The 124,262-nt window shown below is 29.8% G+C and overlaps 2 protein-coding genes across 3 annotated transcripts; one reads left to right on the forward strand and one right to left on the reverse strand.

Moving 5' to 3' along the window:
• Window positions 1–14,926: 14,926 nt before the first annotated feature.
• LOC119689256 lies at window positions 14,927–21,946 on the reverse strand. 2 transcript variants are annotated; one of them, XM_038104048.1, is made up of 6 exons: window positions 21,713–21,946; window positions 20,736–20,807; window positions 20,613–20,681; window positions 17,150–17,256; window positions 15,328–17,046; window positions 14,927–15,217 (listed from the first exon to the last, which is right to left on the reverse strand). In XM_038104048.1, exons 4-5 carry the CDS (start codon window positions 17,246–17,248, stop codon window positions 15,454–15,456), a joined length of 1,692 nt encoding a protein of 563 aa, XP_037959976.1. In that variant the 5' UTR covers window positions 17,249–17,256; window positions 20,613–20,681; window positions 20,736–20,807; window positions 21,713–21,946; the 3' UTR covers window positions 14,927–15,217; window positions 15,328–15,453. The 2 variants fall into 2 exon arrangements, with proteins under 2 accessions (XP_037959976.1, XP_037959977.1); XM_038104049.1 differs by lacking the exon at window positions 20,613–20,681.
• Window positions 21,947–74,742: 52,796 nt separating this feature from the next.
• Window positions 74,743–121,521, forward strand: LOC119688328 (serine/threonine-protein kinase pakD). Its single transcript, XM_038103006.1, has 8 exons — window positions 74,743–75,898; window positions 76,211–76,551; window positions 88,480–89,863; window positions 93,991–94,089; window positions 94,467–94,593; window positions 96,119–96,215; window positions 110,976–111,108; window positions 121,247–121,521. Exons 1-8 carry the CDS (start codon window positions 75,535–75,537, stop codon window positions 121,519–121,521), a joined length of 2,820 nt encoding a protein of 939 aa, XP_037958934.1. The 5' UTR covers window positions 74,743–75,534.
• The last annotated feature ends 2,741 nt before the right edge of the window (window positions 121,522–124,262 follow it).

Consider the following 124,262-nt stretch of genomic DNA (forward strand, 5'->3'; position numbering starts at 1 on the left):
AGTGAAACAAACGGTAACAGCATGGCAGTGGCAACGACAGCAGTAACCAACAAAAAACAAGTATTATTGCATGTTTGCAAACAACAACAACACAATAAGAACTTTCTACTTTATTACAATAATAATTTCCACTGCCGCATGCGATGTATTGTGTTGTTGTTGTTGTTGTTAATTTGCTTGTTGCATTTTTAATAGTCACAGAGTCTGTCAGTCAGTATGTCATGCCGTCACTTAGTGTGTTGCATTTATCTCATATATCACTTTGGCTCTGCAGCGCATTAACGTAAGCATACATTACAAAATAATTTGTTTGTATGTTTTTATTAAGCTTCTCATACATACATGCCTGCATTCATATGTATATCGCACACACGCAAACACACAAATGAAAATATTAAAAGCAAAATGTATGCCAAGGCGAAGGATTCACATTTGTTTGCTTATTTGCTCTTGTCTGCTTAGTTGGTTTACTCGTTCGTTTGTGCGGATCTGGGTGTTTGTTAGTGCACGGGCGGGTGGAAGTGTACGAGGGTGTGTGTGCAGGCACACGCTTATGCGTTGATACGTTCATACGTTCATTCATGCCTTTAACTCAACAATAAATGACAGTACAAAATGAGCAAAATAATGTTAACAATGCTACAAGCGTCGAAAATAAGTACAAATATTTTTGAGTTCTTATGTATGTTGTGGGCTTTTGGCCTCAAGGACGCGTTTGTAATGTGTAAAATTGTAGAAATTTTTTTCTCGACTAAATATTCCATTTCACATTTCTTTTTTTTTTGTGTTATTGTATTTGTTGCATTTTATTTTTACTGCTCTTGTTATTATTATTACTTCTGTGGGTGTTGTTGTGAGATTATTACTTTGTTCTTATTCTATTTTCTTTTTGTTTTTGCTTTTTTTACGGAAAATGTTAAAACGAAAGTGAATGAATTTGTTGCAATTCATATATTCAACATTAATAGAAATCATCATTATTATTCACAAATACAAAATATTTTCTCACATCCAAAATAATTAGCAGCTAAATTAACATCATAAGATGTACATACAAACTTACTTAGTTCGCTATTACAGACCTTGACCAAGTCGTCCTTGGCCGCGTCCAATACCTTCCGACGGATCTACCTGAGTGGTAGGTATGCTGTCGCCAGTTGTTAGTACTGAGTGCCAGTACACTGATCAGCTATCACTAGTTAGCAGTACCGAGTGTCTTCATGTTCCTGCTTATCTAGTCCTTTCACCGAAGTAGCGGTCAGCTCGACCGTTGGCTGGCTGTCGCCGGGAGCCTTCAAATTCTTTACACCTGATCATACTACCGAAGATGCGGACCCCCTCTGCTTCGTTTTCTATCAGCTTATAACAAACCAAAGGTTTTTTTAGACCGAGCACTTTATTCCATTCGCCCAACATGACTTTGTCAGTGAAACCGCTGAATTTTTATGCACTTAATTTGTTCCATCTAAATCAATACTTATTACCAACGTTTACGAAACCATTGGTCTTTCGAAGAGTTTTCTCCTGTTCATCACGGCTGGTTATTGCCTCAGTTTCTCCACCATACAACAAGACAGACATGATAAGAAACTTGTTGATCGTGGCTTTTATTTGTCGAGATGGAATTTTATTTCTCAATTGCCTAATTAGCCCGAAGTAATATTGATTGGCAAGAGTGATACCCGAATAAACAAAGTCTCAAAAACTTGCAACAACAATAATGACGTCTTGTCTTACAAAGAAGTCTTTATATACTATATGTACAATAGTATGATTGTGCGAAATAGTAGTATAAACAATTTAAGTTATTTTTTTAAGTAAAAATTGTATGGACCAATAAAAACTAAAACATTTTTTTTTCTCTTATAGAAGGTATTTCTTTAAAATATATTGCAATATTAATAAAGTTTGAGCTTTTTCAACTTATATCTAATATATAAAAACAGCTTCAATAAACCAATTTCCAGCTATTGTTTTTAATTTTTAAATTATTTTGACATTATTCTGGCATGCGCTCAAAAAAGAAAAAAAAATAAATAAAAAAATTCTTCGGTGAAGTTCATTGAACTCGAAATAATTAACCACTAACAGTTAAAAGTCAATAAACCCTTCAATTCGGTCCAATACATTCCACAAACACAATCAATTTCAAAATAAAAATATATATAAGCGGCTAGGAAGTGAACAGTGGATTGGCAAACAGAGAGCATATCTAATTTATCTGCTAGCCTATCGAATGCAAGTACATAGAGAATAATTCAATAGCTTTCTGGTCTAAGCATTCTAATCAACAATTTTTCATTTCCTTTGCCTTATCAAAGAGCTGATGAAACCTAACTGGGAATGCAAGAGCGAAGTTACACAACAAAAGGCATCAGAAACTTTTCTAATTTGCATATTCGCGTAGGTTTCACAAAAATCCATCAAAAAAAAAGTACATAGGTGTGGATAAGGAGATGTATCGTATACATGTACAAACTCCTCAGAGTCATGTACTATAAATTAAACATTCTAACAACCTAATTTTCCGTCAAATTAATTGAAAAGTAAGCAACAATACATAAAAAAACGAAAATTTTTTAGTTATATTTATTTTGTTGATAGACAGTGACAGACAAGATACACCCTTTAGCATTAAAGATAGTAAGGATAAAATAAACTTGTAAATAAATTTTGACGATTTTAATTAACAAATACTACTTATCCAAATTTTTTTTAATTTAACTTAAAATAGTAAGGACTGTCATAATGAAGTTTTCATGGTTCTTTTCACATCATTGATTAAGAACAAAACCTTAAGAAAGTCGTAAGTTCTTTAAAGTTCTAGGAAAAAAGATTAATAGTTTTTAACTGGTATCAAGCAATGTGAATCTTTAACTATAACTTTATATACCAGTTACATCCTACCTGTGAAATCAATCCTAACATTGATTGTTCTAAGCTACCTTGAACAACTTAAGGCAAGACAATGGTAAATGTCTTATAATAGTCGAGTTAATTTCTGTAGCTGTGGTTTATGCGTTAGTTTTAAAAATAGCACTGCAAAAAATAAAAAAAGTTAATTACTATTTATGAAGAAACAACAATAATTGACAAAACTTTCATTTTAAATAGCACAAATCCAGCGTATGTTAGTTGGATATATCAACACGCCAGTCTACGGTTTAAATATGACTGGGTCCACCTATTTGTATATAGTTCAACAATAAATCACTTGTTAGCAATGTCACTTTTTATGTATATTTGGTGGTATCCTTAAACACTGAATGTTTAGGTCAAGAATTCACTTGATTTGAAATGAATTTCAGAACTCAATGGAGATATCCAAAACAGTTACGTAAACAAGCTGATTATGAATTTAATATTTGGATTAAAAGCTGCCCTGACTATTTCTTCTTTTTCAAATCAAAATAGGAAGATTGCCGTCACATGACATAAAATTTGTAATGATAATGTTGTTTTTTTTCTTCTAATATAAATGAATAATATAAATGAAAAAGAGAAAGAAAGAAAAAGAGAGCAATAAAGAGTCTCACTCACTTTATAGAGAGAGAGAGAGAGAAAGCGCTGGCGAGAAAGAGAAATATAAGACAAGAAATTATATGTGGTAAATTAAACCAATTGCTTTTACCAATGACCACTGATTATAAACATTTGATGGTATACGGAACGTGTACGGAACATATGTTTTGTTAGGCTAAGACATCACTTCTTGAACACTTCTTGAAACTATTGGATTAAATATTTTTTATTAATTTTCTTTTTCTATTTAAAATATAATACAGTTTTATGAGAAATGTTATCTTAAGAAATAGTGTGAGAGAAATATGATAATATGTATTTAACATAGATCACTAGAGATCAATATATAGTATATATACACAAATTACACAATTCGATATTACCGAAGACCACTAATTATGGACAGCTATTTTAGAAATTATGTTCTTGGATTGAAATAAATTCGTCACTATTTCCTCCTCTTCAATTCGAAATAAGTTTCTTGTCGTAGGATTTAAAAATTTTAATAGTAATATTACCTTGATGTGCAAAGAAAGAGATAGAGATTTTTTTGCAACCACTTGTAATTGAAAAATAATACATGGTCAGTTCAAAAAATTAATGTTACCTAAAGCTAATGATAATTTAGTTAGTAGTATGGCTTACTACAATTAAAAATAAATATTTAGATTAGAAAATTTCTTTAAATTTCCACCTTTTCAATCTGAAATAAAATTCTTGTCATAGGACTTGAAAAGTTTTATTGAAAATCTTATTTTGAGATAGAAAGCCACTTGCAGTTAAAAAAGTATATATACTCAATCCAAAAAATTGATGTTACTTAAGACTAAACATTATACTTATTTGTAAGTACTCGGAAGAGTTATAAAGTTATACCAAAAATTAGATTGGGTTATAATAAAATATTTGGGTATCTAAATGTCCTTACTGTTATTATTCTTTACTACATATAATAAAATTCTGGTCATAAGACATAACCATTCTTTAGTGGAAATGTTATCTTAACAGAAAGTGAAAGAGAGAGACAGCGGAGGGATGGAGTGATGGACACAAAGAGACAATGACGGATAGAACGAGTGATATAGAGAGAAAAACTAACAGTAGTTAGTTTTAATTAACTATTTGTAATATAACAGTATTTATCTTGACTGCGTGTAAGAGAGAGAGAGAGGGAGGGTGATAGAGAGAAAGACAGAATGGCGGATAGGAAGAGTGTGATAGAGAGGAAAACTTACAGCATTTTAACATTCAAAAATTAAAATAAGTAATATAGAATTGTTAAGTTCACATAAACAAATTCACACATACACAGTAAGAACCTTAAATGCCCTTTTTAAGTGGTATGTAGTGCCTTAACGAAGTAACAAAGTAACAAATTCACATTAGCTGTGTTAGGTGACATCTGAAATTTTTCATTCTAACTTAAATCAAGCTTATGAAATATAAAAAAAGTTCCAAATAAAGCCGTACAAATGTAAGCAACTTTATTAAAGCTTACATACCGCATACATAAACGTTTTCGGTTTTTCTCAGTGTACATTTTCCAAAATTGTGCCTCGCCTTGTGTCTCGACTTGTGCCTCGAGTTCTTCCACTAAATAACCTAAAAAATTGATGAGAAAACTTTGTTAACATTCACAGCGTATGTTTTTTTATGTCAGATGCCGATTTTTCATTTACATACTTACAGAACCACACACACTCCTGCTGGTTCAAACGGAAGATGAAAAGGGAATAAAGGACTATGAACGGAAGGGCCCAAGTAAAAGTATAATTTGAAAAAAAAACAAAATGATTCTGTGAATGGAAAGTAAAAAAAAAATTTTTGTAATGTTTTGGTAACAATAAATTTAAATTAAGCATTTCAAAAATTTCTACACAAAACAAAAAGTGGCAAATTTGCAGCTTCCAAAAAGGTTAAGTATATTAAGCAAAATGAAAAAAAAAAATATAAATAAAGGAAAATACAATTACAGGCAATAAAAATGTTTTAAAATTATTAAATAAAATGCCGTAAAAATCTTGCTTAATTAAAAACAAAAATATTTTAAGTACATCATTCCTGGAGCCGACATAGCTCAGCCCAGCTCAACTCAGCTCAACTCAGTTCAGCTCAGTTCATATCATCTCATCTCAGCTCAACTTAGCTCTGCTCTGCTCTGCTCCCAACGTTGCCATTAAATAAATCAATTAAAATGTTTTAGTATTTTTTGCTCAATTACACTTGAAAGGAATTTTGGAACAAACTGGCTAATGAATGCGCTTTAGGCGGTTTCGGTATAAAAAAGCTATAGTAGGGGTTTAATATTAACGAGGCCAAGGCGTAAACTTGATTTAACACCTACTAAAATAAAATTTTACATTTAATAGTCTGGCAATAAAAATGCTATTAAATGCGTTTTGTTAACAGAATTTGTTGCTATTGCTCGTGTGTTATGAAAGGAATCCGGAGGCAGCAACAATTGTATGCATTACGACCATGTAACTCCTCAGTTCCGAAGCACTAATGAGTTTACTAACCCAACTGAAATATGATAGCCTCTTAATGTTTGGGTGTAAGTATACATAAACTGTGTCTATGAGATTGTGGGTGATTAGAATCTTAATGGGCTGATCTTAATATTTTTTAAAGTCATCTACATATACATATACACATAATTAATTATACTGTTTTGAGTTTGAAAATACGATCTAATGTAGTAATAAAAACTTAAATAAAATATATATAAAATATTACAAAACTGTACTATTAGTCTTTCAATTTAATTAAATTAAAAAAACAAAAACATTATAAAACTGTACATAGAACTCACAAGCAATGGAAGAACTTAATACATTAATATTAAAAATTTTCAATTAACCTATATAGTCTTATATAAAATCTTATCTTATATAAATAATGGGCTGATCTTAATGTTTTTTAAAGTCACTAAAGTTACTATATCGTTTTAGTCTGATCTGTTATTAGAAACAATACCTTAAACAATCTTACTAAAAATTTACTGTATTGTTTCCATATTTAATCTAGCTATACCATAAATATAAAGCAAAAAGCATTAATAGGACAATGTTTTATATTTATATCTTGTTTGGATCACACATTTCACTATCACTATAAGGGTATTTTATGGTTCTTTAAATATTTAATATTATTTCTTATTTCTATTTGAATATAGTATATAGGCTGATAAGTTCGTAAGAAAACGATATTCATAAAAATAATAATTGAATGAATCTTTGTCTATAATGTCTATAGTATCCTTCAAGAGTAATGCCATTATTCCAAGATTACTCTAACATTTCGATATCTCTTTTGTAGAAATATTCATCTTTGTTCTGAATCTAATATATGTTTCAGTTTTGGCGATGACTTTTTTACAAAAGCCAAAACTGTTTTCCTGGAGTGATTTTTCAAGATCTGCGAACAAGTTGTAATCGCTAGTAGCCAAATCTGGCGAATTTGGCTGAGGAACCATTTCGAAATGTGATTTGACTATCGTAGTCAATAATTTTTAACACAGAACATTGTCTCGGTAAAAGGAAACTGATTATGTTTCGCTGCTTTAGAATTTTCTCGTTTAAACGCACCAATGGGACCATATAAAGATAGCTATTGATGGTCTGGTGGTTGCTTTTTCAGGGTATCTATTAACAAAATTTCATACACATACTAAAATACGGACAGCATAACTATGTCAGCTATCTGTTGCATTTATAGCCGCTTTATGTTAGACGAATCTGTAGTAAAGTGGTGTATCTAAATTGTATTCATAATTACATACTAACACAAGAGATACTATTTATGTATCTCGTTTAAAACAGCTTTCAGAATAATCAATACATTGTTGTTTTTAATCAACTGTCAGTAAACACGGCACACATTTCGAAAAGAGCTTTCTGATAGACAAATATTCAGTAAGAAACCTCACAGAAAATTCGAGATATATAAAGCCAACACGTTTCTTGGAAATCATTAAGGTGTCATAAGTTAACTTCTACAACTTTACTTTAACATACGGTTTTTCAAAATGATTCTGTGGACTTTTTTGATGATTTCCAGTGGCACCATCTGTTTCAGGCTGGTAGCTGACATTATAGGTTTTTGTACTTTATAGTAAGTATTTTCCATGAAAAAGCAATGAAAATGTAATAAATATAGTCACTAAATCCATTATAACGAAATAGGTTATCATTTAAGTTTTATGAAATTTGGAAAAGTATTATAACAATTGACTTAATGTCACTTTTTTGAATTTATATGGATTTTTTATTAGTAGCGCTGCCATTGTGTCATGATATAGACTTACGTGTTAGTATACCGAACTAATCAAACAAAAAGTTCTAACAACGAGTTGATCATTTACACATCTTTAAAGTTTTATAAAAAAAATCATTCAATTATCAAAAAATGTAAAATTAATTATTAAAGAAAAATTTTTAAAAGCCATTTTTTTTTTCAAATTTTTATATATTCTTTAATTCCGTTTCACTGCCAGAAATGGCTGTCAGACTTCATTCCATCACGATGTATTGTATTAAGTGGCCACGCCAAGTTTGTTGTAATTTTGAAAAAGGCTTTATTAGCTTAAATAGCCTCATTTCATTCTAATTATATCGTGCACAGATGCTACAGCCCGTAGATGTGGTATAAGATAACTCCTTCACAAGAATTTCGAACACAAAGTTATTGTAGAAATTTATGGATTTCACTCGAATTCATAAATTTCCAAAATCCTCAACAAATTACCTAAGGGAATTTCCACAATAGGCATACTCGCACAGCGAAAATTTATGAAAATGAATGGTCCATTTGGTTTCAGAACACTTCGGAACTTTGTGTTGAAGTACACAGTAGGCAATTTGATATTAAAAAAATATGTGGTCCAAAACAAATGTTTAGTGAGATTTGGAAAAAAAAAAAAAATTTATAAGTTAATTTTTATTTTAACAAGGAGATATTTTTTTATATTAGCACTAATTTATGTTATAAATAATTAATTTAAAATAATCATTTATTTTCTTTATTAGTATATTTATACTTAAGAAGTTCACAATCATCAAACTTTTCGGTTTGAAAGAGTTTTTAAATGCTTAATTTCAGGCACACAATTTATTTATTTGGAAGTGTTACTATATTCATTCCCTAAACATTTATCTTATATACAGTTTAAAAACCCGGTCTATCAGCGAAAATGTTTTCACTCCTTTCATATCGTGTGGTTTCTCTTGACTCACTGAACAATTCTTTTGTTGCTTCATTAATTATTCTTCTCCATATCCTCTCATAGTTTAATTTTTTTTATGGATTTCGTGCCAATGCGAATTGTGTTATATCGTTAATGAATTTAAGGATTATGTGCCCGATCTAACCTTTTCCCATGTCTTTCTGAATAATATATATAACACTGTTACTCTTCATAAACATTATTTAGTTATAGTTTCAAGGCACCAGCTTAGATTTTGTTGAAGACATCTATTAAGAAATATTAACAGCTTATGTAAAATATAATACAATTTGCTAGAAACCAGGTCTCAGATACATACAATAATATTATATTGTATTATATTGCTTTGATTTATAAAACTGTTTATATTCTGGTAGTTCTGCTTGCACTCTTAATTCCAAAGTCAAAATTTCTACCTTCCGTAACTTATTCTTCACTACAAATATCGTTTCACCATCAGTCAAAATTACCTAAGCTCTCAAATAGTTATATATTTTCAATATATATTCATGTATTATCGAACGGTGCATCATTCTTCACATTTATTCCCAGAGACTCGCTTTTAATGTAATTGAAACATAATCCCGCTGCATATGTTCGGAATGAAAACCAGATTATCAAAATCTTTGAATTTATTTCGAAAACCGTAGATAATTCCAATCCGTTGAGTATTAATACAAAGAATAAATATGAGTACCTATTATTAAGTGACACATACTATATACCCCAACATTGGTGATTTATCATACTAATATCGTTACCAAATACCACTAATACCTGGTAATGCCAACCTAAATATGTTAATGTTCGAAACCAGCAAATAGCTTTATCTAGCTCCATTTTGTTAAACAAAAAATTTTTTGGAACTGCCTCCAGACTCAATACATTTATATATGATCACAATTAGTCCAAACACAAACTTGCACGAACTAGATTATTGTTGAATAAGTTGATACACAATAGAGTCTCTAATAGACTCTAATCTTTGTAATCAGTTTTTGATTGAAAATTGTAGCTACTGATACTATAATCCAGATAAGTGCCAGAGTAAAGAACTGGTTTATTCGCACGATTACGACACCACGTTTAGTCTCAGTAGAACGAACTAAAGATTATTGATAACTTACCTTAATAATATAAGTCTGCCTGTGGAAATAGAATTTCTACTCCACTCAGAAACTTTAACGTGCTATCTTACTACCTGACTTTGATCTGAACCAAGATTATTGGGTCGTAAAATCTAATACGCATCAGTTTCTAAGATGTCCTCAACTGCTTACATTTTGATTTTTACTCAGATGCTGGAATGTCTTCAGTTTACTAAGGGGCAAATGGAAGCACTAAAGATCAACCATGGTATTGTATTATTTTATCAGTAGCCGTATTATTAATACCGTATAATACCGTATTATTTCTATTCTATATAATTGCGATTAAATATACTGAAGACTTTCTACTGTTCGTGAAGCTAAGATGCAGATTTATATTAAACTCAGTTGTGCAATATATACACTTATGCTACTTATATGAGACCTAATTTTTGGTGTTTTTCTTTCTTAGGTTAGTTGAAGTGGTGACCCATTACCTTCACTACTATTTAGTTGTTTGCTTATTTGTTCAAATGAATTTCTTAAGTCCCTGCGATTTAAAAATCTCTGAAAAAGTTTGATATTCAGAGTTAGTTCTTCGTGAATTTCAGGTCTGTTTCGATAATTTTACTTTGGGGGCTTTTAGATATTTTTACACATTTGAAAAACTTGTCTCTTATTAATAATCATATGATATGATATTAAAAAATCTAATTACTTAATTGAACTTAATCAGCTTAAACCAAACTAATGTGCGCTTAATACCACATAAACTCAGTGAAATAAGTTACTTTATCAGTACATTGAACTATGGGAAAGAAGTTACTTGAAGAAGTTACTTGACTTTGTAATAGTTTTTTACCTTGGAATGGAGCACACAGTATTTCCCAATGTCGGATTACATAAATTTCATAAATTCAACATTTTCAATTCACTAAGAACGTAAAACAGATCTTAAAACTTCAAACTCCTTTTGCAAAAAAACAAAAAAAAAAAAGTAGGAAGAGTTCCTTTGGCTTTTTTTTATATTTAATTTCCGTTTTTTGAACGGTCTCTGCGTTTTGGTTTACCATTCCACAACCCGCATTTGTGTAATTCCCTTGTAATTTATTACATTTTTATGATTTTATGAAAACAGTTTTATAACTAAACAGTCCCCATACACATGCGTCTGAACAAGTACACATACACAGAGACATGCACAGATACACCAAGAAAACAAGGACGAATGCGGTGATACACATGAGTGAAGTATAAGTGCGCCATTGTCGAGAACTTAAATTTCAAGTTTTCGTTGCTTCTAGCGACGCCAGAAACTATGCTATGAAATATTTCTTTTGCACTGAATGTTCCCCGTAACAAAAAAAAAATGAAAAACGACAAGATGAACGTAGAACCATAATTTATTTTAAGAAATCTAATTGATATAAAATGAAAAGCAAACAAAAGTGAAAAACTATGAAGGGAAAAATTTTCAAAAATATCAGAAACTCCATAACAAATGAAAAATATATTAACCAGCATAAAAAATGTGTATGTAAAATTTGTATATCCTTTATCGTCTTTGGGTATATTTGAGCTTTACTCTGCAAAACTTTCAGCGCTCCTAAGCTATTGTGGTGAAATATATATAAAGAAAAATATAAAGAGGCGACCGATGCTCTAGGGAAGTATTAATATTAAAATCTACACAAAAAATGATATATTACGTGTACTCGGTTTGCTATTATTTAATTTTTTTTATTTGGAAAAATGTGCCTCAATAGTGCAACTAATTTTGTTTATGAAATATTATAACCTCTGACTGCTTTTCGCCTAGTAATTATTGACACTTAACAGTAATTCTTTTTAACAATTTTTTTTGTATAACACGATGAAGTGTTATTCATCAATTATCTTCGTATTGATATTGCTACTAGAGGTGTCTTCAGCATTTTTTTAATTGAATTAATTAATATTAAGAACTTTTGTAGCTCGAAACATTTGACATTTTGCTATATAAGAATAAGAATATCTTTTAAAAAATAGGTAAGTGATATATTTATTTATTTAAATAAATATGTTATATATTAAAATACCAATAGTGTCCGTTCGAGAGGAAGTATATGCATTCAAAACCCACACCTTCACGTTAGTAATGAATTCAAAAGTATACTTGTAGCTAAGCGACCCTATAAGCTTCAATCCAGTTTACAAAATATTATTTGAAATTATTAGCAGTTATTCTAATAACTATGTTATATATCATATTAAAGAATAAACGTATCAGTTATTCTATATGCTATAGTAGTAATTAAAATATTGCGTTTTTAATTATTAAGTGAATAATGAAAAATATATTTATTTAAAAAAAAGCAGTTTAAATAAAACTGAATTTTCTCTACAAGCTCTGCTAACTTCCTGACCAGTGACATTAATTATTAATTAATTATTCTAAATAATTTATAATATATATAAATAAAATAAAAAACTTTATAATAAGAAGGTATTTATAAATGAAATGCTCTGTGAGCAATACTTTCTATATACATTCCATTAAAATATTTCTCTGAATTTACACTTACTGTCAGAGTTTCAAAACTTTCAAAAGTCTCACTTTACTTTCGTCCTTAAGTAAAATATAAATATAAATGTACTCAATTTGCAATTTCTTAACAACATTAAAACAATTTTCAATTTTCTCACATTTTCATTTATATTTTAAATAAATTTTCAAAAAAAAAAAATATGTCTTATGTTACATTTACAAATTAATGAAGGAACTCGATATGCAACTGCTTGGTTAGTTAAAGCATAAAGAAATTTATTTTCATGCAGGCTCTAAGCGCAGTAAAAAAAAAAATTCAACAAATTAAATTAATTAACCAAAAAGTTAAAGAAAAAATGTGTAAAGAAACTTAATAGCAAATTAGACGTTTTTATTTAATATTAAATAGAATACAAAACAGCTAAGAACAAGAGATATAATTTCTTATTATTTTATTAAGTAACCAGGAAGTCACGTCTTCATAACTTACACTCCTTTTATATCCTTTAAATATATTAAAAAAATTTTATTTTATCCTTTGAATATTATTTCATTAAATTACAAATTTTAAATATACAGAATAATTTAGACTTATTATTTAAAAAATTATTATTTAATCCAACAATTGTTAATGTTGAACCTTTTCCGAGTTAGTGCATTTGGACAGTTTTACTCTCTGAGAGTGGGGAGGTTTCTGTAGAGTCTCACCCATCTCATTGATGGTGTAGTGATAAATTCGGTGACCGGGCTTACGTAACTGTGGCTTATAGATGATAATAATAAGAGCATCGGAATCTCGCTCAATGTATAGCGTAAGGTGTTGGTGGGGGGTTTTGAATCGCATGGTTCTTAAAGTTAACCATATATAGCTTCGTCTAATAAGTAGCAAAAGTTAACTTAGTGCATCTTTGTTAATTGTAAATGAATACAGTTTAATTATATCACACTCTCAGAATACCACCACTTGATTATAGTGGCTTCATGAAGTACCAGTGGTTTACCTATCCGTCTAAAACCTGCTCAGTGGGTTAATATGACACACCATTAACACACAGTCAATACCGATTTTCCCGTAAAAGACGATTTAATAACATATTTTAGTAAAATAAATAATTTTGAGCAATTGTATTTCGCTACTTCTGCAAATATAGTTTACTTCTCGAAAATAAAAAAGAACTATAAAGGCGCTCGATATGTATATAACACTTTTTTCTTTTCAAATTAACATTTTCGGTGCACGGTCTCTGTGATGTGTACCGAAAATGTTAATTTGAAAAGAAAAAAGAATTATATACATAGCCTACATAACCTATTTTAAAGCGCATTTCCAGAGTTCCACATATAGGAAAAACGGAACATGTATATTTTTGTCAGGCAGGACACAAAAAGCGTTACAAGGAAACCGATTGGCAAGCAAAGCAATGCGCTTTAGTAATGCATTTCCAAATTAACATCGTAAAATAAAATTAACATCGTAAAAAATTTTAATTTTAATTCAATAATTCAAAGATTTCAAAAAATTTCAAAAATTTGCCTCATAGATAGCCCGGCTTATTTAATCCTACCACAAGTGGTCTGATTTAGCCATCTAAATTGTGTTTCTTGTCAAAAGAAAAAAGCATTTTTCTTTTAATTAAAAGTATTAGAAAAAAAATTCTTTCATTAATTATATATTGAAGTCAAATATTCAGATAGAAATAATGAATATTTATTCCACAAAGCTATTCTTCCATATATATCTTTTGTATATATGACAAGTATATGACCGTGTATATTGTATTATATATTATATATATGATCTTTTAGGAATTCTGCTTCATAAAGTTTCTTATTTCTGGCTAAAAGTAATGTTACAGTTATTATTTTATTAAAAACCTGAATTTTGAATTAAAAGTTATACCAGCTATACCAGATATACTAACAAAATTGGATGACTAATAATCAGAATATATAACGACTAAGATTAAACGAAAATACTCTAATGAATTCCGGTTCAATACTATAGTGATTGCAATTGTCCAGCTTTAACAACACACAGAAAAAACTTATTCAATATAGAATTTCTATCACCAGAACTGTTTAAGAGCTCTTCTCCAGATTTAGTTCTGGACTTTATTGACAAAGCTTTAAAAGGCTATGCGTAATCAATAGTGAAAGTGGCACAATAGGGTTCTCTGGCCACAATATCGGCTATTGTGGATGATTTCACGACAATAGTTTTATAATAATAATAATAATAGTAGTTGAGGCGTGGCAAATGGCAATTCTAATATCGATAAGAAAGGAAGTACATACTCTCATAAACACAGTGAGCAACTTGAGTGTTTTGATGCAGGAAAACTTTCTGAAAAGCTAAAGAAGAAATTTAGAGAAAGCAGATTATATACGAAACGCGATTATATTTCGCAATACTAATTTTTTTTTAATTATTTAAAGTATTAAATTACTTAGCGAAAACTCCGCTGTGTTTTTTCCAGTATTTAGATCCGATATGTTTGCAAAAAAAAAATTTTTGGTTATATTAAAACTAGTAGTTTTGGGATTTTTTGTTATTTTTGATTTGTTTATTTATTTTTACAACAATTTATTAATTTTTATGCATTTTTAATTTTGTAGATAAACAATTTTGTAAGGACATATGGGTTAATTTATTGGGTATCCCAAAGTATTCCGTTTTATTCTAACTTTAAGCTGAATTGTTTTGACGAAATTTTTGAAAACCTACCGACCTATAAGAACCGCTTCTTGAGTTGTGGATTTTTTTTCTTTTCTTTCATTTGATTAGCACCCAGATTTTTGTGGGAATTACTATTGCTTGAAGAAAAGTTGGTTGAATTGAATCCCACTGATATCTCACTAAAAATGAACAAAAATTATATATAAAGTATTTTTTAATTTTTTTTAAAATTGTTCTGTACATTTTTTGTTGTACATAATATAGATTTTAAAAATATATTATCATTTACCTGTCCTTTTTATAAACTTTTATGACCTAAATCGTTTTATGTGGGTTCCTAAAGAGACTTTTTTCGCTTTCGTGGTTTAAGTATGCAGTGTTAAAGTAAGTAATTTAATTATTCTTAATAATTTTTTCAACACAACTTCTTCTTCTTAGGTACTGGAACAGATTGTAAGTATATACCATCCTCTGGTGTGTTACAGTGGACACGTAGTTCTTTGACTATTTTCATCACATCGTTTTCATTACACATGACATGAGGTCTTTTACGTAAATTGACTTTATTCTTAATTTTTTTACCTAATTTACGTTTATTTATTGGCTTGGGATCAAGCTTTGTGTCACCAAATAATCTGTTATATATCTCATTAGTTTTCATATCTTCAGCATTTATTTCATCACCTAATCTGACCCTATATGTCTGAATCTTACCAGTGCCATAAACCTTCTTAATGTAAACTTTAACTTTTTTACAGTGGTTACACATTTTCATAACGCACTTGTTTTGCTGACATTTTGCATTCGGCTTTTTTTTCGGTAGCCGCTTTTTAGCATTAACAATTTGTTTACCTTTCTTCATAACAGCACGGAAATTTTCAATAATACGCTCTTGTTGAGTATTCCTTTCCATTGCCATCTTCTTTGGTAAAGGATGAACACGATTATTTTTACCCCGGACAGCTCCTTTGATTTTTCTCTCAAGCTTCTTACAACATAAATCCTTATTAATACCTTTTACACCTTTTACACCTTTAACATCTTTAATGTCACCATTAATGCAACGTTTTTGTAGAGGCGTTTTTGCAACCAATAACTTTTTCTTTTTAGAATGATATTTGATTTTTTTACCAATAACTTGCTTAATCTTCTTTTTCTTCTTCTTCTCAGGTTTTTTATCCAACGGTACCTTGGTCTGTTTGCTTTGAACCACAGCATATGCTTTAGTATTGTCCTCACTATCAAGTACATATTTCTTAAAGTCATCGTTGCACATATCAGTAGCAATATTATCACTTTTAACGGATATGTTATTTTCTTCTACCTCAGAAATGTGCTGACGTTTCTCTTTAACGGATTGGTTAATAACTTTTTCTGATATCTTCTCAGATGATTCTCGTTTGAAAAGAGTTGTCATCATTAAAGCATGATCTTTAATCATATTTATAATCGTAGAGCCAGCAGTGTTGCTCTCATCAAGTGAAACAGGGTCTTCCTGTTGACTTTCATCAAGTGAAATAGGCTCTTCCTGTTTACTTCCATCAAGTGAAATAGTCTTTGCCTGCTTACTTGCGTCAAGTGAAACTGTGTGATCCTGCTTACTTTCATTGAACAAAGCAGCCTCTTCCTGTTTACTTTCATCTGGTGAAATATTTCTCAGTTTACTATCGTCAACCAAAGCGTGCGTATTAGTCATTAGATAGTTTTCTACATGCTGTTGACAATCAACATAAACCATATCCTTTTCTTTCTTTATTGATAGTAAGCTATTTAAGTCCTTTTGTTTGAGTTTACTTAAAGTAGTCTCAGTTTCTTCCTCACTAGTAGCATCAGATTCCAACCATTTATATTTACTTGTTCCTGTTAGTTCGTATTCTGCATCGTCATCTTCTTTACACTCTTCGAAGGGTTCCTTTTTATTCTTATTAGCTGTAATTCTTTTTACCAAACCCATGCTCACCAGGCAAGATATTCCCTCCAAAATTTGCGCTTTTGTTGTATTTCCATTCTATTAAAAATAATAAAAAATTAGAATTAGTAAATATTTAAAACCTATAAATATTAATATATATATATTACTAAGTAGTAAGTAGCATATATACTGTACTTACGTTACAGTAAGCCAACCCATATTTTATTATTTCTGCAGTATTCAAACGCTTTCTAAAGCGAAGCAGGCACAAAACTGTTTTACCAGTGGGCAGTTCCATTACCAACTCTAAAATAAAGAATCGTAATTCGATCACTCAATAAATAATATACATATTATAATAAGTCTGTTTAATATGAACAGCCAAATCCGATGCAACTGTTTCTATATAAAATCCTACCACTGCCACATCTATAAGTGAATACAGGTTGGAACACTCTAAACACTGACACATGCCTAAAAACGTTGGAAAGTTCAGCACTGCAAAGACTTATTAAAAATGCATCGCTTTCTTTACTGACCGCTTTGACAGAAGTAGTTAAGATTGAGTTATTAGATCTATATCACATTGTTTGGAAGACGAGATGATTTGAGAAGCATAGCATGTGGAATTATAATGAAAGCAACGTTTAGTGGAGCTTCATTCAACTGGCAAGTTGGGACCAACTCAATATGCAATTGAAATCAACTATATTGTGTATAAGATCGTTCCCTCATTTTAAAAGTGATAGAAGGGGTATACTTATCGTATCTTCTTCACTTTATCTATATGGCCGATTATATCTACAAATGTAACTTGAATAAAAACTACGGCAAGTAGAGCTTGTCTTCCGTTGACAACTTGAGACCGATTCAATAAACAATAGATATCAACACCACAATAAAAGATCGTTTCCTCATTGCCTCGGAAAAAGTAGATAAAGTTAGTTTCAATATAGTCTTCAGTTAATCTGGACAATGTTAGTGTACGAAGTTTAATTAAAACTACGGTTAGGGGAATTTGGCTCTTGAGGATAACTCAATGAGCGATAGATATTAACAACATAATATAAAAGATCGTTTGTTAGTCGTTTTGACGACGTTAGTAAGGTGAATCTGCTTTGTGAGACCAAATGATTTAGCAAGTATAGCACATTGATCTCTAATAAACACAATAGTATTTTATCTTTTCCTAGCAACTAGAGAGCATTTTTCTGAACAGAAGTATGGTTACTTGTGTTAAGACGCGCTCTCTAATACCCAACTTGACCTATAATGTGTTCATCCAAACATGGCAGTTTGAGTTAGACAAATTAGGAACAAATTACTGGAAGTGAAGTTTCTTGACTAGCACATTCCTCATTAAGAGCATGTTATACTTCAAGCGAACTAAATCAAAATTGAACTAATTTCAAAGTTGCTTTACTATAAATGCAGTTAAATGGAAATTAAATTAACATTTGCCTTTTTACTTTCTCAAAGTGACTTCTAACCCTTAGACAACTACGAGCCGTAATAACTTTCTAATAAAACGAAACGCTAAGCAAGAACTGCTTAAATTTTGGAATAAGTTTATAACTTAAAATGAAAATTAGGACAAAATATTTTTTGTGTGTCCCCAACATAGACATCAAAAACAGAATTTGTATATAGAATGAATTGGAATGTGTGAGAGAAAAAAATTCAAATCAAAATAAAAATAATATATCTTCCAAGAAGCGAGGACGGCAGAGCACAAACTTGCTTGAGAAAGTAACCATAAGTTTACAAATGGTCCTAAAACTCAAACAAAACAATAAAGTAGAATGGGTTTGTATGTTGGAATTGCTTAGAAATTCATCAATTTGGTCATCATTCACAATGGTGAGAGGAACGCAGTGCCAGTGTGCCAATGGCGGAGTTAGTGCTGTATTCGGTATTCGACACTACCAACACAGTTGCCAACAGCTACAACAGAGCAAAAGTGTCTTCATTGCATAGTTGAATAGTTGACAGTCGTCATTATGTCCATTAAAAGTTTTTCCTCCATCTAAATTTTTCCTTTAAATGATGCCAATAAGAGCACGTCTGAAGGATTCACCAGCTTTAGTTTTTTTGCTTGAGATTTTTTTTTTTTTTGTACTGCCAGTTTTCTTATGACAATTTTTCTACGCTTTTTTATTATCATTTTTTTTTTAACTTTTGTGTGGACTTTTTTTACCACAAACTTAAAGTAAAGAACTGAAAGTTAATCCTCAAGCATTAATTTCAAGAAATAATTTTCAACATGAAAACTTTTAATATTGCCAATGATGACTATGTCAGACTTTTATAAGTAATATACGTGCATTGTGTCCTTAAATTGGCGCTGTAATGCACAGTATGGCAAATTCCTGACAGATATGGCAAACTAGTATTAACAGATATTACACAAGTTATGAACAGTGCCGTTTAATAATCCAACTTAATGTTGCAGACTTTTAGTGCCTTCATATTCCCAAGCAACTAATCAAATAACTCGCTAATTTGCTTTCTTTTTTCAAAGGAATAAAAAAATATTTTTGTTTTAATTAAATATCGTATTCAATATTACCGGAGAGCTATAATTGAAAAAGACAAAACTCTAATTTGCTAACTATTACCACTACGACGTTCGATAAGACAATGAATAGATAATCATGTGCATTCACACTACTAGACCTGAATAAGTCCGACCATAAATGTACTAATACAATAAATAACGATGTGGTAGTACTGCAAATTTAAACTACTAGATCTAGATTGGTATACTATAAGCCCACTGTATCAACATATCATATTGCGAAGATTAGGTTAGAGTAGAATGGCAGCCTTGTATCCAAGAAAACCCACTTAAACTCAAGTAATAGCCCGTTTTAGCACCACACGAATAGCGTTAATTCGTACATAGACTAAAAGGGAAGTACGTTGAAAAAGGCAATGACTCCCCCATTAGTTAAAGCTAAACCAAACTGACGATTTCATAAATTCTGCTATGTCCCTATTATTGCAGGAAGACAGCTTGGTCAGTTCGGTAAAAAAAGGCGACCCGAAGATTTTTGATCTTCTACTAGCTAAGTATAGGCACTGAAATATGAATTGGAGTACAAGCCGCGAAAAACTAAACAGGTTATGCCTTAATTGAAGTAGCTGATAGATACGTTTTATAGATACATAGAATTGATACGTGAATAGATACGTAGAGATCTGACACCAAGATTCAAAGGGGTTCTACGAAGTGGTTCCACGAATTTTAATCATTACAACAATGTTTGGTTAAAATATGTATAAGCAATCGTCTTGAAGATTTACCTCGACTTATTAGTGCACTATAAGTTGATATTATTAAGACTTATTTCAATACAAATATTATATCATTAATCGTTTTCGATATAACGAAGGGTCTTTTTCATTCTATAAATGTAGCAGTGTCAGTGTCAGATAGAAAGGAAATACATAGATGATTACAAAGATTCTCAAGTGACTTTCGCAGTTTCAATATGAAGACAACAGTACTGTATAAAATTAATAACAACTTCCAATATAGCAGACATATATTGACCGATAGGGCATGGAAGGGTTTTACTCAGTTTGCTATAAAATTTGAATTTTTGGGAATTTTGAAAAATATTTTTAAAGACATTTTGCATTTAAGTTAATAAACTTACCAGAAAGCAGTCAGATCAATTTAATTTATTTTGAATTTCGAATTTACACGAATTTAGTGTTATATCTTCCTATATTAATTATTAAATTAATAATTAATTAAAACTGATAAAAAGTGTACTTACAATATTGAATTTAGCATAAACGGCCTTTAAAATTTCGAATAAAATCGTAACGCTCTCAAGAATCTATTTCAACTGAAAAAAAAAAATTTAATTTCACATATCAAATCGAAATGGTCAAACACAATAAAAAAGATGTTACTAAGTTAATATTAATCAAACTATGTATATTAAAATATTTATAAATTAATATATAATATATTATGTTACTAAAATTATTTAAAGGATCGCAACTATATATGTATCTTTCTATCTATCTATCTATCTATATATCTGTTTATCTATCGATCAATTTATCTCTACCGCGACCGACAATTTTGATGGTACGACAAAGTATATTTCTTCAGTTTTTAATTTTGGAGACCATCAGAACTCATCAAAGTGGACAAGAATGCTTTGTCAATCAAAAAACTGACTGACCTATCCTTACCCTTGGCTTCCTTCACGAAGCTGAAGCTGAAGGGTAATTTCGAACAGTTAGGCAGTAATTCAAGAACCTCATAACATTAACAATAAAACCAAAAAAGTAATACCAGCTACGATTGAAGGCTAATGGCGTTTTATAACACTAAGGGCATTGCACTTTAAGGTACAATAGAAAATATGAAGCAGTCGATAGCAGCTATTCTTAATATATCACAAATTATTGCGTCTTATAAACTTAATTCCGAAAGACAAAATATTTAGTAAATAATTAACATTTTGATGATTTTGAGAGTGATTTTAAACTATATTAGGTTTAAGTGCTGTGTCAGTCAGTCTAATTGAGCAACGCACTGAGAGTCTATGATTAGTTACAAATAGAGCATTGGAAAGCAATTAGAGCGTTTATACCTTAAACAATACTAAGTTAATATGATATTTGTACTATACGTTTAGAAAAAGTTGTACCTAATAAGCAATATATAAAATAATACTCAATACTACTAAAATATATTTTAAATATTATTATATAAATTACAGTTGAATATTTAACTTACCAGGGAATAAATCTCATAAAGACCTTCTTTAGTCTAAGGGCGTTCGATTTAAAATGCATACAAATTTTTGTACTTAAGCCAATGTGAACGTTGACGGTATTAAATATTGTTTTAATTTTCGAAAAAATTCCCAGTTAAAGAAAAAAACTGAATAAATTTCGAATTACAAGCAAAAGTAATAAATAAATTAAAATTTATTCGCTCAGAACGTTTTTTACGAAACACACAATCAGAATTTAAAAATAATTTATAAATGCATTTTATAAGTCAATGTTAATATAAAAAACAAAGACTACTATATGAAAAAAGAAATTAAAAAATCAAAAAATAAGTTATAGCAATGTTATAAGGACATTCATAAGACATATATTCAGAGCAGTTTTATGTGGTTTTTGGCTATGACCGTAAGGATAGGTATGTTATGCAAGCAGTCAAATCCAAATTATCAACATTATTGTGTTAATATTATTTTGGTACTTCTTTATGGATATGTGAATTTATCTACATTATAATATCAATGCTTGATTCTAAAAGACATTCATTTTCACATTTATTACTAATTCGTGGGGGTTTATTCATTAATTCCAATAATCGAATAGGACCAACTTTGACTAATGTGATAAAACTCGCGAAATTTCTATAATTTTTATATTTTTAATTTGCATTATATATATATAAAGCAAAAGACTATATAAAAAAGTCGAAATATTGATTTAAATAAATACAATAAGGTTTGAGCTTAATATTTTTAATGCATGCGTCAAAACGACTGTCTTATATAGCTGCGAGACATAGTCTATTACCGAAACAAAAATATTAAGAAAGTACAAACGTTTATGAACAGAAGTTTCGGAGTTATACAGAAAGGCAGAACAACTCCAGTGGAAGAATAAAACAAAAAGCGTAACTATCGATGGCTAGGTCACACGCTTAGAAGACCAATCAATGATTTACCTCATGCTGTAATAGAATACAACCCAAAGGTTCTATGTAGGGAAGGTCGTTCTAAAGTAACTTTGAAGAGAACGGTTGCGAGCTCAGCTACATAGCGATAAACTGGAAAGAATATGTGGTAACAATTTTGCGAATAGACTAAGTTTATGATGCACTCTGTGTAAATTACAAATATATCTAAACTTTTTGTAAGTAAATTTTTTTAAAAAAATTATTAAAAATATTATTTAAGTATTGACCAATTAGTCCGTTTAAAAAAATAAAATTATTTTTTAAATAATTTTAATCATTAAAACAATAATTTATTATTACAAAAAAATATTTAAATTTGACGTTGCATTGACTGTATGCATAACATTTTTGTACCAAAAAATTGAATAAACATTGACTGCCGAATCTTATATATTCTCCGGTAAAGTTTTTTTAAAGTTTGTCATTTATAATATATAGATTGATTTGTTCACGAAAGCTAATATTTTATATTGCACATAAATGACTAAATTCTTTATCATGCCGTTTTGTTATAGTTCATTTATTATATACCAAGCATAAGAGTACCGTACTCAATTGTGGTATATATGCCAATCTATTCCCCATCAGTAACGACGATTATTGTTATCTCATCTTATCCGTTATTCTATGTTATTGTGTCTGTTGTTATATATTGCTGTATCTGTTATTATATCTCTCTCTGTTGTATCTCTCTCTGTTATTATATGTATTATTATCTTTGCTTCTGTTCTGAAGATTTTTAATCGTTAACTTCAGTTTGCAATATTCATAGCAAATACCACTTCAATCCATTATTTTCTATTTCTACACTTTTTCTAAGATTGGTGTTGACTTGTACGCATATCTTCGATTCGATTTCGAAGCGAATTCATGTCTAGGAATTTGGCAAGAAATGGTTTTTAGGAAGAGAACGAATTTCGTTGGAAAATCACATCCAAACTTGACATATAATCATAACAAAAATTTTATATAATGTATATATAATAATTAATGGAAATGATACCATTTTAGCAACCAATAAAGATACTTTAAAAAATATTAAACAACAATTAAGCTATATGGTAAAGGTTTGCAAGGGGAGATATGTTACCTGATGTGAGTACCTGTACAAAATAATGGAATTACTCTATTTTTGTTAGTATTTGCCTGACTTTACGCTTTACTAAAAAATAGAGACAATACTCGTATGTTTGTACTGCTAAAACAGCACAAACGTATTTCCAGACCGTTCGGAACAGCAAAATTCGTGACAAATTTGGATTTGCTTCGAAACAATTTTGAATTTATGGTCAAAATTTGTAGCTGGAATATTTTTTTTTTCTACATGTGAAAAGTGTACGTGATTTCGCACTAATTTTTTGGATTCTTTTTTTTTCATATAACAAAAATCTGTTTTTTTTTTCGTCTATCCCATATAACAACACACATTGAACGACAAAGTTAAAAGAAGAAAATGGCACGCCCACGAATTTTCTAAATATTTCTAAATTTACAGTAAATACAAAAAATATAGAAAAAATTAGCTGGAACAGCAATTTTTGCCAAATTGACTTTATTAGTGCAAATGATTTCGAAAAGTTTTTCCAAAGATCTTCCACGTCACCGTTGCCGCCACATCGAAGTTTATTAGGTAAACTCCTAAACTAAAGTAAATTGAAAAAAAAGTTTCTTAAATTACATGAATGTTTCAAAATGAACTTCTAACTTAAGTTAATAAGTATCAAATGTTTTATGAAATAAAATGGCAGAAATAAATTTAAAAACTACTCTCATAGAGTTAGGTTAGGTTAGGTTGGAGTGGCGGCCTTGTATCCCTAAAAGCCCACTTAAGCACAAATAATGGTCCATTGTGGTGCCACAGGAGTTATGTTGATTTGTATATAGATTGTAATCAGTATACATTCAACGCCAAAGAAGGGTAACGACTCCACTATTAGGTAAAGGAAAGCCAACCAGACAGTTCTATGAACTTGGCTAGGTCCCTAACATTACAGGATGACAACTCAGTCAGGTCAGTTAGAAAAGGAAATCCAAGAGTTTTTAATCTTTTTCTGGCTAGGGAAGGGCACTGACACATGAGATGGAGTACGGTCTCCTCCTCATCCTCAGATCCACAACCTCGACAAAAGTCATTAAAGGGGAGACCCAGTCTCATAGCGTGCCTTCCTATTACGCAGTGTCCCGTCAGCATAGATACCGTAGTGCTGAGCAGGTTCCGTCTTAGTTGAAGTAGCTGACTAGTTCTTTTTTTGTCTAAGTTCGGCCAAGTCAACCTAGAAATCTGACATTGAGGTTCGTCAGCCCAGTATTGCTTGGCTATGCTCAGGTATTTTTGTATGATTGCCAGTTTAACTGTAGCAAGTGGAACGCCTATATCAGAGAGGTTAATGTTAGGGAGAAGAGCGCCTGCCTAGGCTAGGTCGTCTGCCCTACAATTTCCTGTGATATCCCTGTGACCAGGAACCCAAATGAGTTTGACTCTAACAAACTCTCATAGAGTACTGAATAGCAAAATGATATCGAAATATATTCTTGATTATATTTAAGAAAATTTTTTTTTGTAAAATGACGCCTTCTCTATATGAATTTTGCTGTAAAGATAAATTAATTTCGTCTCATATGGGTTTACGGAAACTGTAGCGTTGTAGTTACTGTATTGGGCGATAATAATTTGGGCACTTAATATTCTACTAAATTAACTATAGGCTAAGCACCAAATATTGGTGTTAGCTCTTCAGAATGACTTCGTTGAATCAAGAATCCAGAATTGTGTGGACTCTGCCCATAAAAATGGGTGATCACTGTTAATCAATATTTGACAGTATATAGCTTAGTAGTAAATCCAAAAACTATTCTTACGTGATTGCATAAAGTTTTCAATGAAAGTTTTTTCTGGTCATTGTCAAAGATAATAAAAATTTTAATTACAAATAAATAATAAAACAAACTAAAATAAACATGTTTCGAGTTAAGCCAATTTTGCTAGTTGGAAATAGGTTCTGGGCTACTACCAAACAAATAATGTATGAAATGACGTACGCTCAAAAGCTTCAACTCAATATTACTTTTATATTTTGACCAAAAAAAAAAGTAAATACAAACTGTGAATAATCAAAAATATTGGGATATAGATATTTGCTCCTAGCACTTGTGGCAAATGTGCTATTTGATATATTTTTTTTATGCATTTTTATATTTTATTAAATTTTTTGTGAAAAGTTCCATCATCCAGCTGACATGTTGAACCTTTGCCCAGGGAATATTTCAGCGCCAACAAGCGAAGAACAAGCGAATGACAGTGTTAAATTATGTTTTCTCAAAGGCAATTTTAGCCAACAGTGTATGTACTTTCACTGAACTTTCTACAAATCGATTAAAAGTTTTTTTACTCTACATTTTTTTGTAATGTAGTTTCTGAGTTTTTTTTTGTTCTTCTCGTCTTTGACTTGGTGTATTTGTTATGTTTGTGGGTGATTTAGTAGATTGTTGACTCTGGGCGAAATGTTGTTTCATATTAAAAGTACTGTTGTGTCTCTGCAGCAATGTCAGTGCAGGTTGATGAATTTTTTCCAGAACGATATAAACAAAGTTTTTGGAAACTTATCAATTCGGCGAAAGATGCAGCAATGAAAAAGTTTCCTCGAAACACTTGTTTTCATAAACTTAAGGAACTCAAGGGACTCAAGCTGAAAACTAATATGAAAATATAAACATTTACGAGTTATTCGGCTGCAGCAATAATTGGTAAAAGCTTTATGGGAAATTAATAAGAATCCAACAATAATAATCCCAAATAAATGGGATTACATGGACTTATAATCAATAAAAATAATTACTTTTATATTATATTTTTATCAATATATACATATTGAAAATGAACTTTCATTATATGAATCTTTTTTCATGTGACTACGAAATAAATTGCAATTATACTACTAAGCTACAGAAACATTTATTTATATTAAAATATATGAATTATATGAAAACCTAATGTGCACTATTAGCCCCCTATGCACTTTACTCTCGCTATTGTGTTTCCTATCAGGAAACTTAACGAATATGGTTGGTGTCTTGAACTCGCGAAAGCAGTCGAGCAGTCGACGCAGTCTCCCATAGCACCTTGTTAAACTATCAAGCCAAAATATCTGTCCCTATCCCAAACCGATGGCTCTGCAAGCATCTCAGAGGCAGATCATCCTTTGTTGATTTTAGAGATAAGATATCTAAGTCCAGAAAATTCTCTAAGTCCTTTAAATATCTAACCTCCCAGACCCCACTAAAGGAATCAGAGTTATAACGTATCTTAACGACGGCCAGGACCTTTCTATATTGTTCAATAAATTGAATACATGTCTCCCCTTTGTGGCATGGTTTTTGGTTGGTAGAAACCTTCTGCCATCACCATAAAAATCCACCGCTACCCTCTTTACTTCATTGGGTAAAGACAAAGAAACCCCACTGAGCACTTACAAAACAACAGTCATCCCATTGCGGCCTATAAATCTCCAATATGGACCCCGCAACTCTGTGAGATGCAATGGACTAACATCCAAGCATGTCAAAACAGAACACTACGGATTGCATTCGACTGTCAACTCATGTCGCATGTAAACCACCTTCATACGGAATCAAAACTGCTTCTTGTAAAAAAGAATAATCGTCCACACAGATGGACATCGTAAGATACATTAGTCGATCCCTTTTTTCTTAACATAACCAAATCGACGCCAATTGCATCAGTGATTGCATCACATAAGTAAGGTCAATTAAAAATATGGACTTGAAGCACTCCACATAGATGCAGTAACTTCTTCGAGACCTAGGTTGACTTTTCGTCTGATGTCTTTTAGGAGGAACTACATCTCCCGCATGCAACATGTACTGTTTTAGCTGTAATAAGATCAGGATGAGGTCATATGCTAAACAGTTATTCGTCACGCGAAAACACGTATATTCCTAATGTTCCTAATCTATTCCAAACTACAGTACTATCCCCCATCACGTTCTTTTGTCCCTTTCTCTTTCAATTTTAATTTCATACATCCTTTGTTCTCCCCTCCTCTCTTTATTTCCACAATGCATACATCTTGTGAACCTTTCATGTTATCTGCTGTCAGATCCCTGCAGATTACAGCAACAACAATACGGTTGTTAATCAGGTGATCTATTACACTAGTGTAAGATGTGTTTATCTGTATTAATGAATATAATCGGTGTACATCGTATAACATTTGGAAATGAGTACATCCACAAAATGAATATGCACACAGCTTCTTAGTTTAGGATATTCTTGTAGGATCTTTTGCCAAGTTTCAATATTTATTACATGGAAACTACAACTATTTGTCACCACTCAGTCTAAACTGGGCTTAGTTTTGAACAATCTTAGAAACTGTTTTCTGATACTTTTAAACTCATTTCACAACTTTTTGTACTTAAAAACCCATTTTGTTGAAATACATTGTGACCGAAAAGTTTTCGGAGGTTCTCATTTAAAATTCGCGCGCTGTATATTTTTCGATATTTTAAGTTTATGTAGTTTGGCAGCACTGTCCTTAATTACTATGCCAAAAATGAGCGCGATCTGTCGGACAGTTCGTTTACGGCAGCTGTTGAAACCAGTTCACCTCAGTAGTGCGTTGCGAAAAAAACAATGGAAAAAAATATTGAACAAAGAGTTTGCATCAAATTTTGTTTTTCGAACGAAATTTCGTGTGCAGAATCGTTGCGAATGCTACAAAAGGCTTATGGGGAATCAGTTTTATCGAAAACTCAAGTTTATGAGTGGTACAAAGCCTTTCAGGACTGTCGTACGACCGTCGAAGACATGCCGCGTTCTGGACGACCTTCGACCTCTACCACCGACGAAAACATTGAAAAGGCAAAGGAAATCGTGTTCAAAAATCCTCATGTGAGTGTTAGAGAGATAGCACGAGAGCTAGGCATCGGTCGTGAGATGGCTCGTTTGATTTTGGTGGACAATTTGTGTATGCGACGTGTCAACGCCCGGCTTGTTCCGATTCACCTCAATTTGTTCAACATTATCAACGATTTTAAGGCCAAACATTCAATAAATACCATCGAACAGCCACCGTATTCACCTGATCTTGCACCGTGTGACTTTTTCCTGTTTCCCAACCTCAAATTACCACTCAGAGGAACGCGTTTTGAATCCATAGAAGACGTAAAACAGAATTCGCAGAGGGAACTCAAAGCCATACCGGAAAGCGCCTATAAAAAATGTTTAAGTATAAGAAACGTTGGCAATTTGTGTATCGCTTCTAATGGAGCAATTATTTTGAAGGAGATAAAATAAATATTGATGAAGATTAAGAATTTTGCGTTTTATTTAAAATTTCCGGAAGCTTTTCGGTCACAATGTAGTACCTTAGATAACGGAGTCTTGTCAAAATCTTTAAAAAAATTCTGATATTCTCGCTACTCAGTCTAAGAGGTCTATTTAGAAATGCCTTAAATAGATTGGCGAATATCATATTTTGACTATGTGCTGTTTCGTTTTAGTATGTAATAGCGCCAGTCTAACTTATTGATATTCCTATTGTTCTGCGTTAGAAATTCGTCTCTGTGAATTCGTCTCTGTGACTGCAATGTATATATATCATAGAATATTTTAGACTTACTTTGGCCATTATAGTACATCCAATGGTTTTAGAACTAAAATATCGTTTAACCTTTGGGTTTTTCCACAATCTGGCTATTTATCGGAGTTTAAACTGTCTTAGGTGAAATAAATTGAAATAGCATTCCTTGTTTGGTGAGACTGTCATCTCTTTTGCTACCTAGTACGAGTATATAATATTTTGCTACATATGTATATATTTTATCAATATCTGTATTTTGTACTGTCTTTTTTTTAAAAGTAATTTTATAATGTAATTACACAAAGAAAATAATTAAATTTATTCCTTTGCTCTTTTTCAGGTTTAATGTACCGTCAAAAAAATTTTTGGAATTTCTTTTAAAAATTTGCTGCCAATTCAAGTGAAACTCCGTCGAGTACAAAACCCGCCTTAACAATATTTTGGCTTGGAGCAACTTGTTTTGTTTTAACGGTAAGTTGTTATTTTAATTATATATATATATATACAGATATATACCAAATTAGGCATATATACATAGATATGTAAAGATTAAATTAAGGCAAACAAAATAAGACAACGTAAATGAACTGCACTTCATTATGGAGTCATAAACATGCACTGCGGAAGTAATGAATTGCCAACCACAACAGTTGGCAAATTTTAAATAAAACAAAACAAAATAAAATAAAAAATAAAATAAAATAAAATAAAATAACAAAACAAAAAATTAACATTTCACCAGAAAAGAAAAACTTTTAAAGTTTTGGAATTTTTCCAAAAATACAGAAAAAAATTTTTGTTTGAAATTCGTAATGCACTTAGCATAACAATTAGAAAAAAAAAAATATTTCTGTTTAGCAAATAAATTAAAAAATAATTTTAAGTAACTTCATATCTTCATATCGTCACGCCCTCCTTTTAATTTTGCTTTAATATTATTTTTTAACAAAGTTTGCAATGACTTTGAATAGCAAATTAAAAGCGCAGGCAATGTACTTCTCATAGAAGGTTTAAAATACAAAAAAAAAAATATAGCATTAAAGTACTTATCTCCTTGCTATTGAAAAGTACAATAGAATCTATTAATTAGAATAACAATACTAACAGTTTTCAGTATCTAAACCAATTTTGATTAACGTCAAGAAGCACACAGAGCTTTATTTTCGTACTTCAAAATTTAACCAAATTTAACTCATTCCACAGTATCACTTCTATACTCAATATAAAGTTTATAATATACTATAATTATATAGTCATGTTATGCTATAACCATGACTGTCTGCTTAACGTGGCCCAAAATTTTCAACTATTATTTCAAGTTTAGTTATGCGTTAATATTTTAAAGTAAGTACTCGGGGCGAAGGACCTGTAGTCCATTTATAGTTACCTTTAAAATTAATTTTAGTATTAACTCTCAAATAAGTAAATCATGAAATATATATAAATAAATCATGCAGCATATAATGTCTCCACAAACAGAAAAGTATTAAAATTTAACAATATAAAATAATAAAAATATAATTAATTAATTTAATTATTCTACAGCTGGTTTATGACTTCGTTCTAATATAAACACAGCAAGTGAATTTCTTAATTAAACTTAATTAAAATTTCTTAATTAAAAGCAAATTAACAAAACCCCAGAAAAATGTGCGAACATAAATGTCAAATACGGCTTTGGGTCAGTTGTTGCATTGACTCTGAGCTTCAAATTTGGCAGGGCAGGAATTCCATTCCTGATACTTGTTGTCTCAAAAAAAAACTATTTTCGAATAATTAAATACAAGAACTATTTCTAAGATCACTGATGCTAGGTATTTTGCAATACTCGAAACAGCTGTATGGTCACCCAAAAATTCAATTAATTAAATTAATATAAAAAATAAAATTTTTGTTGTTGTACTTCACTACTGTTCGAAAAACTTCTTTAAATGAATAAATAAAATAACTACAGTGAAAGCTTTTTTCAAAGAATACCAGAAAAACCAACAACTTTGTCTAACTAAAATGAGAGAAATTAAAAAAAAAATTGCTTTAAATATTATATCTTATCTTTCCCATAACAGAATTTATATACTTGGCTAAAATGTGATATTTAAAAAGACTTTTATAGATACGAGCATTTTAAGAGTATATAAAGCCCCATCTGCTGAGACTAAGAATGACTTTATTTAATATAATAATTACCAATTTTAGAGTTCTTATTTTTTGTATGCATTGATTTATTCTTTTTTTTTGCTTTTTAAAAATTCGGACCCATATTGTATATGTCAACTAAATAATTAAGAACTGTCGATTTTTTAAAAAAAAATTAAGATACATTAAAACCCAATTCCTGAAAACTTATTTAATTTATATGACTATAGAGGTACATGGAAGGTATGGAATGGCCTGCAATTGCAACCAACCAAGATCTATAAACATATTTAATTATCTATACCACACTCAGAAAAATAATTTGGTTGATTTGATCAGATTTTTACAAAATCTCAGATCAAAATATTTTTACTCAACCCATCATGTTGGTTCAACCATGCCACATGTTGGTTTTTATATCTTCTTCACGATATGAACTAAAATTTTTCTATCAAAATGATCGGGTCAATATAACTAGTATGTGGGTAGAGCATATTTTTCGAGTGCTTTTCGTCCACCTTAACTGATGTCGCTGCGAATCAGTCAGGTTTATGCGCAACACCAGCCAATTAATTTATACTATACGACTTTGTCACTTTATGGCATTTATAACTGCAATATTAAATAAGATACAAACTGTATCATCAATCAATTCTCATTAATTTTATAATTTTCAGTGCCACAACACTTGAGGTCAAGTCCTCTGTATATATCTATACAGCCATATATGATATGGCTTTCGACTTATTTACCGCATATAATTGCAATGACCCCAAAACGCTTTCTTCTAAGTATTACTTTTTGCATCGACATGGTGGTGATATTCAATGAGTTTTCAGCTTAAAACTTTTGCATAACAATAGCTTTGTGCCATCAGCAAATCAGCTGATAGAAGCATATCACATTAGAGTGGATATATGCCATCGCAGCACACTCATATGTATAATTTGTAGAACAGTTGATAGAAACACACTGCATACGATGTATTCATGCCATCACAGAACACTCAAATGTATAATTTAAAAACACCTGACAAAAACACACTGCACGACTGTTATTTTGTGCTACAGCTGAACACCCAAATGTATAATTGCAAATCAGCTGTTAGAAACACACTGCACACGGTGATTTCATGTCATCACAGAATACTCAAGTATATAATTGGGAAATTGCTAATGGAGACATACTGAATCACAGATCACAAGTAAATGGGAAGACAGCAGAATACCCTGATTTATGCCCTGATTCGGATGTAATTTTTTTTTATAAGTTACTTTTTGAAAATGAAATGTATCCGTTTCTGTGGAACCATGAGATTTTGAGAAGAAATCATATACGATTTTTTTCACATGCAGGACTGCACTTCCTCAATTAATTTTTAGCCACAAAGAAACCTAACGTTTCTATTTTTATAAAAAAGAAACAGGCTTTTCTTAAGTTTTGCCATAACTTTAAATATATTTCGTTTGAGCACAACGGACACGGAAGTTAAATAGCTGAAACAGATTTTAAACCAAGCATGCGGTATTCAAGCCCCTCCATCATTGTTTATGCATTTCTTTTATTTCAGTAGGGGGTACTTTAGAAATGTCTGAAAATATGCCTTGTTGAATAATTCTTACTATTTGAGACAGCAACACGACAGTTCATTAGGTCTTTGAATGTTGGCCTGTCCGTACGTTCTACTCTCCCATTCCATATATACATGTTTTTTTTTTCTATTCCATTTTTTGGAATTTTCACTTTATCTCTCACATGAAGCTAACAAGCTCTTACCACATCGGCTATTAAGATTTTGTGTGTTATAGGCAAACATAATTCCCGTCTGCCACATGACAGCTTCCGCAAACTACAGCAATCCCCACAAGGAAATCAACATAATAAATAGACAAAACAGACAAACCATTTGCATAATTATAAAATAAATAAACGAGGACGAAGGAAAATGAAAATAAAAATAAAAATGAAAATGAAAATGAAAAACATATCCAAAATGAAACAACATGCAAATGAAAATTCTTGCAAAATAGGCGTAAAAATTTATTCAAATTTTGTCATATAGAGCCCGAGTTGATAAATTTCTGATTTCTTCTTGAGGCACATATAAAAAATTATATACAAAAAGTTCAATATACAAATATATATACGTACATATATATTTTTTATATACATACATATATATCTATACATTTAGAGCAGCAAACATATAGGCATACGTAACTCGTGCATTTATTAATGTTTTGTGGTATTTTGTCGATGTTTTTAAGCATAAAAATCAATTTTATGAACAAAATTTACCATAAAAGTAAATATTTTGAATTGTTTGTGGTTAAAAACATTACACGTTCATTCGAAAATTACAAGAATTTATTACGTTCAGTGGAGTTTCTACCAAATGCCTTAATATTCCTAAGTAGATGAGTTCAGTTAACTAAATAAATTGGAAATTTATTAATGTTTTCACTTCTTCACAGACATTGTTTACCACAATATTTGGCTATAAAAATGTTGGGAATCATAGCTTATAATTTAGTTTAAAATTAAAAATTAATGGTGCTTCTTCTTTCTTCTTTCTTTTTATTTTTATAAGTATTAGAAAATGGTAAGAAAAGCTTTTTAACACATACGATAACTCAATTACTGTCATCAATTTGGCCTTTTGATATATAAATCAAATGACGAGTTATGGAGAATAACGCACCAAACAAATGTAAGCAACGAAATATGAAAAAAGAAGTATGGTTGGATTGGATATACACTGTGTAAACCTTATGAAGATATCGTGCATGATGCACTTACTTGGAACTTACTTACTCCTCAGGGGACTAGGCGCAGAGGCAGACCAGCAATGACCTGGAGAAGAACAGTTTAGCAGCAAACAACAAATGTAAATGCAACGAAATAAGAAAAAAGAAGTATGGTTGGATTGGATATACACTGTGTAAACCTTATGAAGATATCGTGCATGATACACTTACTTGGAACTCCTCAGGGGACTAGGCGCAGAGGCAGACCAGCAATGACCTGGAGAAGAACAGTTCAGCAGGAAACGGGCAAATTGTTTAATGAGTTGAGAATTGTTTAATGAGTTTTGTGCTAACAAAATATAAACCAGGGAAAAACTCTTGTAGACTCCTTAAGCTCCCAATGGAGTATGGAAATAATAATATAATATATATTAAAATATCATTGCGTGATCATGTCTAAAAAAGGAAAAATTTATTATTGCTGAAAATTGTTCTATTAAGTTCTTTACACTACTAACAATATAGCAACATTAAGCTACAACTTCTGTAAGCTCATTGCAAGTAAAATTATTCTCTGTTTCTGGGCTTTCAATTCAATAAAAAGTCAAAAAGAAAATAGTTTACATCCACACATTTTTGCCAATTAATCCCCTTTATCCTATGAAGGGGATTACAGATCCTTTATCCAATAACCCCTTTCCTTGTGGTAATATTGTCCAGGTAGTACTTTATTTTTTTATAATAATTACTATTGGTATCCCTAACCAACACTTCAACATTAAGAATAACATGATCAGCTTGATTAGTTTAAATGATGATTCCAAGCAATCAGGGTCAAATCAGTTCTATTCCGCTGTACAGCTACCACATCCATGTAACCAACTGATTATTGTTTTTTACATTTGATTATTGTTTGATTATTGTGTTTACAGCACGATTGAAGTAATTCCATACAAACCATAATATACAATACAATTACACTGCTGTCTTATTAAAATACTCGTATTTACTCATTCCTTGCGTATGCTACTTAAGTAGACTTTGAAAATTTTATAAGTCCTGACTTCCGGTACATAACAAAAGCAAATATCGCTTAATATAAAGTTATCGGCACACCTGACAATATCCGAATATCCTTTTGTTTAAATAAAGTCACTCGTATCGCGGAAATCTCAATACACGAGCCAATAGGGCATGTGAAACTCTGCAGATTTCAAAGAATCTGCAAATATTGATATCCCTTATTTCTTTCTTTGAAATGTGCTAGCTAACAGAAGCATGTCGAATTAAAAACTCAATACTTATCTGCGCAAAAATCTTTTAATATTGAATACCCTGCCTTTTTTATTATTGACCCGAAAGAACTTATTAAACTGCTTTAAGGCAAGGAAATTGGCTCATATCTTCTCGATCTTCAACAGCGTATACTTGATATTTTTAAAAACTGATATAGTCTGTTAGGTGAATACGCAAGTCCCATGAATAAAATTAGTATTCCCTACTATGCCAATTTGTAAAATTTCTAAAAATGAATATAGTGTAGGAGAAGTTCAGAGATTTTTAACGTGATTACCTGTTTTCAAGGCTTAACACCACGGTGCACTTAACACAAATTTTGGTATAATGCGCAATTGAAACTCCAAAGAACTACGCCGGTACATATGTTTGGATATAGCTTACTCACTGATGAGAGGCGAGGCCTAACTAACACTTGTGCTCTTCTCTGGGTCAGAATATGCAACTGTACACCGAATGAAAAGAAATTAATACAGTCATGCTATTCACGATTTAACCACAACCAGTAGTACACTACATTTAAGGAGCAAATTTCTATTGATCAGCATAACCAAATCTGAGGTACCGTAGCTGACACACTTAGTACCAGATTCACACTACCGATGTAGTCTGATAAGTGAATGCACTGCAAAATTACTCGAGCCTTATGAATATAGTGAGTGCATTCTACTATCCAAATATTTCAGCTTTTTTGTTAACTTCACACCACTCTTAGACAGGTTTGAAGTATTTAGACGAGTGTTATTATATTTATAGCAATCAACTTAGGTTCCGCCCCTCATATTATAAAAATGTTTAAGCAAAAGACAAACACTTACATCAATAATATATTTTTCTGGTATCCTTTGACATAAGTTTAATATAATTTATATAGATGAACGGTAACCGCAATTTCCATTTTCTTTTGGAAGTATTTTCCTAAAAACTAAAAAAAAAATATACTTTTCATAGCAATTTTAGATACAATAATTTGAAATTCAGCAAATCCAATGTGGTGGTCTTCCTTTACATATATAAAATATCAGATAGTGCACTTTCCTATGGAAGTTTGGAAGTAGTGAATTTCTCACGTATGTCAACTGAATTATGATTTTTAAAGATTTTTTTAAACAAAACAATTAGTTTTCAGGAATCCAAGCCACAGATATCTGACTTTGTCGAAAATATTCCTTTGTATTAATTTAAATATCACACAAACTCTTAGTAGTGAGTGTACCGAAGACTTATTTAACATGTATTTTTTTCTATGCTGTATACTCGTATGTGTACCATGTGTCGGATATATCTGTTCTATGAAGTCTGCAGCGAACATGTGTGCCTACCAAAAATTTTTGTGCTCCATGTGTGGTGTGCATATTTGTGCTTTCACACAATTTTTGCGTTATGCTGACTAATGTCGAAAGTGTTGCATGCCTTATCAGTTTTTAATTTTAATTGAAAGGCAAGGCAAAAGTTTAATTGACTACGAAACAAGTATTTTATTTAATACTGTCAGTTTTAAATTCTTCTTCTTCCTTAGATATCCTTCTGTAGGTACAGTAAATTGGAACTTCAAAATTTTTAACTTGAAAGGCAAATGGTAAAAGCCGAATGTCAACTCGGATGCAACAGAATTGTGTTGGACAAATTATTACATAGTCTATTTTAAGTATTTCCTTTCAGTTTGTTTTCCTTTTGTTTTTTTTTATCTATTTTAATTTGTTTTTTAATTATTCGAACTTCATTTTATAAATTCTATACATATTTTTTATTGTATTGCAGACTTTTGTTCATTTATTTTGGTTTTTTTTACCTGTAAATGATTTTTATATATGCATTGAAACGTTGAAATTAAAATGGAGTATATCATCACTTTAGATGATAAATATTCCTATACATATATTCCCTATGTAACATAAGCGAAAAATTCAGAATTTTTGCATATAAATTGTTTCAGCTTAAAGTTCATTTTTATATGAAATTTTTGTGCCACAGTGCGTATGAGTGTTTTTTGCATACAATTCTGTTGCACTATCTATTCTAATGGTTGCTTCACTAATTGCTTATATTTATATATTTTAAAAGAGAATATTATCTAGAAAACTTATATAATGTATATTTCTAACGTAAAGAAAACTATGTCTTAGCTTTATGCAGAAATTGCAAACAACATATGTAGCATATCTAGGGTCAAAGTGGTATTATGTCTTTCTATGAAGCTGTGCATAATTATGTCAGATCTCTTGATTATGATGGTGTCTTTTTCAAAAATCCTTCAACGAAATTAGAAATTATTTCATAAATATTGTACTGTAAAAAATTTTCAGTTCCAAAATACCAAAGCCATGCTCTTGTCATAATCACAAAAAAGAATAAGTCTTTTGGTAGGTAATGTAGGCACATTATTTGTTTTAATAACCAAATCTTATTGAATACGTTTATTACTGGGCTTAAGTCGTTAATTTAATTCATAAGAATTAAAAATGTTTTTTTAAATAAAAATTGCACCTATGAGTTTGTGTTAAATATGTATATTAATTTTATAAATAATAATTTATGTTACAGATATTTCGTACTACTTCATAGATGGTCTACAAAGACGGTCTAATACAAAAACCTATTGAATATTATTCGTAATAACAATTTATTACAAATTTTAGATATATATTTTGAACGGACTAATTGGTCAATTGTTCAAATATAATATAATCTAATATTTTAAATTGTTTTAAAAAGATTTATTAACTTATCTTCTTAAATTTAGTGAGAAAACTGAGAACTTCGAACAGAACAGTATTACTTCGTTGCTTTTCTACCTCAAGTTATTGTGCTATATATTTGTATAATACTTCAATTTTCGGATTTTAGCACAATGGTCCCCCAATTGAGTACTCTGATCTCAACGTGACCATTAAAAGAATTAAAAAATGTTAATAATACAATTAAAATGTTAATAGAGTATAAAAAGAAGTATTTACTACAGGCAATTTGAGCTGCACTAGAAGTATAAAGTCAAATTCAATGCCAAGTAGTTAAATGGTCTGCCAACTGAGTACTCTGGTAACATCATGACCATCAAAAGAAACTAAAAAACTAAATAATACAATTAAAAATGTTAATAGAGTAAATGTTAAAGAAGAAGTGTTTACTATAGTCAATTTGAGCTCCACTAGAAGTCTATAGTCAAATTCATAATACTGTTTAAAAAACAGCAATAACTCAATACGTACCACAAAGAAATAATTATAAAATGTAATAGTAGCCAAACTGCAAATGCTAATATAAATAAATTAAATAAAAATAAACCGTACAGTATCGGATGATGCTGCGGGAGTATTGGCCGGACGCATGCCAATAGACCTTGAAGCGTTCTTGGCCAGAGACAGTTTCTTACAGCGCTCTCGTCGGCGAACGACTGAAACTGGGCAATCTCTGGCAGAGTCTTATCTAGATATAAGAGACAAATACCTTAATGAATGGCAACATAGGTGGGACCATTCCCAAAAAGCAAGATGGACGCATTCGTTAATTCCAAATATAAGAGTTTGGATTAACCGAGGATCTGGAGACTTGGGATTTCAATTAACACAGTTTCTTACGGGGCATGGCTGCTTCCGTGAATACTTACACCGGTTTAGGCTAGCAAGTAACCCGTACTGCCAGTCCTGTCCAGATAAAATTGAGAGTCCTGACCACATAATTAGAGACTGTATAAGATTCGTAGATACTAGACAAAATCTAGAGACACTAATTGGGGAATCCAGCCCTTCTACTATGGTAATGCAGATGTTGGCAAGCATCGAAGAATGGAGCTTTTACAAGAGCATAATCTCTAGAACAATAAATACTGTTAGAGCGGACGAAATACTTAGTACACAATCGGAGTGAATGCACGCTTAGTGCTCTTCTAACCTGCCCTGTGAAGGAATACCTTAACTAGTCGTACTGCAGGGATTTTCAGGATTTTGAGTTGAGAATGTAGGGGACTTTTTAGTCCGTAGGCATGAATGACTCAATTTGAGTCGTGCATGAATCGGGCATGCAAATGGTACGGGCCATATCTTTTGAAAATTTTTCCCCCAGGTCCGACACCAAAAAAAAAAAAAAAATAAATATAAATAAATTATATATATTTCATATACTCGCGATTTCTTAAAAATGTTTTATATACTCTGTTCTATATTTAAATAATGAAAGGAATTCATTTTTCCTGTAAAGACGACATCTTTCATATTACTATTTCTACATGATTATTACTATCTTTTGTTCGTCGTCTAACAAGAAATGAAAAACAATTTTTTTATTCGTAATCTAGTTAGTTATAATTTATTTTAAATTCTATAATACTTTTATGAAGTCTTTCTTGTTATCCTATTTATTTCAAACTTATAATTTTATCTGCAACAAGGACTAGCATGACACATAAATCAGTTGCTTAAGTAATAAAAGTAATAGTTAACTGAATGTACTAGCTAGGAGAAACGTTCACATGATTTACTCCTTTTCCACTTAACATTCATTTCATCTTCATCAGCAACAAATGTTTGAAATGTATTCCATTTAATATTCTGCGCTGCTGCCTTCAATCTTCTATGCAATCCTTCATATTAAGAATTAACTCGCATGTTCAGAATGTGATGAACAGTCATAATTGCTGCATAAAATATTGTCTTTTCTTCGAAACGTACAGCAATTTTACCCTTAAACAGAGTTTGCCAAGTATTTAAATAGATTTTTATACTTTTCTTTTTAGAATTTTCATTTTCTTTTTCCAAAGAACATAATTTTTTATAGGAGTCATTTGCGACTTAAACTTGTACACACACACGTACCGAGTATAAAGTGAATGGCATTTGGATTTAAATACATACTGGCACTCACAGAGATGTTACCAGCTTACATTCGAGCATATATTTCCATTTACATTTAGATTCGCACTCATATTTATTCTTTAATATCTTAAACATTCTGAAACTGAAAACTTATGGCAGCAATTTTGAAAAGTTTTAATTATTCCTTGGCTGGCATCGAACGAAGGCGCATCGATTCGAAAGACTGTTGCTTCACATTTTCCAACAAATAATTTTGCTTGTGGGTGCCCCCAACACACTCCTTCTCGTGAGTAGGAGTAGGAGTTGAACGGGGTCTTGAGTTATAAGTTGGTATGTTTTTGTTGGACGCACTCGTATCTGGAAAATAACCATCTTTCAAAATTTTACTAATTCGCGTATGCCAAGTGTGAACTTCATGCACAAGTCTTTATGATTTATTTCACGCTTACGAGTAAGCTCAGACCCACTTCCATGCCCACTTTTCACAATTTCCAACTGTTCTCACATATTTTTCTCCATATTTTTAATGCTTCTGTTTTTCTTTTTTTTTTTTTTGGCTGTTTGGATAAAATTGAACGAGATTCACCATATATTTTGATTTTGTTGGAAAAGTTTTAACTTTGGTGTTGTGGAGTCGGGCCCACATTCGGCATGAATGAAAATTTGTTATTGTCAACTTGATTGTTTTGTTCAGTCGAATTTTGTTCTACAATCTTGTGTATCTCAATATTGTTAAACTGTTAGTTAAGGCTTGTTTTCATCTTTAGTTTAACACTTAAATTGCTTTGAAATTATTAATGCCAAATTGATTGCGATCAAATTTATTAGTACGAGCACACATGCAGTGAAATCGCTAATGATGTGAAATGGAGTGCGGTAGTACGCCGGAAAATGAAGAGTAATTTGTAGATACCGTCAATGATTTATCAATATGCCCTCAAAAAGTACTCGTACAATGAGAATACTGAAACTTTAACTAAATTGGTTTCATGAAAATTCATTCTTGTGCGAGTTCTCTATTAAGTTGCACAAGAATGTGAATAAATTAAATCTAACAATTTTGTTCACGTTTAAGAACTTTGTGAATATTTTACACTAGTTTACTTTTAACAAATATAAATAATAAATAAATAATAAATGTAGAGAGAATGCTATATATGTGTCGTTCTTTTGCAAATCGTACAACTTTTAAAGCTCATCATGTCCGATTTTAAAAAAAAAAGTTTTATGAGCTTCTTTCATTAAATATGAAGACCCATATATTTGTTAAAAATTTTAAAAATTTAATCCTATGAAATATGGACCCATAGTGTTCCGATAATTAGCATTGTAGACACAGTATACATCAGGCTACATAAATCATAGAAACTTGAAATTCTTTGTGTTTTAAATTGATTAAAATTTTAAAAAATAGTTCAAACAATTAAGATTATTTATATTTATATCAAACAATTATACTAACCGATCAATTAAAAAAAAAATTTTTCTCGTCCCCAAAATTTACATTTTTTATATTTTACTTAGATTTAATTTTAAATTTTACTGTGAAATAAAAATTTTCAGGATAAATATTTTCGATAAACAAATTTTCAAAGAATGCACTACAAAAATTCTTATGTATTAGTTTTGATTTCGATTTGTAATAAAATTTTACATAAAATCATAAAATTTCAAGTCGTTATTGTCCTTAGAAGTACTTTTAAGAAATTAATTTATCCTTCACTAAACACATACACACGATTTTACCGAAAAAAAAGAAACATATAAGAAAAACTGTTATTTTTTATTTTTGAATCGGGTTCACCTATAATGTTTACCGGAAAGTATATACTAAAAAAATAAATATTTTCAAAAATTAATTTATCAAGCTTCTTATTCGTTACTCATACGTACCGTTGTACCATTAAATCAATTCTCCAAAAAAACGACGAATGTTTTTTTATGAACTCTTTTTTAAAATAAAAATATACGTATTTAAAAATAAAAATAATTATAATATTTTTTCTTTGAGATATGGACTTATGAGGTTTTGAGAAATTGCATTTTTCAGCAATTCTTAAATGACCAGATCTCAGACTCCATAAATGTGAGAGACTTAAAGTTTTTTACTTTGTAAAGATTAAAAATAGAACCTTCTTTCAATGATATGAGTATTAATGAGTAATTAATTACTTATTATTAAATAAGTTAATATTACAAACTTAATTAAAAAAAAATGTTTTTATAATATGTATCGAATATATCGAAATGATATAGAATTTTATAGGAAAAATGAAGTTTTCTTGTTAGCATTATTTTCAGATGTATGTATGTTTTTATGTGTTGTTTATTTGAATACACAAAAATACCCGTGCTTTGACTTGTTTTCTAGGATATACAGACCCGTGTGGTTTTAAGAATTTGCATTTTAGACCAATACTTAAATGGCCATATGCCAAGCTCTATAAATCATATAGACATACGACCAATCATATTATGAAGATATTAAATTGAACCTTTGGTAAATAATTTAAATAATTAAAATTGTTAATATTAAATATTCGTTGCAAAAAATTAATTTTGTAACTTATTATTATTATTAAGTAATAGGCTATTAAAATATCCCGAACTAAAAGATCTATTGTGCACCTAGAAGCCCAACTAAGACAATTTTAGACTAAGATCCCGCTTCCAAGGGAGTCGAAGAGTCGCTTAGAGTCTACGTCTGGCCACCGCTGGGCAGTTTCATTTCATAACTTAATTTCAGTTTAATAAAATTTTGAAACATATATCATACAAATAATTACATGTATTCATTTTGATTTGAACATATCATTAAATTTAATTTTAAAACTCAAATTTTCAGAATAATATGAGAAGTATTTGCAAAAAAGTTTTTAAACGCCGACCTTACATCAAACTGGTTCGATTGAAATCAGTAATAAAAAACAGATATTTTTGTTGATATATTTTTAGAGCTTCATATAGCTTCATATGTGGGAAATCTCTCCTTCGTTATGTGCTCTCCTTGTTGTTTTATAAAATAAAGCGGTACCTATTCCTTAGTTTCAATCTAGCAGAACTTAATATATTTGACGAGTTTTCTTAGTATATATATATATATATATATTGCTTCCATCTAACCAGTGCTTATATAAATTTCCGTTTACTTTGACAATATGTCCATCAATTCGACAATATTTTGTCAACTAAAACAATGTTAAAACTTACCCCGCAAAAATTCCAAAAAAATATGAAAAATTAATTTTCAAAAAAACTTATATTTTAGGACCGATTTTTTAGTCGTGAATGAATTAGTTATAAATTAATTCAATAAAGTTATAACTTCAAAATTGGAGCGCATAGCTTATCTGGCTGTCTTGCACTTCTGTTTCATATATGGCACTTCTGTTTCAAATATTTATATGTATCAATAAGAAAAACTTATATATATGAACGTAAGAGTTAAGCTTAATGTAAAATCGTCTTATATTTGTTGTAATGAAAGTGTACTCGACTTAACGTCAGTATTAAAACTAATAACTTCAGCCCATAACGTATTTCATTTGATTTATAACCAAATTATTTCATATTCTGTAAAAAAGTTTTACTTAATATCAACACAATGCCACATTGTAGCACTTTCATCATTAAAATGATATGAGTTCGACATTCTTTCGAAGTACTCAAAAATATCTTTGAGAAATATAAATTATAAAACAATATATTATGCGTTTTTTGTGATAAATGCTTTATTATTATAACTATATACAATATTTTTGATTTGTTATAATTATTATCGACAGTTCACCCAGTGGTTTTTACATTTTTTCAGTTTGTATTTTTTTTTGCTCGCCTTATTGAGAATTCCAGAAATCTACTCGTACATAACTACATATCTTTAGAAACCCTGCACGTGAACCCGAAGAACTATTAGAAAATTATATTGAAAGCCTTACAAAATTGATTGATACAGGTAGCTCTTGGGTTTCGGTCTTGTCATAACCATCTTAAAAAGTCTACTCCATCCACTCCATTCACAGGGATAGAAGTTGTCTAGTAAAGGTAGTGATTTTTTTTTCAACATCTATTACATTGTTTACTTAACTTGCCTACGGTTTTCCTCAGCTCCTTATACTATACTCATTAGCTTCTATATTTAGTTATTGTTATATTTCAAGGATTTCGGTTATTATGTTACAGCATTAAGTTTGCCATTAGAATAGTTGCTTCTTTGTGCTTACTCTTTCGATTTTTATTCTATGTATATATATATTTATTTATATATATTTAAATGTATTGTAGTTTCAGTAAATTTTTTTTTTTTTAATAATAACAAAACTATATGTACTGCATTTATAAATCGGTAAATATGAGAACAGTACTTCAGACTTGGTTTCTCGTCTTGATCGAGTAACCTTCTCGATTTCACTTAATATGCTTATCGTTCGTCGTTTTATGTGTAAGGTCCATTGCTGTTGTATTGGAAATATTTTCAGTCTTATTTCAAGAAAAAGTTACTAGTAGTACAGTTACTGTCACTTTTGTGTTGAACGTAATTTTAATTTCATTTTCCCGTTGTAGTTACTTTACTATACTACTGCATTTCGATACTTTCCCTCAGTTGTAACTTTTATGACAAAGTATTGAGAATATTTTTCTATATTCTTAATGTTTTTAAAAGTTTTGCAAGCATAAATTTATGGACACAACACACGGAGGTATGCTTTGAATGACACAAATGCTGTGCATACAATGTGCAGTACAATGTGCAATGTGCAGTATTTACTGCACACAGGAAATGCATTTACTAATATTTTTCCATTTGCTTCCATTTCAAGCACATTTCAAGAGCCAAGTCAGTTTACTTAAAACTTTCTTCAAACTTTTAACAATTTCTAGCAACATTTTTATATATTCATATTTCAATTTATTTATGAAATAAGTTTTAATTTTACTGCTTTTGTGTAATATTTACAATTCTTCAATTCAGTTCTTTATACTCATAGTTCTGCTACTTTTTTCTGCTTTTTACGAAACTTTGCAATACTCGCATATATTCTAACTACAGACTTACATATGAACAGAACTGTTTTTGATAAGGATGGCTTTGCTTTGGGGATTATTCGCTTCAATTGCTTCGGTAATTGTTTTGTGAGATAATGGTAGTGTATGGTATCTAAATTGACAGAGCAGAGTATGCTTAATTTAGAATAAGATACAGTAAGTTATAATTGGAAGTAAAATTTTGTTAATTAAAAACATAATTTTAAATAATTACAATCAGGTATCTACAAAACTTACGAGTAAACGTCATATGCAAATTATGTTCAAACTGATTTTATCTTGACGTTTCATTAACAATCAAGCAAAATACCATTTGGGAAGTAAATTTTCAATTTACAAGAGTTTACCTTTGTGGATGCATTCGGTTAATTTTTCTTTTCACTTCAAAGCAGGAAGTTCCTTTGCCAGAAAGTTAAAGCACTCATCGTATAATTATTATGTTATTAATTAGATTACTACTACTTTTTTATGTCATTTAAAGTTTTAGATTGACAACCACAAAAGTTTCTAAAAGCATCCTTTAGAAAACTTTCATTCTATTAATACAAATTTTAAATATATTCATTTTAATATTTATTGTGAGACTTACAAAGTAATAAATTACATATTGAGACTATCACTACAGCAATAATGTTAATTGCATTCACTTAGTAAGGACTACATCTATAAAATTATAAGTACACTTAAAGATAATTGGAAAAAAATAGATGTGTTGAATAGAGCGGAAATTGAACTAAAGTAGATATTATTTGAGATAAATATATTACAATACCAACACGGTTCTCTTTCTATGCACTGAAGTAGCTGTGAGTTTGGCAAAGTAGTAAATGACCTACAAGAATTTGGTATTCAAATATATGTGAATAATGTTTTACTGGACACAATTTGTGATACAATTCGTGGATGGTCTGCTTTTTTCCATCATAAGGTGGCAGAGTCACTTCTCAATTCTAGATCTAGATACAATTGTTGGCGATCTGCTTTCTTCGGGTATGAGTTAATAGAGTAGAGTCAGCCGTTTGTCAATACTAGATACAATTCCTGAGCGGTCTGCTTACATCCATCATAGGTTAACAGAGTCCTATTCAATGCTAGTTGAAGTTGTGGGATAGTCTACCATATTTTACCATGGTCCATGGTTTAACAGAATAGCCACAGTTACTGCATAACAGTTTTTTGGTATTTTAAATATTCAGGCTGGTTTCTTTTGACTCTTCTAAGATTTCTATACCGCACTTGGGTATATCAATCCCCGTGTGATTTAAATATATTTTTTTTAGAATGGTTCGATTAGAAATGAACATACAACAACAAAATTTTAGTTGATTTATTGACTGACCGTACAACGCTATTTCGAGTATTACCAAGTACTCATCATCAGTGGTCTTATGAAATATGTTATATCGAATTTTTTAATTAGTTTATATTCCGTACATAATTTGCTTGAACTGCACGTCCTAGGCTCAGAAGTCGTGTCTGTCAAATTAGAGGCGATGACTAATTGTGTTTATCTACAAGTAGAGAAGGCTACTCCATTGCTAAAGTTCCAATTTTTTTGTCACTTTTTTTATATTTTAAAGCGACATTAAACAAAGCACATGCCGTGGTTTACATTAGAACGAGCTTATAAACTATAGCTCTATTTGGAAACACAAGTTCAATGAATTGAAAATGAATTTTTGAACTTGCCTATTTTGATTTCAAAGCTATTCTTTCTGCAGAGACATCTGTTAAGAAGATGCAAATTCATGATTGTAAATGTTACTCTACAATTTTGCTAATCGCGATTAGAAAATGCGGAACAATGTTAATGCTCGCACTTGGCAATGCTTGAAATAGCCTTATATAGTCACCCAAACTTCAATAAATTAACAAAAATGTTGTTGTTGTCTTTTCATATCTATTCGAAACCTGCTAACTTTTAAGTAGTTTCTTTTCGTCATATGACGCGTTACTTTCAAACAAAAAAAATTATTATACTTTCTTATTTTGAGCTGAATTATGTAATTAATCTTTATGGCAAAATTAATTCGGTATGAGTAGGACGGAGCATTATGAGGTTAGTGTGGTGCAGTCAGCCTAACTTTTACCGAACCTTAATTTATCACCGCGTACTATGTTTTACCTTAAGTACGACTTCCATTCTATTTTAGCAGTGCGCTTTCTCAGCATACAATTCGCAATCTGCTATTTCCCTTTGCATAACATTTAAAATATATTCAAGACTACTCTCAGTTTGTTTAGTGGATTTTTATATCAAGGGTGTCATATTAGAAATATTATTAAAACTTTTTGGTTATTCTCTGTTAATTTTAATTCTTATATTAGCTAAGGTTTTGTATTCCTATAAGCGATGTAGTATGTGCTAAGCCTAGTAGGTTACCCCAATATGGTATTTTTTGTTATTCAGTTTCTAGAAAAGAAGTTAGAGATATATTACTGTTAACTGCAACACAAGTTTCGATTTTACCTCTTGGGATTTAAACTTCATACTTTACTTTCAATATTTTTGTTAAAAATTAAAGATGAAGAACTCTACTGATCCCTTATATTTATCTCTAAAGAATGGCAATATAGCCATTGAGATTTGAACTTCTTAATAGATATCTATAAGTTATGGTGGTTATTTTATGCTTTCAATATTTTTGGTAAAGATAAAACTGTAGAACTCTATTGATCCCTTATATTTATCTCTAAAGAACGGCAATATAGCCATTGAGATTTGAACTTCTTAATAGATATGTATAAGTTATGGCGGTCATACTTTACTTTCAATATTTTTGTTAAAGATTAAATTGAAGAACTATATTGATTCCATATATTTATCTCTAAAGGATGGCAGTATATTTTCTTAGAGCCGTAATGCCTTAATGTTTCTTGTTATGCTACTTGGAATAAATTGAGTTGAACTAAATCACTTAAATGCTTTTCGGAGAATATTTTTAAATTATTATGTTGCAATCCTTAGTTTGAAAATTTTTTATTAACGAAGTAATTAGGGATGAAACCACTGGAAACACTTCGGAGCTATTTTAAAGAATATCATGTATATATATATATACGTTTGGTTATACGCATACATAAGTACGAACGACGTACTTCTGCTCCGTTGAAACTTTTGCACAATTTACGTTTTTATGACTTTATTTCCGATACGGGACTGTATCTTTTCAAGTTTACTCTTCCATTTATCTCCAACATGACGTCAACTTCTTTTGTATGCTACTTTTGTTTCCGTTATGTTTTCGTTTTGTCATTTTGTCCAAAAGTTTTCTAATTAAAAATTATGTTAGGTACTTAAAGGAAATGCTTAACAGGTAAGTTGTTGCAAAAAGAAGCTACAATGTTTATTTCTTTGTTTATTTCACTTTCAAGTGGCGCACTTAAAAGCCATTCGTATTTATTGAAAAAATAAAAATAAAAAATTTACTTAAATTTATTGCACTGTAAAATCCGAATAGTATATGGATTTACAGGAGTGCAGTTCACAGGACAAGAATGCTAACAACCAGGAGTAAATCCAATACAAGTTATTGTTAATGTTGTTTTAAACTTTTACGTGCTGTGCTTGTACTTTCATTCGTTTTACGATAGCTTCACTAAAAATTCCAAAGGACTTCCAACTTGAATTCGATCCGAGATTTATCTGTATATTCAATTATTTCAATAAAGCTTAATATAAATATATAATACTTTCTTATATGGTGAATTCGTGTTTATTTTGAATCAGACATTTTATTTGGAAAAAGCTTAACTAAAAATAATTCCACTCAAAAAACAGTGGTTTGTGAAATTGATATCAATTTGTAAAACCTACTTCAATTTGGAATGAAGTTAATCCTTTTTGAATCTCTGAAGCTAGCAAACCATTTTGATTCCACATTTTTAGCTCTTTTGCGAAGCGGATAACAAACTATAGCACTCATACTGCAGATGCTGTGAATAGGGAACATGAATGAGACTGGGTCTGCAATAGAGTTCAGCAATGACATAGGCTATAGTTGTTGTAAAATGAGTTGAAGTATAGGGAATAGGAAATAAAAATTTATCTAGGTCTGCATTAGCCATCAGCAGTAACAAGGACTACAGATTTTGTAAAGTGAGCTGAAGTAGAGGAAAAAGTTAATAAGAATGAGTTTGGATCTGCATTAGCTTCAAAAGTGACAAAGGCTATAGATTTTGTAAAGTGAGTTGAAGTGTAAGGAATAGAGATTAAGAATGCGTTTGGATCTAAATTAGCCTTCAGCAGTGACAAAAGCTACAAATGCTGTGAAATTAGTGGAAGTAAAAGATATAGGGAATAAGATTATGTCTTGGTCTGCAATAGCCTTTAGCTGTAACAAAGGCTAGAGATATTGTGAATTGAGTTGAAGTATAGAACTAATGAGAAAAGAGAATGAAATAATGAGAATGAGTCTAAGTCTACATTTGCCTTCAGCTATGACAAGGGCTACAGATGGTGTGAAGTGAGTTTAAGTATAGGGAATAATGAGAATGAGTTGAAGTATAGAAAATTGGGAATAAGAATGAATCTAGATCTGCATAAGCCTTTAGCTGTGAGAAAGGTTACAAATGTTGAGAATTAAGTTGAAGATAAGGAAATTAAGAATCACAATTAGTTTAGATCGGTATCAGTCCTCAGCGTTGACAAAGACTGCAGATGTTGTAAAGTGACTTGAAATATAGATAAGAGAGAATAACGAGTCCTGGTCTGCATTAGCTATCAAATTGTAACAAATATTTGATAAAAGCTAGCTGGCTATTTAACCTTTTATTATCAAGTGACACTGGAAGGAAGATATTATTTAATAAGTGATATAGTTCCGAAATTTTAAGTTTGAAATATAGCAACCGTGTGACCTTTAACCTAAATGTAATACTTAAATTCAACAAACTTTGCTGACCTATTAAAAAAAAAAAGTTTTAACGCTTTTATATATAATGAATATTTTTATATAATGAACATATATATAATGAATATATATAATAAATATATAATATATACTGAATATATATATAATGAATATATATAATAAATATATAATATATAATGAATATTTTTCAATGATTATAGACTAAATACAATGCCAGTTTTTACTGATAACACACATTTACCCATCGAAAACCCTATAATTTTTATATATTATATATTTATGAATATCTAGAGTTAGTTGTGGTAAAATCACGGACTTTGCATGAACAATGCAGGCCTATTTAATTAATAGAATCACAATCACTACTAACTTATTTTATGGTTGGTTCATCTGATTGTTTTAAACCAGTATTGTTTGCAGTTTTCTGGAGTAGTTAAGATGGGCGCTTCAACATAAAAAGTAATAGTTAATTAGTCTATACCTGATCCGTAGAAGCTTAAACCACCAAAAAATAATGTGTTTTAAAAAAATTATCTAATTATGTCAGCTTATTATAGCATTCATTTACTAGTATATTTCTCGAATAACAAAATTTTAGATCAGCTTTGACTTGTTCAGTTATTAAGCACCATAGTCATTTACGTTAATTTTGACGAACTCAAAGTTCTAAGCCTGCAATTCCATAAATGTTCTTCCATACTTTAGTTAGTTTAAATGTAATTTTCTGGAAGTAAATATGTCGATGTAAAAAAAGAATTCGAACTATCTCAAGTGAAAGACAGACTCTTTCTTTGATCTGAGTCATGGGACATTAGAAGATAAAGGGAAATTAATAAACCTATAAACTAGCGATCTGCCCTATACTGTCGATAAATAAGTCATTATTAAGAAATATCCTCAAATAGTGAAGTGTAGATGGAAAATTTTTAATTCATGTGAGTTTGAATATAAGACTAAAAACAAAAAAACACACTGTTTATCGCTAATAAATAGATATAGAATAAAAGTCTTTAGATTTAAAGCAGTAATTTCTACATCAATATTTTATTGTCATGCAAACATTTCGTTATAATAAATTCTTCTATTATCACACAGCGTTTTGCTGAAATCATCCTTTAAAGCGGACTTCTTTTTGCAGTCTTTTTCGATAAAAATACAATAATTAATTGAGAAGTACCTTTACGATTCAAAAATTTTCGAAATACAAAATAACAGATAAATAGCATATATTGCATGATTTTATTTGCAACTTAAGTTAGGGAGGCTAGGAAGTAACTGATGGTAAATATACAAGAAACACTCTGGAATTACATTTTTCTTGAAACTTATTATTATTATTTCGGAACAATTTGCAGTGCTGCCTAGAGATGCCTACCGAGGTCGACCCATCCCGACAAGCTTCTAAACTTAACCAATGTAAAAATATATAATTTATTTTAGAATTATATGTATTTAAATAGATGATTTGAGGTGGTATGAAGATAAATTGTGAATTAAGACAATATAAAAAATATAAATCAATTATTTGAATAAAATGCTAATATATATTGTTCTCTCAGAGATTAATTTCAAATAATTTTATCTTACTATTGAATCGCATTGTGTTGAAGCTAAGTAGTTGACTAAAAAAATATTTAATGGTCAGTGCAAACTAGCAAACTAACCAAATGCACTAAAAAGAAAAGTCGAATATCAAGAAATGCTATGAAAATGTTATGAAATAAAAATCTCATAAAATACTTATGAAGTCAGAGCGAAGACAGCACTATAAATTGGCTTGCTCAAATACTTTAGTATGTTTGAAATCTACTTGACCAATTGAATTTATCCGCAAGAATGTGGCCCTTTAAAAAAGCACTTTAGCGGCACATCTCCCTTCTTTCGTCCCTTTTATGTATTGCACAAATTTGAAGAAAAATAAGAAGAAGAAGTAAATTTAGGACAATTTGTACCCTTTCACATTACTTCTTTTTCTTGTTTTTATGTATTTTAAAGCTAAACAAAGCCATACGAAAAGCAACAAATCCACTATGAAATTAAAGAAAGGAAGAGAAAACAGAATGGATGATATGGAGTAGCGAAGATTTGGAGCACATTGATACATTATGCAAAACCCCAACTGTGATGATAGCTGCGATTAGTTTAGCAGTTTAACAGTAGTACAACTGACTACGTTTTCATCTCATCGCATACTACTTTTGTGCTGTGGACAAAAAGGGAAAAAGGTTTAATTTGAAAATAACACAATTCAGCAAACTCAATAATCCCATCAGAATCTGATATAAAAATTCAATTTCCACTATGAATGGCAGTTGGGAAGCGAAGATATTAAAAAAGGATACATTTTATGTTTCACATATGAACGTATCAGCATGTTCTAGAGCAGTTGTGATGTATGAAAACTAGATATTGAAACTAAAACAAATCGTCTTGTTAAAGATTGTCGTCGAAAATGGCAAAGAACAGAAAAACAGCACAACAGAAAAACAGAAAAATTTATGTAAATGAAGTCATAAAAATGTATATGCACATACTCCATTAATTGTTACAATGAAATTCACAAGTAATACTTCGATTGGAAAATTGGAAAAATACAATAATGTGCAGTTGTTGTGGAGAACTAACAATAAGTAAGATACTTTGTAATAATTAAGTGAATATGCTCCTAATATACAAAAAAAATTGACTTCAGCAAATGATGAAGTTGCTATTGAGTATGACCCCTTTTCCAAAATGCTATAAAATGGGAACCAAATGGCAATATCAAAATTTTAAAATTGCCAAAGTCAAACCAATTTAAAGTAGATTCAAGGAAGATTTTTCTTTTGATTTGTTTTATTTAATCGGTAGAAAAACAATTTCACATCTTAACTTCTTCATCGATTTGTCGCTATGGATATGGTAATAACAGATATGGTGTTATCCCAGAAGATATTAATAATCGAATGGAACTTCAATTAATTCCTATTAAGCACATTCACAAGTTTAAAACAGTCTTGACGAATATAGATATACTTTTTGTTTTCTTTTTGAAATACTTGTAGAATAATTATATGAGTATCTGACTAACTAAAAATAGTATTAAAATAAACAAAACCGTCCTGAGCTACACTAATGAAATTGCAAAAAATACAGAAATGAAAAAAAAAACATATTTTCAAAAACGATTCTCTAAATCTTATTGTTGCAATCATAAATATTTGCTATCTAATATGATTTTTTTTAATTGAGGTTGGGAATCTGCATAGATAATAGATTCTCGACCAGCATGCATGATTCGCAATTCAAATGATCTCACATTGAGCCTACGTATTAAACCCTTCATCCTTCTATGTTTAACGTATCTTTGTACGTATCTCTATGTATCTCCAAGGAAATCAGCCTTAGATATTACATCACGGGACTTGTTAGCTATTACGCTACGCCTTAATTGCTTTCAACATTTCTTCCTTTTCGCTCGATTCTTCTTAATTCATTTCCAAAAAATGGTAAACACTGTATATTGTATTCCATATAAATCGGATAAGGAATCAATAACATATTTGATTAAAATGAGTGATATCTCAAAGTATATACATACATTATTGAAATAATTATTCATGTTTTTTTTACATATTTTTTTATAGTACTTTTTGAGGTATTATTTAATTATATTGTCATATATGATACTTAGATGTACATTTTTTCAAAGGACATTAGTAGTGAATTCGGTGTTTGTTTTGTTTCAAAATTAGATGAGTTATTAAAAAGAAAACAATTTAACAGTACCGTCATTGTTAGGTCCTTGACAAAACTCCACTGACACAACGACTACAGCCACGTAACTCAACATTTGCTTTGGACACACTTACCACTCCGAAGTGGCAGGACGACTACTAATGTCATGTTTATATGAGTACACCGCATACGCGAGGCGGAAGTACAGCAAATAACCAAAAATAACAACAAAACAATCATAAATACAAACAAAAAACCATCTAAACAATAGTTATTATTTACTGTGGCAAAAAGTAGGGAAAAATAAAAACACCGAAAACATAAAAATAAAATAAATACATTTTTTCAAAGGACTTGCGAATTTCCCCCCAAAGGACCATCAGCAAAAAATAAAGGAGCAAAATTCCGTATGATAAACGACGTGTGATGTAACTGCCGCTTTGTGAAATAAACACAGCATTTTTGTGTGTTTACGTCCGTCTTGCATAGGTTTACGTACTAGAAAATCATCAATTATGTCTCATACCAAAGTGAAACCACTGCTATGAAAACCGCCGTACCGCATCACACCACACCACACCGACTCCACAAATAGAAATCGTAATTTTTACAGAAATTCTTTATCGTTCCACAGAAATAATAAAGCTGATTTCATATAATCGATTTAATTTTTTTAAACCTTTTTTATAAGCGCTGACATTACCTTTAGACCTGCCCTTTTAATCATTTTTATAAAAACCTTAAATGGTTTAAATTTTAGTCGCCAAAGCTTATTGTAAGAGCGCCAAATTTTTATATGTCCCAAAAACTTATAAACAATGGAAACATTTTCAGAAATGATTACTAAAATTCTATTAAATTGGTTTTATAAAAATCTGTGTATTTAATCATCCATAATTAAATTAAAATAAAGTCCCACCATATGATGTAGTATCACATTTAACACAGTATTAGTCATGTTTATCACGTGAACGTCTTATATGATCTTAAAAATTATAGATGACTATCGTATTGACGGTCCAAGAAAGAAAATTATATAGAGCTAAGGTTACATCAGCTTCAAGGAAAGGATGTTGACACAAACATCATCCACTTTATATGGAGATATGTATTGAAAGTCTACGAATTGAAAGAAAAATTAATAGAGTTCGATTTCCATTTTAGATTAAACAAGGTTAAAAGACTGCACGTTAATACAAATTTCAACTCTTTCACTTGAAGATATCTATTGTCTATTATGATACCCTTTGTATCATTATAGACAATAGTATATAGTTTCCAATATAGTTGTTTCCAATATAGCTACTTGTTTTATCGTAACTAACTTATGTCGTTTTTCAAATGAAGTAAAAAAGATCCGATAGGACTACCATTGGTTACTCTGCCAGGTGATTGAAAAAACGATGAACTAGAGCGGAAAATCACCTTTTCTGCAGTCCTGCGCAAATATATGAAAATCGTTGCTAGATTCTATCTTGTCTACATTAGAGCAACGCTCGGCAGAACCTGTTTGATGAACTCCCCCAACGTTAAAAAATCGGTGCAATAAAACAATGCTTTGTTAGCACACCGGTGATCATACAAACTGTAAGTTAATTGACGCCCAGAAGATCTTTCATTCTCCCTCTTTCGTCTCATTTAACTGATAGAGCTGTAGCGATTTCTCAGTACCTTTTAGTTGATTTCACAATCTCTCCAAGTTATTCGTCATTATAAAAGTGATTTCAGCTATGTTTTTAGTTTTTTACCGAAATTCTTAAATTGAAACTTAAGAAGTAATTCTCTAACCCTAACTCTGAAAATTTTAAAAGCATTCATAGCTTACAATAAATATTTCCAATCATATGTTTATGTTTCCTCTCTATATCCTATATCATCATCATATTGAGTCTTTTTCGAGTTAGTGCATCTGTGCTCTTTTCCTCTTTAATAGCTAAAGGGTATCTACAGAGTCCCACCCTTCTCTCTCACTGACTAATTAATCTATTCCTCAAAAGCTACGTAATTATTCGATGACATGTCATTTTATCTATAATAATATTTATTTATATTTATAAATAATAAATTTTATATCTATATAAATGTTATTATGCCATTGCTACATCAAAAAAAAAATTGAAAAATTAAATGCAGTCTTCATTCTTAATCTTTATAACTTACTACTATGGCTTCAGACAAGGAGATGTGAATTTAATTTCATTTCTGTATAAAGTGAAAGTTCTCTATTTCTGAAAAAAATTTTTTATTTCTTTGACTATACTTATAATATATTTAAAAAACTAAAATATTCCATCAAAAATACTAATAGTATTCATTCTGTGCGTGACACAATTAGTTTTTAAACAATACATAGAAATGATACTGTTCTTATTATATGAATAAGAACAGTATTAGTATCAAATCTTTTGAATGATTCAATAGACCTTCCCACTATTGAAAATTCTATTATTCACTATTAATAATGACTTACGTTCCATCTTAAATAATTTTACTTCATTTTCACTATACTTGTTTGTAATTAACACCTTTTAGTATTAATTGTACAATTATTTATTTTATAAATTTTGTTAAGTTAACTGTTAAATTCAAGGCTTTTTCCCTACTAACATCCATTTTCACACCAAAATTTTTTTTTCAAGTTCTACTTTCTTAAGATGAAAAAATTTTGGTTCTTCAATTCCTTTATCAGCATCAATGCATCAATGAATCAAGGAGACTTTTTTTCTTTTCTTTTTTGCTACCCTTTGCTATTTTCCTGTTTTTCTATTCTGTTAACAACAAATACGTATATATATAGTATATGAATGAATCAAGGTATTGATAAATTTATGTTTTTCTATTTTTAACCTCAAATTCTTTACATTTTATGCTGTTGCTTACCTATTCAATTTTTATTTTACTCTTCATACTTAATTTTCGTACATTTTTTTTGTTTTGTTACTTATTTTTTTTTGTTTTTTTTTTATTTATTTATATATTTTTTTTATTTGTATTTTTTTTTTTTTATTTTTGGTTGTTTGCCGTTTGTTGTTCAGACCTTTTGTTGCTTTCGTTTTTACATTTGTTACAAATTTGCCTTTTGTTGTGGGGGGACATTACTTAAATAACATTCACACATTTATCTACATTCATACTAGCGAACACATCCGCCACACACACACACACACACACACAAATATTTCTGTATTGAAATACACATAAGTACATTTTTAAGACCAGTGACACATTTTTTCAATGTGACATCCTGACACCGAATCCATTTTATACTCATTTTGGCATCAAACGCTCGTATAACATAACAAACAGGAAACGAATGAAATGGAAATAATTTAAATGCTACACGCATACATAAACACACACACACACACACACATGTATATATAGGCAAACACACATGCCAACAATTCAGCCCACAAATGCATATTTACATAATTACGTGTATGCAGCATATTTGACAGGCAGAAAATGAGTGAAAATAAAGTAAAAGAACGCAAAGAATACATGTCGAACAGATAAATGACAGTTCACTAAAAACATAGCAGTGAACTCCTTTAATTTTACTTTTCTTCATTATTTCGTTTTATTCTGCATTCATTTTCATTTATATTTTACCATTTCACCATTTTCCTTTTTTTTATTTTTTTTTATTTTTTTTATTTTTTTTTTATATTTTGCTTTGTGCCCCGGTATTCTAATATGTCCAAACTGTTTGCTTCGCTTCTAAGGATATACGGAGTATGTATGTGGCAATTTAGGTTACCATAATTTATGAATTGCATGCTTTGCGTCGCTCTTATTCTTCGCAGCTCTGGTTTATTAAGTCATTCTATGAGAATATGTCAGGAAGGCTTATTAGTGTACACTGTACACTGTATACTGTACACTCAAACGAGAACAACAAACAGTAGATACGTACATGTAGGTCATACATCAATTTCAGCGCCCGCAATGGTATGCAGTGGGGCAGTTATCATCTTCAATAACATTTTCTGTTGTATAAGCTTTGGTTTAGTCCCAGATAAAGATGATTATTAGCAAGTGAGAAGATAGTCTTCTTTTAGTGTTTTGTTAGTAGTATGTTTTCATTCTTGTATTGCCAGCAGAAATTGCGTGTCTTATGCTTTATAAAAACAATAAAATCTTATGATTCTTCGGTTCGTGAAAAAAAAAAAATGTTCACTCAAAGCACACTAAACGCAGCAAATGCTAACTTTGCACTCTACACTTTAGTTTTACTAGTAGAGTAGTAAAAAGCAATAACGGCACATATTCTCTGATAAACGATAGATACCAATATTGTATAATATTGGAATATTATTTATCTTCGATAAATGAGCAATAGAAACTTAAAACTCTATTAGTCAATATATTTTGTGTTCTGAAAAATTACTTATTCTGATTGAGAGATCTCATCTCTATAGCATTCTCTAGAACAGTATGATTAATATGTTTGTTTTAGATTTTAATTTTTTAAACTATTACCTTCACAGCTACGTACTTTTTACATCATAACAAAATTACATCTAGGAACATTATTACGTTTCTAGAATAGATTCTATACACAAGAAAGATATATATAAAAGCGCGCAAGAAATAATGCCTCTACAAAAGAATACTACTAGGACGGTTTGATAAGTCAGTGACTTTTTGAATAAAACAAATTTTTTTCGGCAAATAAACATTTTATTTTTCTACATAATCACCTTTTAGCTCGATGCATTTAGTCCAGCGTATTTCTAAATTTCTTATTCCCTCCAAATAATAGATTTTCTCAAAGCTCTCAAAATACGCGTTTGTTTCGGTAATGACTTCTTCATTCGACTCAAATCTCTTACCGCCCAGCCTTTTATTTAGGTTTGGAAACAGGAAATATTTGCAGGAGGATAAATCTGGAGAATATGCTGCTTGGGGTACCAGTTCGTATCGTGGATTTTGGCCACGAATGCTTAATCAGCACACGAAATTCCCTTTTTTCCATTTTCATAAAAATTCTCGAGGTTGTCTGATTTGAATGGCTATCAAATAACAACTGAACGACGTAGCTTGCTCAAAATTAGAAAGTTATCCACTGATAGATTACAGCTGACGGCAGCATTTGCATTTGGAGTAACTGCGCGAGAAATTCAAAAAGTCACTGACTTATCAAACCACCCTCGTATTAAAATTCAGCAAAAAAAAATAAAAATATAATTTAATTCAATTATTCCACAGCTGATTTATGAATTTGTTTTAATATAAAACAAAGCAAGTGAATTTGTAGTAAAACTTTCACAGCAGGGTATGAGCTCATTCCCTGATACTTGCAGTCCCAATAAAATTATTAACAAATAATTAAATACAAGAATTATTTCCAAGACCACTGATGATAAGTATTTGGCAGTACTCGAAACAGCTGTATGGTCAGCCAAAAATTCAATTAATTTAAATAATATAAGACAGAATTTTTGTTATTGTAATTCATTACTTTTCGTAGAGCCTTTTCATCATAAAATGTAATACTATTATCACTCTCTTAAAGAGAAGTGATGTTATGAAGCACTAATTTGCCAACACAAACTCTAATTATAGAGAATTTTTAAAGAAATGTATAAATGAAGTAAACTCCATATTAAATGAATTTTATCTAATATTAATAAATTTATGGTTTCAATATTGAATTTCAGTATGCGTTTTTTCGTAAGCCTTATTGGCTTATCTACTAGGTTTAATAATTTGACAAACTGATTTCATTACTAAAACTTTTTTTTTATTCTATAAAAATTATAATTAATTAATGTATTAAAATTATTCATTTTTATACCGTATCAATATATTTTAATGGAGGTTTTGCTGATGGAGGTAAACAAAAAATTTGAAATATACAACTTTGAAGAATGTTTAGTTTTTACGATAAAAGGAAAAAAAAATTTTACAAAAATAACAATATTTAAAAAGTTAAATGAACAAAAACGAACATACATCACATTCCTCTTTGACAAATTTTTTTTTTTTATATGAAATTGTCAACAAGGTTCTGGATATGGATATTTCAGTTACCAACTTCTATATATTCAACTTCTAATAGGACGATATTACTAGCTTCTTTGGTTTTGTTGCACGAAAAATTTCCTAGACATGGTATTTCACGTTTTAGTGATATGTATTGACTAGAACCAATACGAGATTTAGTGACACTGGATTTTTGTTTGTTAGATCTTAGGTGTGTCAACGCTTTAAAAGTGAATATTTTTTAAGTTATAGACAAACTATTGCCAAGTCATCGAAAACTATCTCGAAAGCACTTGGTACTATACCACATACCCGAAGTGCATATATGCACTTCTGAGTTTAAACTTATAATAAAACTGATATTAATAAAAGAGATTTTTTTTGGAAGATTGGATTGTCTGCTAGAATGTTTATTTTGTGGACTTATATAGTTTCACTGATTGATAGGTGAACTAAATATAATTAATTTCAAAATTGATAGTTAATATAGTCTAAACGTGACGGTTTCTGTACTATAATTATTATTTATTTTTAATTAAGTAATGAGTTCTACGATAATCTATTGTGCTAACTCTAGTTATTTCAACCGATTATATACAGTTTTTGCTGGTAAATACCCATAAAATATGCAGAAATGTTTTACCTAAATTTTGTGAAAACGACAGATATTAATCTCTTAAAGATCTAACTAATTGAGATAATACCTTACTCTACAGTGCCCTGTCAGAAACTCTGTGTGATTCTTGATATCCTCTTTGCTCAGTGCTAGTTCCTTATGATATTTGTTAATATGTGTCCAGCAATATTGCCTTCGTTTGGCTTACTCATAATTGGCTATTATTATTTAATATTGGCTATTGTTATTTAATATAGTAACATAAAATATTTTTTAAATATTAAATTTCTGAAATTTATATATGTATTCAAATTTTGTACAATACCATAGCACAGCTTAAATTTATTTAATGTTTCATCAACTTCCCGTATTTTTTGTAATAATTCTGTTTGTATCTGTGTTAACGTGCTATGTATTTTAATGTAAGTATATATGTAGATATTTTCAAAAATATTTTTGACATATTTTTATGTATAAAATTTCATTTTTAATTTAAGCTCAAAACACTTCAGTGCTCAATCATATTTTTTATATTTGTATGCATTATGCCTTTATATAAAAATTTTATTTATAAATCAAATTTCTTGAAATATCAATAAAGTTGTTTATACAAAGTCTAAAAAATTATATTCTAAAAATACCTCACAGAAAAAGGCGATTATCTCATTTTTTTACCAAGGAACATCATATTGAAATCAGAAAACTTTTCTGAGTACTCGCATTCATTTCTGTTATCTTAGAGATTGTCGTTTATGTATATTCAAATAGAGTAAAAAATACTTGATGAATAAAAAGTAATCTTTTATTATAATTATAATCTTTTATTACAATTATAACTTTTAAACATCTAATTAAATCATATGCATCATTTAAGGATGAAAAACGTAATTGTAAGGATGAAAAACGCTAGCAATCAGTGAAATATTTATACATAATTACATAGCTGGTTAATGTATTTTTCAAAATATATTAAGCAATTCTTTATTATTATGAAATAAACACAACAGATTAGCTGTAAGCAACAATTTTAAACGCTTCATATTTCATGCTTATAATTTTAATTAAAACCGCAGCAACTTTCAAAAACTTTGCCAAAGTAACAACAATTTACAGGGAATTTAATTGATTCCTGCATAATTTTTGCCTTTCAACTATTTTTAAATTTATTTGTAGAGCTGTACAGTATGCTCTACAGTAACGTCTACATAACTTAAGTTAATATTTTTTTCCATATCCATTGAAAACATTTCAACCCTCATACTTCCTTTTCTATTTAGCAATTTTTTCTTTTTTTTTATGGTAATTAAGTTAATTTGCAATGAAAACTCAACCACTTAAAGTCGTCCATTTCGAAATTCCTGAGCTATTTAATGCAAACAAGTATTAACATGCTTAATGCTTGGTACTCCTGCAGGAGAACTTACTAATAGGGCACAAAGAGCACCATCCACCCATGAAAAATTAACGCAGTTAAAGTGATTCAATTAAATTAAGGAAAACTATTAAACCCACACACACACACACACACACACACACACATGCACACAAACTGATTCCAGTTGTGTTTGTATAAAAACTCAAAAAAAAAAAAAAAGTTATAAAATATTAAACATTTAAAAACAATTTTCAAATAAGTACTTTTAAAATTTTTTTTCTCTTTTTTATAAATTGTTAAAACCATGAACTTATGTAAAACACAGGATTCATGTATTTAATGTGGAAAACTTTAGAAAAAGTTTAAAAATGAATTCTGTGGTCATTTCATGAAACTGTTTTTGCCATTATAACAAACGAAATGTGTTTGTGTATGTGCGTGTAGAGGTATTATTATTAAAATTACACAACACAGCCATGAATGAGCCAAAAACCACACAAAAAGCAGAAAATAACTGAAAATAACTGAAAGCAACTTCCTTCGAAGAGTGCTCTCACTTCACTCACTCACTTGTAGCTATTCATTTCCTCATCCTTGCTCATAGCATTTTTTAACATTATCCTGTACACATCCGGATAGGTGTTATATTCCTCTTTGTGAATCATTCACCTTTCTCTACGCACAATTTTAATTTTAGTTATTCAAAACACTTTTGGTTCGCACTAAATGCGATTTTCCTAAATGTTACTCATACGCACTGTTGGGCAAAATTGTATGGGGAGAAAAATTAATTAGAATATTCATATGTTGTGTCTCCTTTTGCACAGATAGGTATTATGTTGAAACGAAAGCGACAGAACAGATTTTAATTATATAAATTTATTAAGATATGTGTCTATAAATATCTATAATATAATATATAAAAATTATGTGAACACTATTTAGCTTTGATATTTTATTGAAAATCAAAGTTTCAGGTTTCCTTAAATTAAAACTAATAAACATTGATTGAAACTATTAGGTTTAATTAAAACTTTATTTTTTTTATATATTGAAAATCTATTCAGTTCGGCTATAAAATTAATTGCCTCAAATGCAAAATAATTATTTTTTAATCATGTTAAAAGAGTTTTCAGTCTTTTTTTTTTTTGTAACATGTGAGCAAAACTTATATACATATCAAGGAACACAGAATTGTTTATACAATATATATTTAAACTTATGCGAACCCTAAGTTATGTATTTTTGAACAAGCTAATTGATTAATGTTAAATAATATATAAGTATATAATTCTAATACTTATAATTCCGAATAATAACCTATATTTATTATGTGTATATAATGTATGCATTTATTAACAAACTCTAGAGTAAATAAATTGTACAGTCTTTCGGAAACGTATATTGAAAAGATCTTCAATAGCATGTAGCACTAACATCTACTATATATAATTTAAAAGATCATTTTACATGGTTATTGTTTAAATTAAAATCTTATTTAAAATGTGACAATATTTTTTAATGATATGGGGATATCATAATGCAGTGATATAAAACAGAAGTTATTGACTTAACATATACTTAAAGACTCAAGTAAACTATATAATATGCGCATCTTTAGCGCTGAAATAGTTTAAAATAAGCTAAGCATAACTTAGCGTCTAGATGATGGTTAAAATTATTAGATTTCTTTAAAAATAGACAATTTCTATATGTATATCTTTCTTCCTCCCAAAAAGTGATTTATCCATTTATTTAGATTTGCATTTAAATTATTATTAATTAAAAAGCAAAAAAAATCCAATTTTAAGTTTTAAATCAATTTAAAAAGAAACGATTTTTGAAGTTTATTATATTAAATAAAAATCAATATTTTTAAAAACCATTTTAATATATACAGAGTATATATTAATTAATTATTACAAAACAAAATATTGATGGAAACTTTCTTTTCATACTTTACAGATTTCAAATCAACTATATTTAATATATATTGATATGTTAGCAAACTAAAATACAGATACCATAAATAATATTTCTTAAAAATTCAATATTCATATAACGTTTATAAAATTTTCTAAAAAACTGGTCCCACCATTGTTTCTTTATGGGTTTGAATCATTTATGTTAGAAGAAAGAACTTCTATAATATATTAAAATTAAAAAAACTTTTAACCCTTAAACAAGCCATGTAGATAAATGATATATATTCAACCAAGTTTATGTAGTTCCTTTATTCTTTATAGATCATATATTCTGATAAGCTGTTTGACACACTAACTACAAATTACTTCCCCGAAAATTTTTCTATTTTATTGGACAAAACTGGCAGTTAGATAGAAAGTTCATAATAATAAGTTTATAAAAAGTGTTGCATAGATGGCATAGTTTTTCTGTGTAGCACTCTAAATACTTGCAATTCTAAAAAAAATGGGTTTCAGCTTCTGCAAATGTCCAATAGTTATATTAATAGCATTATAAACATGATACTTGTTAATAAATTCCCTACGTTTGAGTGCTACGTCGATCGGGATATTCAATATGTAGGTAGTGACCTTCACACCTATGATTAGCTAATCACAGAAAATGATAATAAATGCCTCTCAAGGTACTTCAGGTTAGCGGTTTCAAGAAATATACATACTAGCATATTTAGAGAAACATCCATAGAATCAGCATAATAGACTTAAGCTTCTATATTTTTACACTCTCTATTGTCTTTATGATTGGGTGTGCATATAGCATTAATAACGGCGATTCAACTTAACAAAAGCAGGAAATTTATATCCTACATTGTCTTACTGCTTTTAATTTTAGGATAAAAGACTGTAGTGCTTCTATTATAGCTTGGTTATTAATGCAAAGAGCAAACTTACATGTAGCTTCAATATAAAAAATAACGTAATATATTATATAGTATATGATGATATTTTTTTTATTTTTTTGAGTTTTGCAAAAACAAGCAATACGTCTCAGACTACTTCCTAGACAATATCATTGTAATAAATAATATCTACAAAATCTTTAACTTTACACCCAAATTTGGCAAATGCAAACAGAATAAAATTGTGTTAAAATAAATGAAATAAAATTTGTGAACCAAAAACAGTAAAAACATTTTAAATCCATTAATACCAACAACGAAAGTCAATATAGTTGATAAATTACACACCCAAAAAATATTTTTAGAGTATTAAGGAAAAAATTTGCAAGACGTTTGATTGGCGAAGTGTTACGATAAAATCTTAAAGGATAATAAAATGTATATATATTTAAAAAAAAAAGAAATATATATATGAACAAATATATTGAGTAATGTGCTGAAAATATTTTTCTAAAAATTATACTTACAAAATTTTTTTAAAATAATGCTTTAATAAACTTTACTTGCTTACAAATTGTGTATATCTTAGCTTCATTTGTTTTACTTTATTAACCATATCAAATCTTTGAATTTTCCTTCCTCTGAAATAAAAAATATTAGACATCAATCTATAATATATATTACACTACAAGAAAGTTAAGATTTCAATTAAAGGTAATTGAAACCTTAGTCGTATCAAGCTAAAACATATTTTCTTGCTTCAGTAATAGCTGGATTCAGATCCTGAAACCATTTTCTAAAAATCGTAAAGCACGAATAAAAAAGACAAGTCTTTGTTTTATTCTCTTTATTTCACAAAAGAATGGATTTTTAAAGTCATTTTCATAATATCAAAAACAATTTTTATTTAATGTTCCTGAATGCTAATGCATTTCAAGCAGTCCACATTTTGCAGAAAAAAACGAGCTCTATAAAGACAGATACTACTAACTTCTTTGCAAATTTGTCAGCTATTTTGATAACTGCACTTTCTTCATACCATAGAATTCAAATAAGTAATGTTTTCTACCCTCAAACCAAATTGAACAACTATTTTTTGTAGTTAAATGTAAGATATACCGGTCTATGATTGAAGTGACCTTAAAGTTACCTATGCATCCCGATAGTGGCTCCTTTCAATCATTGCTGTAGTAGCTTTAGTCTTTGCCTTTTTGGAGAGTTCTCACTCAGCTCACTCAGCTCTGTCGTTAATGCCCAAGAATTAACTCAAACAAAAAAAAATATCAACACACAAATTAAAAGGCTGAATGGGTCATACACTAAGAAAACCACATGACGAAATATGTCACATTGCTCTGAAATGGAACCCGCACGGTACCAGAAGATTTGACAGACCCAAGATTGCATGGAGACTCACTCTCTTTAAGGAAACTGGTATATCTTTTAACAAACTACGAAACATGACATTAAACAAACAGAATTGGAGATTTTATATAAAAAATTTATGTTTCTGATGGAATAAGGTCAATAAATTTTTTGTCACTACTCTGGTTTTCCGAAGTATAGTAAGAAGGTCACATTTCATCATACATAATATTTAATTAAATTAATTTAAAATTGCATTTCATTGCATTTTAATATTTAATTCATTAAAAGTGGTTTATATAAAATATAACAGAAATGTAATAGGAAAACATTTAAAAAACTTTAATGTCAATTATGGAGAAACATGACAGAAACTTAGCACAAAATTAAATTCAACAAAAGTTTCAGAATATTTCTCACGCATAATAAAATTTTTGAAAACTTTTTCACTACTGAACTACGAAGATTCCTTCCTCATAGGATTATCCACCCCTCATGCACTCACTGGTAAAGCAATTCAAATAGACGTAAAGCAACAAACAAATACGCTTAATCATGCACACCTAGATTACCTCTGGTCGGCTGGGAGTATTTTCGGATTACGAGGGATTTAGTTTATGTGACGTGGTAGTGAAATTCACACCACACAAAGGCAGCACTTTATACGCATGTTATTAGCAGCAGGCATGACTAATGTTCAGCAAGGATGGATGTAACAAGAAGTCAATTAAAACTAATAAGAAAGGGAAGTTGTCAGTCACTAACAGTTAACATTTCTTGCAAGCAAATGGTATAAAGCCAACACAAGCTTTATTCAAATAATAAGAGAATAATACTTTTAGGAGTTTCTTAATCCACCGAACCCAACTTAAGATCTGTGACGACTGTTTTGATACGACAGTAACAAAGGAAAATGACTCTGCAAGTAAAAGGGCAAAATCTTTTATATTTAGAAATTATATTTTATCTAAACATAGTCAGTATTTAATTTAATACACCTAATTCAATGGTTTTCAATTTTTTTATACCTTTTAAATAATAGGTTTCCTCAAAGTCCTCAAAATAGTAATCTATTTCAGTAACTACTCCTTCGTTTGAGCCAAGTCTGTTACCGACGTGTCATGTCTTCAGGTTTTTCGACAACATATATAGGGGGTTATATCTGAAAAATATGCTGGATGGAAAATTTATGAGTTCGTGGCTCAATTTATGAATTTTTCCCATGACGACAGCACAAATGTACACCATTATGGAGGAACACTGTTTTTTCAGTAAACGCGATTACTTTAGTTTCAAATCCATGTCAAAACAGATCAACTGGTCTGAATGATATTCGCCTTTAATCTGGTTATACTACGCGCATCCTAAAAAACGGTCGCCATGAACTAGTTGGACTGCAGGTTTACTTTGCCCTTCTGTTGTGGATGTTCACTCTTCTGATGTGTCTTTTGATGAGGAGATGTGTACTCTTTTAAATATCCCTTGTTGTTGCATAAGATAGGTTGAATGAACATGAGCCAAAAATAAATATCCTTTCAGTATAGTTAATAAATGAATAGGTAGTGCCTTAGAAGTTAGTGCAGCTTTGGCTAGTTCTGAAAAAACACGACTAGCAATCGTTTCTAATTTGACAGGCACTAGCACTTACAGTCCAAACAACCTACATATGGACTAAAAACTAATTAAAAAAAAATTCGAATATTTCCTAAGACGCTTGACAATGAGTTCTTGGCAATTCTCGAAACAGCGTTGTATGGTCAGTCAAATTTCAATGAATTAATTGAAATTTTTGTTGTTGTCTTTTCATTTCTATTCGAACTTTACTAACCTATAAATAGTTGCTTTTCGTCATGAGATATGTCAGTTTCAACAAAAAAAATAAACATTAAAGTCCACTTTTGTTGGAATTCTTTTCGTTTGTGAAAGAAATCCCGCATACATCTGTGTAGTAATTTGTTTTGGTACTTAACAATTGGACGAATATTTCAAATATTTCAAGGAAAGTCTTATCTTGCAATTCTACGTACATTTAATATTAATAATTATTTCCTCAATAATTCTCTATTTTTATATAGTTCTCTACTAATAATAGTGATGTTTATGAACCATAATTTCGTCAATAAGGCATTTAATTCAAATAAATTTTATAAGAGTTTAATAATTCCATATGCAGAACTAATTTCTATGCACATGATGCATTCTATCAATAAATATACTATGCGAAACCTCATAAGTTTGCACCAATGTAGTCGCTGTCAGTACTTACCTGAATTTTCACACGATTTATATTGTAAAGAATTTATAAAGTTTTAAACGCATATTTTATGTAAAATTAAATGAAATTTATATACACAACTTCGAGGTTAAAGTTTGGACTTCTTGAGCTAAATTAAGTAAAAATTCTTGTTCAAGTTATTTAAATTTCAATACTAGAACCAGTTTTGGTACTGCATAAGTTGTACCAGAATAGCTTTAAGGAAAGAAATAGTTTCAGTGCAAATTTCCATATATTCAAATCATTGAACAGAAATGTCCATTATCCAAGGAATACCAAACGACCCGCACCTGTCTTATTAACCCGCAGCCAAAAAAGAAACTGAAACGGCAGTATGACAGTACGGCTGTACGACAGTAGAGCAGAAGGACTGAGCTCGTAAAGCAAGCGATGTCACATATGACATTGACAAACTCCTCTAGTAAGGAGTTTACTATGTCCTTTAGAATGCCTTTGGTTTGAGGATGTGCACTTGTGCTGTAGCAGTTGCTCATAAAATTATTCATTCATATGCATACTACGAGTACCAACGCCATAAACTTGTCCACAATACTACTAAGCGATTTTATAACTATTGAAAGAGGCATGAGAATGAAAGTCCGACCGTTTTCAATTGCTGTTAGCATTAAGAAAAATTATCCGAAAACAAATCTTCCCCTAGGGACAAATAAGTTTTAGTTAGTTATGACAGCTCTGATTTGTTAGTGTGTGTGACTATGATACTCTGAATATTCACGACGTAATATTTCGGTGGTCAGATTAAAGCTACCAGCAACTGCAGCTGGTATACGGGAATACTTACAATTCACATTAGTAGCTGGAAATATATAGTATAAAAAAATCCCTTTATTGGCTGTAACCCTTTTCTTCTGTTTCCATGCCGCACTTTGGCTATAAAAAATGTGTTTAAAATAAAAATTTAAAAACTGCTACACTTTCAATATTTTAGTTAGTTATGGTAATTTAATTTTAAATCACTACATTCATTATATTATGAAACAAAACTTCTTTAACAGAGCATTATATTTTCACACTCTGTATTCCTTTAGGTTATAAATGGAATAAACCTTAAGCCTTTCTAATACGAAGTAATCGTCCTTTTAAATGATAACTGCACTGAATGAAAATAAAGTTAAATGTTATATTTTTTGATATACATATACATTAAGTTCCATTTTTTTTGTTGATTATTTTGCCGAAAGTGGCGCATCTTATGCGAAAAAAATATGATTATTTAAAAGTTGAAAGGGTTCGCATAGAAGTGAAAAGACAACAACGAAAATTTTAATTAATTTATTGACATTTGGCTAACCATACAATGCTGTTTCGAGTGTTCTATTTTTGAAATAAAAACTAAAACGAAAACATTTGATAAGTATTGCAATATTATATTCTGACTGAAACTAAATCAATTTATATTAATTACAACAAGTTTTGATCGTTTCCATTGACTCCTTCCATTCCATGTGAAAGAGCTTTTATGTATCAGAAAGTTCTGTAAAAATTCTAGAAGAGTTTTTGTTCGTTTACAGTTAAGATATTGACGGATGCTATTAAGTTTTGCATTGTTAGTAGAAATCAATTAAGGTATCACAAAAATTTATCACATATCATATCATTTATATATTTTATTCATAAAAAACAAACATATTGAAAAATTCTTGCCTCTAGTTAGATTTATTTCTATTTCTTATGAAGTGTTATCTCTCTGTCCAACTATTCCAAATTATCCAAAATTTGGTAATATTGAATAATTCTTTATAATTGGTAAATGCAGTTGACACTCACGTAAGTAGGTGTAGATACCTCTAAGTTCAAAATTTGTTGAAAACTAACATAAGTGATTCCAGCTGACCTATCAAATACATTTAGTATCACCTAATATCACCTAATGTCAGAGGTATACGAGTATATAATTTTTTTAAATTATATTGTTTACGTAGTGAACATCATTTTATGAGTGTATAACAACAAGAGTAACTAAAATTTGTACGTGTATGTGCTTCTTTATATATTGAGTAACTCACAGCCATGTATGGACATATGAGTATCTGAACATTTGAATACATACATTATTAATCATTTTTCCAACATGTTCTGCCTTACGTGTTTTTGTTATTAAAATGTTTGTTTGATTTGTCTTACTTGAGATACATCAGAAGCTGCGAGTAGATGTCGCACAAAATCCCACATCACTACCTTAAATTTTATACACTCGCCAAATTAAAAAAATATTCACTAAAAGCACCAAAATAAAGGAAAAAAGGAGGTAAATAAAATAAGAATATAAGAATGGCGTAACGAATAGGAAACCGGGTATGAGATTAGAAGGCTGAGCTGCAGTTAGTCGGGACGACCAAGAACTGAGGACCGAGAACCGAGAACCGAGGACCGACAACCGTTAGGAGTAAGTAAATTCCATACTTCACGTGCCAATGTCAAAACAACCACAAATTGTGCAAAATAAATGATGGCAGGATGTAACGAAGGCTTTTGTGCATAACAAAATAAAGAACAGAAATATGGAAACCAAACAAATAAAATAAAATTGCAAAAAAAAACCAAAAAAAAAAACATAATATGGCAGGAAAATGAGAAAAGTGAACCCTCAATGCCAAAATAGATTGCGCCTAATTTATGAGCAGCCAAAGAAGTAATTCCGGTTGTGGGTAATTTTGTATGGCGCGTATCTAAAATCATTTCTAGTATTTTTCAACAAATTTTGTTGGCTCGTTCCTTTCTTGTTTTTTGTTACTTTTATGTATTCATGCAGTTATTTTGTTTGTGTTATTTTATTTTTTTTTTTTTTTTGTATATGTAACGGCATGTATCCTTATTGACAACAAAATCTTCTATCAAATACTGCTCAGCGACTCTGCATGGAATTCAAAAGTCTCACATGGTTCCTGATAACCCCATAACTGTGTAACTGTGGGACATGTAGGCATATGTTTTTAAAATAATTTAATATATAATTTGAATTATGTATTTTCGTAGAGCTTGAATACGCGCAAACAAAGCTTTAGTGGGGCTTAACACGTGTCAACATAGGAAATGATAACAAAGGTCGTATAAGAATTTTGAATGAACAGTATTGGCGCCCTTCATATACTCGTCGTATGTATATTTTTATTCATTAAACAATAAATGACAGATTGGAACTGCAGGAGCAGATATAGAACAGCATGCAATTTATATATCACACTGTGGCATGAAACTCATTTCAAACAACTTATGACATTTATAAGCCTAATTGGATATATTGTTATTTCAAAGTATCTCAAATACAAAAATTTGATCTAATCGATTCATAAACATATATTCAATAAAAACTTTTTATTAGCTTATTAAGTCAAAAATTAGCTTAAATTTATCGATTTGGTTGGGTAGCTACTACTCGCTCTTTGAGATTTCAGTGTTTTATCGCTTTATTTCCAAACAAATTAAAGAAATTTTAAATAAATTAACGAAATCTTTTTGTTGTTGTATTTATTGGATTAATAAAAGCTTAACATAATCTTGATTTAACAATAATATTTAGGTGACATAAAATTGTCATTCAAAGTATCATGTGTATCAATTTGATCAAGTACCAAAGATGAAACTCGTGCCCTACCAAATTTGAAGCTCAGAGGCAACGCACCTTAACCAACTGATCCAAAGCCGTGCTTAACTAAAAAATTAAATAAAAAAAATTAAATATATTTATAATAATATAATATAAAAATATAATTAATATATTATATTATAGTATAAATATGTAAATAACTTTAATACCATATTAATAGAAACCATATAGATTATGATCTATACTGATGTACTAATCTGGAATGAATTTCTATACAATTTACAATTTCGTGATCTCGATTTAGCAGCAATATTTCGGTGACATATATTAAAAAGAATAATCATTCAAGGCATCACGTGTATTGATTTCATCAGATAGCTATCGGTTCTACTTAAATACTTTAGCAATTTATCGTTGTTTTTCTTAATAAACAAAGAAATACTCTAAATTGAATATAAAGCTATTTTTTTGATTATCATTTAGTATCTGTTTCCATAACGAACTCTTATATGAATCAAAAATATTCTGAGTTTCAAATAAAAAATAGAATTAACTTTGTTCCCTACATACAATTTAATTATCACAGTGAAGATTTATAAATTTTTACAGATGAGTTAAGCAAGTATGCAAGTGGGTTAACTATTCTGCTATCCCAATCTAACAGCACTGTTTCAGTGACATTATTGCTATTTCCATAACAAAACTATCTTTTAAGACATCACGTGCATTAATTTCATTGGATAACTATTGTTCCTATTTTGCACTTCAGCGCTATATCGCTTCACTTCCTATGCGGTTCCTTCACTAATTTTACCAGAATTCTGAATTATTCCAAGTTTAAAATTATAAATATTACTAACTATAATTATGTCTCCGCAATTCTTATAATATTGTAAAGATTATGATCTGTATACATCACCAATGAACTACTCAGGTTTGTAAATAGTCATAGATTTCACTTTCTTAATTTAAATACAGCATTTTATATTATATTCAGTGACCGAATTTTCATCCAATGTATCACGCGTTTAGTTAAAGGTATGACTTTCGACCGCTTCTGTTTATATTGTCGTATAGTTATTATCAACCGAAACAGTCTTTTTCCAATTAATTTTAGTTTCAATAATGTACGGATGAATCCATGTTAGATGAGTTTTGTGGTTCGTCCATCACATATGTTAAGTTCTCTACCTAGAAAACAATATTCCAAGAGTATTAAGTAGCATTATGTAGACGCCCTACTCTGATCATGATTAATTTTAGTTTCAATAATGTACGGATGAATCCATGTTATATGAGTTTTGTGGTTCGTCCATCACATATGTTAAGTTCTCTACCTAGAAAACAATATTCCAAGAGTATTAAGTAGCATTATGTAGACGCCCTACTCTGATCATGATGGCAGGTACCTACTCTACTCTAAAAATCAGGCATGCAATAATTCCAGTATTTAATTGCTTAACTAGCAGTATTTTGGATAAAAATTGGTCTAATAATGCTTTCGGTCTAAGATTTCCTCTAAGACTTCCACAGTAATACGTTGTATTAAGACAATTCGTCATTAGCTCAAATTATAATATTGGAAATGAGAAATTCAAATCTAATATGCATTTTGAGACAATCTAAGTTAGGTTAGATCAGGTTATACCGCCGATCCTAAGGTTTTATTTGGGCATATGGTGTTGCCGTATAAAAACTAAGAGTTTGACGAATCAGTTTGTAACTTTGGCAAACCTTAAAATGCTCTTTAGAAAGAAGTCCTGCGGCTGCTCAAGATTCAACAAATGAAAAACCTTTACTAGAAGTGCGCAGCTCTACATATATGCTGTTCAGTAATAAAGCAGTTGTAAGGTATTTTCATCGTCCTCTCACCAACTACGATAGGAATGTCACCGGAACAAATGAGAATTTTTTTATTCTTAACTTCAAGTTCTAACGTTCTAAGTAATAACAAGATAAATGTGGTCCACCAATAAATGGATTATTTATAATAAATACTTGAGAAATTCGTTGCAGAAATAAAATTTTTCACTTCCTATCAAGAAAACAAGCATATGATTATTTTCTACAGATAATTAGACAAGAGAGAAAAAATATAAAGTCGAAATCTCGACTTCTAAACACAGTTGTCAAGGCCACAATTAGAATTTATATGTCGGACTAACATAACGAACTTTATATCTAGTATGACCACTTTATAAATCAGGTACAGAGTTGACATATGGAAGTGATATATATACTGGAGTATAACTTAATATAGATAGAAGAATTACAATTTTTAAAATATATTAACTATTTTAACCATTCAATAACTTTTCAAGCAGCAAACGGGTGAAAATACTCGCTTTGTTTAATTTTTATGTACTTTAGATCCAATATCAGCTCTTGACACATAAACACACGTCATCTTATATATTAAATTGATGAGCATTGCATAGGTTCTCTCCATGAATATACAAGTTATATAAAAAATAAAATTTTACTTTTTAAATTATTTAATAATAATAATATGAATATAAATAAATAAATAAATGTATACAAAACCTGCTTTGAGGTTTAATTAATCAATAAAATAATATTAAACTTAATTGCTTTGTGTTTTATCTTTGCAGAAGTTAACCATCAATACTTCAAGTATGACGTGTTACTACTATGGATATAGTTCCACATGAATAGTAAAGCAGAACCTAGCTTGCCACAGTAAATAATCATTTAATCATTCCGCAGACTTCCGTTTGTGCACGGCATTTGCTTCATTTATCGCAGCGTCAAGCACGCCCGGATGGGACGAAATCCCATATATTAAACTGCAGCATTTAAACGAATTTCTGAAGTGCCACAAGAAAGCTGTTAGCAAGTTTAAAGTCAAGAAATAGTTGAAGACATCAGCGAGAACGACAGATGGCGCTTGATTGCATTTATGTGTGCTAAGTAACTTTTGAACTTATATATAAAAATAGAAAGAAAAAAAATAAAATAAAATAAACGTGATGTTAAGTGTAGCGAGGAGGGAAAATTCAAATGCAATGCAAAAATAAATCCAACCCAATGTACGTCTAAAATTAATTTCTAAGTGGGCGTTGAGACAACATCAACTAGAAACTGCAACCAAAGAAATTAAACAGCTGCAAACTTACGCCATACAACCATAGAGTCATAGAGCCATAGAGCCATAGAGCCATATAGTACCAGCAGGAGTGGCATATCAAAATCAGTGCGTTCCCACTGATTATGTTAAAACAAATTTAAATGCAAAGTGCACTACCAACAGCATTGACATAGCAGCAGGAGCAGCAAAAGCTTAAGTAGAAAAAAATATATATAGAACTAAGCACAAACTCTAACCGAAGAGTTTGCTGCAATTGCTGACAGCTTGCTGCATGCATTTTTCATGAGCTGCGTGTCACCCTGAATGCATTCACCTTGCAATGTGCACAAAACGAGGCAGTTATGAAGCAGATACGATGACGTGCGTTATCAGTAGAAACAGAGTTCAAATCCTCTAAGTGACACCCAAAAGTGTAACAACGTCTCATAAAGCAAAAAAATATTTCCATATGCAATATTAAAGCATTAAGCATATTAAGTACATAGCGAAGAATATATCGTTACAAAAATGACAGAATTACGTCGCGCCTTTGAAGCTCGCATACATCAATCACAAAATTATCGCGACAGTTATTTCACCGGGTATAACGCAACTCAAGATGGTAAAACATATCCCGCTGCTAACGAGCCTGCAGCACAAACGCTAACAAACGGCACAGCACGCAATCCACTGCTACAATCACTGTCAGATCACACAAATATGGGCAGCACCAGTGGTGGCAGCACTGCCAGTAGCACCGCAACAACAGCTACAGCCACCACAATTGGACGAAATTGCAATGGCAATACGTCGGCTGCTGAAGTTCAGTTCGATGAACGCGAAATTTATTATGTATCGCCAACGAAAAGAAAAGGCAGCCTATCTGCAACCACACCAACTCCATTACGAAGTGGTATACGCGCCTGTGAACGACTAAGATCATTTAGTCCAACTGCGGCTACAATAGCGCCCAGTTATCCGGCTATTACACCGTCTGCAGCATATGGCGCTAGAGCAGCTGGAGGCGCACACGATCTTAGTTTTGAACAATATGAAATATCTTCACATTATTCAGACACGGCAATGCAGCTTTTGCGTTCTGGAAGTTGTACAGGCGTAGCAACTAATCCATTAGCAGCTACAGCAGGACATTGCGGTAGCTCCAATAGTAGCCTGGCCCAACAACACGCCATGCCAATGCAGCGCTCACAAAACAATGTAACTTTTTCCAATTGCGTCAATGAGCAGCGAATAGCACAAAATCGTGGCTCACTTAGGCGCAGCAAAGGACGCAGCAATCAATCATTGTGCAGTTGTGATGCTGGTGCAGATACCGAAATTAATCCGGATCCCACGCGACCATTGTATCAGTATAGCTTGGAGCGCCGACACAAAGGTCACACATACACATGCGAACAGAATGCACAAATTCTAATGAGACTAGAGCGTGAACGCAAACGTAAATTATCGCTAAGTGGCAGTATTGGCGCAGGAGTCGGGGGTGGTAGCAGCGATAGCACAAATGATGCCAAAGAAGACTTACAGGTACGTTCAAAACTGAAAATTCGTTGTCTAATTATTTCTGAACTATAAATTATTTAAACTTTTGGTTATGATTGATGGGAAAGTTTCATGTCTCTTCGTTGCTTATAGAAAAGCAGTTCATTTCAATAAAATTCAATTAAAATGGAAATATTAGATTACTTTTAATTAAAATTTCTTTTAATTAAAGCTATTCAATTTATGAAGTTAAGTTAGTAAATTTAAATTTTGCTTTGATTTTTTTTTAATAAACAAAAATTACTTAATTTTATTCCAACGCAATAAGAAAATATTTTATTTAAAATTATTACAGTCCACCATAGATCTGGCACAAAGTAGAAAGAAAGAAACGTTGCTTATACATTATGTTATTGCCCAATACACGCCAAAGTATGTTCGAGAATCACAATTTTTCCTTCTTCAAATGCTTATTCTATATCTCCAAAGTAAGCATCAAAGAATTTGGCCCGTTTTATCAAAACAATACGGTGGTTCTCCGATCCAAATTAAGGATATCCTTAAGCAAGTTTTTAAATTAATTTCAAACTTTTCTATTGTATATCTGTGGGCCTAATTCTTCAGGCATAAATGAGCTCATGTTCTGTTAAACGGGTTTTCACTAGAATTTCCAAATATCGTTATTTTTAATTTAAAGGACCTCTGTAACATAAAAGAGTATAACAATTTAATAATAATATAATTAAAATAATATTAATTAATTATAATATATAACATATTATAATATATAAGATAACAACAACTCATAACACTGGATTAGGATAGTATAAGTAAAACCTAAAAGATACGTCAGAAAATGCTAGCTTTGTATGGGAACAGTTCCCTTACTAAAGTAGAAGCAGGAGCAGGTGTTTATGTACTTGGGTTGATTTATTCAATGGTGCTATGTGAAAACATAACTATCTTTCAAGCACACATATATGGTATAGATAAACAGATAAATATTTCTTCTTTTTTTTAAGTTATCTTAAAATAAGTACATATTATGCCTTAAATCTAAAAAAAAAATCAATTCGAGTTACTCAAAAATATATTGAAAAACTGAGGATACGACAATGACTGGGTAGTCGGGTAGTCGACTGGGTAGTCGAGGTGTTGAATTTATATACATAAATTTATCTTCTAGCTTAAAAGTATTCACAATTCAAAAATAAAAATGTAATGAATGCAAAATAGTCAATTATGTTTTAAACATAAAAGTATAAAATTTAAATTTTATACTATAGATAGGTGTATATATTTTAACGTTGAACGTTACTATCAGAACCATAGAATATTCATTGGAACTGATTGGCAGATCACAATTAAGGCAGTTATTTTTCATCAAGTGACATCAAGACTGATGTTGGGATACTAAATATTCTTCTTATGGCAAGTTTATCAGCAGTACAATTGCTAGGATAAATTCTAATAACCCGGCACTAATTTGAAATATACTAAAAGACACACCGCTATGTCATATGTTATAAGATGGAGGATATTTCAATACAAGCTTAAATATTGTGAAAATACCAACGTGATATAAAGTGTTATTGGCTGTTATTAGAAATGGAAATATTCCTGTCATTTCTTCATTATTTTGATGCTGTCATCAATTTTTTGCTTGAATGACAATACTTTAGCCCATGCAGTCAGATGGATAGTTCTAGACTGAATTCCTAAGAGAATACATCTTATTTCTTTAACGAATTAACAATTTGAAAATCTTTTCAATCTACCTATACTTTCACCGATTACTAATAGTATATAGCAGTTATATATAGTTTATAAATATAGTTAATACAGGGTTTTTTTTTTATTTTAATAAAATATGCTTTTTTAAATAATATATTAAATAATATAAAATATTAAATAATATAGTAGTATATTTTCCTCACCGAAAAAGTTTGTTTTTGATTCTTTTTAAGCTAATTTTAATTTCATTTATGATTTTTACTGACAAATTTTTTCTTAAAGGTCATGTTGATTTTTGCAGAAATTTTAAAAAAGTTTAAAAAAGTAAAAAAATAGAATTAAATATCTGGGCAAGACATCTGATTAAGATCTCTCTGTTGAGAACTTAATTCTGCTGAGAATTGCATAAGAAAAGAGGGGATATTTAATTTTAGTTTTCTTATGTTGAAGCTAGTTGAGGTGTACTTGAGCACTTTTACTCTATTAACTCTATTTACTCTATTAACTCCGAGATATCTTCAAAACCTTTATTTACGCCTTGACTGAACCATTGTTTATCACTTTATCAGACTAAGATTAAAGAAAATTGAAAAATGAGATACTGCAACTTTTTTCTATTAGAATCTCTTCTTCCATTGTATTATAAAAATTTTAATAATGACATTAATGAGTTATGGTATATATTTTTTAATATACCTATATTATAAAAACTTTTATTGAGCTTAATTAATATTGATATTGATATTCAGATGTCTGAGTTGATGAATCAGCACCTTTACTCTATTTTATCTGTGGACTGTTTTAAGTCACACTAAGAATAACTGAATACGGGGCTTTATAATATGATGGATCTGATGTCTTTGTATCTGCCTGTGTTTATCAAATTTCGCTGTATTTTTAGGATGCTGAGAGTTGGACTATTATGACTGTCAATTATATTGAACAGTTTCAGAGCACGATCTTTAATGTATTTTTCGACTGAATCGACTCTCAGATCTCTCTGGATATCCGCTCCTCTTACGTATCTTAATATTGAGCTTAACACTGAATACAATGAGAAACAAGTTTCTATATTTCATTTGAAATCTTAACAAATACATGGGTACCGACGTATCTATTTATGAATTATAGAAATTAATTAGATTGTCAAATAGAAAAACTAATGTTAATGTTAGAATTTATTTTTCTTTTATAAATTAATTTGAATTGTTGATAGTTCAAAAAAGTCACTGTTAAAAGTTGCTAGGATGTGAACAAGGTGTGAGAGGAAACTCATCCAAAAAGTAGTATGCATTTCCTTTTGTAACTCTATGTCAAGTAACAGGTTTGACTATGTAAATTTCTTAACTTCTTTTACTTTCTCCTTTTTTGTGAAATGCGTACATCCTTCCTACAAAACATGGCCTAAATAAACAAAGAAAATGAGACACGTTCTTCACTTTTTTCTTTTAGACTTTGTAACAGCAAAAAGTCAAAGGTGGGCTCTACTTGAATTTCACTGTTCCTGAAGCTCTACAATTAATATTAAAACACATGTGCGCACCTAATGGAAAAACTTTTTAATTAAAATGTCTTTTGGGCAAATGCGTTCTAAAAACACAAAAAAACAAAAAAAACAAAAAAAATACAAAAAACAAAAACACAAAAATTAAAACATAACAATTCAAACAAAATACTAAGATGAATAAAAATAAAGCAAGCATTTGAAATACATTATAGTATTTGCTTTTAGACACAATTCTGTTGAATTTTTAATAAGGTTCCCTCACTCACCTCAAAGTAAGTAGCAACTTAATTCCTAAATAGAAGCCATTTCCATAAGGATGAATATACACACCATTTTCACTCTATTTTGCATTATTATGTATTGATGTATACATTTGTAAGTGTGTTTAAAATGACCTTAGGATATTTATTCCCATAGAAATACTTACTCCAACCACAATTCAACTTTAACATTTGTCGATACATTACATATTTTGGGTTCATATAATTGTCTCTTGATGTACTGCATCGTTGATGACTGAATCAACGATGCAGTACGAGGTGATTATATCGAAAAATTAACAGTAATATAATATCTTAAAATATATATCTCCATATAAGTTGAAAAATTTTCTTCTACCACTCTTCATTTGAAATTGTATACTTCGGGTTTTACAAGTTCAATTCCACAGATTAATATATTTTAATTAATTTGAGAAACATTACTGAGAACTTCACTCATTTAACAAAAAATTGATTGAATGTTAAGTATGTTAAGTCTCAAAATCAAAAAAATTGTAAATCAAAAATATATTTAAAATTTATTGCAACACAAAAACTCCCATCAATCAATCAAAAGTTATTGTACCACATTAGTAGGCCCTATGGCCTTATTTACCACCAGTAGGCTCTATGGATCTATACACTATCTAATTACTTTTTACACTAAATAAATTATAGCTTGTATAATTTTTTAAAATGACTATTACAATCAAATCAAAACTATCTTAGATAGGTAGGTAGGTCCAGTGGGAGAAAGATCGAATCATCCTTAATTAGCTAAAGAAAAACAATGCGTTTCGACATTAGTCGTTATTCTGATAAATACAAATATCTAACCAATAGTAATATTGGAAGTATCGTCGAGTTTCCAACGGAATGGGGCACCTGAAAGCTCTATCTCAGTTTTAAACAAGCCTGGACAAAGCCATAAACTATCTTATTCATGATACAAACATCAGCTTGTAGCATCCTCTTTTGATGGCAACTACAATGTTGTTTATACTTTTAAAAAAACAAAGTTCCAATAACACTAACAACATATAAACTACACCCCAGTATTAATTTTGTGGATATAAACGACTTTCATAAAAAGTATGTGGATTTTCTTCACTTCAAATTCTACAGTTTTGCATTTCGCTTTATTTACGAAATCATTTAAGAAAGAGATTCATCGCTAAAAAAAATTTTCCTTCAAATGAAGTATATCTAGCTGACTGCCAATGAATGCATTTTATATTTTCTGGAAAGGGAAATATTTATAAAAAATATTAAGTGATCGCATAAAGAATTCTAAATTCTTAAAAACAACACATTTCACTCTAAATACATTTTTAACAGTATGTCTACGATTTTATTGGATTGGATTCGAAACTCCATACATTTAATCTACAATTGCAGTGAATTAACCACAATTTTAAAATGTAATTAAATATGATAGGCCAACCCTCTTAGGTCAACCCTCAATTGCACATTTCACAAATATTTATTAAAAAAAAATATTAAATAAATATATTAAAAACAATGTGATGAAAAAAATATAAAAAAATATGTAATAAAAACAAATAATAAAAGGTATATAAAAATATATATAAAATGTAACCAAAAAATATATGAAAAAAAAATATGTAATAAGAAAAAAAAATAATAAAAAGTACATAAATATATATACATAAAATATAATAGAAAAAAAATTAAAAAAAATAATAAAGTAAATATTATAAGCAATACATATAATAAAAAAAAGTATAATAAGAAGAAGTGTGATTTTTTTGTGTAATTTAATAAAATTTAAATATATACATTTATATATAATTTAATAACAAAAAATTTAATAAAATAAAAATAATAAGAAATATATATAATAGATAAACCATAATAAAAAAAAAATATAATAACAAAATATGTAATAAAAAACAAAAATTATGAAATATTTATGCAAATAATAATCATAAATAAAACAATATTTATAAAACAAAAATATTATTAAAAAGAAATATATTAAAAAATATTTATAATAAAAAATATATGTAACAAACAAGATTAATTAAAAAAAATATAATAAAAAAAAATTTATATTTATTATACCTATAAGAAAAAATGTAATTAAAAAAATATTAATAAAATTAATATTAATATTGATAAAAAAAATATAATACAGAACAAATATTATAAAAAAATGTAATAGGTAAAATATATAATTCAAACAAAACATAATAGAAAAAATATGATAGAAAAAGATATAATAAAAAGATTATAAAATATATGTATAATAAAAAATTATAATTAAAAAAATATTTTATAAGAAAATATATAATTAAAAAATGTTTAATAAAAAAAAAACAAGAAAAAACAAAACTAATGAAAAATATATGCAATGAATATATATAACAAAAAAAAAATATGATATAAAAATAGAATAAAGAACTAAGAAGGGAAATAAGTGATAAAAATTATTTTTTTCAAACAATACAAGACACAAAATAAAATAAAATATAAATAAAATACTGATTTGATCACTCTCTGTATAATAAGTATGTAGATCGATTAAACTGGTTGCCACGCATATACAACAGGGTCTCTACCGGTACCAATTAAAGAAATAGTTTTAACTGTCTTTTAGTTTTAACGGAGAGCTTATAAATTTGTCTAGACACATCTCCCGAGACGAGTTCCGTAGTTTCCAGTGAATTTCCGTAGTCTCGATATTCTGACATTCAGTTAACACCTTAAGCCAAAATATATTAGCAACCTTTACGATTTTAACGATCGTTACGTTTACCTGCTTAGCTATCTTCCACAGGTTGTGACATTGTACCAAAGAATTTTAACCATGTTTTGACAAAGTTACTCTTGAAAGTAATACTTGCTCCAAAGTTACCTTTGCTTAGAATGATATAATGCATATTAAAAAAAGTTTAATAATATATATTATATATTGCACATTCAAATAAAATCGGAAGCGCAGGTTTGTTTTAAAATATTATAAACATACTTATACCCAACATTGACTAACACGACTTAAAAGAACAAATAAAAAAGTTAATAAAACCTCAAGATTTGTTTTTTTTTGCATTTCTGTGATTTAAGTCAATATTATGATTTCTTTAGTAAGAGAAACATTCTATTGGTTACTTAGCAATACATTCACGCTCCTAGTAAGGCCATAAACTCCATTCCGTACCAGAACCAATATTTCATTGGCCTTGTTTGCTACTGATTTACGATTTTCGATTCACTCTAAGCCGGAAGTAAAATTGTGTTTATGTATGTGTAAATGCAGTTAAGCTGTGCCATGTGTAAGTGTTGCCAGACTATTAATGAGGACAAATCGAGGCTAATTGGAGACTTAGCACACATACACGACTTTTGTACGATAGATGTGAGAAGGAAATGTTCCGGGATTATTAGTAAATTCTACAACAGCGCCAAATTCAAACTTAGCATATTTTAGTAATCTAATTACCCGTATATAAAGGAGAATGTAACATACAATTTCTAAAATAAATTGTTAGATATAATTTTAAATTTAACTATTTTAAATTAAATAGTTCCATTCATCTTTAGAGCATTCAGTAATGTTTAAGTATACTGATTTTTATTTTATTTTATTTTATTTTCATTTATTTTATTTTATTTTATTTTATTTTATTTTATTTTATTTTATTTTATTTTATTTTATTTTATTTTATTCTATTTTATTTTATTTTATTTTATTTTATTTTATTTTATTTTATTTTATTTCATTTTATTTTCTTTTATTTTATGCTTTAGCTATAATTATTCCTTTACGATTTATTAGCGTAAGCTTAAAATTGTATTGTTATGTTGGTGTCCTATATTAAGGCTAGATTCGGTTAAGATTTACACTAATTATAAATCATTATTTAAAATATTATTATTTATATTATTTAACAGATAAGCTGAAAGAAATAATCAATTAACTCTAATCTAATGAAGTGAATTTACCAAATGATCCAATGTTTAATCATATTTAACTTATAACATCTTACAGCTTATAGCTTTAACTTATGAGATCTAACCTATTTAGATATATTAATTTTTTTTATAAATGCTTGTATCTAATTAGACACAAAACACCTAAGTCAATTAGGAATATAAACTTTTTTCAATTTGATGATTCATTCAATGTAAAAATGGACAAAATTTGGAAAACGTACTTAAAAGATACTGATATTACCACTTTAAATTCAAGTGAAATCTGTTAGCAAGCATATTTAGATCAACTTTCTTGACCATTATATTTTTAAGTATTTTGTAATTTTTGAAAAATTTTAGGCAAAAAACTTAATAACACAACCGATTCAGTACAACCTATCCAGTGTATTCGAACTTAGGGTTTTGATGATGTGCTGTGAAAGTTCATTAACAAACTCACTTGCTGTGTTATATTAGCATGAAAGCATAAACCAGTTATAGAATAATTGAAATAATTAAGTCATTTTTTATTTACTGAATTTCATATGTAGTCAAACTTCCATAACACGAAGTACCATTTTGCAAAGAAAGGGTTCAACTTATGGAGACTTCGAGTTAAAGAATTTTTTTATTTGCCTTAAGCGATGATCCATTGGAGTATCATTCGTTTGTAAATAAAAATTCAACATTTTGAATGAATTTTCTACTTCATTCTTGGAAGGCTATTGAAGAATTTCATTAACCGAACCCTCATATTCACTTTCCGTTGCGATTAGACTCGGATCCACTAATTCAGATCTATAATACTCAATAATATCGTCATCTACATAAAAGCTTGATATACAAATTTCATTGTCAAGCTCAATATAATCGTTAAGAGTAGCATTGGAATTTATTTTATTTATTTTAAACCACGCTGGCAGCGAATGGCATTTGCACAAAGAAGCAACATAAAAAAAATTAAACGTTTGGTTTGGAAACAAGGACTTTCCCTAACACAAAACTAGATTCATACTTAAAACAAAAATTCGACTTAAAGAATGCACTCTCTCATATTCGTATTGGTATGTGACAATATTTTTATTCGAGTTATAGAAAATTCGAGTTTGAGTTTGAATTAAGAAGTTTGAGTTAAGAAACTTTGACTGTATTTTGTTCATCTGCCCGTTAGTCTCATATCTAAAATAGTGCCTAGACAGTTGATATAAAATATAATCAAAGAGTTAGTTGGGCCAGTACAAATGCATAATATATAGCATAAAAATTGATCAAGATATTTGCTTAAAACTCTGAGTTAGATTAATTAAACTATACTAATGTGAAAACATGCTTATTTTGATGTCACAACTGGCACTTACAGATCACCAAATAACCTTATAGCATAGTTTAAATAGTTTTCCCTGTGTCAGCGTTTGGTAACAAACCTCACGGTACTCATATCTAATTCAAAGTTATTAGTTCGAAAAATTTTAAATGCAATTTTCTTTTATATATCGCAATACTGCATATGAAATTAACTGTAAATATGCCGATTTATTTCCCAACTCATGGGTCACATGGTTACATCCATAAATATGTAATACATTCTCATTTCACTTTCTGTGTTTATACTTACGTTTGCGTTACTGACACGTGATTGTGTGTTCGTTCGTACCGTGTGGCTGTTTTACATGAGTGCAACGTCACAAATGCACTGGAAGTTGGTTTATAAGTAATGCATATATCCTTTAACTTTACACATTTCGCTTTCCGAGCCTTTTCGTTTGTCGTGCCATTTTACACTTTTATTCCCTTCCCAATGCAACTCTGCTCAAGTCAGTTGAAAGTCAGCACTGTATGGCACACAGAAAAAAAAGCACACCAAATAAAAACAAATACAAAAAACAAATAAACAAAATAGCACACAAACTCTTTTGAGAAATCATTGAGTTCAGTGGTTCACTGGGTTTCATTGCAGCGAATTTATTACTTTAAAAAGTATAAAATATGAACTCATTAAGACTGCGTAAATTTTGTTTTTGTTTCCGCTCAGCATGAGAAAAACTTCACACATTACTTAGCAAAGAATTAAGAGCGTACTTGAGCAATTATGAGATTAAAACTTTTACACACCATAATATTCTGAACAATATAGTGAGATGTGCATTAAAAATATCGAGAATGTGTAAACATATGTACATATGTACGAGTATTTGTGTGTATGTGCACATTTAAGTGTACTTATATTAAGTTATAATATCTTTTTGTAATACGTGGTGAAGACACACACATACACACACACTACCAACAATAAACATTTTGATAGGAAAATATTATATATAATTCAAAAATTTTATTTAACCAAATACGACTCCATTTTGAAAACTTGCTACTATTTTTTGCTAGAGATATGTTTTTACTGCAAAATCTCAGAGTTGTATTTTTCCAAAAAACTGCACATGGGCTTCTCACATTTGTGGTCCAGCTACCGAGTTTTAAATACAAAATAATCCCATCATGCAATATTACAAATAATACATACAATGGACTAAAACTAATCCGTTTTATTAAAAGGTGTATGATTCATTTAACTCATATATATTTAAGGTCCAAGGAGTATAATTCATAACATCCAATTATACTAAACAGTAAAGATACTATAAAACTCGTGGTAGTAACGAGTCCATATAAACTACTTACAAAGTTTTCCAAACTCATTTAGACTAGAGCTATAAGATATAAAAGGCATATGGTCCGTTGGATTGGTTGAATTTGACACACGCTGTGTATGCCTTATGAAGATGTCGCCCTTGCTGTACTTACTTGGAACCCCCAGGGGACTAGGCGCAAAGGCAGACCAACAATGACCTGGAGAGGCGCAGTTCAGCAGGAGACGGGCAAATCGTTGAACGAGTTAAGAGCAATAGCACAAAACAGAAGCCAGTGGAAAACTTTTTTAGACTCCTTGAGCTCTTAATGGAGTAGCAATAGTAACAATAATAATGACCCATTTTCTTCACTTGTCTCACTTTACACGAATTATGATTAGTCTTTAATCTCTAACAACTAATTAGCGATGATTTCACATAAACTAGTTTAAGAATATTTGAATTTTAAGTAGACATGAACTACATGCTTCAAAAAAATTATAAGACCCGTTTTACTCATACATGTGCTAGAAAACATCAGCTAACTCATTTTATGCGAATTCCGATTAGTCCTTAATCCGCTAAAACTAGTGAGCAAACAGTAATGAAGCTATTAAATTACTCACTGCCAATGATTCATATGAACTAATTAAAGACTATTCGAGTCTTTATAATTTTCGAATAGTCTTTAATTTTTCCCCAAAAATTTATAAGACAACAACAAATTGCGCCTTTTTTATCATCAACTTAACATAAAAATTTCAAGCAATGCAACCCTCAAGTTTAAGTTCATTCACTTTGTCGAAACTATTGATGTGCCTATAGCTTTGAACCTCAGGCAGATCGTGACACATATTTCACATCCAAATTTCATTGCTATTAATTATCTTGGTTATAGGTATTACAAATGCTCGTGGACATCTACGCTACACTTTTGAAGCTAGTAGCCAAAATTTGGACAATGTTCAGAATTTTAATAGTTAATTTTTTCCGATATTTCGGTTTTAACTTAAAGCATCAGCATCATACTGAAGCGAAAAAAACTCTAAGTTATTAAAGTTAATCCCAGCTTAGAAGTTAATAAAGATTGTGTAAATTTTAGGAATGAATGGTAACCGCGTATGTAAGCTGTTAGAGTTAATTCAAGTTTAAAGATTAATATGTATTGCCCATGTTTTAGAAAGGAAAAATAGGCGTACGCAAAAGTTGTTAGAGTTAATTCAAGTTTAGATGGATTGCCCAAGTTTTAGGAATTAAAGACATCCGTTACAGAAAAGGATTGCAGACTAAAGTTCCACTAAAGAGGGAAAAACTGACGATAAAATAGGTGCTTAAAAAATTAAATTAATTAATAATTAATAAGTTAAATCAAATTATTAAATTTGATAAGAAAGCTATTTAATTTAGAAACTGAAAAGCTATATTTCAAAAAACATAGACACACACAGGGATATAGTAGAGAAAATTAAAACCCAAGGTAATGGAGTATATAAAATGTTATAAGTAGGAACCCTTTTATATATTAAAACAATTTTGTTTAATGTCTCGTAGTTTCTGTATTTAACGTTTTTGGTAAAGTTTAAACCCACGTATTATAAATTTATCTCCATGACTTTTAAATTTTAGTTAATCAAAGAAAGAAACTTAGACTTGAGCGCTACAAAAATAAATTATTTATTTCACTTCATCAAATTGAAAAGTTTCCTTCATTTATCTGAAAAATCTTATGTGATTTAAATAAAAGATATTCTTCTTTTATCTATTAAAAATAAATTATAAACCTTTAATTTATCTATAAAGAAAAAAATAGTGAGATTTTAGAAAAAATGGCTACTCTATTTTCATAAGAAACCAATACCCTTTTGTCATCTCGATGGTTTAATAAACTTTTTTCTTTTATTTTTTGCAGAGTGATACTTTATCATCATCGGATGTGGACAACATACCACCCGTACCACCTCCACCGACATTAAAACGCAATGGCAGTATGCGTAGTTTGCGTTTGTTTCAATTGCAACAACAGCAACAACAACAGTGTCCTACAGGTACTTGCGTGGCTAGTAACACCAACAGCAACTTAAATAATATCAACAACAATAACAACAAACAACCAATAGCAACACTATGCAATGGCAACATGTTAAGTGACTGTGCCAATAGTGCCATTGATGTTGGCTCCATGATCGATGATTGCACCACATCCATATTGAAGTGTGCAAATGCAGTTGGAACAGAGATTATTGGCACAAACACAAGCCTAAACACAAATAAATCACACATTGCAACGTTGGCAACAATTGCTTCGAATTCGAAACCCGATGTGTGTCATGTTGACAGCAATTTAGGCACATCCTTTAACAACTATCTCCCGCCCTACGTACGAGATGATATTTTTATGCCAAACTCAAAAAAAACGGATCCTTCATTATGTTTTCTACGTGCAGGACCAAAAGGTATTGCTCCAATATCTGATCAATTCAAATCGCAACGAGACTTAAAAAACAGTCGCAGCACACTAAGTCTCAGTAAATATAACACAATTGGTGCAAGTAGCGATTGTGCACGTCAACTAGCACAATACAATCAGCAAATGCAGGAACAGCATCAGCATATGCAGCAGCAACCGCAACGCATCTCGGAACGTTGTCGTTGCTTTTCACAATCGTTATCAAATTTTTCACGTGACTATTTCGGGCAACAACAACAACAGCAACAACGCACAAGTAGCATAAATTTTGCTTCATCGAATGCAAATGATAAACACAATAACAAACATAACATTTTTTATACAGGCGATGAGAACGATTGGCTTAATGGCCGCCCACCGCCGCCACCACCAGTGATTAGTCGCAGCTTTAACAATTTGGTGGACATCGATGGGCATCACGTGTCGTCAACAACACGTTTGCCCTATCAAAAATTTAATACACCCACAGACGCGTACAACAGCAGTTGCAGTTTTGGTGCTGCATTACATCTACTTAATAATGCATCCTTTACGACACTCGATAGCTCAAACAGTGGCCTTAAAGAGAAACTTCATCAGCAACAACACTCACATCAGCATCAGCATCATCATCATCATGAACATCATCTGCATAATCACCAAACTACGGTACACCACAAGCATCACAATCATCAGCAACAACAACAACAGCAGCAACAACAGCAGCACACAACATCTCAACAACAAAAACATAATCAACTGCACGCTAGCGTAACGAGCATTATGCCATGGAAGCATCGACAGTGTCCTAGTCGTGGCTCCTCCAGTTCTGGCACTAATTCATTCCGTAAGTTCAACTGATTTCGCATATCTGATTTCTGTTTTCCGCCATTGCGTACAACGTTTACACGCACAGCAATAAACAATAAACAATAAATACACGCATACATTCACACATAGATACACACAAACGCACACATACAAAATCATGCAAATAATTTTTATTAATTTACATGTAAACTCGCATAACTTCTCAATACTCAATTATGAATTTATATTGAACGTGCAGTGTTCAAGCATGACACTCAGCAAGCATGACATACAATCGTGCCTGACACAATTATTTTGCTACAGCTGCTCTGCTGTACCGCTGTATGGCTGTACTGCTGTACTGCTGTACGGCTCGGCTGTACTACTGTACTGCCGTACTGCTGCTTTAAGGCAATTCATGGTAACATCCCTGTTATGCGCATATGTGAACTCTGTTTGTTGGTTTTCTGGTATGTTTGATCGTGTATCTTGCATATTTCAATGCATGTTGCGTATGTAGGAAATCTGCAGCGTCTGCTATGCCATTGCGAATTTAATTGCAAGTGCTCGTTAGGCGAATTCATGTTTCGGTTATCGTAACAACAGAAGTAGCTCCCACAAAAGATGCACTCCAGCTAACTTTGGTATTGACACACATACGCATGAAATAGCTAACTGCAATAAATGGGATCCGAATTCCTTCTCAATAATAGGAAAAAAATTAGCCAATTACGAGTTTGACGCAGTAACGGAAGCTACTCAACTGCCTTTAATATTAGGAGCAATAAAATCCGTTGTCATAGTTACGAAAAATTAAATTGTGCCTGTGTTGTTGTAGTTGTTGGTACCAAGAAGCAATTTGTTGCAAAATAATTAGTAAAATTATTAAACGTACATGGAAGCAAAGAAACCTTTCAATTCAAACCAGATGTATGTAGGTATATATATCTATATAGATGTATATATGTTCCTGCGACTGAAAACTTTATAATGGCAACATTTTCAAATGGAATTGTTGTGTTGCCATAAGAAATGATTAAATTTGTATTTATTGTGTATGTATTGTGTATTTATACAGAATACATTTGAAAGCTTAATTATATATGAAACCAATGGCCCATGAAGTTTATCATATGTTACTTTTATTCAATAAAGTTTCAATATTTTGTGAGAAATTGCATATTCTTAAAAATCCTATAAAGCCAATATCGATAATTTGGGAACTTAATTGTAAGAACAAGGCATAAAATCCATATAACAACATAATATTAAAAAATCCAAAAGTCTTTTACCATTTTTTTATACCCTGAAAACCCCTGGATTAGACAATGTAGATAATTCAAGATCTTATTCGCAAGAATAAGACATAAAGTTCACGTAATAACATGATTTAGAAAAAAAAAACGAGAGTCATAAACTTTTCAATGCCAATTATGTTAGTTTAGTTTAGATAAGGTTGGATAATGTGGGTGGCGCCAATTCACTGCAACAAGCTTAGTCCTCAATTAAAAAACTCTCGAGTAGTCTTAGGTTACACAATCATACCAACTCCCAAGCTTTATTTCGGATTATACCGAACTATTTTTCTTAGTTCACTAATACGTTTTTTTCTTAATACTGATTATTTGCAGGTCATCCTCGTTTAATCGTCTCCCTCTTCCTCGTCTTGGCAAGCTACTACAGAACTCATTATAGCAAACTGTCAGGCTGTTAGCTTCTCAGAATATCACACGATACCAAATAGGAGGCCCTTTGCGATACGCGTTATTGATTTATTTAGTAGAATAAGTACAGTAATATAAACTACTTATAAACTACATAAACTAAATATACATAAACTATATAAACTACAGTTTTTGCTTTTTGTTATCATGGTATCAGTTCTGCGGAAATGGCAACCAGATGACAACTTTCTCTGTGAATATCACAGATATATTTTACCTAGTGTATTCATATAAATCAGGACGACTGTCTAACAATGAACAGATGCAGGATGAATGCTCACTTATATTCTCCCGACTATATTATATTTGACTATTTAAGTAAATTTTTACTAATTCTTTCACTTTCTTTTTAACTTTAGCTAGAGAAAGTGATGATTATTTCCTTTATGGGAGTAACTAAAATTGATGTATTTTTAAGAAAAACCTATACTAGTACTTTTACCTCATTTTTAATGTTAAGTAAAGCATATGGTAATTATTTTCTTTTCGGAAAAAGATAATACTAATGTACTTTTGTTTGAAATATTATCATTAGGACACTAAATTTAATGTAACAGATTTCGATCTCAACTTATTGAATCCACATTCATTTCTTAGTGGTACTACATTGACCTGAATATTTTATATAAATGAAATCACTATAAAGTAACTCTATCATCTTTAAAATTCTGATAATATTTGAAATCAATCCTGGTTTCCAAAAAATATCTTTAACAATTTCAGACCCAAAAAATAATCGAAAACTAATATTCTTAGTTTATATTCAATATAATGCACTAATGTTTTAAATAAATTTTTCTTGAAAAGTTAACAAAATACATAGTCAGTACCCGCTGTTTTAACAAACTTTATTCAGGATGGTAGATATCCAAGGCACACACCAAAATACACTATCAATACAGGTTCTCTCACTTGGACAATATATCACTTAATTGTGTTTCATTTCTTTCGATGTTTATAACTATGAAAAGGGTTTAAGTGGATCTACTCCAAAACTTACATATATTCTTGAGTGAGCGGCTGGCTCTGCTTATAACATAGTATAAACATAGTACAGTATAGTATAATAAAAAAAAATGAAATTTTTAAAATCTCTTTCTTAATTTCAAGATACATAAGGTATGTACACTAATTGTCTATTAATAAAAAAATCACGAATCTTTCATATTTATAAGGCGAGATAAATCATTTCCGTGCATTTTGCCGTAATTTTATTAGTCAGACCCGCTTGGTGTCTTTTTATGTCTGCAGAACTACATCTATTGGACATCAATAACTTGAGTTATGTACTATTAAAGAAATGATAATAGTTTAACAAACTAAATATAAAAATTTTAGTTTGAAATTTTACAATTAAGAATAACTATTATTAATTATAATAGTTAATAATTATTTTACAGTTAATTTGTTAATGAACTTTCACAGCAAATTAACAAGACTACAAGTTAGAGGAATGGAAGTCAAGTAAGGCTTTGTGCCAATTAGCTAATTAGAACTTAATCTGAGTTCAACCCTTGGTATCTGCACAGTCTAAAAAAAAAATCATAAAAATAATTCTGTATTCGATAATACTCGATGTTACTGTATGGGCAGCTTAAAACTCATTTAATTAAAAATAATTAAATTTGTTGTTGCAGTTCACTACTCTTCGAAAAACCTCTCAATTGAAAACAATAGTTTATATTAAAAAAGTAGTTTTTTTCGTCACAACTGTCGTTAAAAACCAAAAATTTCATAAATAATATAGTGAATTATAATAAATTTCTTATATTATTTATTATTATATCTTATTTATGTAATATATAATATATTGCATAATGAATAATATTTGAATTGTAAAATTTGTGCTATTCAAATATTATGAAAGAACTGATATATCATCTATTAGCACCAAATATCATCATTCGTCAAAAATATTTATTAAAAGTCCAACGAATATATCTAAAGTGCACTGATTATAGTTCCCGAGCCAAACATGTATGATGAGGTTAAAATACAATCCATATCAATACAATTAAAATACTACAATTCTAAAAAGATTTCCTTTCGTATAAGTTAAATTTTAAAAATTAATTTACTTTCTATATACCTAGAACTCCGACTTTATACAGATACAGATTTATACAGATTATACAAAAACGCTAAAAAAAATACTACATAAAAAACTACATATTTAAACTACATTTTTATAATTTAAGCATCAATTAATATCCAATTTATTCAACTAAATTATCTTTAAATATATTTACTATGAGTTGAAAAATAAAAAATATAAAAGCTTAATATTCTAATTATTGTTTCTTTTATTTTGCAATGTGCTGAACAAATTGTCATTGTCAATGATAATTTTCGTATGGATTGTCTTGCTAATGCCATTATCACTCTTGGTCTGGCTTGGTTTTGCACTGATATGCATGCAACTTGCAACTGTGCGATGAAGGATTCGATGCTGCAAAACATTGGCTTGCAGTTAGTTCAATATTGTTAATAATTGGCGCTGCAAGTGTTGCTGTTCCCTTGGCTTTACGTGTGGCTGCAAGTAAGTAAATCAATTACTACTTTCCACTCGGTGGGATCGGATGTGTTGTCTTTTGCTCAGCCATGTTGTGCTGTACGGTTCTGTGCGGTTCTGTGCGGTTCTGTGCGATGATGCAAAATACACAGCAATGTTGACTTCTGCTGTGCTTGATGTCGGTCGAACGTGCTTGAGAAATTCAGAGTTGCCACATTTATTGCAGCCGTCGCCAACGCCATCGCCATTGCCATCGCCATCGCCATTGCCATTACCAGCACCACTTGTCTTGGCTGAGTAATGCCATTTTCAATGTTGTTATTCTTTATATCGTTCCTCCTGTCAATTTGCATTTGTTGTTGCTATTAGTAATGTATTTTGTTTTTTCACCATTTCACTATTAGGTGCACCCTTCGAGGAGCGCTTGAGTGTGGCGGAGCAACTTTTAGATCAAGTGCCTTTAATTGATGGGCATAATGATTTACCTTGGAATATACGAAAGTTCCTGCATAATAAACTAAATGAATTTAAGTAAGTTTGTTTTTTATTTAAATTATTTTCTTATATCAGAAATTGCTTAAATATATTATTTATATACGTATATATAACCTATTTTATTCACAAGTACTTATAGTGTTACTTATGTAATTTTTAATCAATTAAATTTCTATGAATTTAGTCTGAGGATGTACCTATTATTTATTAATAAAATATAATTAGCAAATATTAAAAAAAAAAATAAAGTAATATATCTGGAGACAAACAATTTTAAAACAATACTTATTTCTATGCTAAATCTATGTGATAGATATCGACTAATCAGGACATTAGTTAGGCTGCATATTGCAACAAGCAAACTATAAAGTTAAGAGTGAAAGGTCTATTTTTTTCAGCCGATTCTAATGGATTTAATTCTTTCATTTATTATAAAAATAGTAATAAATTTATAATTATGAGAAGAAACTTTGAATGTAGCTGTGTTATGGCTTGAGATATTCTTTCAATCATATATGTAATGTAAATATAATAATATTTCGTTTTACGCCATAACGTTCAGGATGCCACAAAGTATAAACTAAAGAACGTTTGTCTTAATATATTTCTATATATGTATATTTTGACAAATTCGTTTTTACCTTCATCCAGAGATGAAGATGATAGTTTAGCTGATAAGAATTTATTCGATGTCCTTTTATTTGATATATACTAATATGCTTAATAAACGGCGTAGCCAGGAAGTGGGCCAGCAGGAGCCGACAATTAAAGACAATTTTTTTCTTATTTAAACTGATGAAACTAAAATTATATATTATATTATAAGAATATAATAATATTGTCATATAATATACTATATAATATAAATTATTATATATATATATATAAATTATTATATATATAATATTATAATAATAGAATAATATTATTTTATAGAAATATTATTATATTATATGTTATTTTAGTCATAATTTTTTCTTTCAGAGTAGCAAAAAATAATCGCAACTTGCGAAAGAAAACATGTGAAGTAACAACAATGCTCTTAAAATCTTCAGAGTTAGAATTTACTCGACAAAATTTGAACGTCTTAAGTTTCAGTGCAGCCAAATTCGAAAATCAGTCTATTGTGAATGCTCACTGGAAATATGTTGCAAAATTCCAGTCGCCCATTAAAATCATATGAGCATATTATATACTTGTAAATTCAAACACATAAATAAAAAAATTAATTCAGAAGAAAAAAATGTTAACCATTTCCTTCTAAAATTCATTTCTTTTATTAAAATAATTAATTTTTAAAGTACAATTTTTATATTGCATATTGTACACAACATAACAATAAACATATGTCAAAAACAGGCATTTAAAGTATTTAAAAAGTGTTGCCAATTTGTTTCAACCAGACTTAATGCTGTTCTTTTACAACTCTGAAAGAAAAAATGACGGTTAATATTATATATTATTTGTATAAAATATTCTTGTGGTTTCTAACTTTTTATTTAATTTCAAATTCACTTAAAGTATTTAAAATATTCTTATAATTTCTTTTTTTATTATATAGCTTTGACCAAGATCTTAGAAACGTTATGCCATGGGCCAGAAGCCTTTGGAGCCACACTGACTTACAACGACTGAAGAAAGGAAGAATATCAGCACAGGTACGTGTGATTTATTAATTTTATTTATACAGAAAAGCTTCTATAGAAATGGAAATTTCTCTTAAACCTGTTGCTAGTTTATTTTATATGAAAGGAATCTAAAATCATTGAATGAAACAACAAAAAAAAATTATTTAATTGATTAAAACCTATCCTCCTACCTGTAAAGTGTGCTCTGTAGAGATACTATGGAACAAGCTAAGAAAATTAGGTGGTGTGAACACACTATCAGAGTTCACTTAACAGAGCTTTCACTCGATACTATATATAATTCTATTAATTATTTTTTTTTTTTTTTGGTGTTTTGGTGCAAAATATATAGCCAATGAGTGATGACTTCAAAATAATGGCAAAGCACACAAAATTAATTGCAGAATTGTTGGTTGCGTTTGCCTTATTGTAGTTCCATGAATCTACGTTCAAAACGCAATTAAAATCGTTTCTTAACCAAATTGAACAATTAAATTTCATTCCATTTTCCCCGAAGTCGCTACAGCAACGCAACGCACCGCACTGCACCGCACGGTTCACAGTTAGTTGCTGTGGTTTTACGTTGTTTGAAGTCATAAAACAAACGCTGGATGCAATTGCAATTAAGAATTGACTTTGAGGAAACCAGGACCTGCACCGAAAAGAGTTAATTACTTCATGGAATATCAAATGGCACAAAAGCGAATAATTATTAAAATACTGCATTTAACTTAAAGTTATCTGTTTGAAGTAACTACCATGAGGTCCTTTCATTTATTAGTTAATTAATAATTTCAGTTATTTTTCTTAATAGCAATAATTGAGTAAATTTTTTATTCTTAATAACAATATTTGAAAAGTAGAATCATTTTACATTTATACATTTTATATTTAATAACTATTTAGGAATATTCAAAACTCTCTAGCTTTGAAAAGCAAATGATTCATTGTTGCTGCAATAATTTCTCTTTCGGAACTTCAAATGAAAATGATTTATATGAGATCTTTCAGTTATTTTTTATAACATTAAATACAATTTCTTCTTTCAATACCCGCACATGTGGATATGTACTCATTTCCAAATTGTAAGTCCCAATGTTCAACAGGGCGTATGAGTAATCAAAATACTTAATGTGCTTTTGTTGAAAACGAAGGACCATTATATGGTAGAAAAACTATGTAAGGTATACCATATAAAACAATTTCTTGGTACAAAAGTGCTAATAATGTATAAAATGTTTACAATGTTAAAATAGTAAAGGTTTCTACAAAAAGTATTAAAAGTTTATAAAAAAATTAATTAAAAAAATATTTATTCTTAACTATTATTATTTTTAAACTATTTAAATATTTTTTGCACTTAAAAATACTGTACAGTCTCTGAACGTAAACATTTTTTATCGTTAAATGTTTTTACTCTCATGGATTTGTTTTTGAGACCTCATATCCCTGTATCCCTGTAGTGCAAAATTTAAACCAAAAAAAAAATACTTACCAGACACGTGAAGAATACATTCACTCTTCATTTATTTTTTATCGTTCAAAAAGCGATAAATATTCAATTGATCCGTTTAGTTTTCTAAACGATATATATATATAATATATATAAACGATCTTTGTATATGTTACATAGACATGATAAATATTCAATTGATTCGTTTAGTTTTCTAAGCGATATATATATACAATATCTACAATATATATAAACGATGTTTACATAGTCATGACATATCAATTGAAAGTCTTCACTACGGCAAGCCACAAAAAAATAAAAAAAACAAGAGTAAGCTCTCTCAAGCACTCGTTTTTCAGACCATGAAAATTATTTCCATATTACGTTCCAAATAAACACAGCATAACTTTCAAGAAAAACCAGAAACATTTTCTAAATCCAAACAAGTTTAAAAATCTTTGAAATTAGTTTATGTATATTAATGTATCACACAATATAGCCGTTAAAAGTATGCCTACAACTATGGTATATATAATACCTATTGCCATTATTTGGATTAAAACCTAGACATAAGTTATGAGCCGTACTTTACCGTCAAAGTTAACAATTAACTCTGGTATACAAAATTTACCAGACAATATACAAAAAATTTTCCTACGTTATTGACACTAGTATCCCACTGCTTTTTAAACATACATTATTCTTGATTAATAATTAATTAATAATTTATAATTAATAGCATATATATATATATGCTAAACAATACAATATTGCAATCCTTATAAATAGTGTTAAGATAAAGCTTAATAGTGCTTTATTATTACAAAATTTATTGGAAATGTTAAATGTAAATCATAAACTAAAAATCGCGAATTGTCTAGACATTTTCAAACAATAGGTTTATTAATTTATTAGACCAGATATTTTAAAGATATCAGCACTTCATAATTTTGTTATTGATATTTGAAAAGATGATCTAATAGACTTAATACTTTTTAATAGCTAAAAATCGACATGATGCGTTGAGGAAGAATATTTTCGCCTGAGATTTAGTTAAACGAACAAAATTATTTTTCTGGGTGTAGATAGTGTCAGAACTTTCTCTTTTATAACAGTAGCAGATCAGTTCTGTTTCATTTTCACAGACTCGAAAATAAAGTTTTACAATCAGATTTCTACATCCAAGCTTAAAATATGTAAGAGAAATAATTTTTGATAAATAATATAAATAAAAATAATATATAATGAAATAAAATAAAATGATAAATAAAGGAATGTCCTTAGGAATGTCTACCAGTCTCGTTTTAAATTTGTCAGACTCGGAAGAATTCTCTCAGAAATTCTCAATCATCCTTATAGCTTCTACTGTTTTCAACTTCTGAAATTTTCATTAAAGATGTGACTTCAGTTATGGCTTCAATGTCAGCTGACTGACGAACTGTCAGCTTTTCCACTATCCTACCTCTACTTAAGAAGATACTCGTTCTGGTTTAATTATATCTATCTTAATAAATTAAATCAGAGTTTTTAAAACATTCCATTCTGTTTCCTATATTTACTGCTAGTTCTTACTTTTTTATTTACACTAGCTATACTTTGGTAAGATTTAGGCATCCCTTTTAGTATTACATAGAAATTTTTCACTTAGGAACATAAAGATAGTCTGTATAGACGTCGAATGCAACGTATTTGCATAATATAAAAAAAAATAATTTGGCACTTACGCTGGATAGAATTTGGCAAGATTTTTATATTCAAATACAATCACGTTATTATCTGCGAATTTTGTCTGCAAACAAAAATATCTCCTTAAATTTAACTCATATTCAAAAATGCTGGCAAATTTGCTTCATATATTTGTATATATCTCTACAGCATCATATGAACAAGCATTATATAAAAACTTTTCTATAAAAGTTTATAAAAATAAAATTATATATAGTATTATATAGAACAATATCTCTACAGCATCATATGAACAACCATTACATAAAAAATTTTCTTTAGAACTATATATAAATAGTATTGTACACAGTATTATAATATTATATATAGTATTATATAGAACAATATCTCTACATCATCATATGAACCACCATTACATATAAATTTTCTATAAAAGTGGTATAGTAATATAGTATTATATATAGTATTATGTATAGAACCAACTTTTCTATAAAAATTTTTCTATGAGATTATATATAAATAGTGCTATACATAATATTATAGTATTATATAAAACAATATCTCTACAGCATCATATGAACAACCATTACGTAAAAAATTTTCTTTACAACTATATATATCAATAGTATTGTACATAGTATTATATTATTACATATAATATTATATAGAACAATATCTCTACAGCATCATATGAACCACCATTACATATAAATTTTCTATAAAAGTGGTATTGTATATAGTAATATAGTATTATATAAAGTATTATGTATAGAACCAACTTTTCTACTAAAATTTTTCTATAAGATTATATATAAATAGTATTATACATAATATTATAGTATTACATATAGTATTATATAAAACAATATCTCTACAGCATCATATGAACTACCATTACATAAAAACTTTTCTATAGAACTGTATATAAATAGTATTATATATAGTATTATATATAGTATTATGTATAGAACCAACTTTTCTATAAAAACTTTTCTATAAAAGTATTTACAATTAGTATTATTACAAATGAAATCATTATAATTATCAAATAATTTAATTACTTTAAAAAATTACTTTAAATAGAATACATATTCATGAAAATATTATTTTAAAATTATTTCATTACGACACACACCAATGTTATTACTACAAAGCCTGATGCTTGAAGTGTTCCTGAAATTTTATATGGCAATTTTTCCCACAACCCAAGCACAAATAAGTGAATCCTTACAGCTTGTGCTATGCTTTTTCCTATGTCATTAATATGATTAAATTATGTATAAAATTAAAAAGAGAAATTTGAATAAATTCTCATAATGCTAATAACATCAAAACATATAGTATGTTATACACAATATGAACACATGGATATATGATCCATATGTGTACAGAAGTATTTGTGCACATATCAAAAAGTTTCCCTTAGCATTAAATGACAAAAAAATAATCTATGGTTTATTTATTTAGTATTTCCTGTTCCGTTGTTTGGGCAAGTGTGGCATTAACAGGTGTCAACGCCAGCTGTGTACTTTGTAACCTACGCCACAATTAGCTGCCGCTGTCCTAGCAGATTTACATAGCAAACTGCATACTCCACACTCAACACTCCATAGTATAGACAGTATAGTACGCATATATAAGCCTGAGTTAGAGGCACACATCAATACAACACAAACATAGATTAACACACATAGATACACACATAGACACATACTACGAAGAAAAAAAATTCACTTTGTGCTGTGACATTAAATATCATGCCTGTGCTTTTGAATATCACATACCGGAAGCCGAAGTATCTACGGTATTGCAAATTATTGCCGCATGTTTGTTATTGTTGACTCAATGAGTTTGCCTTGTATGTATATATCATCTAGAATGTTTGCTGCTTCATTATCTCAAATAGAAAAAGTATATTAGAGTATAAATCGTATTTGAAATGTGACACGTTCCGGTGATGTTCGCGTCTTGATGTCAGTAAGGCAATTAAGTGTTGTGTTGAATCAGGAGACATAATCACTTCAATATTTTGTGACGTTAGATTTATTTCTATTTGTTTGGTTTTGCGAAATTAATTCATTCTAATAAAATTAGAATATTTTCGATGCTTCGGAATGCGGAATCTGATGCACTTTACTTGCACTTAGCTTAAGTTTTTAACTTTACTTTTGCATTTATGATTTCCTAAATTTTCCATAAACGAGCAAAGCTTAAAAGTAGTCTTACAATATTTTTGCATAATCAAAAAATAGAATGCAAAAAAAAAATCGTCTCATAAGCTTCCGGGCACGTTTCAAATGTCCAACAAATGCTTCCTGCGGCAACTGCAAATGGCGGAAGTAACTACATTGCAACCGAATTGTGAATAAAGTTTTAGCTTGGCTTGGAACATAGAGACGACAAAGGTTATAACAGCTTTTATTTTATTTCTGTTATTTTTTTTTTTTTTTTGTTCTGCCTTTTGCTTTTGTTCCTTTAGAAGGATTTTTATTTTATTTATCTTGTTAACTTAACCCTTAACAAGCATGATAGTTACTATTATTATTTTTTTTATATTTTATTTTTTATTATTTTTTTTTAGTTTTTTTTATATTTTTTTTTATTATTATTTTTTGTGTATTGTTTTTTGTTTCGGTTTTCATTTCTTTGTTGAAATTGTTAACTAAAAAATGTTGGGAGTTAAAAATTTTGGTTGTGGACTTTTAAGCACAGCACAATTGTTGAGATTTTTCTTAAAATTTTACTCGAAACATAATGCTTAGCTGTCTTCTGTGCCACTATACTTTGATACCCTTTCAACGCAGCTTGCAGCAAAGTCCGCAAATAAAAAGGAAGCTGACAAATTTTGGAAACCTGCAGGAATATCCAATCCCACAAAATTGTAATTTGAAAATTGCAACATTTTTATCCATTAAAAATGCACAAAGGAAGTTTTACGTAAAATAAAAATCTACAACATATAACATAAGCGCATTAAAGACACGACAAATTAGGAAAAAACATTTGCTACTCTCAAGGAAGATGTAATAAAAAGAAATGTCTTTGTTACGTGATAAAAACTTTATAAACTTTTCAAATAATCTAGAGAATACAATGGTCTTTAACTCGATGTCAAAGCAACATATGAGTTAGGAGTGTGAATAATCATACCTAACTTGTTTCTTATGGTAATTGCTGTCTTCCGAATATGTTATGGCTATTAAACATTTTTTAATAACAACGAGCCTTTCCTTTTGTAAGCATTTGGCAAAAGAACAACATAAAATAAACACTACTTTTGATGGCAACTCTGAAAGAACCGAAAATTTTGTTTGCTGTCTTGATAATATAGCTATTAAGCATTAAAGGGCCTTTTCTTTTGTAAGCACTTTGCAAAAGAACAACATAAAATAAACACTACTTTTGATGGCAACTCTGCAAAAATGGAAATTTTGTTAGACTTATGTATGTTTTGAAAATGAATAATAATTTTCCGAAATTATATATTATTTTTTACACGATTGTGAATAAAATTTGTACATATTTTCAGACATTTTCAATGTTAACAGAAAAAAGTAGACAATTTAAAAGATCTGAATATTATTTGTCAAATATTTCTTAAGAGTTAACTAGAAATTTTATACGTACTTTTAAAAATTGTATACGAATTATTAGTCTTGACAACCATACGACTTAAGCTAATTATTAGTTAAGCGATTTCAAAAAAGTTGAACTAAATAAGCCAGCAGTGTTGTTGTTTCATATGTTATTTTTAAAATAAGCGGTTGTTCTTTTGTGATATGCTTAGAAAAGGAAAGGCCTAGTGTTATTATTTTACATGTTATTTTTAAAATAAACGGTTGTTCTTTTGTGATATGCTTAGAAAAGAAAAGGCCTTAAATAATTTTTTTTTACCCAGCTTATTATATTCTTTAGTGAAATTAAAATTTTTAATTTTTAACAAATTTATTATATTATACTTAGTGACTTTTTTAAGCTAATCTAGAGTTTTTGTGGAGATATGCATAAAAATCAAAATTTATTATATTTTAACGCAATATTCATATCATTGGTTTTTGCTAACAACATTTTTTATTTATATTATTATGTTTATATTGAATAAAAAGTAATCAATTAAGTTAAGTATTAAACAAATATAAATGAAAATGCAATTTTCATAAAAAAAAATAACAAAAGGATTTCAATTTGCTAGTTTGCATATAACAATAAGGCCAAACACTGAATATTCATTACAAAAATAAAAATAGTTTTTCATTTTAAGTGTTATATATTATAAAAAAAATTATATGAAATTAATATTATTAAAAAATTTAATTATTTAAGTATTTTTTCTGCTTTACAAATCGATTTAATTTTTACAATACAAAATATAACGTGCCTAGCAAATGTGGCAATTGTAATTGATAATTCTAATTTACAATTTCTCCTTGAATTCCAGAGACCCTCACTACATTTGCATATAGCTACGTAGTCGATATGTTTCCTCATCGTTTTTCCTTAATTAGAAAAAAATTTTCCTTAATTAGTAAAAATAAAATTACACAATTTGTGAATGTATGGCGACCAGACAACGACTATCAGCCTTACACAAAGAGCAAAAAAACTACACTACAACAGCACAAAGATGATGCAAGATAAGCCAAGAAACACACATAATACTTATTTAGTTCAGAAAAGCCCACAACCCTCAGAAAAGGCTCTAAAATCCTTATTTGAAATGTGGAAAGCGGGTGAAAATTTAAAGGTTTTACACTGTGGAAACAGACCCTCTACTATCCTTCCCATTCTATATCTCGTACGGTGAATGTTGAATGTCACCGAATTTGAGGTTTTGACTATTAAGAATTAGTTTAAAAAGTTGTTACAATTATATGGAAATATGTGATAGATACATATATAAATTAGACATATCGCTCAATTCAACTTTTAAGCACTACTATGCAATGTTTTGGCTCTGGAATTCAACTGAATAATTTAACTGGTATGATATATAATATATATAATATATATATGATATATATATATATATATTATATATATATATGATATATATATATATATTATATATATATATGATATATATATATATAAATAACATTCCTAATAATAAAAATACCGTTGGCTACACCACACCGTTTCAGGTGACTATAGCTTAGATAATTAACCGTGTCTTTATACAACCCCATTACTTTTTTCAAAAATTCATTTAGTAATTTTTCAGAATAATTAACTTAGATTAGATTTATTGAATAGATTCAAGAAATTTAAAATCAAACTCCGCGACTTTTACTATACAAATAATGTACTGTTGTGCAATTTTAGTGAACGATTAACAGAACTAACTTCCTATTTGATATGTAAACCTCCTCGACAGGAATGAACTAACGCAGTATAGCTAGTCTCCCTTTTAGGCATTACATCGAAAATCATTTAGACATTTTCCATCATTCCGTTTACCTTTACCACCTTTTAGTGGTCTTACTTACATTAGCAATGTTATATGATCTTCAGGAATTAAGCCGGCACAGAGAGGAACAATGGCAAAGTGTACAGGAACAGAAAATGTAGCATGTGGATCCGATGCTAAGCAGATTAAATTCTTAAATGGTATAGCGTCGCTCAGCTTTACTTTGTTATCGCTCTGCACTTAATAAAATGGCAATTTTGCCATTCCGTGTGCATTTTCTTTATGTTTCTGCATGGAATTAGAGCATTTATGTGCTCTAATTCCATGCACAAATGCAATGCCTGCCGCTCTTTAGCTTTTAACAAAACACTGCAATGTTGCAACATTTATTGTGTTCACGTGACTGAATGCAATGATTTGAGTGGCGCTGCTTTACTGACTTATTCCAGTTTTTTTCTATCTTTTTTTTTTTGTTTTATTTGTTTTTTGTTTTTTTGTTTTTTTGGAAATACTTACATTTTTTGCATGTAAGATACATTTTGCAATGATTTGGGTTGTTAAGAAGTTTCACACGACGTCAATTGTACATGCATGTTTGCCCTTTTGTCAACATTGTCAATGCAACATTGCACTACCACTCGTACGACGCCACAAGTCGTAGCAACAATAAGCTCTACAACGTCTACAACGAAATGGTTTCAGCGATGCATTTGATTGAGTTTGAATCCTTAAAATTTATATTTACCATCTGAATTATTTACAAATTTCTATTTTTCACTTTAATACTCTTTTTATATTTTACATATTGTCAACTTTTGAAAGTTTTATGTGTGATAATAATGTCTTCAAGTGTATAGTAGTTACCATTTCAAGATGTCAGTAATGTTGCACAATCCGTTTCCATAAAAATCAACCTATGGCGTTTTTTTTGTTTTGTTTAAATATTGAAATGTTAATAAATAAAATGTCAAGTTTACTATTCTTGATTGTTTTTGAAAGCTACTTTCAAGTAACACATCATTATTCTCTAATTTAAGATCACAATTCAATTCTTCAATTTAGGGTACTACTACACTACACACTACACTAAACTACACTACACTCTACTACACTTCACTACACTATACTTCACTACACTACACTACACTACACTACACTAGTTACTTTCAATATAAAGAACTAGTTTAGCACAGTTGCTAGTAGGACTTAAAAAAACTTTTTATTTATTAAAGATATTTTATAAAAATGTAATTATCGTTTGATAAATTCTAAATACTGCGGCAAAAGAACAGAATTGAACAGTATTACTGATGCGAATTAAAGCTTGAAGAATATTTACATATAATTATCTTATATGAAAATGTATTTATGTGTTACTAAATAGAGAACAACAGAATTATGTGTGGGTATGGCTATAGACCTGTCCTAGCTCAATTGAAATCAAGATATAATCATGTGCTAAACAGTTACTTATCACGCATATATATTTCACTTCCTAATATGTACCCATACTTCAGGTCTACTCCTTGAAATTATATGAATGAGCTGTTTTTCTGCCACACCGCACACATAAACCTTAGTCCAATCGATGTTTGGACCAATTACATAGAAGTGGATAGGTTTCTTTGTCTTAATCCTGGTTAAATTCAATTTACACCCTATTCATCCTCAATCAACCACTATTTGTATTCCCATAAAAATTTCCTACCCTCTCACACTACCATTATCTTTGCATCTTTGAATACTTTAATATTCACAAAATTTATAGAAAATTGGGTTTTATTTTAATTTAAGTAAGCTTCAGAGTGTAAGCACTTAAATAGAAGAGAAGACAAATTAATATAATACAATTGTGTACTTCAGTCATTATTGAAGTTCGTATCCATTTAAAGCCTTAATGCACCCATCAGTATAATACCGACAAGTTCGGGAGCTCATCAAAAACTATGATTGCCATTTTAAGTTTATTGTTGGGTTAGAGTTTGATTTGACACGAAGAACTACAACTTACACGTATAGCAAGAACTGTCCTACCTTAACAGCTACTTTGCACGCATATGTACTCAGTAATAATTGAAGTCAGATTCCGCTTAAAACCTTATTGCACCCATCAGTGTGTTCCGATAAGTGTGTAAGCTAATCAGAAACTATGATCGCCATTTTAAGTTTATTGTTAGGTTAGAGTTTGGTTTCCCAATTCTCTGAGGGGGTAAAATAGTAAAATATATCAACAGGGGGCATGAACAGCAGTTATTTTTAAGCGCGTAGAAAAAGAAACTGAACTATCAGTAGATAACTAAGATTTTATAAGAATAATTTCTCACTAGAAATTAATTTAGAAATAAGTAAAATACTTCGAGTGAAAACCATAACATCCTTTCTACCTCTAGATATTATACAGGCAACCTATTTACTTTAGAAAAAGTGAATTCTAATATTAAATTCTCCAAACTCCAAAAGTACAATTCATGCGAAAACAAACAAATTATTTAACTACTTCTTCCTGAATAGTTGCAATTGTTTTAATTAGTGAAGCTTAATTAAATACTTAAATGTATGAAAAGAATTTTTCTGTGTAATTTTAATTACACAATAATTATTAACAATTAAAAAGTATTCTGACTTTTCAGGTACATAACAACTGCATGAAATCGCACTGCAAATGAATTCCACATTCGCACTTAATTGTTGCATATACGACCGCAAGTAGTATTATTAGTTACCACAAGTACGGCAAAAGGTCTAAGTATGAGGTACTAAATCTAATACAATTAAAATATTTGAGTTTGCAACATCGAATGCTCAAATGCCAGTGAATTTAATTATGAAATACGTGATTTCTAATGCAACAATTGCAACAATTCCTGTAATGAAGTGTAATACTCTGAACTGCATAAATATATTTATATAATAATTCCATATCAATATTAACAATCGCATCATCGAAAACATCCAGTCATGCACTTGCACTTGTAGTTGCATACACACAGCTACAGCAATACAAACTAACACTTGTATTTTTGTTAGTATATATCAGTGTCTGGAAAGTGATTTTACGGATAACCAGTAAAATCAAATCATAAAATTTTGGCAAATTAGTTCATTTCATCTGAAGTGGGAAAACTCTGTTGCAGAATACATTAAGCATAAAAGCGTTATTCATACTGATATATTTCATATCATATTTACCAATATAAGTATAAGCAGATAAACTCTTAGAACTTATGGACCAGAAGAACGAAGTATCGTAATTGGCTTTCGATAATATTCGTTTATACACATATATGACGTTGTGCTTACAAATAGAAATGGAAATGGAATTTTAACGAACAATTAGTAAACATTATTTGTGATGTGATGATGATATTAATTTTTAAAAACAAATTCACTGCATCCATAACCTAGATTATTGAATAAAACTCACAGACACAATAACCTATATTAGTAAATTTAGTTAGACAGAGATATTACCGAACTAAGACATTCAATTTTTAAACCCAATTTTTAGACCCAATAACCCAGATTAATGAAAAAAATTCACAGACCAAGTAAGCTAGATTAGGAAATAAAACTCACAGACCTCATAATCTAGATTAGTAAATTTAGTCCGACAGAGATTATAATTTTTTAAAACAAATTCACAGACCCAATAACCCAGATTAATGAATAAAATTCGCAAACCGCATAACCCAGATTAGGGAATTAAATTTACAGACCCCATAACCTAGATAAGTCAATTTATTCAGACAAAGAATTTACCAAACATAAGAATTCAATTTTGAATATCACCATAACCTAGATTAATGAGTTAGTCTCAGACAGAGATATTGTTGAATATTAAATATATATTTTAAAAACAAATTCACAAGTCCAATAACCCAGATTAGTGAATCAAATTCACAGACCCCATAACCCAGATTAGTAAATTTAGTTAGACAGAGGTATTACCGAACATTTCATTTTTGAAAAAAAATTCACAGACCTCATAACCTAGATTAGTGAGTTAGTCTCAGACAGAGATATTGTCAAATATTAGATATTTATTTTTAAAAACAAATTCACAAGCCCAATAAGCTTGATTAATGAATCAAATTCACAGACTCCATAACCTAGATTAGTGAAATTAGTTTCAGACAGAAACAGAGACATTAGTGAAACAAAGTCATAGGCCCAATAACCTCGAGTAATGAGTTTAATCAGATACATATATTATCCAGCATTATATTCATTTTTGAAAATAATTTTAGAGACCCCATAACTTAAATTAGTAAATTTAGTCAAAAAGTGATATTATCAAGCACTAGATATTCATTTTTAAAAACAAATTTACAGACCCAATAATCTAGATTAGTATATTTAGTCTCATACGGAAATATTGTCGAACATATATTAACTCTGGATCAATCACGCAGCGGTATCAGTGATGTAAATGAATTCTTTTTAAAACACTATGAACTTGTCCGACATAAAACATCCGCCGAGTTATGTTCTTTTTAGGGATAGTGTATACCCACAGAAACCTTATCTTGGATAAATTATTTTAAGGATATGTGTTTGCAGTCCCATCAAAATGAGTCTGATTCTGCGGCACCCATACTAAAATGTACAATATCCATTAATGGAAAACTTCACCTCAACAGTTGTGATTTGAACACTATACAAACACAAATCCCTTTGAAATAATTGCTATAGGGGCCGCTATAGTATAGTATAGTGTATATGACCGCTGTCTCGTATTAGAATGACACTCAAGTTTCAATCTCACTAAGCTCTGATTCAACATGTTTTTTTATGCTTAGTAAATCTGTCTTTTCAAATGGAGCTTCAAATAGTCCCTAATTTCGTAAGTACCTAAAAGTTTTACTTTACCTTGTATCGCCAAAAACTTTTATATATCTATGGTTGGATTACAGTCAACCAGAATAATCTAACATAATATCATATTTTAGGTTATGAAATTTTTTAACTAAAACACAGATGCAGATAAAACACAGACACAGATACTAATGGTTTTAAGACCAACTGTAGGTGTGTAGTGAAAAGTTTTGTAAATAGTAGCTTTAGATATAGATATATTTAAATAATAATACTCTCCGTAATTATATATATTTGCATACAATAAAAAGTTTTTGCTGTTGTCATTAATTAAAGAGATTAAGTTTTAATTTACATAATTAAAATCCGCATCCGTAATGATTTGTCCACTAATGGGTGGTTAATATGATTTTAAATAAATCTGCCAATATGAAAATAAAATATCAACAGTAAATCGAAAACTTCATGACAATTAATCTACCAATATATGTACTAACCCACACACAAGTGAATAATATTTATGGTAATAATCTTTATATATAAGTTACTTTAAACCAAACTCTTAAATATTTTATCTTCGCTCTTTATACAAATAATTAAATTTTTATATAAATCATCTGATGTTAAAGTTCTGAACACCAATCGTATTGAATCATTATAAAAACTAAGGAAAATGGAACAGTTCGATCGAAATGTGCACCTTGTATTCTGTTACCAGATTGAGCCACTCAGACATGATTTGTGCAACAGAAGGCGTCGTAAAGTAAAAAGACAAAACCACAATGAATAGAATACCCTGAATCCTCGTTAAATGAAGATCAATAGCATGCAATAGCAATGCTAATATGCCGTAAGAATATCTACCAGATACGTAGTCTAGTTGATAGCTATAACCTAACAAAAACTTCCAGAATAATTGTTTAGAGAAGAACCTCAATTTTCTATGAGAAAAACGCCCGCCCCCATATTGCTGTACCGGTTAACAACTGTTTCGTTAGCTATAAATAACCTTGTCTCTACCAATAATCACGTATTATACTTCTATCTAGAAATCGCTGTACTTTAATCAGAGTCATTAATGGCCTTCAATCAATTAATTCTCCAACCATTTTTAATATTTTTTTGCTCGACCAGGACTTAATTTTTGTGTACGTAGATGGAGAAAATAACTTAAATGCTTTAATTACCAATGACTTCTATACTTCAACATTAGCTAGAAAGCTCTTTTCTGGAGATATCAGCAATACAATCATTCAATAGGTTTTTCTTTTAATTGAAGTCGTATTTTGTTATGCTTACATTTATGATATAATAATAACCTAAGAAATTGTAAACTTTCTAGTAGGTCAATTATCTTTATATCAATTATTTTGTATATCATACACATGAGAACTCACTGATTCACACTTATTTCTTATTCGGTTTACAGTTTTGGGCTGCTTATGTGCCATGTGAAGCACAACACAGAGATGCAGTACAACTTACGTTGGAGCAAATAGATGTAATTAAACGTTTAACAGATCGTTATTCTCCACAATTGACAACATGCACATCCTCAGAAGGTAAGTACCACAATATAGATAACGCTATGCAGTACTTGGTACTAGAAAATCTGCTTTTTATGCTATAACCATGAACCTACTTTTTAATGTCTAAGTAAGTTACATGTCATATTGGGCAGATTATATTCTGTAATTACTCTTATTAGAGATAACATTCATATTAAAAAAAAAACTTCACAAAAATGCACGATGCACTGTTTGTCTGGAGATGATGAGCATCACATACTCATCCGATGGATAAACAAAAGTACATAAGTATGGGATATACTGACTGTACTTGGGATTTGAAAAATTAAAAGAAAAGCAAAGAATCGGTATAACACTGCATTGTTTTGCCGTGAAAAAAGATTGATTCGTAAACCACATTAACTATAAAATTTATGTAAATAAATGATGAAAATATAATTAGACCTTCCCTATTGTTTCTTCACAATACTAAGTATCGATTCTATAAGAGCTATAAACTGTACATTTCTAAGACTTGGGCAAAGAAGTAGAAAATACTCATGAAGTTACGCAGGTCGTAACAGAAGCATATCTTTGTTATAAAAATGGACTATTCAAATAAAGAAATTATATAATAATAGAATAATGAAACCTTGACTCTAGACAACATAGTTAAGAAAACTATAATTTCAATAAAATTACATGTATCACATGTATACGCATAACAATTTGTAGTGATTTAGTGTTCATTTAGTGCTTAACTGTATTAAGTTGTTTGCTGTCCATATATAAGAAGATGTGAGAAGGTTTCAATAAAGATATGAACTACAGTAACACATGTAACAGTATCACATGTATACGCATAACACTTTTAAGTGATACAAAACAGTTTTCAATTGACTTGATTTAGTGTTCATTTAGTGCTTAACTGTATTTAGTGCTTAACTTTTAAGTGATACAAAACAGTTTTCAATTGACTTGATTTAGTGTTCATTTAGTGCTTAACTGTATTAAGTTGTTTGCTGTCCATATATAAGAAGATGTGAGAAGGTTTCAATAAAGATATGAACTACAGTAACACATGTAACAGTATCACATGTATACGCATAACACTTTTAAGTGATACAAAACAGTTTTCAATTGAATTCATTTAGTGTTAATTTAGTGCTCTGCTATATTAATTTGTGTCGCTGTCTATTTGTTAGCAGACGTGAGAAGATTTCAACAAAGATATGAACAATAGTAACAACTTAAGATAGTTGAGAAGTTAATGCCCATTTACTTGCGATGTTTGCAGCGTGTATATTGCGAGTTAATGTTAACTGATAAAAAATTGTTACTGCTATACATGCGCTGGAAAACTTACAAGTTTCTTTAAAATCTTATTATATTCTAAGAGCAAATGAGAGCAATACCAGTATTCACAAACGTTTGTATATATATAATATATGTACATATAATTTTACTGTAAAGTAAACATTTGCCAATAAAATTCATTATTCAACATCAACTAAATTTTAAATACCCACATTCTCAGGACCCACAAATTAAATAGATTTTGTAAACGTTAAAAAAAATTAACTGTTATAACATATTTATACATAAAACTATCAGAATTCTAAAAGAGATATGGTACTTGTGTAAGTTGTAATTATTTTAACGTCAAAAACCAGATTTGAGTTTGTATATGATATTTTTATAAATGTTATCTTTTTGTAAGACAGTTTTTATATATTATACAAATATAAGGATCACCAACACAATGAGATGTATATTAAAGTATGTACTTACATAGTTACAACCTTTAATATTATTATAATTGAAATATATACAAAATATCACATACAAAAAAGAAAGTGTTTAAATACAGCAATGTAATGATTTGCTTAGAATATACTGAATGAAACAATAATTAAAAAATTTAGAAAGTTTAATTTCATTTAACAATTATATTTAATACTAACAACGAGTTTCAAAAATTGTGTCCGGACTTAAGAGACATTTAAATTTCTTTGTCAATAACCACAAAAAATCTGAAAATAAAGACATATTGTCCTTATCAACTCCATTAACATCTTCTTTTAAAATAATCGTCCTCTCCGTTCTCGCCATACGTGGGGCGCTTTAGATGCGCTCTAAATTAAATCCTTCCATACACAATGTGCACTTCTAACAAAAAAGTTAAAGTCAGGTAGCAGAACTCTACTACCTGGTAAGCCACCTGTATTATTTACAAACGCATATTCAGTGGACCCGTTTTATTGTTCGATTGAATAAACTACAGCATCCGTCATTATCTGATATCTGATACTTAAGTACATATAATTAACAACCATATACAATATTATGTAGAAAGACATAAATCATCTTACAGATATATATCTGTATGCACGGCGCATTCTTAAGTAAGAAATCGATCACATGTCTTGATCAGTGAATATAACAGTATAACAGTCATAAATCAGCTTATTCGGAAAATACACAGTACACACTTTTAAGTTGTACAAATATTAAATCAAAATATAGCAAATTGAAGTTTCTGAAGTACTCAGTTTCATTTATATGAATTCAATATATCGGTTAATCATTGATGGATAAACCCATAAATTTAAGGTAATCTGTAGTAGTAACAGATTTTAGTTGACTAACTTGCTAATGATCGCATATGTCCGCTTTTAACGCTTTTAACTCTATTAAATCCTGCCAAGAAATAGTTAACCATCTAAAATGATGATAGATGTTTGGGTTCATCTATAAAAAATATTTCCTGATGATAACTTCAGGATATATTGAAAATACAATATTAATGTAAAATAACTTAATTCTAAAAATAATTACTTTTATTAATTTTTATTTATAATAATAATAGTGAAAAATAATTAACTAATTATACTCATACATCACAATAATAAGAGACAATAGTTAACGTTTTAATATTACCACCTTGTTTGATCCAAATTTTTGTGCTAATAATATTATAGCGGTTTTTGTGGGCAGTATTAACTCCAATAATTCTGTTATGAAACTGAATAAAATATTTCAGAAGAATTTATCAGAAGAAGTTATTCTGAACCAAAAACTAGAAACGTATCTCTATAATATTGTATCTCTATATATATTGTGGGACGTCAGGACAGCGTACCGTCCAACAAGTGGCCCTACTGAAGTGAAGGATTAGCTAAAGTAGACCGCGAAACTGCTTGGATTTTTTTCCGTCCTTCGATTCACGGATGTCGTTATTGAATGAAAGCTGGAGTGGCTTCCGTTCGCATAACTATATCTCTTGTTAATGCAAGCAGCTCATTTAGCTTGAGGTTGCTTGCCAAGTCATCACCAACGCAATTTTGTCCCAAGACAGTGTTCGTTCTACTTGCAAGTGCTAGATATTGGCATTATATATGCACCGCTGTCTTCTTTTCTTCTAGACATAGTCTGCAAGTGTCTTCGTCAGCAAGAGTTATTTTTTTAAGGTGATACTTGAAGTTTCCATGTCTATTTCCATGTCTAACTAAATTTTCTAACGTCAACATTTTCTAAATCCAATTTGTTAAATACGATTGTTGAGATGTATAAATGTTGACACTACAACATCAACAAACTGTCACGTCAATTATTGAAAGATCTATTTTACCAATATGCATGTATATGCCAATAGATGGCGTAACAATAAAAAATATTCCCTTTTAAAAAAAATCCTGCTTACTTCACACTTCAACTCACATAAGTCAGTAACACAAATTTTCAGTTTTTATCTGTCGAGTATGGTCATTGGTGCATTAAAAGTTGCATTGAAAAGTTATGTTTCAAGAGCTATGTGTTTGAACATATGAAAAATAATATATATATAAAATTCTAACCAAATAGAAGGGAAAATTAAACCAACTAATATTTTATTATAAAAATATAACAATACAAAAGAAAGAAAGTTAAAATTTTGAAGTTGAAAACTTGTTACCTGCAAACGTGGTGCAGCTGCTTCCACATCAGTTGCATCCTGGCAGTCGGTATATTTGTACCTCGTCAAGAAAACATGCTCAACACACTTTTGCCTTGTGCCAATTTTATGTGTAAAATAATTCTTTGATTTTTCACTTCTCACCTAGTTTAGTAGTTTTAAGCTTTCAAAAAATTTCCTTCCTCTACTTTTTGCGTAGTTTCCTGCAAGTTTCTTGTTAAGTGACTTCAAGTAAGAATTGTAAACTTTTCGAAAGTGTATTTTACTTAACAAAATATTATATCTTACTCATGCATATTATTTTTTAAATTTCTATTCTGTTTTATTTTTTATTTATTTAATACTTCCACAATAACAATTTTGAAATGTTAAAATGAAATACTTCTGCTTTGAAACTAACTATGCTGTACGCTCGTACACTCCATTTTCCGGAACAAATTGTACACAGAAAGGTAGGTACGTAACTTTCTGAAGTGTTAAACATTAAACCTGAACAATGATGTAACTTGCCCTTAGGTAAATATTCTCCATTTCTTATATTATTCCATATATATATTTTTATATAATACAATTCCAACCATATCACATTAATATCAGACTAAAAAATTGATGATGTACAATGCATGTTAAGTCAGTAAAATCTTTGTTGTATTTGCTACTAATCCTTTATTCAAATATGACAGAAACTGGTACAGTAAATGTGATTGTTACTATTTTTGATAAAATTTTAATAAAATTACGGAAGTAAATAACTTATAGTAATAGCAACTGAACTATTTGCCTGCTTTTCTTTTATATTTATACATATATTGGCGCTAAGAACAAGTAATTGATCTACAGCCAGATAATCACACCGGCACTTTTCTACTGGTTGCTCAACATCAGATTCTTCAAAAAACCGTAGTAGTACATCTGCACGAATGACATACTAAAAGACCTCAGAATATACCGAATTAAAAAATATATAAAGGACAGAGCAATGAAGCTATACGCGAAAACTGACAGGCTGTACTACATAGCACTATCTAATCTTAGAGCAGTCACTAACCGTACGAAGTGGTATGCAAATCTTAAATCTATCATCGAATAATCAGCGAAGCTTGTGAGGTATACATAAATTCGTCAAAGAGAAGGGAGGAGAATAAAAGTGCCCAATTGCACTAACTCCGAAAAAACTCAACATAAGATATATTATTAAAAGAATTATATGTGTTTAATTAAATAGTGTGATGTATTTGCAACCACTTTAAAAATTATCAGTTCATTTGTATTTAATTGGTTGTCCCATAGCAATAAGAAAAACAAGAAACGCAAAGCACTTGAATGATGACTTACTACTGCTTCAGTAACTTCGTCAGTAATGTTGATCCATCAGACACCAAAACCCCACGCAAACAATGCGTTATTTGAGAGATATTTTTTCTAAAAAATAAAATTTCTATTCCTTGGCACCCAATATCGCATCATGTTAAAAAAAATTTCTTTCTTCAAAATTGCATATTTATAGCAGGATGACTCTTCGTTTCAACAGGACAATGGCACACGTTTTTAGACAACCCCAACTTCATAAATAAACTCCAAATACTTTACTATTTAAGTGATATTATTTCAAAAACGAAGAGCAATGACATCCGATATCGAATCATTTAAAAAAATTCGTTTTTTTAGAAATGCCGGAATATAGTTAAAGACTTTTTGTTCTAACATAACAGTGTTCCACACTCCACATTTGAAGCAACCATACGCTTGTAAAAACCAGTGTGATTGAAGATAACCTTAACGTTATAAATGAGCCCTAAATAATGTGCTTTTGAGCGATATTATCTTAAAAACGAAGAGTTCGATATTGAATTATTTTAAAGAAATTCGTTTCTTCAAAAGTTCAAAGACATAAACAGTTTTAAAAACAAATCCGTTGCCTGACAAATAAGATCATTTGATTTGAGAAGTGCCGAACAAGCCAATGAAAAGTGCTCTATTTTACCATTTAAATCTATCATCGAGGTAAATATTTGTGAGAAGCATACTTAAAGACTTTTAGTATAAACATATAATTGCTTTAGACGATGACACACACCATCAGTCTGTTTAAAAAAGAGTTCGAAGACAACAGCAGCTTTAAAAACAATCCTATTTCTAAGCCCTGCAAGATCCTGTGATCTGAAAGTATTAGTCTGAGTTAGTAAGCCAATAAAAATCTGCACGATTCAAGTCTTAAAATTCTATATTAAGCAAAATATTAGTGAGAGACGTTCTCAAACGGACATTTAGAATAGAATTTCTTAGACATTCCTGTACCGATCATTAGCCCAAAAACATTATTCAAACCTTTACAGTAGAATTCTTTAGACATTCTATGACAAACGTAAACCTAAAAATATTCTTCATCAGCAATGCACATAAAATTATCTACAAAAAATTATTTTTTTTCCAATGACAAGAACTCTATTACATATCAAAAAGGGGATAGTAATAATTTAGATAATTTATAAATCAAAAAATTTTATATTATAAAAAAAAAAAATATAGCTGCTTCGAATATCACCAAAAAGTGATGATATTGGTTATCCATCATCAGTGGTTTTTGAAAAACATATATTGGTTGAATTGTTCTTATAATATTTTTGGATTACACGTGTCAGAGATTGAACCCTGTCGAATTTGAACCCTGTGAAAATTTAACACGTGGGTCCAGTTTAAGTATGAAAAACTGACATACGCTTAATTGGAATTATTCAAATTTTTATAAGTGTTATGAACTGTACTTGCTGTTTCATTAATTAAAATTAACGCATAAACCACAGCTATATAAATTAACTTCATTAGTGTAAATTATCTTAATTTTTTATAGTTCAAAAAACATTTCTTCACACTCATTTTAGATCACTTACACCCAAAATTTTGTGTGTTGTCGAATACACAGGGTTGCGAGAACGAGATGGGAAGAACATTTATCAAATGCACTATTCAATTTCTCATTCGTTTGATTTTTAGCAATTTTTTTATATACTATACCTACAAAATATCACATCTCAAACTTTTCCACATTTCACATCTAAAGTTTATATCTTCGTCTTCAATCCATTGCGTTCCCAGGGAAACATTGGGCCAACAATGTTTATATAGTCAATATATATTATGGTAACTGAATGCTTGAGAGAGAGAATAACGAAAATTTTACTCCTTTATTTCCAACAAGTTTAACGATTAATTTACCAAATAAGTGCAACTTTTATGACTCAATGGTGCTCACTGTAGTGCAATATTTAGTATAATTTTAATATTAATTAAATTGTATTTTTTATATTATATTGCAATTCTGCATGCATTCGACCATTGATGCATATTAAATATGATTTTTCAAGCATACCTTCGCATATTTTTTCTGCGATCCATAATTTTATTCTCTTATTTTTTTAATTTTCCACCACAAGTTCAGTATTTTATAATACAAAAAGTATTTTTCAGTGAAAGGACGAACTTGGTAACCCAAAAACCCCATTTAAAATTTAATAAGCCCTCCAAAAACTTTCCCCAAATTTAAACGGATAACAACAGTAAACTGCAGAGTTCACCCGAAAAGCTAATAAGCGTAAGAAGAATTAAAAATATCTACAAAATTTTACTAATTTGCAAAATCAAGTAACAATAAAAAATCAGTAAAGTTCGCAATTTTTTCTATTGGCCACCATTTTTTATAATTTCGAACTATGTTGGTACTACCTTAAGCCCTTGATATATGGAACAAATAAATATTGCAGAAAAGAAATACAAAAAAGAGCTTAAGGAAGTTTAAGTAAATAGAAACAGAAATACAGAAATACAGAAATACAAAAATAGAAAGCAAAAGGAGTGAAACACCAACTAAGCTCCAGAGCACAGCAAATGTACAAATGTGAAAACTACTTCGTTGCGTCCTTTTACAACACTAAGTACATGTGTAACGAAGCGGAATATAATAGAGGGGAACAACCCAAATTGCAAGAAAAAAAATAAACTACCTCAACTACTAGTGAATATATGTATACACAAAATATGTACAAATATAAAAGCCTTGCAAGTACATCACGTGAACAACAGTTTAATATTCTGCACATACAGTCTCCATCTTGAATTGAAGCATTCGACTCCAACAGAATTTTCCTTTCCACTTTCCAACAACTTGCATACGCGAACTGCAAAATCTTCGAATTGAAAGTTATTTGCACACAGGCACATCTCAAAATGGAAATCCTTGAAAATGCCACTTGTAATAAACCGAGAAAATAACTATAGAATCAGAAACGGAATCATAAAAATGGTGAAATAAAATGCCAAGGAAAAGGATATGTAAAGAAAAGGTGCAAATGTTGTGAAAGTCGAACAAAGGCAGGAAACTGAACTCTGGGTGGTTAAAGTGACTGCAGGTATCAGGGTATTAGTTGCTATTTATGCACTAGTGTCCTGTCCATTGCACCATATAAGATGGTTAGTTTTCTCGCCTGTGGATGCGGATTTTATGTGATTTACAATCACATTTAAGAATTCATTCCATCGATTGCTCTTAAAGATTTCACAATGTCTGTTATTTAAATACTAAAATATGGCACTAAAGGTTAAAATTTCTATTTTTGACACAAAACTGCATTAACTTTCAATCCAGTTTGATACATTATATGATATATAAAGTAAAAGCTTACGTATTAGTAATCATATAAAAATTCCTTTCTTACTGGGTTTCGATAATGGAACCAAAACCTTAAAGTAACTTCGAAGCGCACACAATTATGAAATTCAATTCAATTTTTATAACTTGCCAATGTGTATTGAATGAGATTTAATTCATTTCTGGAATGATTTTCAGTAGAGTCCTAAATTTAGCTCAAACTCTTTGAAGCTTTAAAAGTTGTGATGTTGAGGCATTTTGATGGCTAGAGCAAAGCAAGATTTTAATAAACGTTCTAACACCTCGCTCTAGTGGACCAGGTGGTGAAAAAGCTGATGATTTTTTACAAATGATGGAGCTAGATTCACACCTATTAATCAGGAGATAGCAGAAATACTAAACATCAATCATATGACACTTTGGAATCATTTAAAATAAGACCACGCAAAGGCACTCGATGTTTGGATACAATACGAATAAACGTGAAAAATTTGATTGATGAAATTACTATAAGTGAAACACAATAAAATTGAATCAGTTTTGAAGCGAATCATTACCGGCGATATATCTTATGCAAACAATCATGATCAAAGGTCGGTGGCCGTCCACAAGCGACTTTATACTCGTAGTTATGGTTGACAGTGAACAAGATTATGTTGAATGTTTGGCAGGATTAAAATTGAATTGTCATTTACGAACTGCTCCAGCTCAGTGTAATGGTTAATTCGGTGCTATATAGCTCATAGCTCGACACTTTGAAAAAAAGTATCTAGGAAAAGCGAACAGAATTGAGGAATAGAAAAGAAGTTGTTGTCCAACATGGCAATGCATGACCACACACATATTTGATAACTCGGAGCAAATTAGCGGAACTTGTTTGGGAAGTTTTCATGCATCCACCGTTAAATGGAACCATCTAACTATCATTTATTTCGGTTTCTGAAAACTCGCTTAATTATAAAGGACTGGTTCTCCAAACAGCTACAAAAAATCACTTCGCCAATAAACCACATAAACCACCTACACCCGTTGGAATTATAAAACTACGCAAAAAGTGTCAAGAGGTTATAAATAATAACGGCGAATATATACTCGATTAGAATCTAGAAAAAATCTAAAAAATGCCAGTTTTGTATCACCCAATATTTTGATTAAATAGATAAGTTTTGTTATTGTTGGATCCACAGTCATTAACTTATTTTTTATGACTTAAAAAAATTATTTATTACTTTATATATTATAAGCTTAATATATATGGTAATTAACAATGGTTCAAACATATTTACGTATTAATATTATATTTATATAATAATATTATATTAATTATTATTAATTATTAATTAATTATTATTAATATTGTATATAATATTTAGCAAAACATGGTGTAAATAATAATACGAAAAGCCATGCTAATAAGATGAAGCTGTAGACGGCTTTATTATACCTGGCTAGTCTACTCAAAACTTTTCTTCTCGCTATTGACTTACAATAAACTTATTTCTATATACTTAAATTTGTTCTTTAAGATTCAATAACTATTTAAAAGATAAAACTAATTGGAATATTCTATTTTTTTTTTCACGCTTTAAAAGATATAATCGAAGCTCACAAAAATCATCAATTGTGTTCACTAACTGGCGTTGAGGGTGGTCACTCCCTGGGAGGTTCTTTGGCAGTGCTACGTACACTCTATGCAATTGGAGTACGCTATATGACACTGACGTCAACTTGTCATACTCCATGGGCTGATTCAAGCTATGCAGACGCACCAACATACAATGTTAAACATGGCGGCCTAACGATATTTGGCAAGGTAAGTGCATTTTATGTTATGTATGAACGTATAAATCATCAAGCTCAATGGTGACTTCATACGCTCCCAAACACACTCCCATACGAATGTATTTATATAGAATTGATTGAAGTCATACGTATATCTATGCATATATGTATGGAATGAATATTGCTTCGAGGCTGCTTTAATGCAGTGATGTTATCAATTATGAATGATAGCACCATAAATTTACTGTGGTATGAAAACTACGAAACAATAGCAAACCCATTAAATACTCTAAAGGTGTAAACAGTGAGTGACATTAAAGCAAATAAGTTGATTTCGCTCGGATGGTCATGGTCTGATAACATATACAGCTCCGTTAGCTGTCATGATGTAATTAAGTCTTTTTTGGAAATTCGCTACGCTATTCAGGAAAGCAAATAAGCTCTATGTGGATACTAAAAATTTCTAAAATTTCTAAAAATTACTTCTCACGCTATTTAAAATGTTAGAGTTCAATATTTAATAGGCATATTTTTAAATTAATGTTGTAACGCATATAGTATTTGCATTGAAGATGACTGTGTATAACCAACATATCTAATTATTGCGTGTCACTCAATCATCATTGCCCTTTGATATTTTATTTTCAATAATGACACGAAAATTTAGCATTAGTATAATCTCCTCACATATGCTGGGATCATAAATTTTATTTCAATACAACTCATATTGTTATAAATAAACATAATAAAACTTTACATACATAACATATTAGGTGTACCGGTATGAAATGAGCATTTTTTGGTGAAAATAAAACACTAATTATTAATAGGAAAGTAAAAAACATTTTATTCAAAGTATTAGCCATTGCTTTCTACACATTTTGACCACCTTTCTGGCAATTTGTGGATACCACGCCAAAAAAATTGTTCGTCTTTTAAAGCAAACCAACCAGACACCCAATTTTCGACCTCCTCGTAGGAATCAAAGTGCTGCTCAGCCAATGCGTGTCCCATCGATGAAAACAAATGGTAGTCGGAAGGAGGCAAGTCTGGTGAATACGGCGGGTGGGGTATACTGCAACTTATAAGACTATAAATTAATGTATATATTTATAGTATATATATATATATATATAGTATATATAGTATATATAGTATATATATATATAAATATATATAAACACATATAAATGAAGTAAGGTCTGATTGTAAAATTATATTTACTTGGATATAAAATTGAATAGAACTTTTTAGTTCGCCTCCACACATCTATTAGAATATTTCTATTAGTGTTGACATATTGCCAATTGTAAGAATTATAATAACAACAATAAGCTAGATCTCCGTGCTTTAAAATCTAACCGGCAAAATTTCAAATCCGCAGTTTGTACAAAATTTTAAATCAACTGTATTATATATGCTTTAAAATGGGATGCCATAAGAAAGTCTAAGCTACTAAAAATCACGTCTAATTGATTATTCTTATTATTTAGTTAGACACTTTATTTGACAGCATCAATATTTTCAATGTTTTAAAATTATTATTTTTATTAAGTAGAATTTTATATACCAGAAACACCACTATTTGATCCTCCTTTTACCCAACTAATTCACACGAGCAACAAAAATCGGTTTCACACTAACTTGAAACCAGTTTCTGTTGTAAAAGTGAGGTAGAAAATATGAATATATCTACACTTAGAAAAATATATTCTAACCAAATAGTAGTTTAGTTGATCTGATCATTTTGTTCGAAAAATTTTAACTCATATCTTAAAGAAGATATGAAAACCAACATGTGGAATGGTTGATATTTTGATCGTTGTTTCACAGTATGTTAGCATGACTTTCTCAGTATAACGTTCCTAGATTAGGTTCTACACATAAGAAAGAATAAATAAATCAAGCCACAAATAATGCCTCTGCAAACAGAATAGTATTGAAATTTAACAATTAAAAATAAAAAAAATTAATTAATTAAATTATTCTCCAGCTGGTTTATGACTCCCTTCTAATATAAACTCAGTAAGATAATTTGTTAATAAAACTTTCACAATAAAACAATAAAACTTCAGAAAAATGTGCGAACATAAAACTCAAGTACGGTTTTGAGTCACTTCGTTAAAGAGTACTGACTCTAAGCTTCAAATTTGGCAGGGCACGAGTTCGATTCCTGCTACTTGCAGTCTCAAAAAAAAATTATTATTAAATACAAGAATTATTTCCAAGACCACTGATGATGGATACTTGCAATACTCGAAACAGCTGTATGGTCAGCCAAAAATTCCATTAATTAAAATATAATTAAATGAATTTTTGTTGTTGTAGTTCACTATCGAAACACCTCTTTTTCTGAGGTTAAATCCACCAAATTATTTTTGTAAGTGTATGTAATTTTGCAAAACTAAACTGGCTACGTTTCTTTTGATATGTGTGCAAATTATTTTTGCCGGTAAGCGTTATATTTTTGTAATATATAGATACACGTATAAGGGTTATAGGAAAACATAAAACAATACTCTAAACTTTGAGTTTTACGATAGTGTAAACGCAACTGTAAACATTTTTAATCGTCAAGCTACCGCTAGTGTAAACACATTTAATTGTGTAACGAATAATAAATTCTATTATCATTATTATTATTATTATTAAATAATGGACTATGAATGCACCCCGACCTAAAAGATGTATTGTAAGCCTAAGAGTCCAACTAAAACCATTCTAGACTATTTAAATAATAGACTTAAGTTCTGTAGTTTGCTTACTTGGTTGGTTGGTTGATTGGTTGCTGTGACAGGCCATTAGAAAACTTCCATGTATCTAAAT

The sequence above is a fragment of the Teleopsis dalmanni genome, chromosome X (genome assembly GCF_002237135.1).
Source record: "Teleopsis dalmanni isolate 2A chromosome X, ASM223713v2, whole genome shotgun sequence".
Lineage (NCBI taxonomy): Eukaryota > Metazoa > Arthropoda > Insecta > Diptera > Diopsidae > Teleopsis > Teleopsis dalmanni.

What these genes read in the sequence shown, in the direction of transcription:
- LOC119689256 (XM_038104049.1), bottom strand. Translation starts at nt 17,248, where the DNA reads ATGGAACTGCCCACTGGTAAAACAGTTTTGTGCCTGCTTCGCTTTAGA. An exon ending in ATGGGTTGGCTTACTGTAAC is followed by an intron (nt 17,047 to 17,149) that starts GTAAGTACAGTA and finishes TATTTTTAATAG; the next exon opens with AATGGAAATACAACAAAAGC.
- LOC119688328 (XM_038103006.1), top strand. Translation starts at nt 75,535, where the DNA reads ATGACAGAATTACGTCGCGCCTTTGAAGCTCGCATACATCAATCACAA. An exon ending in ATGCCAAAGAAGACTTACAG is followed by an intron (nt 76,552 to 88,479) that starts GTACGTTCAAAA and finishes TATTTTTTGCAG; the next exon opens with AGTGATACTTTATCATCATC. An exon ending in AATAAACTAAATGAATTTAA is followed by an intron (nt 94,594 to 96,118) that starts GTAAGTTTGTTT and finishes TTTATTATATAG; the next exon opens with CTTTGACCAAGATCTTAGAA.